This window comes from Centroberyx affinis, unplaced genomic scaffold (assembly GCF_046629955.1).
Source record: "Centroberyx affinis isolate AG114_WGS23_722 - 3 ecotype Tasmania unplaced genomic scaffold, CSIRO-AGI_Caff_v1 ptg005544l_1, whole genome shotgun sequence".
Lineage (NCBI taxonomy): Eukaryota > Metazoa > Chordata > Actinopteri > Beryciformes > Berycidae > Centroberyx > Centroberyx affinis.
The window spans coordinates 5,108-149,286 of record NW_027282786.1 but is presented as its reverse complement, the minus strand read 5'-3'; the positions used below and the strand labels follow the sequence as shown (position 1 = coordinate 149,286).

At 42.9% G+C, this 144,179-nt stretch overlaps 2 protein-coding genes across 2 annotated transcripts in view; both read left to right on the top strand.

Moving 5' to 3' along the window:
* The window catches only part of LOC139667458 (transcription factor E2F3-like), a 9,754-nt gene extending 5,061 nt beyond the window's left edge, over positions 1–4,693 (top strand). Inside the window, exons 4-8 of the mRNA XM_071546921.1 lie at positions 1–61; positions 1,749–1,907; positions 3,476–3,590; positions 3,825–3,966; positions 4,109–4,693. The exon at positions 1–61 is cut by the window's left edge and continues 28 nt beyond it. Of these exons, the coding sequence (XP_071403022.1) occupies positions 1–61; positions 1,749–1,907; positions 3,476–3,590; positions 3,825–3,966; positions 4,109–4,422 (791 nt within the window). The 3' untranslated portion in view covers positions 4,423–4,693. The remainder of the gene's footprint in view (positions 62–1,748; positions 1,908–3,475; positions 3,591–3,824; positions 3,967–4,108) is intronic.
* Positions 4,694–38,528: 33,835 nt separating this feature from the next.
* Positions 38,529–129,803, top strand: LOC139667454 (threonylcarbamoyladenosine tRNA methylthiotransferase-like; the record flags this gene model as incomplete). Its single annotated transcript, XM_071546916.1, has 7 exons — positions 38,529–38,664; positions 40,442–40,605; positions 43,455–43,567; positions 82,038–82,122; positions 115,731–115,827; positions 123,043–123,091; positions 129,683–129,803. Coding segments are annotated over exons 2-7 (623 nt in total), but the record flags the coding sequence as incomplete, so codon positions are not given.
* Between the last annotated feature and the right edge of the window lie 14,376 nt (positions 129,804–144,179).

Sequence of the window (144,179 nt, the reverse complement as noted above, 5' to 3'; positions counted from 1 at the left end):
CCAACGTACTAGAGGGCATTCACCTCATCAAGAAGAAATCAAAGAACAATATCCAGTGGATGTAAGTGGTCTCTCTCACTCTGTCACTCAACTCACTGATACTCAAAATGTTCTTCATCTTTTAAGAGTAAAGTCTGTCTTGCCTTTGGACCGAAGCCCACTAAAATGACTCTTTGGGTGCCTAAAAGAAACATCCTACAACCCTTTTTGTGTTATTCACCCCATCACAAAGAAGTCCAAGAACATAATGTACTAAATGCGAGTTCTCCTTTTCCCTCCGTCTCTTTCCCTCTTCCATCTTATCTCCGTCCTGCTGCTTTTCCCAGCTTCTTCCTTTGCCTTATCTTCTTCCAGTTGTAGTTCAGTCTCCTTCCTTGCCGCATTTCATGCTCCATTTGTACAAACTGTAGGCTGTTTGAGATTAGGGCACAAACACAGAGTACCACAGAATATCAAACTTTTTGTCAGTGTTATGAAGTGATGAACAGAACCATTTTCAAATATCAGGGCATTGGGTGCTGAGTTGCATTTGCGGGATGTTCTGTGAGGTGCATGTCAGAAAATCCATGTGGGTTTGTTATGGGACGATGTAGCCAAAGTGGTTAATGAGACAGTCAGGAAAGGTGTAGGCCTACAAACAAATTCAGTATTAGTGTGTCAGTGAGTGTAGCACATAGAGGCAACTGTTTCCACATCAAGGGGTGAGGATGCCTGCCTGTGCTCCACTCCACTTGCAGTCTATGAATTCTATTTGATCTTCATTTCATACAGTTTAGACAGGTCTGGAAAGTCTGGAAAAGTATTAAAAATGAATTTGATCATTTCCAGGTCTTGAATAGTTTGGGAATTGGAAAAAAATGTCTGGAAAAGTATGGAAAATGTTGCAGTTCAGGTCCGATACACATATAATTCTAGCTTTTATGTTGTTGTAGAGCCACTTTGAGTCCACAGTTTTTGTTGATGTGAAGAATAATGTTCAGATAGAGGGACGCTCTTAGTACCCAGCTGCTGTCAGCATGCATTATATCAAATACCCACCAAAATCAAATCCGGTCAAGAACATAGGGTCTGGGAAAAATATGAAATTTTAAAGTGGAAACCGTGTAGGAACCCTGCCAATCATCTCACATATTCTGATATTTGTCACTGTGAAGAACAATCTTCATCTATACAGTGATATGACCTAGTTAGCAGGGGCAAGATGTCTGTCTGCGTAAATCATAATAACACCAGACAAAATTTTCAAAACAAATCAAGGTCTGGAAAAATTATGGAATATTTTAATTGAAAATGTGTAGGAAAAGGCTCTGTACCTGTTTTCCAACATAGGCCTGCCTCAGCCAATCCATTCACTTTGAAACTGAGTGGTTCTGAGCACTGCTGTGTGTTGGAAGCTCTCAGCTGTTTGTGTTTGTGTGTATATATCTAAAACGTAAACAATATCAGCCACTTAATTTAAAGCTGGGCCACTGTGCTCAGCCCACTTGTTCTGTTACCCTTGTATCAGATGTCTATTAAAAAGCACAGGGTCGCTTTCAACAGTGGGAATATTTATAGACAGTATTTATTTCAAGACGGACAAAACGCTTTCGGCACTCCAACCTCCATCGGTGTCAGTGATTTGAAGTGCACAGGTGAAACATTTTTGAGTGCTTAAAATATATTTAAAACCCTGAATCCAGGAAAAATGAAGTGTTGGCTCATGCCTGTTTGTATTGACTCTCCATGCATCCATCTCTCTCTCCCAGGGGCTGCAGTCTGTTGGAGGTAGAGGGGGCCCTGAACCAGAGGCAGAGACTGACGGCGGAGGTCTCTGCCCTCGGAGAAGAAGAGCAGAGGCTGGAGCAACTCATCCAGAGATGCACCCTGGACATGCGACACATGAGCGACATGCCAAACAACCAGAAATATCCTTTTGTCATCGGTTAATACGGTCATCCAGAAGTAAAAAATTACGAGCGTTTTCATCATTCATTTTGTGACACGATTAACTAGGGGTGTCACGATTTCGATTCTAAATCGAAAATCGATCGAAATGAGCGTTCGATTTCGGCCTTCGAAATCACAAGCAGGTTCGCGATTCTCCCAGTATTTTTTTTCTCTCCACCCCGGCCTACTTGCACTCGTCTGAAGAAAAAAAAACCATTTCAATGACACAGCGTAGCTGCTAGAGAGCGCCCGTTCTATATTTCACTATAGCGCCCAAGAGCGCCCGTCATTTTTAAATCGTTTACAATGTGCCAAAAACTGAAGCTTTGTTTTATATATACTTCAAGTTGTCATTGATGAACCGGAACTGGAAAATACTGTATATCTGGTGACACGGATGATTTTCCCCGGGTTTAGTCGTCCTCCACCGGTAACGTTAGATCTCAAAAATGGCACACTTTTAAAACCTTCTGGAAGCTGTCAGATTGTGCTGTGAGACAGAACCTGACCCGCCATGTGTAGTGGAAAGTTACGAAGACATTGTGTGTTGAAGTCTTTTGATGGAAATCTCTTGTTCTTGCTCGATAAAACAAGACACAGGATTACCTTCACTAAACAGCGGGACCTACCTGGCTCTCACTGCCGGAGACGGACGCTGTTTTCCGGGTTGCAGCGACTTTTATCCATATAAGTTTGGCGACTTTTTCCATATTTGTTTGCCGACTATTACCGTCTGATCTTATTACTGTGTGGGCTGAAGCGCTGGAGGTTTTGTATGGATTTTGAAAGCTTATCGTTAGCCAAGACAGGAAGGATCTGTTTTGTTGTCATACGGTGAATGTTGACACTGAAGTAAGGAGACACCCTGAATCACCTTGCCATTTATTTGGTACCAAATTAAAGGGAAAGTTGTGTTGTGTTTAAATGGAAAAACTTTGAAAAAATTTGACCATATGGCCGTAGTGTGGTACATTCCAAAAAAAATATGGCAGTTATATCACACTTGATACCATGTTTTTAAAGAAGAATTTGAAAATGACATAAAACCAATGATCTGTTGATCTTTACAAATCAAGACTAGATAGTCTAACAATGATATAGCCGTCAGTGCTGAAAAAAAAAATGTTTAAATCGAAAATCGAATCGTGACCTTAAAATCGAAAGTCAAATCGTGGTTTTGGAGATTCGTGACACCCCTATGATTAATATTGCATCTCGCACTCGCACACATTAACAAACAAGGCAGCAACATGGCACCAGGCGTGAATTTTATGCTACAAGTGCTAAAATATGCAGAACAAAACTCACACACACAGATATTTTGGTGCAGATCCAATGAAAACCCAGCTAGGATTCTCTCTGATATTGTCAAAAAACAAAAACAGTTTACCAGCTCTTTCAACTTCTTCTTCTGGTCCTTCAGCAGCAGGTCCTTCAGCAGGAGGTTTCTTGTCATGTAGCGAGTGTTTTCACATTTGGTATTAGTATGTACTGAACAGATTTTGGACACAGTGATTGTTATTTCTTTGACCCCTTTGGCCTCCACATATGCCTATGTAACGTACCAGGACATCAGACAGCTGGGCAACCTCAGAGACCAGACTGTCATAGTGGTCAAAGCACCCTCAGACACCAAACTAGAAGTACCAGACCCTGAGGAGGTATGCATACACAAACACACACACCATATTTGTTATCATAATCCTGATATACCCAAAACTACGCATGTAGTCTTTAAAGGACCCCACAGTCATACTTGGTGTGTCATAGCATTTTTGTCTTTCCATGGAGTCGGTCCATCCATCTAATCATGTGCAGTCTTGTCTCGTTGAGTTCTGTTCTGATGGAAAATTTACATTTTATTCATTCTTTTTTTATTTGCTTCCTCTCTCCAGAGTCTGTCCATCCATCTGACCAGCACCAAGGGCCCTATAGAAGTCCTACTGTGTCCAGATGAGGAAAACGACCCCAGGAGTCCTGTTAAAAATGGCAACGTGGACATCAACGGGAACTCCCCCTTCCTCAGAGTCCTTCAAGGTTCGTTTCTGATAGATGTGTGTGTAGCAGTGTTTTTCTAAATTGTATGTAATGCAAACAAAACTTGTGTATATATATATATATATATATATAATAACCATTTGAGTTCTGGTTGACTCAACTGAGCGTTTTCTTCCAACAGATTCCTCCAGCTCCACGACCACTTCCTCCAGCCCCTCCCTCGCTCCGCCTCCCAACTCCTCCTCCTCCTCCACCGCGGCGGTCTCCGTCACCACCCTCTCCCCGATCTCCTCTCCCTTCACCAGCCTCCTCCAGCAAACGGAAGACCAGATCCACTCGACCCTGGGGCCCTTCCTAAACCTCGGGCCCCCGATCCTGGACCAGGACGACTACCTGCTGGGCCTTGGGGACGACCAGGGGATCAGCGACCTGTTCGATGCCTATGACTTTGATAAGATGCCCTCTCTCGGCCTGGATGATCTCCTGTGTAGCTAGTGGTAGCTCATGGTGATTTACTTGTGTCGTTTGTTTAATATGAGAGAGAGACGGAGACTTGTTTGACGCCTGTGACTTGGATAAGACGCCCCAAACCCGAGTCGGATGGCCGGACTGCGTAGCTAGAGATAATAGATAATAGATAGATGGAACGGAGACAACATTGAGGGTGTTTTCTCTCCCAGAGGGATTAAACGCTGTGTTCTTCCAGGCGGCAAGAGACGGATGGCCTAGATGTTGAAAAGGACAAATATGATCTCACACAAAGACAGACCGGTCAGTATGAAGAGACATCCGTTTCTCTTTGTCCCGGGCTCTGTGCGGCCTTTCGGGGGGCCGATTGGAGGAAATGGGGGGGGGGGATTTAACGCCTCTTTTTTGGGTAAGAGAGATGGAGAGAGGGGAGTGAAGGATATGAAGCGAGGCCCGCATCACTGTACAGAGAGACCGGAGGAGGACAGCCGGGAGGAAGACCCCCTTTAAACCTGTCATTAACACGTGTCACGGGTGATCGGGTTGGGTTTAGCCACAGCCAAAAAAAGCAGAAAATCCAGGTGTAACGACCCGATCACCCACACCACCTCCGCAGGTGACCGGAAACGTATTAGTATGTTTCCAAACCATGTATCACAGTTACAGAAATGGAAACTTTTAAATGTGGATCCAACCAGGAAGCACACGGAAACACCCTTGTCAAAAATGGATTGTTAGGATCCTCGTGGATGGGGAAACAAGATCATAGATATCACGACAGGAAGTGACAAGTGCGGAAATCTGTGTTTTGTCAAGTGGAAGTTGATCTGATTGATTTTTTAATATCAGCCGTAAGTGTAACCCATCTCCATAGACATATTCCGGACATGAGACGCGTGTTAATGCCAGGTGTAAAGGCGGCCCAGAACGTTCTGAAGAATTCTGCGATTGTTCCCACTTCCCCTACGCCAATGACCTGTGACTGAAAGCTCATGCTGCCGACTAACCAGTAGGCATTTTTTTTTGTGTGTGTGTGCAAATGTAGAAAATTTAGAAAATTAAAAAGGAATATAAAAAACAAACCACGCCGGTTTTGGTACACAACATGCATGACTGCGGATGTTGATGTTGCATCTTGAGGTTAGATTAGTGTTTTGATAGTTTGCGTGTATGCCATGTTGCATACTCCTTTGTATGTAATATGCAGGATGAGCTTTTGGTCACCCCTCTTTCTGTGCCTGCTTAGAGACTGTCAGGTTACCTACCATAACCCCTTGTATTCGGGGTTGTAAGTTGCTAAGAGTATTGTATACGCTTCAGCCGTATATAGAGATGTGTAATGGGAGTGGATATACTGGTTTGGATTGCATGTGACCTCATCAGCCAATTCAAAGTAAATGGTAATGAGAATGATAGGGACAGGTATATACTACCTTACTGAGTGTACAAAATATATATGGACCACATTTCTAATAATTAGTCGCATCTCCTTTCACACAGTTCATTACCTCAGTTGTGTCAGGTCTTATGAATGTTCTTTAACTTGCCTCCTATCCTCCGTGTTTGAAGTGGATTGATTTGGTTAAATCAAAAAGGGATCACAGTAGAAATTTCTTCATCTGGTCAGTCTATATATGGAGAGCGGGGTGGTCTTATATTTTGTACACTCAGTGAATGCTTACAGTGGAATGAGGAATACAAACAACACAGGGACAAAAAATGTGATGTTTAACCCTATGTGATGCAGAATTTTATGTATGGAAAAACCATTGGACCTGGGCAACATGGGGTTAAACAACCTGTGTAAATCTGGCTGGTTATATATCATCACTGGTTATGTGCAAACCTGATTATGAATTGTAAACATCCCTCACAATGGCACTCTTGCTCATACTCTTCTGGATGCTTTGTGAACGCAGGACCTGACCTCCCTCTTTCTTGCTGCTTTCTATCTATCCTGTCTTCATCAGCAGAAGCTGCCTTATCCGAACTGCCCCTGATGCCTCTCCAGTCAGGCTGAGTGCTGTAAAATTGCCCTGTGGTTTCAGAGAATCGGACAAATTTGACATTTTGCGAGATAAAAACCACTCGGTTTCCATCGGTGCACCCCCGCCTGTCCGTTGTGTTCTGGACAGCGGCGCAGACGGCAGGACAGGCGAGTCGTGTTAGTGTTTTTAGAGTTGAATAAGTGTTGACTTTTAATGGATTTTAATACTGTAGAAATAACTAATGATATCATGGCGGCCTAAGCAATGAGTGGCCAGGTAACCACTCATTTAGGCTTCAGGATGTACTGAAGGGCTTTTTTTTTCCCTCCACCCATAACCAGAACATTAAAAACCAAACCGCAATTATCTTATTTTGGAATTTGAACGTATCCAAATCTAAATCCTGGGCCTGGAAATAACTTTTTTTTGTCTTTGGGCCACTGAATCTCCAAAACAACGGTTGGTCATCAAGAAACGCAGCTAGCAGACTAGATAAACTTATAATTACAGGGACGTGATTTTTCAACATTTCATATTTTTGTTTCTTGTTTTTTGACCTGCTTCTTGTGTTTGCTATCACATCCCGAAAAATACCAGAACTCTCAAATGTGGCTTTTAAACCAGAGAAACCTACCAGCCGCAGGTAAAGGTGCGGCTGGCTGGTGTTAACCCCCCCCCCCCCCACCCCCACCCCACCCCAACCTTGACTGTTGTGTGCTTGAGTAACTGAGAGTGCAGCATGTGTGAGTTAACGTCAAAGATCAAGACACTCGCTACAGAGCGAGCCAGCCATGTGTAAATGGATGTACAGTTTTCTAATTTTTCTCAGTGCACAAGGTACTAGAGGCTACCTCTCACTTGATGTTTGACAATATTAATAAGGCATAGAGGTAAATGCCACAGTGTGTGTGTGTGTGAGTCTTTGGATTCCCTTTGATATGATAGAAGTTGGCCTAATAGTGTTTAGTTATTCATAATTTTCAAGCGGTGTTTATTACATCGCACTTTTGCCTCTTCATCGATGACCTTGATGTTAAGCAAAAGTACGCCTTCGCTCTTAAACCAGTCTGATGCTGTTTGGATCTGAAATTGATGGATTGAATGATAGATTTTGGGACAGAATACACATATGGTGGAGAAATGTTTTCGTCATGTGTTCCATAAGTTATTTAGTCTGTTTTTTTTTCCTGAGGAATTTTCTTCAGAGCTGCTTCTTTTTTTTTTTTTAATCTGAGGGAGCCTGTGTGACTTTTTTTTTTTTTTTTTGCAATTTTGCCATTTTGGTTTCATGGTTGAGTGTAAAGGGTTGTGAACATTTTGACTCGTAACATTAAAACTCTCCATTAAACCTGAACCTCGCCTATTGAGTTTAAGGGGAAACAGTTTGTCGTTCGTTGTTAAATAATAGCATAACTGTTAAATGATACCTGTCATCAATTGATACCTGTAACTGATACAACATATGGAAATTTGACTTGTGTCCATAGCAATGTTCTCAGATTTACACATTATTTTCCCCCATAGACATATTTTTTTTCCATATTTATATCAATGTTTATATGTATTTATAGAAAACTCAAGCTTAAATTTGCTTTTTTTTTTCTTTGGTTTACTAACAGTTGTGCTATTCTGCAAGAGAATTTATATAACTACTTATCTTTTCCTCCACCTATTTCAGCTGACCAGAATCTGGTCACGATATTTTATCCACTTTTACTTGATTGAAACAAGATTTTGGAAAGATTGTACCTTTCCATGGGTTTCTAATGGAATGTCGATGATTTTACTGCACCGCTAAATCCAGTCTCTCTGCCAGTGAGTCTGAAAATGTGTTTTGGCGAACTCTTAAAATTACAGCTCCTTCATTTCCCTAAATAAGGTGTGATTAGGCAGTGACATAATTATCATTAATTGTGCCTATTTATGATCCGGAGGGAGACCGCACTGTTTTTCTCACTATTTACTATGGTTTGTTTTTCTCAAGCTGTTACCAAATACAATACACTGATCGGTAAATGTTCTGTGAAGGCCGGATGAAGGATGAACCATTTGGTAGGAAGATAATTGACTCAAATTATGTTATTGCTGCCTGTTCTCACTATAATTACAGGGAAAAAAATGGAGCTGTAATGTCAAGCGTTTCCATCTTTTGTGATTTGAGCGCATGGATGAAGGTTATTGGTGTGGTGCTGAATGTTTGGGAAAAACAAATTTGATGTTTTTGATGTGTGTTATTCAGTTATATAACTTTTGTTTTCTTTTTAACATCTTTGTTGAATGAGAAATTTGAGTTGTATTTGTTTTTTGGGGGGGGGGAGGGTATATATGGACTTATGTTTTTTCTACTCTGGGCGTTTGTAATTGAAAATTTGAATAAAGGGCAATATAAATAAGACAAATGTGTGTATTCTCATTTATGGTTTGTTGTCAGGGATCGGATGGACTGTAATGTACTGGGAATACATGGATTTAATTACATCTCATTAATTAAAAAGTACAGAAATATGTTTGGGAACAGATTGATTCCCTTGAACTGCTGAAGGGTGAAATAATGTGTATGGTGAAATGTTAGAGGACTGTTAAAAACTCCTGGAAGCACTAAATTAGCAAGAAATAACACGTCAGCCTGTTTAAAATGAAGTCATTATACGAGTAAACTTTGTGAAAATCCATTATCCTAGTTTTGATGAAGTATTTTTTGGGGAGATGAAACTAAAAGTGTTTCCCATATGAAATATTTTTCTGTGTAAATTCCCTGCTCTCATTACACCTACATAGACTTCAAAGCAGTGAAAGCACAAGAATCGATAGAATAATAGCTAGAAGCAGAATGGGGCTCCTATTCGGAAGGGAAGGGCTTCACACCATCACTAATAATGTTAAGAAGCCCATTTTCCATCACCTTCCACTCAGTCTATTGTCACTTCTATTGAGTTTCAGTGAAACATGGTGTTGTCATTGATTGATTTCTGTGTCTGTTGTTAAGCAGTGACTTTCTCTGGGGTCACAAAATGCTAACAGGCCAGGAATTGTGTTGCATAGTTGTGACATCAAAAAGAGAAACCGCTAATGTTAGACCCGGTAATTTGTACGACCAGTTCTGATAATGCCCAAGAGCTGCTGAGCCCCTGTCTGCACTGCAACTATATGAAACAGAGCACAGGACAAAGGTGGATTTATTGTCTGAATAGGGGAAAAGGTATGACACTTCAGTAAGAAGAGGCAGAAAACGTGAATTTGAATATTGGCGTTAATTCAGAGTCTCGTTATACATCACTGATATAGCCTATGGATATGTCAAATTGAATCTTCATGAGCCAGTTTACCTTTAAGCTTTTTGAGGACACTAGTGGATGTTTTTTATTGATACTGGTGAATGCTGAGGTGAAAAAATAAATCATATTTATGAAGAAAAACAAATCCATGGCAGTCCTCTCTTAGAAAAAAATGTCACTCCCCAAAGCCTTTATTTTAGTGGCTAATGCATGGCATTACAAATTAAAAGTTCATATAATTACCTCCGGCAGCAGAGACGGACGGGGGTTAGCCTATGTTGTCTCCCCCCCCCCCCCCTTATATTTTTTTGGTTTGTCTGTTAGCAGGATATCTGACAACGTTATCAATGGATTTGCATGAAACTTTGTGAAGAGATTGGTCATGAGGCAAGAACTGATTAACTTGTCATACCAATTGGCCAAAGAGGGGTGTGGCTTGTGTAACATATGTAACAAATGTAACATATGAACAGATTCACGTAACACCATCAAACCTTGTGTGTCTATCAGACAGAGGAAGAAGCAAACCCTCCACTATTGGACCAATCAAACAACATGGAGACACTATGGTGTTGCAATAATCAGCTAAAATGCTTAAAAGCGTGTAGAATGTGAACAGGCAGATCTCATGTCCCATTTCAGGTCCAGTCATGAGAATGTGAAACCAGTTGGGTAATGTGACACGGAAGAAATTAACATTTGGTGAAAATCTGATATGTGGAACTGGCATGTATTGACAAATGTATAGTGTTGGTGGAGGTATGAGCTCTACTGAGTGCCATGTAGTTTATAAAGAAAATACAGTACACAATACAGACACCAGCACCCCCTACACATCTGCATCTCCTCCCACTCACAATGCCGGCAGACTAGACCTGGTCTTCTCTAGGGCCAAAAATCCAGTCCTCTTTTTTTGTCAGATCATATGTTTCTTTTCTTTCTTGTCTACTTGCATTGTCTTATAGTTTGACCTCCTCCACAGTAATGGGAAGATCTCTCACACAAGCCTCCTGCCTCTGTCCTCTCTTGCACAATTTTGTGACACTTTTTTTTTCTTTGACAATCCAGCAAACAAGATTGCAGTTAGCCAGATAACTCATAACTATAAACCACAAATTACTGATCTAACACATCGGCTGTACATTTTAGCCTCTTTATTGGTGCAATATCCTCGAAAGTTTCCCCTTGTCTTATCCTGCCTTCAAGTCATATCGGAAATAATCTGAATTACGTGAGAGCGCACCAGAAGACCTACAGACAAATCCATGTGCACATTCAGCTAAATTATCACGCAAAGTAACTGACAAAAGTAAAGCCAGGGCAAGATCGTCACTGATGGATCTCAAACAAGTTTCAAGTCTCTGCAAGTTTTCATACCCTAAGAAAATGAATGGAAACAAATGAAATCAATCAAACATATGAAAAAGTGTGGTTTGCTGTAAATATGCAAATAAATGAGCTATACAGTCTGACAGGCCCCACACTCATTTTAACTTTGACAGTTTTTTTTCTTTACTCATAAAACTGTTCTTTTTATACTACTGTAACTGGAGATCCAAAGTACAAATGCTTAACATGCGTTCCATAAATGTATTCCAAATATTTTGAAAGATTGTAAAGATTGAACAATGTTAATATTGAGTTGTTGGGGAATATTGAAAAGGATGTTTAGTGTACACAAAGCCTATTTGTTGCTGTTGGACTGCAGTTTAAGAAAAACATTTGCATTTAGTTTGCAGCAATGTCCATTTTTTTTTTCAACATTTGGCCTTGAAGTAAGTCAAGTAATGTCACATTTAACTCAGGTTGGTTTGCAAAATGACATGCAAGGACATTTTACTACTGTTCTAGTTCACTATGAGAAAAACTACATAAGCAAAAAAATAGTTTTAATAAGGATATTTTAAAGTGACAATATTGTCTTCAATCTCATTTGACATAGAAATATTTGTATATTTGTGTTTACTTGTATTTAATCCAGACCCCAACATGAATAATTCAGTGGCTCAGTTTGCCCCCAAGCGTCTCAAATTACCCATTTGCTAGGATCACTTTACCCCCACCCTTGCGCAAATTGAGTCAAGGGTCCACTTTTTTTTTTTTTAAGAAGTTGTATTTTCAGTCTTCTTTTGTTTAGCTGAATTCTTGCCAGTTCATTTGAAACTCACCATCCTGACATATGGGTGGAAGCACTTGTTTTAGTTCTGTCTCATTTTTCCTTGCCAAGATAACATTTTTTTTTTTTTATTATTCTTTATTTTTTCTGTTTTATAAACAGTAAACATGAGGTCACTCAGTTACATTGGATGATGTACATAGGAGTTGTTAGTCATAGAATGGTATACTTTCATTCACATTCACTTTTGTGTTTCACAATTACAATCACTATAGTTTCAGTTGTCAGACTCTTTGTTAGACAGGTATGTATCCCATTTAGCCCAGTACTCTTCTCCCCTTTCTTTCTGTAATCTTAAACTGAATGTCATACGCTCCATACTGTATATGCTGTTTACAATATCTATCTATTGGTTCAGGGTGGGAGGATCTTTAAGAAGCCAGCGTCTTGTAATTGCCGTCTTGCTTGCTACCATGAGAATTTTTAGTAAATATCTATCTCTGATATCCAGTTCCTTAGATATGTTTCCTAAGTAGAGAGAGAGACAAGTGAACTCAATATCAAATCCTAATATACTCTTAGTGGCGGCTTGGACATCAGCCCAGAAAGGCTGCAAGATGGGACAGGACCAGAAGATGTGGGTGTGGTCTGCCAATAAGTGCCCACATTGTCTCCAGCATTGGTTCTGAAGTCCAGTTTGTTTTGATTTTATTTTCGGGGTTATGAAAAACCTCACACAGTTCTTCCAGCAAAAGTCTCTCCAACTTTGTGAGTTTGTAGTAGTCATCTGAGTGTGGATGATGAGACCATTCCTTCGGGGAGATTTCAATGTCCAGTTCTCTTTCCCACTTTTGCTTTATGTAGTCTGTTGAGTTGTTCTTCATCAATAATATTCTTAGATACAGGTCCCCAATGATCCGTCTGGTGGGTTCCGAGTTGTATGCTTTAATAAACATCTGTATAACATCAGAGGGTTCTTCCTTGCTCGGTCCCTTCACCTCTTTTACATAATAGTGCCGCATTTGCAAGTATCTATAGAAATCTTGTCTCTCTAAACCGTATTTTTCGGACATAGACTGGAAGTCTGCTAATGCCCCATCCTTTACTAAAGAAGAATACGATGTGATACCATGCCCTACCCATTGTCTATATATATATATCTTGGGATGCTGGTTTAAAATTTGAGTCATATGCTGGCCACCTAAGTAGTTTTATCTCTTTCTGGATCTGAATCTTCTTCACAAAGTCTAACCATATACCTAAAGAAAACAAACTCATTGATTCTGGATATCGAACGAGTCTTTGATAATAGATGGACAGCCCAACAAGGATTGTACAGATCTGCCTGATATTGATAATTCAATGTTTTTCCATTTGGCCTCATATTCAGGGTTACACCAAAGAATCAATGGTCTTAATTGAGCTGCTACATAGTAATCCCTCAGGCATGGTAGGGCCATCCCCCCCTCCTCCCTTGGCAACTGCAATGTAGCATATCTTATTCATGGTTTTCTGCCGTCCCAAATAAACCTTGATATCTGCTTGTCCCATGCTCTAAATTGTGCATCAGGAATTTGAACTGGTAATGATTGGAATAGATATAGTAATCTGGGCAAGATGTTCATTTTGATGGTCATTATCCGGTTGCCAAGGTCAAGGGGGAGTGAGCCCCATCTGTTAAGGTCATTGCCTATCTTCTGGTTAATGTTTGTATAGTTATCATTATAAAGGTGTGATGTGTCCTTTGTTAGTTTTATTCCCAAATATTTTATACTTTTCGAATTCTATTTTAAATTGTAACTGTTTTCAAGTTCCTGTGAGGGATTAAAACTGAAAACCAAGGCTTGGGTTTTCTCTATATTAAGGACATAACCTGATAATCCACCATACATTGTTAGGAGATCCATGAGTAGTGGTATACTTGATGCTGTTTTTTTCAAAGTGACAAGAACATCGTCTGCGTACAGACATACCTTGTGTTCTGTACCTCTTATTGTGATACCCTCAAGGGCTGTCTCCTGTCTTATTAATTGAGCTAACGGTTCAATGAATAAGTTGAAGAGTCCTGGACTTGCCGGGCACCCCTAGCGGCATCCTCGTTGTAGGTGTATGGTCTTGGATAGATGACCATTAATCTTTATTCTAGCAGTTGGGGATGTGTATAGAGTTTTAATACACTGTATGAAGTTCTTGCAGAAACCAAATTTCTCCATGACTTGATAAAGATACTCCCACCCCACCGAGTCAAATGCTTTTTCAGCATCTAGACTCACCAGGATGGCGCTGATCTTTTCATGGTTTATTTGTTCTATAATATGAAGACTCCTCCCTATGATATCCTGAGTCTGTCTATTTCGTATAAAACCGATTTGGTCCTTATCTATTAATATTGGTATCACCACCTCCATCCTTTTAGTCAATATGGATGCATATAGTTTGCAGTCTTGGGTCAAAACACTGATTGGCCTGAATCCATTGCATTTCTTGCCTTCTTTAGGGATTTTAGGCTATATAAAATGAAACATGCATTCTCAAGTATTTAGTAAAATTTACAGTATTAAAATTTATTTCATTTGAAATATGAATAACAGTGATATTACTTCAAAATATGGGAGATTCTAACCATTTTCATGCACAAATTCCAATGGCTGTAATTTTGGAACATCTAATGTAACAACTGAAAACATCTGTTAACTGTTTTAAGAAGGTACTATTGATTCTTGTTTTTAAGGTGCACTAAATAAAGGCTAAGAACATCTCCCCCCCCCCCCCCCAAAAAAAAAACATGACATGTTTCCTCCTTCAATCAAAATCAAGGTCATTTTTCTATATTTTTTCAAACTGATGGAGGGGAGAGTGGAGCCTGCTGTTACTGGCTGGTGGAGAGGACAGTGTTACAATTGCAGGGCAGGGAACCCAAGTGCAAGACACAGAGACACAGGGAGGCAGGGATACGGTTAAAAATGTAGTTTATTGTAGATGATGATGTGGGGATGGTGATGAGGGGAATGGCGAGGAGAGCTGAGCAGGCTTGGATTGTGAATGGCATGGCTGATGGGGGAGGAAGGCTGAGGCTTGGGAGCGAGGAATGGCTGAGGCTTGGGAGCAAGGAATGGCTAAGGCTTGGGAGCAAGGCTGGGGAACAAGGAATGGCTGATCCAAGGGTCCGGCCAAGTCAGGCTGGCAGGCGGAACTGCAGGAACACGGAGAGGCAGGTTAGACAGGGAAACAGGTACAAGGAACTGAATGCTGAATAGCAAAGTACAGGAACTAGGAATGGCACTGACGGGTAGCAGAGTCTACGATCTGGATGGTGAAGCATGGCTTACGAAGAGGGCTGATTAGGATGCAGAGCAGCTGTGGAGACCGGGAGCCTGACTCCAGCACACCTGAATACAATCACTCAATCAAGCACTCACACACACACACACACACACACACACACACACACACACACACACACACACACACACACAGGCACACAGGAGAAAACACTGGGAGACAGGTTAGACTGGGGCTGAAGCTGAGGTGGAGGGGACTGAGGCAGGCACTGTAACAGAGAGTGAAGCCTGGTGGTATTGGCTGATGGAGAAGAGAGTGAAGCCTGGTGGTATTGGCTGATGATCAGCCAATACCACCAGGCTTCACACTCCTCTCTATCAGCCAATACCACCAGGCTTCACTCTCCTCTCCATCTGATGGAGAGGAGAGTGAAGCCTGGTGTTACTGGCTGATGGAAAGGAGAGAGAAGCCTGGTGTTACTGGCTGGTGAAAGAAAAGCCTGGTGGTATTGGCTGATGGAGAGGAGAGGAGAGCGGAGCCTGGTGTTACTGGCTGATGGAAAGAAGAGAGAAGCCTGGTGTTACTGGCTGGTGGAGAGAGGAGAGAATCCTGGTGTTACTGGCTGGTGGAGAGAAGAGAGAAGCCTGGTGTTACTGGCTGGTGGAGAGAAGAGAGAAGCCTGGTGTTACTGGCTGGTGGAGAGAAGAGAGAAGCCTGGTGTTACTGGCTGGTGGAGAGGAGAGTGAAGCCTGGTGTTACTGGCTGATGGAAAGGAGAGAAGCCTGGTGTTACTGGCTGGTGGAGAGAAGAGAGAAGCCTGGTGTTACTGGCTGGTGGAGAGAAGAGAGAAGCCTGGTGTTACTGGCTGGTGGAGAGGAGAGTGAAGCCTGGTGTTACTGGCTGGTGGAGAGAAGAGAGAAGCCTGGTGTTACTGGCTGGTGGAGAGGAGAGTGAAGCCTGGTGTTACTGGCTGATGGAAAGGAGAGAGAAGCCTGGTGTTACTGGCTGGTGGAGAGGAGAGAGATGCCTGGTGGTATTAGCTGATGGAGAAGAGAGAGAAGCCTGGTGGTGTTGGTTGATGGAGAGGAGAGGAAAGTGAAGCCTGGTGTTACTGGCTGGTGGAGATGAAAGAAAAACCTGGTGGTACTGGCTGATGGAGAGGAGAGTGGAGCCTGGTGTTACTGACTGATGGAGAGAAGAGAGAAGCCTGGTGTTACTGGCTGGTGGAGAGAAGAGAGAAGCCTGGTGGTGTTGGTTGATGGAGAGGAGAGGAGAGTGAAGCCTGGTGTTACTGGCTGGTGGAGATGAAAGAAAGACCTGGTGGTACTGGCTGATGGAGAGGAGAGTGGAGCCTGGTGTTACTGACTGATGGAGAGAAGAGAGAAGCCTGGTGTTACTGGCTGGTGGAGAAAAGAGAGAAGCCTGGTGTTACTGGCTGGTGAAGAGAAGAGAGAAGCCTGGTGTTACTGGCTGGTGGAGAGGAGAGAAAAGCCTGGTGGTACTGGCTGATGGAGAGGAGAGTGGAGCCTGGTGTTACTGACTGATGGAGAGAAGAGAGAAGCCTGGTGTTACTGGCTGGTGGAGAGAAGAGAGAAGCCTGGTGGTGTTGGTTGATGGAGAGGAGAGGAGAGTGAAGCCTGGTGTTACTGGCTGGTGGAGAGGAGAGAAAAGCCTGGTGGTATTAGCTGATGGAGAGGAGAGAGAAGCCTGGTGGTATTAGCCGATGGACAGGAGAGTGAAGCCTGGTGGTATTAGCTGATGGAGAGGAGAGAGAAGCCTGGTGGTATTAGCTGATGGACAGGAGAGAGAGGCCTGGTGGTATTAGCTGATGGAGAGGAGAGAGAAGCCTGGTGGTATTAGCTGATGGAGAGAAGAGTGAAGCCTGGTGTTACTGGCTGATGGAGAGGAGAGAGAAGCCTGGTGGTATTAGCTGATGGAGAGAAGAGTGAAGCCTGGTGTTACTGGCTGATGGAGAGGAGGAGGGCCCATCCTGTCAGTTAGGAAAATGTGTCAGAATAGACAACTACCTGTATCAATGTGTTAGAGTAGGATAGCCTAGGGCTGGGCGATATGGTTGAAATCAATATCACGATAATCATAAGGATTTTTTTCGATCAATATATATCACGATATGGTTTATGTATGCAAAATCACATTAAATAATCAAATTCATGTTCATCTCATTGAACCGAATGGTAATGTTACGTGTGATGTCAAACAAAACTATAAAATATTCAAATAATATTCCTACCATACCTCATCTTCATATCATCACAATATGATTCCATATTCCATATACGATAATACTGAATTATCGCCCAGCCCTAGGATAGCCCATCCTGTCGGTGAGGAAAATGTATCAGAATAAGCAACTACCTGTATAAATTTGGTAAAGACTAGGGTAGCCCATTTGTCTCTTAGTTAAATGTATCAGAATAGGCTACTACCTGTATAAATGTGTTAAAAACGTGGGGAGCCCATCCTGTCGTGTAGGAAAATGTATCAGAAATGGCTGGTAAGTGTATAAATGTGGTACAGACTAGGGTAGCCCATTCTGTCTCTTAAGAAAATCTATCAGAATAGGCTACTATCTGTATCAATGTCATTAAGATTAGGGTAGCGTGTAAGAAAGTGGATATCTAATAAGGCTTGGGTAGAGCACCTCAGTGATTAAGGACACATAGATGGCAGACACTAAGTAGATAAGGTAAAATACAATTTTATTTAAATTAAAAAATACATAGCCTACCCTTTACATAAAATCTGCACTAAAAGCACATAAAAAGCACATAAAACGGTCCAATACAAGGGAACATTGCATGCACGCAAAAGATAAGTCTGCTACATAGCGAACTGGGAGGCTTTATATAAGGAAGAACAGTCAATTTTGTTTCAGTTTACACACCAGGCGATCTATAGGTCTATATATAGCCCCAAAATACGAGACCAATGCCACCAATTTTAATTTCCCCACTAAGTTTAAGTTTAAGTTTATTTTATTTGATATGGACATCACAGTAGCATTATAATTGTAATATACATTTATGCACAAGGACCCGATGCACTGTGTTTAGTGTTTGTAGCGAAACGCTAATTTACAACACCTTTTTTTTTTTAGCATACGATCTGTGCGGTAACGATACCGCACAGAAGTAGACAAGCCAAGACCTGAGAACAGTGTATCACGACTCACTCCAGCTACCATATATACATAATTCTAAAAACATATTTACATCTAAAACCTTAGGAGGCTGCAACTGCTGCGCTGAGCTAATAGGACGGCTGACTCTGCGGACTTGGAACAGCCCGCTCAACATATCAGAAACCCAATTGTATCAACAAATATAGGCTAAACAAATCAACAAACAATCATACCGAGATCTGAGGACAGTGTATCACTCCGGCTACCAAATCTCTAAAAACCAATTTATGTCTAAAACTATTTACAGTACCTGCAATCAGAGCCTCAGCTGTCTCTTGGGAGGAGGGGGGCTGCTGCTGTTGTCATCGCTGCTGGCCGTCCTCTTCCTCTTCCTCTGACTCTGATGCATCGGCACGACTCTGCGCCTGGGGAAGGTACAGAAGGGACAGCTAAAGCGACGGCTGACTCCGCTGGCTTGGGCAGCCCACTCAGCAGATCAGAAATCAAATTGTATCGACAAACAATCAAACCTGGGGAAGGTGCAGAAGACGGACAGCAGCATGTGGCCCTCTGGACTGTAGTCAGTCAGCCTCCACCGACCCTCCAGCTCCCCTCTCACAGGGCAGCAGACTGGGGAGATGACCCTGATGACATGGCTGCCCCCCACCTTGGAAATAAGACCACATTGGAAATAAGAATTTTGTGTAACCCTTTCATGTGCCATCCTCTGGGTTCAGTGTACATTTTTTAACATGTTTGTTTGTTTTTTTTCCACATAATAAATTAAATGAATCACCACGATCGAGGCAACGTGGTTCCTGGGATCTGCTTTCAGGGCTGCTGGCTCGACCTTGTCAGGGTGGCTTGGAGTGACAAAGGAGCGAGCTGAAGACCTGGAGGCTGCTGTGGACAGGATCACAGCTGCCGGTGCCTCCATCACAGGACCTAGGGATGGGACAATATATCGAAATTCAATATATCACAATACAAAAATGTGACAATACGTATCGTGGACCAGAAAAAATGATCGCAATATTAGCTATATCTTACTCTGCTGTAGTAATGGAATGGAATTCTGCAGAGTCATACTTTTTGTCATTGAACTTTTATCACATTATATCGTTTCGTGGTTGCAGTGTTTCCCCTACCATAGAAATTCATGGGTGGGCCCACTAATGTCGGGCCCAGTAATGTTGATCACCCGCCCACTAATCCCTGTCAACAATTACACCGAGGTTTGCCGCGCCTGACATCTACTACCCTACCCCTCCATCTGCCCTACTTTTCACCATTAGATGTCAGGCTACACCACAGAAGGAGAGCGAAGGAATATGTAGCCATCTGTTGTTTGATTGACTGTAACATTAGTTAAATAGGTGGCAGTGGTGGATCTGAATATGGTAGTGAATATGGTGTTAATCTGAATATAGTCATTTAGAAAGTCTCCTATAGACAGCCATCAGTCTCATAACTTCTGAATGCACCAGCAGTTTAGAATCATTTTATAGACAGAATGAAGTCTACTGTTTGGTGAAGCTAAACCACTAATGGCAACAATATGGAGAGTGTCAAAGTGCATCATGTAATAAGCATATCGGCCCATCCCTACCTAGTGCTGTGTTCTCCATGTCGTCCTGGGATGGATAGACGAAGGGGGAAGTCAGCAGGTGTGCTTGGAAGGCCCCCTCATGGTAAATCCAGGAATAGTCACTGGACTCTCCGGTGAGGCGGCGGTAGAGGGTGGGGATCTCCTGACCGATGGCAAAGATGTTGTCTCTGGTCAGAGGACGGTTCCTGAGGTTGGTCACATACAGCAATGTACCAACAAGTCTTGGCAGCCCATGCAGCCCAGCTAAATGGAAAAAACATGAATGAATTACTAGTAGTCATGAATTACTTTTATTTAAGCGACTACATGCCTTTCTAAAAACATGAAATAAAAAGGAAAAATAGGAAATTACATTAGCGATTCAGTTAAAATTAAAGATGTGAAAATATATCTAAGCTCAAATATTTAGCACTGTTGAAAAAGAAATCCATGCTCAAACAACAAAAAGGAGCGATGCAAAATAGCATGCTGAGAGAGAAAGGTGTAACAGTAAAATTGAAATCTATTTATTTTGCTATAGAAACATGACGTTTTGGTCACTCGACCCTGTGCCTTTCTCTCTCAGCAAGCCCAAATATTCAGTAAGAATTAACTGTTGGATGATTGACCTACTGAGATGTGCTATACAAATAAAATGTATTATTATTATTAACATGCCCACAGTTAAGATATTTTTTCCTGGGATTTGCCTGGACATGCTTTACTAATAAACTGCACTCCATTGTCAACATCTAAGAAATATAGAGTGTCAATTAGAAAATCTTGTTTGATATCAAATTTCCCCATGTAAAACACTTGAACTAAGCCTCTATTTGAATTGTAAAGAGACACAATTACGTAATTAACACCAAATGCACCCATTTGCTGCTGTTCACAACAATAAAATAAATGACCCCGAGTGGGAATTGTGTGTTTTTACATATCAATTTACTTACTGTGTCCTTTGAGACATAAATAAATATATAAATAAACAAACTTGATTAGCCTAAACTGGCAACACATAATGCTAGCTAGCCAGCATCCAATTCACAGACAACTTTTGAAAAATGCACATTTTCACTGTTTTAAGTAGCTAAGCTAACGTTAGCTTGCAGTGGGAATTTATTTATTTTTCTTTAAAAATGATCAACCATTTGGCTGGTAAAATGTGGAGGATTACAACGGGAAAATCAAAAATTGCACATTTTCACTGTTTTAAGAAATCGTTTTTTAGCTAACATTACGCTAGCTAAACAGTAGCAAGTAGCTAGCTAACATCAAACCTAAGCTAACGTTAGCTTGCAGTGGGAATGTATTAATTTATTTATTTTTAAAAATGATCAACCCTTTGGTTGGTAAAATGTAGAGGATTACAACGGTAAAATAAAAAAATGTACATTTTCACTGTTTTAAGAAATCGTGTTTTAGCTAACATTACGCTAGCTAGTAGGAAGTAGCTAGCTAACATCAAACCTAAGCTAACATTAGCTTGCAGTGGGCATTTATTAATTATTTTATTTATTTTTTAAAATGATCAACCCTTTGGCTGGTAAAATGTAGAGGATTACAACGGTAAAATAAAAAAACGCACATTTTCACTGTTTTAAGAAATCGTGTTTTAGCTAACATTACGTTAGCTAGTAGGAAGTAGCTAGCTAACATCAAACCTAAGCTAACGTTAGCTTGCAGTGGGCATTTATTAATTATTTTATTTATTTTTTTAAAATGATCAATCCTTTGGCTGGTAAAATGTAGAGGATTACAACGGTAAAATAAAAAAATGTACATTTTCACTGTTTTAAGAAATCGTGTTTTAGCTAACATTACGCTAGCTAGTAGGAAGTAGCTAGCTAACATCAAACCTAAGCTAACATTAGCTTGCAGTGGGCATTTATTAATTATTTTATTTATTTTTTAAAATGATCAACCCTTTGGCTGGTAAAATGTAGAGGATTACAACGGTAAAATAAAAAAACGCACATTTTCACTGTTTTAAGAAATCGTGTTTTAGCTAACATTACGTTAGCTAGTAGGAAGTAGCTAGCTAACATCAAACCTAAGCTAACGTTAGCTTGCAGTGGGCATTTATTAATTATTTTATTTATTTTTTTAAAATGATCAATCCTTTGGCTGGTAAAATGTAGAGGATTACAACGGTAAAATAAAAAAATGCACATTTTCACTGTTTTAAGAAATCGTGTTTTAGCTAACATTACGCTAGCTAGTAGCAAGTAGCTAGCTAACACCAAACCTAAGCTAACGCTAGCTTGCAGTAGGAATTTATTTTTTCTATTTCAACCGTTTGGCTGGTAAAATGTTGAGGATTACAATGGCAAAATAAAAAATAAAAAACAGTAGCCTAATTGTTTTTCTAAGGCTGGTATTTTGACAAATCATCTGTTTTCATCGAAGTTATGTAAGCTAGCTAACGTTAGGTGAGCTAACGTTAGCTTGGCTAACTTTGACTCATGTTATTTTTTGAAATAAAACATTTTTAAAATAAAACATTCCCACATTTTGAAATTTGGCCATTTGTTGAATCAATACGCATTTCTCAGCGAGTGTCTCACGTTTAATTGTGTGTCACTTTTGCGGGCAAACAATATGTTTTCCATGTCGTACAAACTAACATTAAGCTAGCTTGCCGCCTCGACCTGCGGCTGTTACAGTTTATTGTGGCCTGTTCCCGGTTGCTCCGGGCGCTAAATTACTTAGCAGTTTTCCAAAGTACCTGCATGGTCCTGCTGTGTGGGGCATTTGAAACTGGAAAGGAGCAGGTATTTCTCACGGTGCGTTGCACTAGCCATTATTGGGACAGTCTCTGACAAAAGCTGAAGTGCAGAATGACAATTTGGAATGTTCGGTCTGCTTTTATACACGTCCCATCGCCCTGGAGACGGAACCATGGAGACTGAACATGGGCCTTCTGTCTCCATTATGACAGGTGAGGTACACTGAATGTCCAAAATATCACGGACACTAGTGTTGTCATGAGTGTCATGACTTAGTGAATCCAGGTAGAAGCCATTATGCCTTATTGATTTCCCCCCTATTAAATTGATACTAATCACAATAGCATCTTTGTTGTATTGCTTGTCCAAAAATCATCTAGGTACAGTTCATTATAGGCTGATTTGGTGTAAATCAGTCTCAGTTAGGCTAAGGGCATTACATTGTTTTAGCAGAGCAGTGCCGAATAATTGCGACAAATTCAAGGTGTTAAGCAGTTGGACTGGGTGTCACAGGGTTATAATATAATGATACGTTACCATAATTATGGCTTCGTGGCGCACGGGGCGCATTGGAGACGCCGGTGCCACCCTACAGCCGCACCCACTGTCTGATTCATTCAAATCAAATGAATGTGAAATGTTGAATGCATGGTTAGGTTCACTCTTTCCAAAAACAAAAGGCACGTTTAGAAAACCTGGGCCAGTTGCAGCAGTATCTTCCTCTAATCATTAGAGGAAGAGGAAGAGGATTTTTCTAACACTACGTAGGTTTCCCCGTTATGGAGGTGAGACATCTGTCAAGAGGAGAGCTCCGGTGTCCTGTCGCGCCGCCAGTGGCACAGGTATCTACGGAGCCCCTAAAGTCCCGAAAGGTGATATTTTTTTTAATCTTGTGCGCACAAGATATTTATCTTGTGGGAACAGTTATTTTCTTGTGCGCAGAAGATATGGATCTTGTGCGCACAAGATATTTATCTTGTGGGAACAAGTTAATTATCTTGTGCGCACAAGTTGGTATCATACATGTTTTGATCAAAATAACTCGTTTCCTGTCCCTTCATTTTAAATTTAATCAAAACTACAGTCATGATTGTGTGCATATGCATTTCTCTATTACAATTACAAATGGCATGCATCCAGGCTCTACTATTGGGAAACCTATTGGATGGAAGGAGACGAGGCATGCAGCTGTCCTGGTGTGTTTGGATGGAGCTGGTGTCCAGCGCGTCTCCAGAGTGTCACCGTCTGTCTCCTGTATTCCTGATGATTTGCTCTGTAGAAATGTGGAACCTGCGCGGAATAGCCTACCATGTGTGCACAAAACACAGAGGTGTGTGTACCTATTTGGCAAGAAGAGCCTGATGCTGGTTGAGGTGTGCGTAATTGCGCAGCGCGGTGGAGCGCACATGACTGCCAAGCCGCCTTTGGATGGATATAGCGTTTTCATCATATGAAATATATCCTACAAGCTGTTGGATGACAGATATTGGTAATAATAACCCCCTAATCTAGCCCAGTACAGACCACAATTACCTTTTACCTTCACAGGGTGAGCTGGACACTTGTAAAATTTACTGTACTATGTTTGAGCTTCTTGTGAAGCAAAACAAGCATATATGTTCTGGAGTGACTCATGTAGGCTACAGAGTTTTTAAACTATTGCTGCATGGTGTAAAACACTCCCTCACCCACCAGTGGATTTTGGTTGGGTTGGATGCAAGTATGTAGCCCATATGACATTGATGTGTGTATGTAGTATCTATATGACATGTACTGTATATGATGCTATGTAAAGCTGTTTGAGACATGCTTGTGTGATAAAGGACGATATAAATCAACGAGACTAAGACTAGTAATCCTCCTCAAAAAGAGCGTTCATCATTAGCCTCCAGAAATTCAATGATGATCAAAATTATTGCCCATGATTATTGTGAAAAGGAAGCATTAACCAGTATATTTTCATCAGGAGTTCACATTTTATGTAAGCGAAGTGAAAAAGAGTAATTATTGTGCTTCATCTATTCTTAAAAAGAATACTATCTGGATGTCAAAAGTCGATTTTGCTGTCCATTCCGGTGACCTGAGGATTTGACGACTTCTACTCATCCCTAGTGGACACACATGACACACATCACACAGCTGAACACACATCACACAGCTGAACACACATCACACAGCTGTATGCTCTGTGTGTGACTGAGAGGTTGTGATGTGATATTATGAGGCACGGGTAGCACAGAGCGTGTTCAGTTCACTTTTCTGGGACATCAGAGCAGTTTCTTTGTAGCTGAAGCATGTAGCAGCATAGCGACAAAGAGGACAAACTTATCAGAGTGTAGCCACACTTTAAATCTTCTTTTCTGTCTCCTTTCTAACGTGTCATGCTCCATCTGCTCTGCCAAAATTGTATATTTTGTTGTTTTTAAGCAAAGACTAGGGAAAACACTGGGAATCGATAACAGGAATTGGTGAGGCAAATATGCTTGGATCTGGTTGGTTCTGGAAACATTGGAACTGGTTCTCATCCCTATGAGAGACGGTCCTGAATAAAGATGTACTGACTAAGGCTATGTCTGTCTGTCTGTCCCTCAGACCATCATGCCGTCGGCCTGTGACTCTCTGATAGAAGACATTGAGGACATGGTGTCTGCTAGCGACCCCACTCCTCAGGAGAGACAGTCCGCCAGGAAGAGCATCATACCCAGGGCCAGGAAGAGAAAAGAGCAGCTGAGTAATGAGGAGCTCCAAGCTGACAGGTATGTCTTTGTGATATGAACTGTGATGTGTGTGGACAAAGCTTTTTGTTGTTGGGCAGAAAAAAACAAGATGGCCATGTTTAGGATTTGATCAGTTTGGATGCAACACTTCAGATGAGCTGTTAATAGATTTGACTTAATTTTAGTATGTTTGTGTATGTATTGTGTAATTTGAAAAGTTGGATACATGAAGATTTTATTTTGAATTTGGAAAACTGAGACATATTTTTAGTCCATTTTACCCTGAAGTGTACACTTTACACAAACTTTGACCAAGAAAGTTGAAGTAGTAACAACCATAAAAACATAAGAGCACACAAAAAGAAATAAGGCAACAATAAACATGTTGTCACCTACGAATGATGAAGCCTCCATCTGGACCTATCAGTAACAAATATGTCACCTTGTTTTGGGCTATAATTGTAGTTCCCCCTTGGGCCAATCAGTGTAATTTCATAAGATCATCCATAATTTCCTCAAGTTTTGTCAAAATCAGTGGTGTGGAGGAGCAAATGACGTAGTTCCCTCCATTGTGCTGATCAGTGTAGTTTTGAAAATGTGGGAACACAGTGGTGAGATGCATCATTACCCCAAGCTTCAGCAAAGTCCAACAAGTAAACAAACATGCGTGCCCTTAGGCTCAGTCAGTGTAATTTTGAGCAACGACAGGCATCATTCCCTGAAGTTTCATCAAAATCCAATCAGTGGCGTCTGAGATATTGTGCGACAGACGAACGGATGACTAGGGAGGATCCGTAGTCCCTCTGCTGCTTTCATGGAGGGGGAAAAAAATACTAGCTCAACACAGAACAAAGTTATCTCTCTATTTATTAGGGGTCCAAGCATGTAGTGCTGGAACTCTATTGTATTTGCTGGAATTATTCTGCTTCTTTCTTTCTTTTATATAACTTTTGTTTTCTTTTTGACATCTTTGTTGAATGAGAAATTTGAGTTGTATTTGTTGTTGTTGTTTTTTTTTGGGGGGGGGGGGGGGGGTATATATGGACTTATGTTTTTTCTTCTCTGGGCATTTGTAATTGAAAATTTGAATAAAGGCAATATATATAAGACAAATGTTTATATTCTCATTTATGGTTTGTTGTCAGGAATGGGATGAACTGTAATGTACTGGGAATACATTGATTTAATTACATCTCATTAATTAAAAAGTACAGAAATATGTTTGGGAACAGATTGATTCCCTTGAACTGCTGAAGGGTGAAATAATGTGTATGGTGAAGCACTAAATTAGCAAGAAATAACACGTCAGCCTGTTTAAAATCAAGTCATTATACGAGTAAACTTTGTGAAAATCCATTATCCTAGTTTTGATGAAGTATTTTTTGGGGAGATGAAACTAAAAGTGTTTCCCATATGAAATATTTTGCTGTGTAAATTCCCTGCTCTCATTACACAAGTCTTGCCTACATAGAATTCAAAGCAGTGAAAGCACAAGAATCGATAGAATAATAGCTAGAAGCAGAATGGGGCTCCTATTCGGAAGGGAAGGGCTTCACACCATCACCAATAATGTTAAGAAGCCCATTTTCCATCACCTTCCACTCAATCTATTATCACTTCTATTGAGTTTCAGTGAAACATGGTGTTGTCAGTGATTGATTTCTATGTCTGTTGTTAAGCAGTGACTTTCTCTGGGGTCACAAAATGCTAACAGGCCAGGAATTATGTTGCATAGTTGTGACATCAAAAAGACAAAACGCTAATGTTAGACCCGGTAATTTGTGCGACCAGTTCTGATAATGCCCAAGACTTTCTGATTATTTTCAAGACTTTTCAAGTAATGTCACATTGAACACTAGGATCACTTTACCCTGGCGCAAACTGAGCCAAGGGTCCACACTTTTTTTCTTTAAGAAGTTGTATTTTCAGTCTTCTTTTGTTTAACTGAATTCTTGTCAGTTCATTTGAAACTCACCATCATGAAATATGGATTCTGTCTCATTTTTCCATGCCAAGATAACATTTTGAGTAAAACTGGCTCATCTTACCCTACTACCTCTAACACCCACATTTTTAAAGTATCCGGATTACCATGTTGTGCTTCTTTATAATGCATTTCCATGGAGTAGTTCTCATTTGTAGTTCTGATAGCAGTTTTACGATCAGCCAACCTTGTCTTTTAGTCTTCTTTTTGTCCGGCAAACATAAAAGCACACACAAGGCCATTCCAGCATGTATACCTATATCATTTGTACTGTTGCAGTTGGCTGAGGAAAGCACTTTGTCCCTGTAATGCCATGTATTAGCCTCTAAAATAAAGGCTTTTTAACTACTCTTAGATTAGCCTTAGATTTGTGTTTCTTCATTGCACTTCAAGTCTGAATAGTTGGTTTACCAGTTGGTGAGGTATGTCAACTATCAATATGAGCAACCCCAATGAGGAAAAAGCTGCATTTTGTAGGCTTATTGCAATAAGCCTGTGTTACATTCTTTATCGTGTGTAGAAAGATGAAGACAATCTTAATTTCTGCAAACTGACCAACTGTTACAATCTGAGATATATATATACACAAATACATATATACACTTATATTAATATAACTTAGACATATAGTCTACATATAGTATGTATAAATATTATATACTTAAAATAAATTATATGAAAATATTTCTAGGTTTCTGTTGTGACTATGTTCATTAGTATCACTAGTTCTAATGCTATATAAAATGAAACATGCATTCTCAAGTATTTAGAAATTTATTTCATTTGAAATATGAATAACAGTGATATTACTTCAAAATATGAGAGATTCTAACCATTTTCATGCACAAATTCCAATGGCTGTAATTTTGGAACATCTAATGTAACAATTGAAAACATCTGTTAACTGTTTTAAGAAGGTACTATTGACTCTTGTTCTAAAGGTGCACTAAATAAAGGCTAAGAACATCTTTTCCCAAAAAAACAAACATGACATGTTTCCTCCTTCAATCAAAATCAAGGTCATTTTTCTATATTTTTTCAAACTGATGGAGAGGAGAGTGGAGCCTGGTGTTACTGGCTGGTGGAGAGGACAGTGTTACGATTGCAGGACAGGGAACCCAAGTGCAAGACACAGAGACACAGGGAGGCAGGGATACGGTTAAAAATGTAATTTATTGTAGATGATGATGTGGGGATGGTGATGAGGGGAATGGCAAGGAGAGCTGAGCAGGCTTGGATTGTGAATGGCATGGCTGATGGGGGAGGAAGGCTGAGGCTTGGGAGCGAGGAATGGCTGAGGCTTGGGAGCAAGGAATGGCTGAGGCTTGGGAGCAAGGCTGGGGAACGAGGAATGGCTGATCCAAGGGTCCGGCCAAGTCAGGCTGGAAGGTGGAACTGCAGGAATCGGAGAGGCAGGTTAGACAGGGAAACAGGTACAAGGAACTGAATGCTGAATAGCAAAGTACAGGAACTGACGGCACTGATGGGTAGCAGAGTCTACGATCTGGATGGTGAAGCATGGCTTACGAAGAGGGCTGATTAGGATGCAGAGCAGCTGTGGAGACCGGGAGCCTGACTCCAGCACACCTGAATACAATCACTCAATCAAGCACTCACACACACACACACACACACACACACACACACACACAGGCACACAGGAGAAAACACTGGGAGACAGGTTAGACTGGGGCTGAAGCTGAGGTGGAGGGGACTGAGGCAGGCACTGTAACAGAGAGTGAAGCCTGGTGGTATTGGCTGATGGAGAAGAGAGTGAAGCCTGGTGCCTGGAGAGTGAAGCCTGGTGGTATTGGCTGATGGAGAAGAGAGTGAAGCCTGGTGCCTGGAGAGTGAAGCCTGGTGGTATTGGCTGATGGAGAAGAGAGTGAAGCCTGGTGCCTGGAGAGTGAAGCCTGGTGGTATTGGCTGATGATCAGCCAATACCAGCCTGGTGGTATTAGCTGATGGAGAGGAGAGAGAAGCCTGGTGGTGTTGGCTGATGGAGAGGAGAGGAGAGTGGAGCCTGATGTTACTGGCTGATGGAGAGGAGAGAGAAGCCTGGTGGTATTGGCTGGTGGAGAGGAGAGTGAAACCTGATGTTACTGGCTGTTGGAGAGGAAAGAAAAGCCTGGTGGTATTGGCTGATGGAGAAGAGAGTGAAGCCTGGTGCCTGGAGAGTGAAGCCTGGTGGTATTGGCTGATGGAGAAGAGAGTGAAGCCTGGTGCCTGGAGAGTGAAGCCTGGTGGTATTGGCTGATGATCAGCCAATACCACCAGGCTTCACACTCTTCTCTATCAGCCAATACCACCAGGCTTCACTCTCCTCTCCATCTGATGGAGAGGAGAGTGAAGCCTGGTGGTATTAGCTGATGGAGAGGAGAGAGAAGCCTGGTGGTGTTGGCTGATGGAGAGGAGAGGAGAGTGGAGCCTGATGTTACTGGCTGATGGAGAGGAGAGAGAAGCCTGGTGGTATTGGCTGGTGGAGAGGAGAGTGAAACCTGATGTTACTGGCTGTTGGAGAGGAAAGAAAAGCCTGGTGGTATTGGCTGATGGAGAGGACAGGAGAGCAGAGCCTGGTGTTACTGGCTGATGGAGAGGACAGGAGAGCAGAGCCTGGTGTTACTGGCTGATGGAAAGAAGAGAGAAGCCTGGTGTTACTGGCTGGTGGAGAGAAGAGAGAAGCCTGGTGTTACTGGCTGGTGGAGAGGAGAGTGAAGCCTGGTGTTACTGGCTGGTGGAGAGGAGAGTGAAGCCTGGTGTTACTGGCTGATGGAAAGGAGAGAGAAGCCTGGTGTTACTGGCTGATGGAGAGGAGAGAGATGCCTGGTGGTATTAGCTGATGGAGAGGAGAGAGAAGCCTGGTGTTACTGGCTGGTGGAGAGGAGAATGAAGCCTGGTGTTACTGGCTGATGGAAATGAGAGAAGCCTGGTGTTACTGGCTGATGGAGAGGAGAGAAAAGCCTGGTGGTATTAGCTGATGGAGTCAACAACATCAACATCATGATAATCATAAGGATTTTTCTTGATATCAATATATATCACGATATGGTTTATGTATGCAAAATCACATTAAATAATCACATTAATGTTCATCTCATTGAACCGAATGGTAATGTTAGGTGTGATGTCAAACAAAACTATAAAATATTCAAATAATATTCCTACCATACTTCATTTTATGAGTTTTTAAGTAAAATGTACTTGTCATCATCAATTTAGACAGCAGAAATGTGTGTCACGATATTAAAATATCTTCATATCATCACGATATGATTCCACTGAAAGACGATAAACGATAATATTGAATTATCGCCCAGCCCTAGGATAGCCCATCCTGTCGGTGAGGAAAATGTATCAGAATAAGCAACTACCTGTATAAATTAGGTAAAGACTAGGGTAGCCCATTTGTCTCTTAGTTAAATGTATCAGAATAGGCTACTACCTGTATAAATGTGTTAAAGACGTGGGTAGCCCATCCTGTCGTGTAGGAAAATGTATCCGAATTGGCTGGTAAGTGTATAAATGTGGTACAGACTAAGGTAGCCCATTCTGTCTCTTAACAAGCGTGTAACAAAGTGGATATCTAATAAGGCTTGGGTAGAGCACCTCAGTGATTAAGGACACATAGATGGCAGACACTAAGTGGATAAGGTAAAATACAATTTTATTTAAATTAAAAAATACATAGGCTACCCTTTACATAAAATCTGCACTAAAAGCACAGAAAATGCACATAAAACAGAGCTCCAATACAAAGGAACATTGCGCGCACTCAAACGATAAGTCTGCTACAGAGTGAACTGGGAGGCTTTATATAAGGAAGAACAGTCAATTTTGTTTCAGTTTACACACCAGGCGATCTATAGGTCTATATATAGCCCCAAAATACGAGACCAATGCCACCAATTTGACCTTCCCCACTAAGTTTAAGTTTAAGTTTATTTGATATGGACATCACAGTAGCATTATAATTGTAATATACATTTATGCACAAGGACCCGATGCACTGTGTTTAGTGTTTGTAGCGAAACGCTAATTTACAACACCTTTTTTTTTTTAGCTTACGATCTGTGCGGTAACGATACCGCACAGAAGTAGACAAGCCAAGACCTGAGAACAGTGTATCACGACTCACTCCAGCTACCATATATACATAATTCTAAAAACATATATACATAATTCTAAAAACATATTTACATCTAAAACCTTAGGAGGCTGCAACTGCTGCTCTGAGCTAATAGGACGGCTGACTCTGTGGACTTGGAACAGCCCGCTCAACATATCAGAAACCCAATTGTATCAACAAATATAGGCTAAACAAATCAACAAACAATCATACCGAGATCTGAGGACAGTGTATCACTCCGGCTACCAAATCTTTAAAAACCTATTTATGTCTAAAACTATTTACAGTACCTGCAATCAGAGTCTCAGCTGTCTCTTGGGAGGAGGGGGGCTGCTGCTGTTGTCATCGCTGCTGGCCGTCCTCTTCCTCTTCCTCTGACTCTGATGCATCGGCACGACTCTGCGCCTGGGGAAGGTACAGAAGGGACAGCTAAAGCGACGGCTGACTCCGCTGGCTTGGGCAGCCCACTCAGCAGATCAGAAATCAAATTGTATCAACAAACAATCAAACCTGGGGAAGGTGCAGAAGACGGACAGCAGCATGTGGCCCTCTGGACTGTAGTCAGTCAGCCTCCACCGACCCTCCAGCTCCCCTCTCACAGGGCAGCAGACTGGGGAGATGACCCTGATGACATGGCTGCCCCCCACCTTGGAAATAAGACCACATTGGAAATAAGAATTTTGTGTAACCCTTTCATGTGCCATCCGCTGGGTTCAGTGTACGTTTTTTAACATGTTTGTTTTTTTTTTTCCCCATAATAAATTAAATGAATCACCACGATCGAGGAGACGTGGTTCCTGGGATCTGCTTTCAGGGCTGCTGGCTCGACCTTGTCAGGGTGGCTTGGAGTGACAAAGGAGCGAGCTGAAGACCTGGAGGCTGCTGTGGACAGGATCACAGCTGCCGGTGCCTCCATCACAGGACCTAGGGATGGGACAATATATCGAAATTCAATATATCACAATACAAAAATGTGACAATACGTATCGTGGACCAGAAAAAATAATCGCAATATTAGCTATATCTTACTCTGCTGTAGTAATCACAAATGAGTCATACTTTGTTGTCATTGAACTTTTATCACATTACATCGTTTCGTGGTTGCAGTGTTTCCCCTACCATAGAAATTCATGGGTGGGCCCACTAATGTCGGGCCCAGTAATGTTGATCACCCGCCCACTAATCCCTGTCAACAATTACACCGAGGTTTGCCGCGCCTGACATCTACTACCCTACCCCTCCATCTGCCCTACTTTTCACCATTAGATGTCAGGCTACACCACAGAAGGAGAGCGAAGGAATATGTAGCCATCTGTTGTTTGATTGACTGTAACATTAGTTAAATAGGTGGCAGTGGTGGATCTGAATATGGTAGTGAATATGGTGTTAATCTGAATATAGTCATTTAGAAAGTCTCCTATAGACAGCCATCAGTCTCATAACTTCTGAATGCACCAGCAGTTTAGAATCATTTTATAGACAGAATGAAGTCTACTGTTTGGTGAAGCTAAACCACTAATGGCAACAATATGGAGAGTGTCAAAGTGCATCATGTAATAAGCATATCGGCCCATCCCTACCTAGTGCTGTGTTCTCCATGTCGTCCTGGGATGGATAGACGAAGGGGGAAGTCAGCAGGTGTGCTTGGAAGGCCCCCTCATGGTAAATCCAGGAATAGTCACTGGACTCTCCGGTGAGGCGGCGGTAGAGGGTGGGGATCTCCTGACCGATGGCAAAGATGTTGTCTCTGGTCAGAGGACGGTTCCTGAGGTTGGTCACATACAGCAATGTACCAACGAGTCTTGGCAGCCCATGCAGCCCAGCTAAATGGAAAAAACATGAATGAATTACTAGTAGTCATGAATTACTTTTATTTAAGTGACTACATGCCTTTCTAAAAACATGAAATAAAAAGGAAAAATAGGAAATTACATTAGCGATTAAATTTAAAATTACAGATGTGAAAATATATCTAAGCTCAAATATTTAGCACTGTTGAAAAAGAAATCCATGCTCAAACAACAAAAAGGAGCGATGCAAAATAGCATGCTGAGAGAGAAAGGTGTAACAGTAAAGTTTTGGTCACTCGACCCTGTGCCTTTCTCTCTCAGCAAGCCCAAATATTCAGTAAGAATTAATTGTTGGATGATTGTCAAACACATGAATAACTTTGAAATATTTTTTGTAGACTAAAACTAAGCGAATTTTTGGGGTCTAATGATGGGTGCCCTAATGAGATACCTACTGAGATGTGCTATACAAATAAAATGTATTATTATTATTATGTTTTTTTTTAACATGCCCACAGTTAAGATATTTTTTCCTGGGATTTGCCTGGACATGCTTTACTAATAAACTGCACTCCAATGTCAACATCTAAGAATTATAGAGGAGTGTCAATTAGAAAATCTTGTTTGATATCAAATTTCCCTATGTAAAACACTTGAACTAAGCCTCTATCTGAATTGTAAAGAGACACAATTACGTAATTAACACCAAATGCACCCATTTGCTGCTGTTCACAATAATAAAATAAATGACTCCCAGCGGGAACTGTGTGTTTTTACATATCAATTTACTTACTGTGTCCTTTGAGACATAAATAAATATATAAATAAACAAACTTGATTAACCTAAACTGGCAACACATAATGCTAGCTAGCCAGCATCCAATTCACAGCCAACTTTTGAAAAATGCACATTTTCACTGTTTTAAGTAGCTAAGCTAACGTTAGCTTGCAGTGGGAATTTATTTATTTTTCTTTAAAAATTATCAACCATTTGGCTGGTAAAATGTGGAGGACTACAACGGTAAAATAAAAAAATGCACATTTTCACTGTTCTAAGAAATCTTTTTTTAGCTAACATTACGCTAGCTAAACAGTAGCAAGTAGCTAGCTAACATCAAACCTAAGCTAACATTAGCTTGCCGTGGGAATTAATTAATTAATTAATTAATTTTTAAAAATGATCAACCCTTTGGCTGGTAAAATGTAGAGGATTACAACGGTAAAATAAAAAAATGCACATTTCACTGTTTTAAGAAATCGTGTTTTAGCTAACATTACGCTAGCTAGTAGCAAGTAGCTAGCTAACATCAAACCTAAGCTAACGTTAGCTTGCAGTGGGAATTTACTAATTTATTTATTTATTTTTAAAAATGATCAACCCTTTGGCTGGTAAAATGTAGAGGATTACAATGGTAAAATAAAAAAATGCACATTTTCATTGTTTTAAGAAATCGTGTTTTAGCTAACATTACGCTAGCTAGTAGCAAGTAGCTAGCTAACATCAAACCTAAGCTAACGTTAGCTTGCAGTGGGCATTTATTAATTATTTTATTTATTTAAAAAAAATGATCAACCCTTTGGCTGGTAAAATGTTGAGGATTACAATGGCAAAATAAAAAATAAAAAACAGTAGCCTAATTGTTTTTCTAAGGCTGGTATTTTGACAAATCATCTGTTTTCATCGAAGTTTTGTAAGCTAGCTAACGTTAGGTGAGCTAACGTTAGCTTGGCTAACTTTGACTCATGTTATTTTTTGAAATAAAACATTTTTAAAATAAAACATTCCCACATTTTGAAATTTGGTCATGTTGTTGAATCAATACGCATTTCTCACGTTTAATTGTGTGTCATTTTTGCGGGCAAACAATATGTTTTCCATGTCGTACAAACGTAACATTAAGCTAGCTTGCCGCCTCGACCTGCGGCTGTTACAGTTTATTGTGGCCTGTTCCCGGTTGCTCCGGGCGCTAAATTACTTAGCAGTTTTCCAAAGTACCTGCATGGTCCTGCTGTGTGGGGCATTTGAAACTGGAAAGGAGCAGGTATTTCTCACGGTGCGTTGCACTAGCCATTATTGGGACAGTCTCTGACAAAAGCTGAAGTGCAGAATGACAATTTGGAATGTTCGGTCTGCTTTTATACACGTCCCATCGCCCTGGAGACGGAACCATGGAGACTGAACATGGGCCTTCTGTCTCCATTATGACAGGTGAGGTACACTGAATGTCCAAAATATCACGGACACTAGTGTTGTCATGAGTGTCATGACTAGGTGACTCCAGGTAGAAGCCATTATGCCTTATAGATTTCCCCCCTATTAAATTGATACTAATCACAATAGCATCTTTGTTGCCTATTGTTTGTCCAAAAATCATCTAGGTACAGTTCATTATAGGCTGATTTGGTGTAAATCAGTCTCAGTTAGGCTAAGTGCATTACATTGTTTTAGCAGAGCAGTGCCGAATAACTGCGACAAATTCAAGGTGTTAAGCAGTTGGACTGGGTGTCACAGGGTTATAAAATAATGATGCGTTACCATAATTATGGCTTCGTGGCGCACGGGGCGCATTGGAGACGCCGGTGCCACCCTACAGCCGCACCCACTGTCTGATTCATTCAAATCAAATGAATGTGAAATGTTGAATGCATGGTTAGGTTCACTCTTTCCAAAAACAAAAGGCACGTTTAGGAAACCTGGGCCAGTTGCAGCAGTATCTTCCTCTAATCATTAGAGGAAGAGGAAGAGGATTTTTCTAACACTACGTTTCCCCGTTATGGAGGTGAGACATCTGTCAAGAGGAGAGCTCTGGTGTCCTGTCGCGCCGCCAGTGGCACAGGTATCTACGGAGCCCCTAAAGTCCCGAAAGGTGATATTTTTTTTAATCTTGTGCGCACAAGTTATTTTCTTGTGCGCAGAAGATATGGATCTTGTGCGCACAAGATATTTATCTTGTGGGAACAGTTATTATCATGTGCGCAGAAGATATGGATCTTGTGCGCACAAGATATTTATCTTGTGGGAACAGTTATTATCATGTGCGCAGAAGATGTAGATCTTGTGCGCACAAGATAATTAACTTGTGCGCACAAGATCTATATCTTCTGCGCACATGATAATAACTGTTATATAGTTATACGGAACCCCCAAAGTCCCGAAAGGTGATTTTTTTTTTTTATCTTGTGCGCACAAGTTAATTATCTTGTGGGATCAAGTTATTATCTTGTGCGCACAAGATAAAAAAAAATCACCTTGTGCACACAGGATAATTAACTTGTTCCCACAAGATAAATATCTTGTGCGCGCAAGATAATAACTAGCAAGATAAAAAAAAGTATCACCTTTCGGGACTTTAGGGGCTCCGTACATGTTTTGATCAAAATAACTCGTTTCCTGTCCCTTCATTTTAAATTTAATCAAAACTACAGTCATGATTGTGTGCATATGCATTTCTCTATTACAATTACAAATGGCATGCATCCAGGCTCTACTGTTGGGAAACCTATTGGATGGAAGGAGACGAGGCATGCAGCTGTCCTGGTGTGTTTGGATGGAGCTGGTGTCCAGCGTGTCTCCAGAGTGTCACCGTCTGTCTCCTGTATTCCTGATGATTTGCTCTGTAGAAATGTGGAATCTGCGCGGAATAGCCTACCATGTGTGCACAAAACACAGAGGTGTGTGTACCTATTTGGCAAGAAGAGCCTGATGCTGGTTGAGGTGTGCGTAATTGCGCAGCGCGGTGGAGCGCACATGACTGCCAAGCCGCCTTTGGATGGATATAGCGTTTTCATCATATGAAATATATCCTACAAGCTGTTGGATGACAGATATTGGTAAGAATAACCCCCTAATCTAGCCCAGTACAGATCACAATTACCTTTTACCTTCACAGGGTGAGCTGGACACATGTGCAACTTGGTTACAGTTCAAGAAAATGCGCCTAAGGTGTGGTGTATACATGTTCATTAAGATCGGAGCACTCCACATATCTTACTGCGATTATGCTTATTTGGACTATGAGTATAATCGCATTAATATAATCAGTGTATTGTGTTTACATGGGTTTTTACCTTACTCGCATTGTTTTACCTTATACCTGCATTTCTGTCGTTGAGACTTGATTACTGCAACACTGTTTTCCTGCTGCATAAACAACATCAGCTCGTACAAAATGCTGCTACCAGAACCTTGACCAAAGCAAGAAAGTTTGTCCACATTGCGCCTGTCCTGTCAATATCCCACGGTTTACAATGAGATCTATCCATCGATGGAAAACATGGATTGATGGAGCGCAGTGTGTGAAAATATCACATAGTCACCATAGCCTCCCTGTTAAATTAGAAGTAGCCTAATATGCGTTGCTCTGGGCCAGTTTTAACATTTATGCAGTGGTGGAAGAAGTACTCAGATCTTTTACTGAAGTAAAAGTAGAAATACCACAGTATAAAAAAAAGGTAAAAGTCCTGCATTCAAAATGTTACTTAAGTAAAAGTACAAAAGTATTAGCATCAAAATGTACTTAAAACAACAAAAGTAAAAGTACTCATTATGCAGCAGAGCCCATTTCAGAATAATACAGTATATATTTTATTATTGAATTTTAATTATCGATGCATTAATGTGTAAGCATCACTTTAATGTTGCAGATTTCCACTACTTTATATACTGCTGGGTAGGGTAGCTTACAGTAATCTATAATAATACATCACTTTATTAGTTGATTATATTTTGTATTAATAATCTGAATCTGCAAAGTAACTCGTAACTTAAGTTATCAAATAAAGGTAGTGGAGTAAAAAGTACAACTTTTCCCTCTGAAATGTAGTGGAGTAGAAGTATAAAGTAGCATAAAATTGTAATACTCAAGTAAAGTACAAGGACCTCAAAATTGTACTTAAGTACAGTATTCGAGTTACTTTCCACCTCTGCATTTATGTTCAGACGAGATGTTCCCAGTTTCAGCACCTGGTATTCCCCCTGTCTTTTTCTGGTTGGGTGTGGGGTGGAGGATGTGGTAGTGATGTTGGGCCATTTGCATAGACTAAAAATGCCGGTGTGGTCACAACAGTCTTGGACAATTAATAATTATACAAACTGCTTAGAATAGCGTTACACATCAAAGGAAATACAGTGCCCCCCCCCCCCTCCCTCCCCAAAGGTTTAGGATTTTATTTTAATAGGTATTTTTGTAGCAATGTAATGACAGTTTGGTATATGAACTTACTTTCCAATTAGGCTACTCGCAGTTAATGTTACTACAGAACAGATTTACATCGGATGCCAGTTCCTACTTCAAAGTTAATTGACTCCGTCGGCAGCTGTCTATGTCATCTAGCTGTAGGACAGCTATTGCCAACCAACACGTGTTCAGTTTGTCCCTCTCTGCCTTCCGTCACTCCAAACAAGTATGGCGGTCTGAGAGCCATCACAACTCTGTTTTGGTAGTATAAAACCTGTGTTTACTCTATTTCGGAGACAACCTTACTTCGAAATTCGTCATTAACCGGAATAATAACCAAAGTACTACTCAGGTGAGGATGTAATACAATATTTATCGGGTGTCTGCCGGTCCAAAACAGACAACACGTGGGTAGTAATGAGACTAGCCGCCAAGCTAATAGCTAGCTAGCTCCTGGCTAACCACTAACTAGTTTGTATTGACCACGTTTTATTGCTTTCACCAGTGCGGTACAACGTAACAAAAGCTGATTTTAGGAAGCTAGGTACCTATCCTTTTCGAGATTTTCATAAGTGGCTCTGCACTGTAGTAGTTAACGGTATCCAACTAGCTACTATCTACGGTTAGGTTACAGCTGGAAGTCAGGTGAAAACACTTATCAGAGAGAAATATGACAAACTACCCATGAACTGTCATATGTTGCTACTAAGTGGTATTATCCATTCATCAGCGGATTAGTATAGTTTTTTGTTGAACAAATGAGATGGGTACCAAACGCTGGTGTTGACCATAGATATAACGTTACCTGTGATAACGTTACTAGTCAAGAGCCAGTAGTATCTTACAGGTCATGACCGGAGAAATGTGTGTTTTCTATGTCATTTATGCTTTGTTGGATAAAATACGCGCGTGTGTGTGTGTGTGTGTGTGTGTGAGAGAGAGAAAGGAAATGCAAGATACGTAAATAAAAAGAAAACAGAGAGAGAGAGAGAGATGACATGAAACAGGTTATAGGATGGACATAACATTATCTTATCCACTAGCCCCTATTCAAATTCTGACTCAGTACGTTTTATGCTCCAAAATTACATCAATAGGACTTCACAACCCTACTGTACTATGTTTGAGCTTCTTGTGAAGCAAAACAAGCATATATGTTCTTGAGTGACTCATGTAGGCTACAGAGTTTTTAAACTATTGCTGCATGGTTGAAAACACTCCATCACCCACCACTGGATTTTGGGTGGGTTGGATGCAAGTAAGCCTATATGACATTGATGTGTATATGTAGTATCTATATGACATGTACTGTATATGATGCTATGTAAAGCCGTTTGAGACATGCTTGTGTGATAAAGGGTGATATAAATCAACGAGACTAAGACTAGTAATCCTCCTCAAAAAGAGCGTTCATCATTCGCCTCCAGAAATTCAATGACGATCAAAATTATTGCCCATGATTATTGTGAAAAGGAATCATTAACCAGTATATTGTCGTCAGGAGTTCACGTTTTATGTAAGCAAAGTGAAAAAAAGTAATTATTGTGCTTCATCTATTCTTAAAAAGAATACTATCTGGATGTCAAAAGTCGATTTTGCTGTCTATTCCGGTGACCTGAGGATTTGACTACTTCTCTACTCATCCCTAGTGGACACACATGACACACATCACACAGCTGAACACATATCACACAGTTGAACACACATCACACGGCTGTACGCTCTGTGTGTGACTGAGAGGTTGTGATGTGATATTGTGAGGCACGGGTAGCACAGAGCGTGTTCAGTTCACTTTTCTGTGACATCAGAGCAGTTTCTTTGTAGCTGAAGCATGTAGCAGCATAGCGACAAAGAGGACAAACTTATCAGAGTGTAGCCACACTTTAAATCTTCTTTTCTGTCTCCTTTCTAACGTGTCATGCTCCATCTGCTCTGCCAAAATTACATATTTTGTTGTTTTTAAGCAAAGAGTAGGGAAAACACTGGGAATTGATAACAGGAATTGGTGAGGCAAATATGCTTGGATCTGGTTAGTTCTGGAAATACTGGAACTGGTTCTCAACCCTATGAGAGACGGTCCTGAATAAAGATGTACTGACTAAGGCTATGTCTGTCTGTCTGTCCCTCAGACCATCATGCCGTCGGCCTGTGACTCTCTGATAGAAGACATTGAGGACATGGTGTCTGCTAGCGACCCCACTCCTCAGGAGAGACAGTCCGCCAGGAAGAGCATCATACCCAGGGCCAGGAAGAGAAAAGAGCAGCTGAGTAATGAGGAGCTCCAAGCTGACAGGTATGTCTTTATGCCAAATATCACAATTGTGATATGAACTGTGATGTGTGTGGACAAAGCTTTTTGTTGTTGGGCAGAAAAAAACAAGATGGCCATGTTTAGGATTTGATCAGTTTGGATGCAACACTTCAGATGAGCTGTTGATAGATTTGACTTAATTTTAGTATGTTTGTGTATGTATTGTGTAATTTGAAAAGTTGGATACATAAAGATTTTATTTTCAATTTGGAAAACTGAGACATGTATTCGTAGTCCATTTTACCCTGAAGTGTACACTTTACACAAACATTGACCAAGAAAGTTGAAGTAGTAACAACCATAAAACCATAAGAGCACACAAAAAGAAATAAGGCAACAATAAACATGTTGTCACCTATGAATGATGAAGCCTCCATCTGGACCTATCAGTAACAAATATGTCACCTTGTTTTGGGCTATAATTGTAGTTCCCCCTTGGGCCAATCAGTGTAATTTTGAATGCGGGGATGCAGCGGTAAGATCATCCATAATTTCCTCAAGTTTTGTCAAAATCAGTGGTGTGGAGGAGCAAATGATGTAGTTCCCTCCATTGATCAGTGTAGTTTTGAAAATGTGGGAACACAGTGGTGAGATGCATCATTACCCCAAGCTTCAGCAAAGTCCAACAAGTAAACAAACATGTTATCTGTCTATTTATTAGGGGTCCAAGCCCGTAGTGCTGGAACCCTATTGTATTTGCTGGAATTCTTCTTCTTTCTTTCTTTCTTTCTTTCCGCTAAAAGTATCTGCAGCTCAGAAACCGTCCTATAGCAACCATATTTGGCAGGTGGGCTCCTATGACCCACCGCTACTCAGGCAAGGCAGCCCATGCACATTGGCCAGATGGTGGCGCTATAACAAGCAACTTTACGTTTTGGCCAGTGACTTCTGAACCGTGTGTTGTAGACTGAAAATTCTTGTATTCCTATATTCTTTGGAATGTGCCGAGTCCAACCCATATATCACTTTCAATGTCCACCATATTGCATTGTCCGCCATTTTTAATTATTTAAGAAACACTTTTTTTGCAACTCCGAGGCCGTTCATCCAATTCAGATTCATGAAACTTGGTGTGCAGAATCTTGGTACCGTCCTCTTTGTTGTTGTATAGAAGTTATTGACTGTTCAAATGGTTTGGCTTTTATCGACCAATAAACTATTAACGAAACACGCCATAACACTAAATTGGCCATAACCCATTAACCATTCATCTAATCTAGCCAAAATTTGAAACACATGTTGAGAAGTGTTGTGTGAACACACCCACAAAAGCATTTTCAGCTCTACTACTAGTGGGCGCTACAAATACAAAAAGTTCATATCTCATATTTGACTGCATAGATTTTAATGAAAATTTGTACACGTTCTAGGATGATGTCCAAGTCGATCCATGAAATTTGGTCATTATTGATGAAAATGGGCATGGCTTATTGCATAATAACCAAATCTTCATTGGTATTAAAGTCACAACTTCAAAAATTCATTAAAAATCAGCCGTATGTCCTAGAGAGCTGAAATGTTCAGGCCATGTCGGCTGAAGTGAGATAAATCTTTCGTACACTGGTACCTACCCCCGATTCTGACGTCGCCCCCCTCTGTTTATAGCAAAAACTGACTGTGATCCTACAGTGTTGTCCTCCTAAATCGTACGTTACAGGAAAAAACAACATGATTTTTGAAATCTCCATACCTTAATTAGTAATCAGCCCAAAAATTATAATGATATCTTGAAAACTGAGCGCACAGCAGATGGAAATGTGCAGCTGCAAATAGTTTGATAAATTGACAATGTGATATGTTCAAGAAGCTTGATCAATCTTCATCAGACTAAATACAAATGATGTCTGGACTGTCAAGATGATGTCTGTAAAGCCATGTGTAAATTGATTAATGTGGCGCGCTAGTACAGTTATAATATTCTTTCTGAGGCTTTCAATATGGTTTGGACTAGCGCCTGTGACCTATCACTTGTCGCTTTGTTTTGTTTCCCCACTGTGGCACATACCAAAGTGGAAGTTGGCAGAGTGGTAAAGCTCAGGTCTTTGGATCACAAGGCTGTGAGTTCAAGTTCAAGTCCCTTTGACCATTTTGAAGTTTCATGAAAAGTAAATCAACACTAAATCACACAGTGTAGAAAACTCAAAGCAGGTGTTTGACATCATCTGCCAATGGGAAAATACCTGAATGTCATCACTGATTGGGGTGTGGCCAGACCTTTCAACCCATAGAGAGCAGTGCAGCGGCAGCTTTCTGGCCCATGTGACTTACTATTGTTTTATTCGTTAATGGACAGCACTACAATGTTTTATAACGTGATTACAACTGTCAGTCTGTCAATTATAGGCTGCAGTATCACACTACTTCTCCCTGTAGTTAGTTTCTCCTCACTAAACCTAAACAGGTGTTTGGCTCAGTAGGTAAAGCATCAGCCTTTCATGTGGAAGGTTGTGGGATCAAATCCAGACTTGTCCTTTCCAAAGACATTAGTCATCAAGGACAAATAATAGAAAGTTTGGCCATTGTGAACAACTCCAGCAATGTGGTTGCAATGAAAAGATTAACTCACGGGCCAACACAAAAGCAGTTAGACTGCATGTTAGATCTTCACAACATGTCGGTTTTTGTGTGTGTCTGTCTACCTTCTGTAATGTTTTGTCTATCTGTCTGTCTTATCAAATTGTGCTTGGACCCCGCAATCGCCGCTTGCGGCTATATTTACTCTTGTTTTCTGGCAGATCTGTGAGAATGAACAGAAAGTTGAGACATTGAGATCGAGATTTCCTGCACAACAAGAGGTAAAAGTACAAGATGTATTTGTCTGTGTTTTCTAGTGTGATTCCCGGCACCCAGAAGATCTGGATGAGAACATGGGGCTGCAGTCACAACAACTCAGATGGAGAGTACATGGCCGGACAACTGGCTGCCAGCGGATACAAGATGACTGGTAAGAGATGGACGGAGGTGTGAGCAAGGCAGGATGGATGGATGACTAGAGGGAGTGATTGATAAATAGATTTATGTGTAATGACTCAGTTGGAGATTATATGGCTGCACAACTAGTGGCTAGTAGATGCAAGATGACCGGTGGGAGTTGGAGGGAGGGTTGGACAAACAAATAAAACATGACATGGTACCCTCCCCTTTTAATACCGTCGTCCCAGGACCTTGATGGACAGGGGCGCCACACCTCCTCATTTACATGCATCTCCCATTTCAAAAATGTAAAATGGCAAAAGCAATGTGAAAAACATAAATAGTCATTTAACCTTCAGATGTAACATTTTGTTTATTCTTTATTTAAGCCTTTTCTATATGAACAATTTTAATTTTGACTCTTCAGGTCCTCCATACAGTGGTGTGAAGTAATATAAACAGGGTTATAGTGGAGAGTAAACCCACTTAAGTTTACCACCTTTTGATATTAGTCTTCATGAGATCAATTCACACTTTACATCATACTAAGTAGTATCAAACTGATAAAAGATGAGATAGCGTCTTTTTCATGAAAAAGTATAAATTAATATTTTTCTGAAAGTGTAATGGATTTTTGTTTGTATTAGTAGCTGTTTGCCTTGTTTGATGATCTGATGGCAAATGAGCTACTGGGCTTGATAAGTGTTCGCCAAAGTATTTAAGATGATTTGGAGTTTGGAAGAAAAGGATTGAGAAGACAGGTGGTTGTTCAGATAGGGAATCCATTGCCTGTCACCTAGCTGCAGGTAGAATGCATAGGTAGATGGAGCTAAGGTGTTGAATACACAGCTGGCCAACTACCTCCTAGTCAGTATAAATATCCACTTGCAGCTAGTGGGTACTAAAAAAAACAACCTTTATTTAGCTAAGAAATATTTACAGTGATGGCTTGGACACAAGGTGAGAATGGGAGATTGGGAGGGAGGGTAGATAGTAGACAGATGATAGATGATGGAAGATGGATTCATGATGGAGGGAAGGACGGATGGAAAGATAAATTAATGTGAGTATTTTTGATGGATGGATACATAATTTGACAACACAGAGAGTTTGTAGATGGATAGCTGGCTGCCAGCTGATAGAGGGAAATGCATAACCAGCTAGATGGATGGATGGATGGATGATTAGTGGGATAGGAAATTAAAATTGTCTGATTAAGATAGGAGGATTGATTTTAGAGTGATGGATAGAAGATGAGTGAATGAATGCACGACACTATATTGTCCACTAATGAACATAGACTTAATTATTTCCATCCTCATTCAGGTCTGTGTTGTATGGAAGTCATTATTACCTATAAACACAAGGGGGCAGCCTTGCCCTATAAATAAGCTGCGTGCCAGCCTAGTTTAGTGCTCATCTCTCCCAGAACACGTCTGTGGAGTGAACTGGTGATATAGTGGCTGCTGAGGAAGAGGGCACTGTGAGGATCGGTCAGTTTATTGAGGATACACAACTATCCATTATGTCATTAGGATTAGGATTTTAAAGGAAAGATCATTTAGTGAGAAAGGTGTTGGCAAGCGTAGCAACTGATAATGTAATAACTCGTCAAAATATAATAACACAAATGTCCCTCTGAATAGGTAAAAAAAAATGCAATAAAACCTGTTTATGTAATAAATTGCTGGATAATGTAATATTATTACATTACCTGGCAGTTATTACTTCATAAGGGATGTAACATGTTTTTAAACTAATGACTAGTCCATACCCGGGGATGCACACACCACAACTCCGCGCAGACTTACCAAAAATTTGCATAAACAGCGTAAATTTGGGAAAATGGAAAAATCAGCTTCGTCAGTCCCTGCCTATACCAATGCTCAATGCCCATGTGCAGTTTCAGATTGATTGGCCAACTCATTGGAGCAAAATGGATGCAGACAGACAGACAGACAGAAGGACAGAGTTTTCCTCATTTCGAGCTGCTACATTCTCCTTATTCTTACAAGTTATTATATTATTAGTCAATTTCCTTATCATTACATCCCTTATGAAGTAGTAATGACTAGTTGATGTAATGATGTGACGTTATTATTATCCAGCAATTTGTTACATTAACAGATTTTATACTTTTTCAACCCATTTAGAGGGACTTTCCTATTAAATTTTTACAGGTTCTTGCATTATGAGTAGCTATGTCATTGAGATTACAAGTAGTCACTCTACCCTTAATGTTTCATTGGAATAGGCCTGCAACAAATTCTGGCACACTCTCAAACCATATAGAAATCTAGTCTGTTGACCCAGGGAAACAGGTACTATATAGGTATCTATACTCTGAGTCCCTATGTGTGCTTTTTTAAATTGAATTTTCACATTAAAACACAGGAGAGAGATAGGTAGGCCCACGTGAAACCAGACATAGTCGTTACATAAACAAAGACAGGTACATCGTATTTGACAAGCTATCAGATTTCAGATTGTTCAAAGAAATGCTTGACTGCATTATTAGAGTGAATGCTATCTCTCCTCTCCTGTGGTTTTTGCATGTCATTTGCATGCTGTCCAGACGTATTATGAACTAGGTTACCAGAGGTCTTTCATAAGGGTTTGAGTGTGTGTGTGTGCGTGTGTGCATGTGAGAGAGAAAGAGAGACAGAGAGAGAATCTACATGATACAGTGTGTATGTGTGTCTAGGACTGACCCAAATTGTTGCCAGTTAAAAATAATCTTTTGTGTATGGTAGTCAAATTGTCTCTCTGTCTCTGTGTGTATCTATTTGTATAGGTGTGTGTGTGTGTTCCTGCATTCATGTCACAAAAAGCTTCCCCATTTGTTGGCCCGCTTTTTAAAAATTAATTTTGTGTGGCCAGACATCTTTTATGTGTATGAGCCAGGTTTCTTTGTGTGCGTGAGTAGTTGTGTGTGCATGTGTATTAGTATGTGTTTATAACTCTGTGTGTGTGAAAGAGAGTGAGTAAGAGAGGGAGATAATATTAACCCCTCAGGCGTTGCTCTCACCGAGGGGTCTCCACAGCCATAGAAGGACATTAATCACACACTTCAAACATGCAAATGTGCACACACACACACACACACACACACACAGAATTTGCTCATGAGCACAGGCCAAGGCTTTTCCCCTCTTGTCTGGTAGTTTGGAGCCTTGATCTCTTTATCTTTTCCACCTCTCTTTGTTTTTACTCTGTTTTCTCTGTCCCTTGAGCTCCTCTCAGACATAACCTGTCTCTCTCTCTCTCTCTCTCAGCTCAGCTCTGAACCAGTTCTCGTGTCTAGTGTGTCACACAGGAGGCTTGATGTTTAGTGGTCTAATTGCCTCACGGTAGATCTGTTTTGACTCTGTAATTTAGAGAAATGGTTGTGTTTGTCTTCCAGGAAATGAGTCTGGTGAAAACCCGTTGTTTGTAGTCGTTGAGTTGTTTTCTATCCCCTCTCTGCGTTCCTTAAGGGGGTATAGATACCCCAGAATTTGGTCACAGGAGAGACCCTCTCTGGCTGTTTTAAGGTCTTTAACAGATGTAGCTGCAGGTGAAGACAATGTAATGGTCTGTCAGGAAAGTTGCCGTTTCTGGCTGTTGAATTTTTCCAAGATTTTTTCCAACCTCCCCTCTGATACATTTATATTTTTATATTATTTGAGCGCCCTCAGGACAGTTTGGCCTGTATCTGGGAGCATTTGCGAGAGGGCTGGTCATGTTCCCTGATAATGACTGGGCTGTCCTAGACCACTGGTTCTCAGTGTGGGGTCCAAGGACCACACACTGGTCCTTGAGAGGGCTCCAGGGGGTCCCCAGCAAAATGAAGAGTAGTTTAATTTCATTAGAATTCAATTCACTATAAATTATCCCAGTTAGGCAATATATAAGAACAACTAGGCTAGTCTTTCACTCTCCACACCATTATCTCCCCACTTACAATGGAGTTATGCAGTTCAGTAGTGCATCAACAAAAACTTCCATGTGGGAGTTCCTGGGCTACAATATTATCAAATAAAAGCCTAATCTATGGCCTTATTTGTGTTTATTGGGGGGTCTTTGACATGATAATGTTTGAGAACCCCTGTCTAGGCCAACAGAATAACATACAACTTCTTAAATTGAGTGGCAGTCTCCTTTAGTGCTTAGTTGACGCTGAGGCGCCCCAAAAAATGAAGTGAACATGTGTTTGCTATTACATGTTTTCAGCAGATGCTTGAGCCGTAAATACTCACAAGGGTCAGAAGAAAATGTGTCTCAGTTGTGCCGGGTCAGATGTTTTAGTGGCTTGCAGGTTTCCTTTGCATATCATTTGCATGACCGTGTGTGTGTGTGTGTGTGTGTGTGTGTGTGTGTTTGCGTGGAAGTGTATTTACGGGTCATATCTTGATTGCATGTTGGTTCTTGCCTACTTGGTGTGTGCTGATATGCATGTGTGCGCCTGCTTTTGGGCGTATGTGAGTATAAGTATGTATACATGTGTGTATTTACCTTGTTAACGCCAGGATTAGTTTCTTCTTTGACTGACACTGTTCTGATGACCCACTGCAGTCTCACAACCATCTGTGTGTGCATGTGCGTGTGTGTGTTTTACACCAGGTTTAACTCTACTGGTGAGGTCCAGAAGTCCTTTCAACTATCTTACAATTACAAGAGCATGACTTGTCTTGTGGCGACTGAGTGCGTGTATCCTATAGTCCTCTGTTATTTACCTCCCAGATTAATATGGTTTTTAAACCTCAAAGTAACTCAAAGATTGAGTTACTTACACTGAATCTTCACTGCTGAAGCTAAAGACTGCTGAGGTTTCTCTCTCTCTCTGTCTCTCTCTCTCTCTCTCTGTCCCTCTGTCTGTCTTGTTGTATTTTCCTCTTTCTCTCTCACTCCTCTCAACAAAGTACTTTAAAGGTCAATGTCTCACTGCTAAAGCTAAAGGATTAGTTTGGTTTCAGCCTCCCTCTGCTTTGCTTTTTATCTCTGTCCGTTTCCCCTTGTTTGCCTCCTCATCTCTCCCCGTCTTCCCCTCTCTATTTCCCCTGCATCTCTCTCTTTGTTTCGCTATTTTTCACTCTATCCATCTCTCTCTCTCTCTCTCTCTCTCTCTCTCTCTCTCTCTCTCTCTCTCTCTCTCTCTCTCTCTCTCTCTCCCTCTCTGTGTGCTTGTGTGTGTGTGCGCATCTTCACTGACTGTTTTTCACAGTGAGGTCGTTGGAAGGAGAAATTGCCTGTCATGGCCAAAATCAGGGGAGATTACACTCAGAACAGGCTGGGATTGTTTTGAATGGTCCACAATGGAATGGAATGGAATTGTCTACAGTGGCATGACATGGTCGGGAGTGTATGGGACAGACCGGAATAGTCTGGAATGGCATGGACTGGAATGGGCTTCTGAAGGCATTAGTGTCCAGTCGTTGACCAGACTGAACGTGAGGACTTAGGTGCCGTTCAAGACTCAGGTCAAGATCCGACGTATTGTCACCAAATTACTTTTTAGATCAGTGTTTGGAGTGAACAGACAGAAATGTGACTTGTTGACTGTTCTCCTGACTGACTGACTGACACATGCTATGCTGAACACAGTATTCCGCATAGCATAGTGTAATGAAAGAGTTTGGACAAAGACCGAAGCTTTCTCTGCCTGGCTATGCTCTGAAAACATGACATCACCTTCCCTCTTTCTCGCCTACCTCTCCCTCCCTCCCTCTCCTCTCTTTTCTGACTTTCTTTCACTCTTTCCTGCCCCCCCCCCTTCTCTTCCCTTCCTCTCCTCTCTCCCCCCTCCTCCCCCTCTCTAACTCTTTCTTTCTTAAACTATGACATCACCTCGGATGAGATGTAGTAGCGGTTCCCGTGTTCGCCTCTAGGTGGCAGTCTTGGCTCGTGGAAAGAGCTCTTTGTTCCCAAAACTGAATCTAGGATGAGGTCATCCTCCTGAAAGCATACTGTGTATTCTCATTCATAGTTTCTAAGTTGTAACTTCAGTCTTTGGATATTACACACACTATTGTGTGAATATTCAAACAGTGAAGCCATCTCTTTGTTCACTCTTTTAATAACTAGAAGTCAGACCGCTGAAGAAATCAATATGATGTAATGCCACATATAGACCAATGACATTGCAACAACCTTATAAGTAAAGCTTGAATAAAAAGTGGCTTCCGTGAAGACTTTTTATCTGTGGTCTTTAGATGAGAAATTTGAATGATACTGAATGCTAAACAGGTCTTCAGTGTTGGATCCACTGATCTTCTTCAAAAACAGCATAGTGACATGTACATAACTGACTAGAAGCTAACCGATCCTTGCTTATACAAGATATCTGACATGAGTTTTTTTTTTTTTACATCAAACATTTATACTCACAATATCATTTTCATTTAGTTTTCAGAGTTTCATTGATGCTCGATCTATCATGCAACATCCCATTTGCCGGCTGACAGCCCGCTGTGCTGGTGACCAATCCTCTCAGTTGGGGTGATAAATAAGTGGCCAGTCCATTTATTCAGTAATTTTTTGGGTTTTTTTAATCAGGCTGGAGGAGTGATGGAGGATGATGCATGGTGCGGTCACGTTTAACCTCGACCATGGAGAGGCATTACTTCTAGCACTGGCAAGGTTGTGATTTTTCAATTTTCTAATGATTTTTGGGCACAACACTCCCGGTTATTCAGAAAAGAGTATTATTCTTTTTTCTATGTCTTGTCCTGATCGCCTCATTGAAACAGCCTTGTCTAGCCACTACTACTCTACTCTACTACTATGCTTTCATTGTTAGAGCATTGTTTATACTGCCCAACCATGTTCAGCCTGGCTCACCTTGGGTCGCTGTCCCTCTGTGTAACCAAAGATGGCACTGTTTACCCATGATAGTGTATTGAGAGCAACTGAACCAAATTTGGGCAGCAACGTGCCAAATAGTGACTTCATAGAAAGGCGTGCGCACACACACACACACACACACACACCAACACACACACACACACACACACACACACACACACACACACACACACACACACACCCTTCATGGAAAGTCACACCAGGATATTTTGATTGTTTTTGGCTGCTCTCTTCCCCTCCCAATCTCCTCTCTGCCAGCCAGCCGCACACACAGCACTTCAGTTATGATTTTACATACCGGTTAGGCAAAATGACTCCCTGGTACACAATGTCAGCCAAATGAGGCGTTCTCAGTTCCTGGTTTGGGTACAGACGGTTGGAGGATATGGTTTTTTCAGAGCGAGGGTGCGGGTTGTTTTGATAGAACGATATGAAGACTTAATGGATCAGCAGGTAGTACAGGTGCTGCCGTGGATAGTGGTAGCCGGAGGTGTCAAACACAATGTGATTTTTTTTTTACTGTGCATTTAGATAAAGAAGCACTTTGAATCGACTTTTGATATGAGGCGTGTGGTTGCCCATCGATAGATTACGGATTAGCAGGTATTACAGCTGTTGCTTTGGAGCTGGAAATGTGCTGCCGTGTGAAGCGGAGCCAGACGCAGTGTGCTTTCATTACCAAATGCATTGTGGTTTTATTCAAATAGAAGCACTTTTAATTTTTTATGCACATTTTACATCGCACTTGAGTAAAACAAAGGAGATTATAAATTTATTGGAAGCGATTTGAATAAAGTGAATATGCGACAATTTTACTTAATGTGCTTCCTTACGTTCCCCAGTGGAATAAATTACCCAGAATATTTCTCCGTTGCTCACATTTGGAAATTCAGGTTGGTGTAACGTCGGAACGGTTCTGATTCAGCTCATGCCGCATTGGTGTTACAAGCCACGCTGCCGCTCTGAGTGAGAGTGTATTACATCACTGTGGAGTACTCTCACTACGCGTGTGTGTGTGTGTGTGTGTGTGTACGTCCCTCGCATACACGCCGTCTCATTCATAAAACGGGAGTGTGTGGGGATCTCGTGATTGGCTGCCTGTCTGCTACGCAACATTACACGCCGTGATGCTATAGCCAATGAAAACTTCCAGTGCTCTCTCTCTGACTCCACCTCACACACACACACACACACAGAGCGCGCTCACATACACATTTGCCCCTCTCGCACAAATCACAGATGTGGTGGGAATTGATACTGTACAGCCGTACGAGTGTGTGAATGTATGAGACAGTTCAGTTTTCGGCAGCCGTCATTCTGCCAGATTTGACGTTTCGCTCGGTGTGTGTGTGTGTGTGTGTGTGAGAGAGAGTCTGTGCGCGCTGTCTCTCCACTGTCTCGCAAAAGTGTGTGTGTGTGACAGTCCCACTTTGCTGTTTGCGGGGGAACGCTCGAGAGAGGAATGGAAGAAAGGGGGTATATAAGGGGAGTGGAGGAAAAAGCGAGTGAGCGAGCGCCTAGAAAGATGGAAGGAAAGAGGAGTCGGCGGGGGGAGGGAGGAAGACGGCGGGGATGAAGGGTATACGGCGGGCGGACGCACTCGGAGCCAAAATCAGCCGAGGCGACGGACGGCGAGAGGGAGGCGTGGAGGGAGAGCGACGCGATGCCAGGGAGAAGAAAAAGGGGAACGAGTCACTTTTGGCAGAACGAGACGGGCCGAGCCAAAATCTCTCCGGAAAGGGAGAGAGCGGAGGGACGGATAGAGGGAGAGTGGATGGAGTGGAGGAAAGACACAGAAAGGGGGAAAAGGGGGGAGCGGGGAGTGGTTTAGGGAGCGAGAGAGATATGGAGTGGAGAGAGAGAGGAGTGGAGAGATGTGTTGAAAGAGAGAACCAGTGGGAAAGGAGGTATGGTAGGAATGGTTACAAATGACGGACTGGTTGATAAATCACTAGGTGGCATATTTGTCAGGAATGGAAATATAGGACGTGTAACCAAATTTAAACCATGTATGGAAAAGAAATCAAAATTTCCAGAAACAAACACTGCATTTTCATGGCTCATCAGTGTATATATACATTTGAAATGAATCTATTAAATGCATCACCTTCAAAGTCAGAGAAGCAGGTATTTGATAAGTATGTTACCTGTCCAAATCCCTGAGCTGGCTTTGGAATCTGGGTAAGTGAATGAGTTGCTATGAATATGAATCATATGAATATGATCTTGGTCAACTTGCCTGGATACACAAGGGTTAATAATAAGTAACTGTTCGACAAATATAGGCATTGTCTGTTGTGTAGGGGTTTTGGCACAAATGAAGAACTGCTAAATTACATCTGCTTTTGCCACCTTTGTACTTTCAGAGTAGTTGATTAGTTGGTTTCATAACTTAATAAATTGCCATTGGGATTTATAAAAAAATCCCATCCCTAGGAAAAAGATGAAAATGAATCCAAAATAGTGGAAACAGTTCTGGACCCGATATCGGTGTCTATGACTAATCTGTGTGTCTGTGTGTGTGTATGGCCTTAATAAAGCAAAGCTATTAAAGTGATAATGGGACAGGCCTCTCTCGTCTGCTCTGTAAAACGCACACGCACACGCACACGCACACGCACACACACACATACACACACACACACACACACAAAGAGCTTCTCAGGCTTTGAATTCATCAAAGTCCTACAAATAGACCCATGAGTCCAGGCAGTCAAGTGTAACCGTTTAGAGGCCGAGAGATTATAGTGAGACCAAGATCGCTTTGAGTGTGTGTGTGTGTGTGTGTGTGTGTGTGTGTTTTAGTGATCCTACAAGGTGACCCACGTGTAGGCAGCACCCAGTAACCATTTAGAGGCCATGGGATTAGGGACCCCAGCCACACCAGGGATTGAGCATTCCTGCCTCCCAATTCCCTGGAGGGAAGTACGGATGGAAGGGAAGAAAAGAAAAAGGGATGGACTGAGGGAAGGAGGGATCACTGCTCAATCTCATCCATTTATTACTCTGAGGAAAGGAATTGTGCCTGCATCGCAAACTTGATGCCCGATGAGAACGACCATTGCAACAGCCAGTTGCCATGGCAGTTGAGGACCACAAATCTGAGCTTTTTTTGGTGTTGTCCTTGATGTTTTTAACATTTTGTGCTGCTCTTTAAAATTGTAACAACTAGGTTTACTCAATAAGTAAATCATAAGTAAATAAGTAAGTAATTAAGTAGATTATAAGTGTTAATTACATCACACATTGTGTTCATTGTGCAGGTATATAATGTTAGATGTATGTTGCCCCAAACTATACTCACTGATGTTTTGACAGACAATTAGGGAAGAGAGGGAAAAGGGACAGAAGGAAGGATGGATGGATGGATGGATGCATGGATCAATCCTTTATTCCTCCCTAACATTCCTCCAAGGATGGAAAGATCTCCCTCATTACCAGCAGCACTTCCCATCTGTGAAGATAAGGGGCAAGGAAGGAAGGAAAGACAGACGGAAGGAGGGATGACTCCTCATTCCTGTGAGCAAGAAAAAAAACAACAACATATGTATTACCCCAAAGGATGGAGAGATCTCTCCCTTATTTCTCAAGCCAGAGGGAAGCAGGAAAGGAAAGAGGAGGAAGACTGGAAGCAAGAATCACAGTTCCTCTCTTCCCCCTATCCCATTCAGTTGTTCACTTTGATTCCTCTGATGAAGAAAGCCAAAGATGAACGCATGGGAGAGATGGAAAGGGGGAGGTTCCCTTTGCTTCTTCCCTCCAGAGGAAGGCAACCTATCCCCTATCCCCCGCAGAAGCCAGACAGCCAGTCAACCCCCTGTTATCCCAGGAATACCGCCTGCGTTCCATAGGGATTGAGAATACCCCGAAGGGATATTATGGGAATATCATGGAGGGGATGTGAGTAATGGGATAAGGCAGGAGCCGAGGGAAAGGGATAGGGGGCAGGAGGGAACGGAGGCGGGGATGGGACGAGGGAATAAGGATGAGGAGCGCGGGGGGGGGTGGGGTGGGGTGGGGGGGGTGTCTGGATAGGGGATGAGGAGTGAAGCCAGGTCTTTGCTCACATCTCACGTGTTCAGCCTTAAACCAAAAGGTGCGATGTGACGGTTTCTGGCAATAAAAGAAAGCTAATGACCAGTGCAAATCTCCGGACCACCTGGGTAGGCGGGATTGAAGGAGAGCTGCTCTCTCTCCCTCCCTCCCTTCAAAAAGTGGCATCAGGTGCCATTTAGCAAGGCATTTAACCCCCCCCATCCAAGCTGCTCAGTGGGCGACAGGACAGGCGGGTGTGTGGATGTGTAGGGCAGCTCCCAGTTGTGACTGCCTGGATGTGTGTAACCCTCCTTCCACTGCATCGCACCACACCTATAAATATGAATATGAACGCATGCTTTGGCAGCTGTAGTGGTTAAACAACAGTTAAGAAAAGTTTTTTTTATAAACTCAAATGTGTCATACTAACTTGGAGCCATGGATAATAGGGATTTACAAAAGTCTGTTGTGAGAATAGATTAATTCTTATTCTCTACTGAGTGTCTGTTTTAATATCTGGTGTATTAGAAGCAATTTAGTTAATTCACATTAATAATTGCCCGTAAACAATGTGGCTATTGGCTCAATGTTCTACGCAGACATCACACTCACTGAAAAATCATTTCAGACTTGTATAGTGTGTAATTTGACACGGATCATTTTAAATATTAACTTTTGTGGGAAAGGATGTGGTCTTGACACCATGCCAGTTCAAACTGACAGATTTAAAAGTCGCTTATTAGACTGTAATGATTCTTCAAATGTTGGGCTTCTCTTTCCTCAATAACAGGACAATAAGAGGCTTAAAGTGATACTTAGACACTTTGAATGTTTTTTGGCCAGGCATTTGTCAAATTATCAGGGTAAAGACTCTGCACTGGTACCTCAGATTACTGAGAAATGACTTAACATTTTTATTATTTCCTATTCCACCAGCTGCAAAGTCGTTCTTCAGCTTACAGCTAATATCACCCACTTATGTCAGTGAGCAATGCAGTGACAAACAGAGCTAACAACGTGTTAATTAGTGCAATGAAGACGTTTTACTCCCAGAACTTGACAGGCGACTGGTTAGGAAAATAAAACTGTCCTAAATTCAAAGTATTTCCAAAATGTGACGTCTTCATTTGTTCAGTGGGGTCAGACTCGTGTAGCTTTTCCATCACTGAGGACACTCCTTGACATTAAGACCAAAAGGACCAAAACAAGATGATCTCTATTCCTTCACATTTGACGGCCCTTTGTCGCATTCTCTGTGTTCCTGAATAATTAGCTTGTCTGTTTCTCTTCAAGCCAACAGACTCTTCTTTCTCACCTCTAATTTGTCCCCTTCTCTCTTTTTTTTTTTTGTTTTCTTTGTCATCTCGACTCAACAAGGCAAACAAATGTAATTTCTCTTATGAAGAGGAAAGAAAAGCTTGAAAGACATTAGTAATTAACATGGCGTGCCAGGCTATTGGTGTGGGAGGAGAAAGCGTGTGGGTGACACATGGATAAAAAGGGAAGAAAATCGCGAGTTGGGCATTCAAGGACGTCCAGTAAATGACTTTCCAAGGCCTCCTTTGAGTTTTTCTCTCTCCCCCCTCTCTTCTCTTTGGCCCTCTTTTGTGTTGTTTTGGAAGATAGCCCTCGTTTTCTGTCTGAGTGTCCAATGTTCAGCCATCATCGCCATTACTCGCTGACCACCCGCTGAAATGGAAAGCAGGGGTGACCTGTCTCGGGGTGCCGGGGACGCCGGGATGAGGCCACCTGCTGAAATGAAAGCTCTGGCTACCTGTTTGAGTGAAAAGAGAGAGAGTGTGTGTGTGTGTGTGTCTGTGTGTAAACTTGAATTACCTTTCTTGTGAGGCCCTAAGGATTAAAGGAATTGTTGGGAAGGTTAGGGAATCCAGAGCTCCTCACAAGTATTGTAATATAAGACTGTGTGTGTGTGTGTGTGTGTGTATGCATTTCTGTCCTTTGTAATGAATTAATTCTACATGTGTCTCTGTCTGATCTCTCCTTCATACATATAAATGAATTTGCCACTTGCTACATTTCCATGTGAGGGCACAGATATTAGATAAAGTGGATTTAAAAGCCACGGATGATTTGAAGCAGTGACTTTAATTTGAATCATCATTGGACAAAGTAACCTTGATCGCCCAGCAGAAAGATGACTTGACTGGAAGCATCTGAAGGACCTTCCTTGACCAGGGAAAAATGGTGAATGATTTTATATGTGTGTGTGTGTGTGTGTGTGTGGCCAGCCATGGGTTATAGGCCTAATAGCCTGTCTGCTGTCCACTCTGCAAGGCAGGGTGCAGACAAGTAATCATTGAGCTTTAATTTATTGGAAAGTGTGTGTGTGTGTGTTCACTCACCCACTTCTAATTCACTCATACTATCTGACTTGTTCTTTCTTTCTTTCTTTCTTTCTTTCTTTCTTTCTTTCTGTCTTTCTTTCTGTCTGTCTTCGTTCGTTCGTTCGTTTGTTCGCTTGTTCGCTTGTTCGCTCGTTTGTTCGTTTATTCTGTCTTTCTGTCTTTCTTTCTTTCTGTCTGTCTGTCTGTCTGTCTTTATTCCTTCCTGTCTTTCTTCTTTCTGTCTGTCTTTCTTTCTGTTTTTCTTTCTTTCTGTCTGTCTTTCTTTCTTTCTTTCTTTCTGTCTGTCTGTCTTTATTCCTTCCTGTCTTTCTTCTTTCTGTCTTTTTTTCTTTCTGTCTTTCTTTGTCTTTCTTTCTGCCTGTCTTTCTTTCTGTCTCTTTCTCTCTTTCTGTCCTTTCTTTCTTTCTTTCTTTCTTTCTGTCTTTCTGTCTCTCTTTCTGTCTCTCTTTCTGTCTGTCTTTCTTTCTGTCTTTCTTTTGTTCGCTCGTTCTTTCTTTCTTTCTGTCTGTCTGTCTTTATTCCTTCCTTTCTTCCTTTCTTTCTTTCTTTCTTTCATTACTCCCACTCTCTCCTTCACTGTCTCTCTCCCCTCTCTCCCTGTGGTTACATTAGCAGTGTAGATCTATACAGGGGAAAGTTAACAGCGTAAATACAGGTAATGTTTAGCGAGGAAAGGGATCGATAGCCATGTATTGATTTAGCATTAAGTGTGGCCACAAGTCATTTCCTGCATGTGTGTGTGTGTTGGAAGATGAATGCTTGTGGAAGTGTTTGGTCACTACCATGTACAGTATGTCGCTGTGTGTTTGTTGCAGTAGTGCTGAAAAAAGTACCACATGTGAATACTGATACTGCCTTAATACTTTGTGTTTATACTTCATGTTCTTGCTCATGGAGTAATAATACAGTACAGCAGCCAATGGGGATCATGGCAAACCAATGAAGAAAACCAAATGTAACACCATTTATTTTTTGCTGTTGGTACTGGTAATTTATTCTGTGTTTCTCTCTTTCTGTCTCTCTCTCATTCGCATTCTATACTCAGAGGCTGGATCAAACGCCTGCGCACACACACATACAGAAGTGTGTGAAGTTTATTGATAATCCGAGGCTTTCCACATGGCAGACAGATGGTTCTTCTAATCTTCCAGACAGACACTGCCTTTTGATATCTGATCTGATCTGATGATTACTCTGTGTGTATGCGTGCATGTGTGTGTATGTGTCTGTGCGTGTGTGTGTATTTTCGCAACTCTCATAGTTTCCAAGGATGCACTCACCAAATCCGTCCTCAAAAGGCCCCTGCTGACTCCCCAGTGCGTGTGTATGTGTGTGTGTCTTTGGTTGTGTTTAACTTTTTCATGATTGCGGCTTCGATGTTCCAGTCCGTGTCAGTAGGTGCTATTTCTTCCTCCCTCTCCGACTTTCTCGTCTTGTCATCACGAGACTGTGGTCCGGAGTTGATCAATGGCTGACCGGGGCTGTTATGACAAGCCTACATTTCTAAACTTCCTCCTATCGTTTCTGCCTGTCTCTTTGTCATGAATCGGTCATGCTTTCGTGGCCTGTGTTTATAAAGGCAGTGGCACACACCATTTTTGTTTCTTTTCTTAAACTGTATACATTGGAAAGTGAAAGGAAAGATGAGAAGGGTTGGCTTTTAAAAGAAGGTCAGACGGTCAACAAGTCACATACATATGATTACTGAGCAATGAGGCCACCCAAACCCACAACATACCAGTTTGACTTAATTTGGATAGTCAGTTTTCTGCCTGCTTGCTTGTCTTTCATCTGTTTTTTTTCTGGTGTTGTGGGCATCAACAGTGTCTTAAAGAGTAACTCCACACCAAAACACTTTTTTTTGAGTTGTAAACTGGTATTTAGCAATATGTATTTACGAAATACAACAACATGCTGGTCATATTGTCGACATTTGAGCCCGAATGTGACACTGTGACACTGGGTGAAAGATTACTCTTAGAAGAAGAGGTAAAGGTACTTTTAGTGTGACAATTTAAAGATAACTATAGATCTGCACACCTGAACTCAGAATTTTCACACAACTCTCATGTTCCTCTTCCCAAATTCAGAAAGAACTGTGCTGTGTACTCTATCTTTGAGCTGAAGGCAACATTGCCCATCTAGGTTGCCTCCAAAAGTTGCCTCGGCCTCATGGCTGTCAGGGCAATGACACATTTTCGAGGAAACAAGTGGACAGTATTGCCTGTTTCTCTGCTTTATTAGAGCCTACACTGCCTGCCTGTCTGTGTGTGTCCTTGTCTCATCCTATAGTAATACTGTAGCAGCATGATTGTCTCAGCTTGATTTAGCTTGGCTGTCCTGATATCTGAGACCTGATATTAAAGAGACTCTCAGTTGTATGTATGAGCAGGATTAGCATATAAAAAGACGGTGACAGGACATCGGATAATTCTGATGCCATCTGTTTTCAATGGTGCCTCTGTGTGTGTGTGTGTGAGAGAGAGAGAGAGAGTGTGTGCGTGTGTTTGCACCCCCCACCCCCCCCTGCTTTTTATCATTGTCCTGGCCACTTCTTTTTAGACCCATAACTCCCATTCATTTCTAATGCAGATTTTCCTGCCTTTTTCCTTAATATTTCCTGTTTTTCTTGTTGTTTTGTCCCAGGGAAAAGCAGACTCGTTATTAGCACAGCCTTTGAACAAAGACATCAATTATTTACAGTGGAAAACACTTTAAATTGTTCCGTTTTGTTATGATTTATTAATTAGGTGGCAAATTCTCTGGGATTTGGCTTCGTGTCCGCCCCACCTAGCTAATGTATTCATGCACGGACGCATGGAGGCACACATGCACGCACACAGACAAACACACACACACACACAAACAAATGCCGTAGGCGGCTTTGTGTTATTAAAAGCGCTTCCAATAGTTCCATAGGATTATCCGTTGAGATCCCTGTTGTAATTTCTCATAAATCAGATTTTAATAAATACTGTAATTTTCTTTTCGAAAGAAAAAAGCTGCCTTGGAAAACGGAGAGATTGAGAATATGCATTTTTAATGAGGTTTAACAGTTCAGAACTAGTGTGGAAGACTGAGGGCTTTCTGGGCCTCGTTGTTTATCTGCTGTCTACAACTGTTGAACATGGGCTGGCTGCCAAAGTTGTTTCTGCTCAGAGGGCTTGGAAAAAAAGAATATACGTTACTGGATTCACAAGGATATGCAAAATATTTCTTGAAACATTTATTGTTTGGGGTGTATATAGAGGAGAATGACAGGAAAAACGAGAGTGAGAGAGTGGATAAACTGGTGCCTCTGCCACTGTTGCCCAAACTTGATTTTGTATGAACTCCACCTATAGGTGTTCTTAAACATATATAATTCTAATTCACAGTAAGAACCAAACAGCTACATCCACCTGGTCTCAGTCAGGTGATGTACTGACAATTGAGTCTTCAGCTTGTTGCTGTGGGGTGAGACAGTCTCTGGTCATACAGTTTTGCAGTTTACATGCGTGTGTTTACATGTGTTCTGTACAGCACTTCCCCAGTGACTCTTTAGGATGTGGGATTGTGTTGCTTGATTCCTCCATTATGGCATTTACAGTCACAGCAATATTGTCAGGGCATTGTGGCTCTGACTGTTGCACTCTTGGTAAAGAATATATTACTATAAGCCCCTGCACATTGCCCCTTTTATATGGGGTTTACATTTTAGGCACTTAGGTGACGCTCTCATTCAGAGCCACTTAAACTGAGTGCAGCACTAGAATAAGCTTCAGTCCCTAGATGAGCAACATCACAAGCAACCAATAGTAAAGAGTGCAACAGTCAGAGCCACAATGCACTGACAATATTCCTGTGACCACAGAAAGCTTGGAAAAGAAATAAACATTAGCAGTAAGGAGAGGTAGAAGGGATTTAATTTAATGAAAGGATACTATTTATTTATTAAACTTTAGACAACATAAATCACAAAAATAATGAGGGATCATGCGTTGTACCAGATATACCTAATAGCTAGTTTCCATCTTTCATCCCGGAACAGATGAGGAGATGTGGGAGAGGTGGCATACTTCTTGAAGACAGTTTTCAGTTTCAACCATAAGATTAGTAGGACCTATAATTACACAAGCAGCTCATGATTCAAAGCTTGATTCGAAGCTGAAACATGAAGTGACAGCCTCATGAGCCGGACTAGGACTCACAACATCACCGGCACCCTGTCCCTACATATATCCTTACATCCCTACATCCCTATATCCCCGCTAATATCCTCCCTTCCCAGGTGTTGCATTCATTTCTCCTAATCGCAACAACAGATTATCTGGGTTAGTGTAAACAGGATGTGAGATGTTTACACTAACCCAGCTCCCAAAACAGACCGGCATGCTTGATTGGTGCGCATGTAAATGTACTCACTGGCTGTGGACTACACTAGCGATTTGTACTAGCATGACTCCCCGTGTGTGTGTGTGTGTGCGTGTGTGTGTGTGTGTGTGTAATCTTTGGCTCTACATGCTTTGATCAGAACAGCCTCTCTAATCACCAGTCTACCTGTCAACATCCACATTCCTCTCACCGCTCAATGCTAAGTACAGCAGAACCAAGCCTGTGTGTGTGTGTGTGTGTGTGTGTGTGTGTGTGTGCTGGAGGGTAGAGGCTGCGATTAAGAGCTTGGCAGTGCTCATTTTGAATATGGTGTCGGTGTAGGAAGAGAGATCAGGTGATGTGTTTAGGACAACATTGGGTTTCAATTAAGAGCATTACAGTGATTATTTCTAATATGGTGGCACGGCAGGTGGAGAAATAGGATAGTGTGTGTGTGTGTGTGTGTGTGTGTGTTAGTGATGCGTGTAATGTGAGGAGACATTGCCAACTGAACGAGGTGGTCCACTAAGCCTATCATGTGTTGTGTGTGTGTGTGTGTGTGTGTGTGTTGAATCTTAGCACAACAGCACAGTGTGTTTGCGTCAGATTAATTTACTGCATCTAGCCTCTCCCCTTCTTTTTTTATATATACTAAATCAGCAAACTGTGTGTATATGTATATGTGTGTGTGTGTGTGTTTACTATATCTAGCTTTTTTCCTCCTCATTTTTTATACATGCCATTTCTATCAGGCTTATTCTCCATTTTCTTTTAAGCACCTTCAAAGACTCTCTGCTTTTAGCGCATCTCTCTCTCTCTCTCTCTTTCTCTCTCTCTCTCTCTCTCTCTCTCTCTCTCTTTCTGTCTGTGTGTCTCAGTCTCTGCTGTCTCTGTCCATCTCTTTATCTCTTTCTCTCTCTGTCTCTCATGTTGAGTCCTTGCGATGTCTTTCCAACTATGCCGATGTTTGTGTCTCTCTGTCTCTGTTTCTAACTCTTTACCTCCTTCCTTCTCTCTTGACTCGTGTCAATCCTTCCTCTTCTCTGCCTCTTTCTGTCTATCTGACCTGCCTGCCCCCCCCCATTGTCTCTCTTACTCTTTGTCTGTCTTTCTCTCTCTGTCTCGCTCTCCACACTGATCCTCTAATCAGCTGCCAGCAGTCGCTGAGCTTTACCTTTTGAAATCGCACGCCTGCCATTCCCATTCTCCTCCTCTTCCTCTGTCCCACTCTCTCCTCCTCCTCTCCCCTCTCTCTCCTCTATACCTCTTTTCTCCTCTCTAGCTTTCGTTTCCTCCCCTCTCCTCCACTTCTGCTGTATTTCATAGTGTCCAGCGGAGAGTGGAAATAAAAGTATGAGAGACAGGAGATGGCATCATGAGCTGGCTTCGAACACACAACATCAAAAGCACATTTGATGCGCTTCAGCCCGCTAAGCCACCAGGAAACCCCCAATGTTCTCGCTATTGGAAAAAATAAAAGCCCTCTACGTTTGGGCTATTTGCATGCCATTTGCATACGAGCCCCAACTGGCTGTTTTTGGAATGCCAAGAGGCTAAATTCTGTATTTATTACCCGGGCCCATAACTAGTTTTCACTTTTCTGTGGCATTTGCATCTAATTTGCATGTTCCTCAGCTCGGATCTGGGAATAGGGGGCCAGATGACCTAAATTGTTTCAATTCCACCCAGAACTAAGAAAGCAGCGGAAGGTCTAATTATTACTATTAATCGAATTAGGACGCTTTAAATGTGGAGCGTAAATATACGACGGGGTTATTAGCTGCAATAGCAAGCTGAGGCAAGCTGTTCTTAATGGAAACTGCTTTAGTATGGGGATAATAAAATAATGTTGTGTGTGTGTGTGTGTGTGTGTGTGTGTTGAGCAATTGGCTAGATTTCCCCCAGCACCATCACCTCCTTCCCCAGTAGAATTGATCAAAAGACTCCTTTTCTCTTTCAACAAAAAATGTTTTTTTTTTTTGTAGCTTCTCTATTTTAAGGGAACAACGTTGTGCAGTATCACCTCAAAGACATTCATTTTACACTTTACAGATCTAATTAATCACAGCAGGTAACCTGTGATGCATCTGGCACAGTGGGTAGAGTTGAATAGGCTAATCATGGATACACACACGACGTGGATCTCATTCAAACCCCCGAACAGACACACAGGATAACACCCTGAGCAGCAGTTGGCCTTCTATAGCCTGTTCAATATGTACAATATTTTCTGTCATCAACTGTTTGTCATTTATTTTGTCTATGATATGCAGAAGTTTGCAACTTAACTGACATTGCTGTCTGCTGAGAACTAGAGAGTCTTGTCTTCACATCCTGTCAATGAAAAATGAGTCTATCCTCTCCACTGATTTAGAAAAAATGGTAAAGAAACTCCTACACTTGATAAAATAACTCATACTTTGCATGGCACCTACAGTGACAGGGATTTCAGAGAGGCTTATGCAAAGCTTTTTCACATAAGCAAGGCAGGCAAAGTCATCTTGTGTAAAGCGATTGAACTAGTGGTAAGCAGTTGGTTTTGAAATGAAAACAAATGTCATTTTAGTGTCAATCAGAGACGAATACCCCATCGATGCAGTAGTGTAATCCAGGGGTTCCCTACCTGTCTACACTGTACATGTGGAGATAATTGTGGTGAGAGTGAAACCTCTGATTAGAATAGTCATTTTTATACATTCTCTAATCAGGATAATTTCTAAGGAATCAAATTATAGTGGAATCAACTATGCCTCGTGTTGCTAGGGACCCCCTGGCACCCCCTCAAGGATCCCTAAGGGTCCTTGCACCCCACTCTGAGAACCACTGTTCAAGTCGGCCAAGCATAACATGTTTTTTGTGCTTGCCTTAACTGTGTATGTGGGAATGCAGACCTAAACTATGGGCATATGTGTATGACAAATCATATGAAAAGCAGATAGATTAGGTTTGGTGAAATTTTCTTTGGATGATACATGAGACACTTTTTGCAGCTAGTTCCAAAAATTATAACTAATAGTGATATCCTCATAACAGTTTTGTTTCTTGAAAGACCAAAGGATACAGTCAACTACCACATTCAGTCAGAACCAGGTTCAGGCTCCACCTGCCACAGTTCCAATTCATTCACAGCTGAGCTTATTGTCCCAGGACAGGTGAGCTTTTACATACAGGTAACACCCACTCTTTCTCTTTACCTTTCTCTTTCTCTCTTTCTCTTGTCTCTCTCCCAGGTGACAGGCGGGAGGGAAGAGAATGAAAACGCCCCCCCCCCCACCACACACACACACACACACACACACATACACACACAACACACACAGCACGTTTCCATTTACACAGCCGACGGACATGTGTAGCTCCCTTGGCTTGGCCTATTTATTTCTCTTAAAATTCAACACACACACACACACACACACACACACACACCTCATTGAATATAAACTGCCATCTCCTAGGGCAAACAGCAAACATAATCACATTTGTAATGTCTTTGAAATAGTGCGTCAATATTTGCCTAGTCTGTTATTGTTGTGAAATAGGGAACTGACTGCGGTTATCACGGTGTACATGATTCTGACAGTTGGCTTTGAGGCACAGAGAGGCACACACAGAGAGGCAGAGAGAGAGAGAGAAGGAGAAAGAGAGAGGCTTGCATAATGAGACTGTGTTCATGACTCCTCTGAACTCAATATAAGGCAAGGCTGCGTGATTAAACATGTATAACTGTATCGCGATTTCAGATTCCACAATTATCAGTCATAATATTGGCAATTTTGAACATGAGAACATGCACTGTAGTTGAAAACAGGCAAAGTTTGGATATAAAATAATTTTGTTCCTTATATCATCCATACTAATAATCCTTATTTAAACATCATAACCCAGTCATCATGTGTCAGCATGCTAAAAATTCAAGACACCTGGGGTAGAGTCTCAAGACCGGGCTGGTCTTCTCTTCTCTCTTCTCTTCTCTTCTCTTCTCTTCTCTTCTCTTCTCTTCTCTTCTCTTCTCTTCTCTTCTCTTCTCTTCTCTTCTCTTCTCTTCTCTTCTCTTCTCTTCTCTTCTCTTCTCATGACGCTTTGGCTTCCTCAATAATGATCCCCTTCTTCTAATGTGTCTCAGCTAAATACTCAGCTAAAGGCTAAATACTCAGCTCTCATTCAGAGCAGCAGAGCCAAACTGAACAATAAACCTATATTGGATCTATTTCTGCAACAACTCTCCTCTTGCCCTAACCTCGCCAAGTACTAATTTCACCTGTTGACAGTCAAATCGTGTTAATAACGAGAAGACCATTATACCGGCCTCTTTCATCTAGAAAATGAAAGAATATGCCATGTTTCACTCTGTGGGTCTGTTTGGTAAAAGCGAAACCTCTGGTATATTACTACACCGGTCTTTCACTCTCCCAAACTGGCTGACTTTTGTGCCCTTGACACTAATAATCTCTCTCATCATGTGAAATATCTATTCACGCCCGCGCCGGCTATCATAATGGCTTTCCGTCTGAGCTGCCAGACTAGCTATTGGCCCCAATTACCGCGTGGACCCGAGGCTCCAAATCGCCCTATCTATACAGGACGAGACATGTAACGGCAAAAAAAAAAATCTATTTGGGCTCGGTTCTGTGCTATTGGACCTTATCAACTTTCCCCACTGTCTGTCCCCTGTCTGCACGCGGCAGGATAAATCACACTTATTTTAACGCACGCCTCAAATCATAAGGAATCTACCGCCAGGCGTTTGTCATCATTTTCCCCTCTGTTTTACATTTTTTTCTTTTCCCCTTTCGCGACCCACGTGCCTCCTGCAAGTTCTCTCATCTTCTGCAGCAGTGACCACTCTCCAGTCTCCCACCTCTACCCCCCCCCCCCCCCCCCCTTTTTAATTACCGAGATGGGACAAAAAAACCTCCCTAAGCATTGGCAGATAAGTAATCGGACTGTTTGTAATGCCAGTTTGGTAGTCGTTTTGCGCTATTTTTAGTCCTGGAGAGCGGGGGCCCCTGTCTGGACCCAGGTGCGCCCACTGTGTCTCTGTGATCAGATGTAAGAGAGACAGATTGACTCCAGCCTCCCGCCCCCCCCCCCCGCCGAAGCAAACTTCTGCCGTCCAAATTAGCGGGCCGCCCCCCGTCTCCCAGCATTCATCATTCCTGCTCCACTTTTTCGGCCTGCGCTCGCCCGCCATTTTTCATCGAGATACCTCCACTTAATCTTCTAATGCTAGGTCCTCTCCTTTGCACTCCCCCCCCCCCCCTTATTTTGTTCTCTTTCTGTCTCTCGATATTTTTATCTCCTTCTCCTCGTTCCCTCTTCCTTTTCTTTCCGTCTGTCCTTCTCCAACTTGGCCTCTGCGTCTAACTTTCCCCTTCTCCCTCTCGAGCTCTTCTTCTCTCTAACCAGTCTTCTTTGCCTCTCCACCTCCAAATTTCTTCACTTCTTCTCTCCTCTTGTCAGTTCTCTTCCTCCTTATCTCTCCTCCTCCTCCTCCTATCCTCTGTCTCTCTCTCTGTCAGGCCGCCTCTCTTTCTCCCCAGCAGTAATGGACTCGGAGTTGTTAAGGACAGGAGTGAAATCCCAAGTGAGCGGAGGGTTTCTAAGATGTTGTCAAACTGTTGGCGTGAGTGCTATGGCGGGCCCCCGCTGTGCCTAACTTGGCATACACTCCCGCTTCTCTCAACACACACTGACACACACACACACAGACACACACACAAGTCTGTCTTGGAGAAGAGGCGTTCGATTATGCTCACGCTACACGAGCCATTGCTGTGAATTTCTGCCACTTAACTAAGCTGATATATGGGAGAGATGCCGTCAAGGCCCCTAGTGAGTCTGAGAGGACTGGAGCTGGGATACTTGCTGAGTGTGTGTGTGTGTGTGTGTGTGTGTGTGTGTGTGAGCGAGAAAGAGAAAGAAACTGTTGAAAATGACAGCTTATATAATTCATCCTCCCGATCCCCACCCACCCCCCCCCATCCTTCTCTTCACTCTTTGGCTCTTGTTTAGTCTTTGCCTCCCCCCCCTCTCTCTCCTCTCACCCACGTCTTCCTCCCTTCTCTCACTCCTCCCATCCTCTCTCCTCTCCCCTTTCCCTTCCCATCCAACCTTCCTCCCTCCTCTGCCTCCCTCCCCAAGCAGTAGGCGCCTCTCTCCGTCTAAAATAACAAAAAATATGAACGGTGCACTCTTATGGTAGTGATACACAAGGCAACTTTTTGGTAGAAATTGTCTGCTGAACATGGTTTGAACAACTTGTTTGCCAGGAATAGATGGGGTGAACAGGTTTTTGACGCCGGGGTTGACCGTTTCCAGTTGCTGGGAGAATTGCCCGATTACTTTGCCCCCCAAAAGTGTAGTGCATCCTTCCTCTTCCCAGTGAGAATAAGGATTTAATAACACTGGGTCAGCCAGTCTAAGGCAGCCAGCTCCGGTCCTGTACCAGCATTGCAGTGCGGTTGCATCAGAATATAGAGTAAAGACATGAGGTATTTAGAGCAGAGGAGGGTGAAAGGTGTGTGTGTGTGTGTGCGTGTGTGCGTGTGTGCGTGTGTGTTTGAGTATGTATACACGCATGTTAATATGCTACAAATGTGCTTAATATGCTCTTATGTTCATGTGCTTCTATTCTTGTGAGGTCCAAATGTTAGGCTAGGTGTTAGGGTTAAACATTTAGTCTGTATAGTTATAATGATACCACCATGTAATACTGCCATAGTATTACATGGTGGTGTTATTATAACCATGTAATACTGCCGTAGTAACGATAGTAATGTGTGTTTGTTTTTCATGTTTGACTGACAGCTGTTGGTGAAGTGTGGGCAGCTGTATTGCTGTGTGTGTGTGTGTGTGTGTGTGTGTGTGTGTGTGTGTGTGTGTGTGTGTATGCGCGCACGCGTGTGCAGCCAGCGCCTCTCTAATGACAGTTGATTGCATTATCATCCACGGCTGAGTGGTTGCTCACCCTGCTAGACGGATAGACCAACCGCCAAAACCCCAAGGCCCCTGTGTGTGGGTGGGTGTGTATGTGTGTCTGTCTGTCTGTGTGTGTGTGTGTGTGTGCGTGCGTGTGCGTGCTTGCGTGTAAAATGTGATTGGAGGTGAAACTCGTAAGTCCTCTAAGGCCCATTCACGATTTGCCACGTCAGTGAGGCAAACACACACACAGACACAAACACACTCGCACATGAGATACAGACACACAGATGCACGAACACACACCAACACACATTAATACACGCACACGCACACACACTCCCAAAGGAGAGGGAACCTTTTAGACAGTAATGTTGTCTGCCGGGACTCTGTCCTGTTGTCCCAATCAGACGTGCCCAGCTTGTCACCCCTCACACACAGACACGCTTAGGGAATATGACCCTGCCTGTGCGTGTGTGTGTGTGTGTGTGTGTGTGTCACAAACTGAATGTAGCTGTCAATTTTAGTAGGTTTTTCAGCACCCTGTTTGACTCAAATGAAAGGCTTTCAGAAGATTCTCCTTAATAGACCCTCTGTTTTGTGTCAACTGTGGTTTAATGTCTAAGAAATATTCATTCATGCTGGTCTTTTCTCTTTTGCATGTTTCAGTACTAGAGAGCGAAATCTGCTTATTTTATTTAGGTTTTCGGTTTTGTTGTATTAAGTTGTTTGCATCCTCCATTAGTTTTGATGGTCAACTATTTACGTATAGATTTCTTTATTGTGATTATGCGATTATTTATAGCCTAAGAAGAAGTGGTTTTTCTTTGCCATTGTTCAATGGCACACGGCAGGCTAAAATAGACTTGCAGCGTAAAAAGAACAGAACAGCAGAAAATCACGTGTGTGGTACATTGGTCATGTTCGATTGCAGCACAGAATGAAATAGGAGCTTATTGGCTCATGTCTCATGCATCCCTAAAAAATTGATTAAAATTATAGGGTCAAAACACATCATAAAAATCAAATAAAAAGACGTTATTGTCTTCACGGTGGCACGGTGGCTCAGTGGTTAGCACCGTTGCTTCACTGCAACAATGTTCTGGGTTGGCTGATCCTTTCTGTGTGGAATTTGCATTTCTGCATCTCCCGCGTGGGTTTCCTCTGGGTTCTCCAGTTGACTCCCACATTCCAAAGCCGTGCAAGCCTGTCCAGGGTGTTTCCCTGCCTTCTGCCCAGTGTATGCTGGGATAGGCTCCTGCCCCGTTATCCTGAATAGGAATAGGCGGGTAAAGACAACGAATGAATGAATGGTCTTCTTTCAGATTTTGCTCAAATGTCGTAATATCGAACTGTGAACCCAGTATCATGCTTCAAACCAAACTGTTAGCTGAATGAATTGTTTCAGCCAGTCAGTCTGTAATCTCTATGATAAATCTCTATGATAAAATGTGTACCAGACTCCTGCCATAGTAGCTTCTACATCTGTATGTCAGTTAGCTAGCCAGAAAACCAATCCAACAGTCAGTCAATCAGTACTTTCTTTTGCCAGCACTATGTATATGTCTTTAGTCTGCTTAACTCAATCTTGTTTGTATGTTATATACCAGTGATTCTCAACCTTTTTCATATCAAGGACCCCTGATTTAGTTCACATTAGAGCCATTGATGAGATTTTGTCTCTCGAACCCAAATCTGAGAATATATTTATTGACAGATATTATTTTGTCCAGAATTCCACGACTATCTGTATTGTAGGTAGAAAGATAACAGAGAAACTATGATCAAAACAGTCATTCTTCTACATTCTCTAATTGTCTAAACTTCTTGTAAATGAAATAATGGTGAAGTTTAACAATTCATCAGTTTGCTGGGGACCCTTTGGAACCCCCTCAAGGACCCATGGTGGTCCCCGGACCCCATGTTGAGAACCAATGTTATATACAAGGTTATATACATTATCTACTTTCTGCCAACCAGCTTGTCATGAAGCCTGCCATTTGTCCAGCCAACAGTGTTGGTATTGTTACTCAGAAGCCATATTATTGCTTTACATTTTACTCGCTGAGAGCAGTAATTGTTCCACTACTTGCTTTGCTACTTTTCTGCTACACCACCACAATTCTCCATTGCATCCTCTTACCTTCAAACATCAGGATAAGTCAGTTCCCTGCCCTGAGAATGATCAGGGAAACCAGCGGTGACATCCAATGTTCTTGTCATCCTTTGGCTTGATAGATTCAAAGTAGTGGGAATACTTCCACCCAGAGAAACTACACTTTTCTGTCATTTCTCATCTAAGCTAGCTTAGTGTGAGAGGATAAGGACTAATCATGTTGAAAATGAATTAGGGGAATGGGGTGGAATATATTTTTTGGATGATTTAACTTCAATTTGACATTTAGAGGTGGATGCTAACAAAAGTACAAACTTATTTTTTGATTGCCAACTTTAACAGTGACGCTGAAATTGAATGAGTAATTGTTTACACAACTTGTTACTAAGCAGTTTGTTACTACCCAACCCTGCCAGCCAGTCCACCAGTCCACCCAGTCAGCCAGGCTGGCAACCATCCAGCTGTCCAGTCAGCCAATCAGCCAATGAGGCCTGACAGTCCCGGTTAGCTCAGTCAAGTGTATCCGTTCACCCCAAAGCCACCCCTTTACCCCAGCACACTTACCCCCATAAACCACTACTGCACTCTATCCCAAGGTCAGCATGTCCTCTGTGTGTGTGTGTGTGTGTGTGTGAGAGAGAGAGAGAGAGAGAGATGGGGCAACCAAGGGGGAAGGAAGAGGGTGTGTTTGAGATGGAGGGTAGAATGGATGGAGGGAAGAAGACAGGAATTGGAGGAGAGAGATGTGTGTGTGTGTGTGTGTGTGTGTGTGTGTGGGATAGGACGGAAAGTGGGTCATGGTGTGGTCTGTGTGTGAAGCACCAGGAGCATCATATTGACCCCTAGGGCTGCTGTCTGCCTCTCTCTTTCTCTCTCTCACTCTGTCTCTCTCTCTCACACACACACACACACACACATACACACACACACACCCAGACGTCTCTGCCGTCGCCCTCATATATCATCTACCAGGGCCCAGCAGCAGAGGGGGAATCAGAGACACCCGAGATCTATGTCTTTGGTCTGGAAAAGATCCACACATCTCAGTCTCTCTATTACTTGGGTTCAGTCAATGAGTCTAGGGGGCTCATTGAATGGACTGAAAGAGGATCTACCCAAACCGTATGGGGGAATTGATCCAAATTTGAATGAAAATCATCCCACTGCCAAGGCGGTGAAGAAAAACAACCCTTTGCATGCACTTTTGTAGCCTAGCTGTTCAATACTGTTGAATTTGCCTCATTGCTCAACACTGCCTGCTCCTCTCCACTAGAGACAGATAGACCTTTATACAGTGTATATTTAGCTGGTTAGGGAATGTCAGGGAAAGTTTGGAAACTTGCTAAGTAGGTCTGTCTGAAACGGAAAATATGTAGCTGCAGTGATAGCAGTGAATGTGGAGCATAATGATATATATCTATCATCGAGAGGGAGAATTAAAGGAGCGCGTATGAAAGGTTTATGGTGCTTGGAAGGGAGAGAGTCTCCAGAGCTCTTTTTCCTACATAAATATAGAAGAAGTGACTGCAGTGAACTCCCCTGAACTGCCTGCAAACCCCAGGCAGGACACTTTATAATCATCGACAACCTAAAAACTTTGCTCTCCTGGTAGGGAGGTTTACAAATCCTTTTGCAATGTAATCACCATGGGAGCTGCACAGTCCTGGAAAGCAAGATTGCTGTTTCATTTTAGATTGCAATCATCACATCAACACAAAGCCTATAATTATTTAGATTAATGTGCCAATTACTGAAAGTAATGTACTCCTGTAAGCTGTTGTAAGTTAACACCCTATTTAAAGACCTGTTTTTGTACATACTTACTTAATGCCAGTGCCAAAGCTAAAAGATATGACATTTATATGAGAACAACAATTTTTTAATTTCACAGCCTATAATTATTGCGGAAAGGTTTGTCACTAAAATAGTCATTAATTATCCATAGTTTTAACTTGTGTGCTTACTACAGTGTTACACTGCTGCAGCACTAACTGACACAAAGTCCATAGCAATTCCCATAGTCAAAAAAAAAACCTTGGCTCTCTCCATATAAAGTGTCTGAAACAACATTTTCCATTGGCAAATCACACGCTCGTGCAAATTGTAGCCAGCTCCCATCTGCACATCACCTTGAGTGAGACTGGTCCTCATCATTTTCACCTCCGATTTTTTTTTATGCAGCACGCAAAGTTATGCTAATTATATAAGTGCGAGAAAGTTTTGATGGGAAAATTTGGCTGCGTCTTCTTCTTTCACTGCCAAGTCCTACAAACAAATCAGCATCAAGCTAAATGTATGCATGTGTCTGCAAGCTGTTTAACAATGCGTGTATCATGTCACTTTTCTCTCCAAGTAGAAAAAAAGAAAGGCAAAATTGAGAGAGGGAGAAGAGCGTCAGGGGTTAATATTAGGATTGGACTGTGTGGTCGAAATTGAGAAAGACGAGACAAAGCGAAGAGAGAGATACAGCCAAATGAGGAAAAAATAAAAGAAGGGATAGGGAGAAAGAGATGTGAGGTTAGGGATCTGAAAATGGGAGGAGGACAAAGGGATAGAGGAAAGAGAGAGAGAAAGTGAGGATAATTGTAGGAAATGGTGGTTTAAATGAGGAAGGAGAGGGGAGGGAAAATATGGAGGCTGGGTGATGCGGGGGGAAAAAATAAGAGAGAGAGAAGAGGTTTGATGAGGTGAGCGAGAGCACGGAGGAGCGGTGATGGGTTTTTTAGGATGTTGTGGTAAAATATCAGGTAGGTGCATGCTCATAGGAGCTTAACAACGCAGGCTGAATTACACCCATCTCCCTCTACCTCCCACTGTGCCCACGGCTTGCAGTTTCACACCCCGGCGTCTCCGGCAAAAAGACTGTTATTTCAAACGACTCTGAAAACCCTGCTTTACTCTCTCCAGATTACAGCTGCGGAAACTTCACTCGGCTTCAGACAAAAAAAAAAAAAATGAAATCCCGTCCTCGGTTGACTTTGGAAAATCCACCTTGGGGCAAAACTGCTCCTCGCATTTTAGTTGAGAGAGTTTAGGCCTGAATGTTACTCTGCATTTCCCAGAACTTGCCCTCGCAAAACCAGTGTTACGATTCCGAGAAAATGCAAAAAAGACAATCTTAGGAATCCAGGAATTCATTTTTCTGTTTTAGTTATTCATGGGCTGTATCTTGCTTTGCTTCCATGGAGTGTACTGTGTTTCATAGCACTGATATAATATTTATACCGTAATGGCTTGGTGTCATTCAGCCAGTGTAGCCTCCACACTAAGGCCTGGAGTTCATGTTGGGATGTGCTGCTTCGCTCTCTCCATGTTTGCAGGTGAGAAAAGAACGCTTTCTGAATTGATGGAAGTACAAGTGAATGCAGGGTCTAGTTGGATGGGGCTTGACGTTTGACGGATGGATCACACACCCAGATGGTTGGAGAATCTGTCTTTAGTGAAGTCATTATTCTCTCTCCTCAACGCCCTGTCAAAAAAAAACCTGTTTGAGCAAGCTGAGTTCAGTTGGAAACGGGGATATTTAGCTGTAAAAATGGTCAGGTGTCACATTCACACTCACATTTATGGACATTTAATCATTTTTTCTGTTTGTGAGAATGAATTGACTTTGGATTCAGGGCGCGTGTGTGTCTCTGTGCCTGGTTGTAAGGCCGTCACATTCAAACAGAGTACAAGGAGCGATTATGAAGCCAGAGTTTAAATCAGTTTTATGAGGCGCTGTAAATTATAGCTGATTATATTGCCCTCATGCAACTTTTACAAGACACGCAAAGTGAGAAGCCAGAGGCAAAGGGAGAGAATTAACTAAGATAACACTGATTCTCTTAATCAGAGTAAGGTCATACTTGGTGCCAGTATAATCCGGTTAGCACATCTAGATTTCTGCTGAGTCTTTCTATTTATTTCCGTTTAGTTTAAGTTGACCCAGGTGTAGCTGCTGTTATTCACACTATCTGCAGTATTGAGCACATGAATGCACCCGCTGAGGAATTGCCACAATGCTAACAAACCATTTTTAGGCAAACTGAAGAACAAATTCCTGAGCTTCTCCTGACGGCGTGAAAAGCAGCTGTTTGCGTATTTACAGTAAACAGTTTGAGTTTTCGATTTTCACTCGCGAGTCGGGGACATCTGCATACAGTGGCTGCACGGGAGTTCAGGGAAACGACCTTATTCCCATTCAGCCTGTTATTGTTTGTCTGTTCCTCTGCTTTCTGACCCTGCAGCTGAGCCTCCTCGCCCCTCATCTCTGTCTCTCAGTGGGGCGCTGCTGCTGAAAGCACACACCTGTGGGGCAATCGGCAACAGCCAGCGTACAAATGCGGCACCGCACAGAAAAATTTTGTAGCCTCTCTGCAACAAAATGTTTATAATTTCAGGGTAACACACACACACACACACACACACCTGGCGCATGTGTACAAAAACATGCTAGGCATAATTTAATTTCTGATGATAATTCTTGCATTGTTTCAGAGCAGAGCAGGGTGGGTACAGGTGAAATGAGCCCATGTCGATGTCTCTATGCAGTTTTAGCTTTCACTCACTTGTTCTCACTCTCGCTCTCAGACACTCTTGTCAGTCAGTCACTCTTTTACAGCCACTCAAGGTTTGAGCTAGGCTTCACCGTTAAGCCAATGAGCCCCTTAAATATAAAATGTCCCTCTAGAATGTGGTTTATGCACCCAGTTGACCCCCTACAAAATCACAGGCGATGGAGACTTCGTCAACAGTTTGCACTGAGCATTGCTTTTTAGGTGTGGACAAAATAGAAGGACCTTTGTGCCAAATTTCTATACTTGAATTCTCAGGGAAATAAATATAGCACCAGAAAAAATCCCCTATATTGTCATTCATCTCATTGCTGGTGGCTATCAGGGTCGTTGCATTCAGCTTTACTTGCGATTGGCAGAGCAGCGGCGTGCTGTGTATGAACCCGCGTGGCTGTTTGGCTACAGGCCAGACGCACAACCCACTCCAACTCGCACACCAAACTCTGATTTGTTGCACATTTCAACTCTGACAGATATTTCCATCTCGCCAGAAGAGAATGGGACGAAGATGAGATTGCGCGCGTATCAAACTCCTTCATGTACACAAAGTATTGAAAAGAAGTATTGTTTGGTAGAGTGTTGAATTCAAGAAATTTCCCAAATGGCTTCCAGCCCTAAGTGGAACCAGCCAAAGTGTTGTTTTCTCTCTGGTCTGAAGGAAACATATTCATCATCTATTGCAGAAAATACCTGAATTCACTGAATTCCACGTGGCAACACACTGTATTTCATTTATTTTGTATTTTTGTATTTTCATTTTCTGTTCTCTCTCTTTTTCACTCTCTCCACTCCATCCTCCCTATTAAAACCCCCTCCTCTCTCTCTGCTTTTCATCTTTCTTTTCTCTCCATCACTCCCTTCCTCCCTTGTTCTGAATCTCTCCTTCTGTCTCTTCATCTGTCCAGTGTTTTCCATCCATCCATCCATCCCATCCACCCAAGCTGCTTTCCTCACTCTCTCTATTGGTCATCCTTTCATCCCCAACTCTGTTGCCCCCGTCCCTTCCATTCACACTCTTTTTTCTGTGTTCCTTTAATCTTTGCTTCTTCTCAGTTTCTATATTCACTAGCAGCCATCTGATCCCTTTCTCTTTCTCTCTCTCTCTCTCTCTCTCTCTCTCTCTCTCTCTCTCTCTCTCTCTCTCTCTCTCTCTCTCTCTCTCTCTCCCTTTCTCCCTCTCCATCTCTCTTTACATCCCTCCTTATTTGGTGCACCTGCTCCCCTAACCCTCTCTCCTCATCTCCATAGGGAGTAGTGTGATTGAAATGTGTATGTATGACCTTGTGTGTGTGTGTATATGTATGTGTACACACACACACACACACACACACACACACACACTCTGACCCCAGGTGCTGTGGTTCCAATATCCCAGTCTCTCTTGTATGATTTGGTTGTGGGGCGAATTTAGGGTGAATATCACTCACAGACAAGCACACGCACACAAACACACACACGCGCACACACACACACACACACACACACACACACACACACACGCACTGGAACAAACCTCTCCTCTTGGATTAGATTTGGTCCTTTTGGGTCAGTTGTTGGCGATGTGTTGGAGTCTGAGAGAAATGAGCTAAGGTACATGTACACACACACACACAAACAGCTGGAGACATACCTGTGTACACACACACACACACACACACACACCAAACGCAGAGGCCAATTTCCTCTTGTGTATAGTGGGGTCAGCTGTTTTAGAGTAGTGGAATACATTCCTTATATTGGAGAAACACTGTCACGCACACACACACACACACACACACACACACGTACCTACCCTTATTTATTTGGGGGTCAGCTGTTGTGGTCAAATGGAATATATATTTCTTATATTGAATCAAATATAGAACAGGCTTTTCATCTGTGGGCTGCAAGTTGACTGACTGCCTGAAATAGTGTCATTAGGACAATCGTGTGTGTGTGTGTGTGTGTGTGTGTGTGAGAGTGAGAGTCTGTGGGTGTGTGGCAAGTAAGCAAGCACTACATATACTAGAGAGAGAGAATTGGCCTTTTGTAGGTATGCAAGCAGCAGCCAATGTAAGTCACTCAGTCACTCACACACACACACACACACACACACAAGCTCTGGCCCTATTTCTTTAGTTTGTGTCATACTTCTTCTGTACTGTCTGTTTTCATGTCCTTTTGCACTTACATGTGCATGTTTGTTAAGTGTTCTACAAATTAACTCAGTTTGACTTAAACCCAGCTCCGCTGCCCTCACCTTGTCGAAACATGTTATCAGATGCACCTTCTCCTCACCTCCCCCTTCTCACCTTCCTTCCTTTACTCCATCTGGCCCCCTCCCCTTCTTTCTCTCCCTGTTTCTGTCCTCCTCTCTCCCTCCAGTCCCTCCAGTCCCTCCAGTCCCAGGATCCTGGTATTATTAGTAATATTGATCTGCTCTGTCCAGCCTTTATATAAACCACAAGCCAAAATAGACCTCTGCCCTCTAATGGAGGAGATCAGATGATTTATTACCAACACACACACGTACACACACACACACACACTTGTCTTCTGCTCCCAACTCTTTTTTCCATCAGATAAGAGATAAATCAACACATTCTGTACATTCTATACGAACAACTTCTCACATTATTGCCCGAATGGCCACGCTATGCAAATAATAACCAAATCACTTCCCCACCATTGGCTGGACTTCCATACCTACACAAAGCTCATGCAAATCTGATCTTTCAGATTTCCCAGCAGTGGCATTTTTGGGGATGGTTGGAATTTATTGGCACTTAAGTGCTGAGTCATTGAGGGTTACCTGAGGGCGACATTCTCACACAAGTGGCGAGATGAACCGATAAACACTCACACTCTGGTGACCCATGAATAGATAATGTAATATCCTTCGCTGAAAGTGAATCTACCTCCAGCTCCCATTTTAGACTGCAGATTGTCCAGTGAGAGCTTTCTGAATGCGTATATTCATTCAAAAGCATTCAAATGCATTTGGTAAGAACTACTTCATTCGCAAATCAGTGTTTTCTCATTCTTTATTAGGTGAGGCCTAGTAAAATTCACCTCAGAAATTTTGGTTTTGATTCATTTGGAGTTGAATGAAAGCGAATGATAACTTTCTCTGATAATAGCATGTAAAAATCCATAGGAATTTTTAGAAGGGGGAGAGACTTTTAACATTCACTGCGGCCAGAATGATCCTTTTAAGGCTGATTTCCCGTTCTGCCCCACCAGTTTAGATAGCTCAACCCGATCCCACGTCGCCCAAAGTGCTGATTTAGCATTTCACGGTGTCTCCAACTCCCCCGTTCAATCCCAGCTGTAGCTCTACCCCTTCAGCCGCTTTGCATACATGCCACCGTTAACGTGGGAAAACGGTAATCGTGTACACTACTCTCTTAATATGTCCTCTGTAGCCGCTATTTCCTGCCAGAACAGTATCTCTGCTCTCAAGCTCGCTAAAACAAACACACCCAGCTCCCTAGCGGGGGCCAGATATCTCTCTCTCTGCGTTTACCCCCAACACTTTAGGCGCTGTAAAACAAACACAAGCGCTCGGAGAACGCCTCGCTCCACAGCTGCAGCCCCGGGGCCCCAAACTGTAGCTGCTGCACGGTGACCCCAAACTACCCCAAAAAACAAACACACCGCCCTGCCAGTGGCTGCCTGAAAGCTAACACTGCTGCTGTCTAGTGAGAAATGAATAAACTGAGAATGGGAATACACGCTATAATTTCTATACATAATACAGCCTGAGCATTTGGAGTTGTGGATGGTGGGTGCTGTGCATTCTTCTGGTGTTTTGCTGGGAGATTAAGCCTGGAAATGTTGAAAGCGGCTGTACTCCAAATAGCAGTTCAATAGTAGTTATTATGGATTATTATGGATCCACTATACATGTTACTTGGGATACTGAATGGCTTTCTTACTGATAAATATAAAGGGAAACTCTACAAAATGCTAACATTCTGTGCAAGAAAATGCATTCTTTTGAACTGGATAACAAAGTTCCATTTAAAACATATTGGCATAAGGTCATACTTGAATATGTATCATTGGACTATTTGACATGCATGTTACATCGCAAAGACAATGTATTTCGTAGAACATGGGAGCCTTTTATGTCATATATTGGTTTAGATATCTCTGCTATTCTTACAAGAGGGTTTATGTAATATGGACCTGTGTGATAAATGCTATTTGTTATTTTTATTTTTATTTTATGTAATTCCTGAGTCACTCCTGAGATGTTCTGTTTTGTTTTGATTTTGTCCCTCTTTCAATTGTTGTTTTTGTTGATGTGTGTTCGACGCAATCATAATGTTTTCTGAATCAAAAATCAATAAACACATATATAAAAAAAAAAAGAAAAAAAAAAGAAGAAAAGTTGAAAGTGTCATCATGCGAACACAGAGCTGGACGCTTGCTGTGGTGTTTTATCCACTTAGCATGAAGAACACTGATCAGATTATTGGACATTTTTATGCATACTCTATCTCTGACTAGGACAGCTGCCTCCTCCTTTATTTCCTTCTAGATTCCTTTTTGTCAAGTATCATTGTCAAGTATTGTCAAGTATTTTGTATTGTCAAAATTCGCGGTCTCCTGGGCTAAAAATAGAAGCGCCTAAGCAGTGTAACTTCTTTTGTTTTTGAGTTTCGGCCTTGTGTTTCAGTCTTCCTCTAGCTCTTGTTTTCAACAGCCAGCTGCTAGATGATTAGAGCAACAATAAGATGAATGGAAAGCTGAAATAACAAAGCTAAGGAGTGGTGTAGTAAAATGGGTCCATGGGTTTGTGAAGAAGCTTTATATGTCTGTTCCTGCCACACTCTCTCTCTCTCTCTTATATATTCAGTTCTTTATATCTTCTATGATCTCCCTGGGCCTCTATATGATGCAGGATGCTGCTGAGTTTGATAAATGTGTGTGTGTGTGAGCATGTGTGCACGCATTCAGGCTGAATCTCTCTGTTCTGTGTGTATTGCTTAGTTGTGCTGACTCTCTGTCTGCAGATAGGTGTGTGTTTGTCTGTGTATATGTTTGTGTATCTGTCTTGAGTGTGTGTGTGTGTGTCTGTGTATATGTTTGTGTATCTGTCTTGAGTGTGTGTGTGTGTATGTGTGTGTGTGTGTGTTGCAGTGATGGAGAGCTTGTTATTGTTGTTCTAGAAAGCTTCCCTTAGGACAGAGGGGAGAGAGCAAGCACACAGCTGAGACCACTCCCACTAGTCCTGTGTGTGTGTGTGTATGTGTGTGTGTGTGTGTATAGCCTAGACAAATAAAGGTAGGCATAATAGGCAGTCTTTGCCAGATGAACTTGCTTTCTCACGCACGCACACACACACACACACACACACACACACACACACACACACACACACACACACACACACACACACACACACACACACACACACACAGATTTTTAGCTTCAGGACTAATCAATATTGTTATATGGCCTTCCTATGTATAGTCCTCTCCCAAATGAAATGAAAGCCCCCCCCGCAACACACACACACACACACAAACACAAACAAAACCCCCGGTAACACATGAGTCACATCCTACTACCGATGTGAGTCACGTTGTTTAAGTTCTTTTTACCAGAAGTGCGGCTGCATATCTGTTTTTACAAGGCTTCACTCAGTCTGCCTCACTGTCTGCTGCAATCAGCTAACTCACCTCAAGGCCCAGACTGCTGATTTGATGTGTTTCCATGTCTGAAATGATGAGATGTGTTGTTACATACAGGGAGTCTGCAGATCCTGGAAAAAAAAGTCTTATATGATATAAGCCCAAGGTCTGGAAAACTGCCGAGCATTTTAACTCTTAAATTCGCTTTTAGAGGCTTTCTAAGTGTCATAGGACAACAATTTATTTCCAATTCTAACTGCCATTAAAAAGCTTTAAATGTATGTGTAGACACGTTGATATTACTTATATTAGTGATACTGGATCATGCTGCTTGTGTTTCTAAACTGTAGAAGCCTGCATGTGCAAACAAGACATTGACTGTTGGGCCACAGTGGCACGGAGGTTTTACAACAAGATGGAGAATAGGCTTCGCTTTATTTGGATCTCATTGGGTGTTAATTGACGAATGGTGTTGGACCTTCACACTTTGTCCTCGGCCTGAAAACACAGCGTGTGCGTGTGTGTGTGTGTGTGTGTGTGTTTTGTTGAGAGAAAGAGTGAGTGTTGACAGAATGAGAGAGAGTGTTGAGCCAAGACGAGGTGTGGTAGGTCATCTCCCCTCTCTCTGCATGCTGTGACCCGCTGTGTGTGTGTGTGTGTGTGTGTGTGTGTGTGTGTGTGTGCGCGTGTTATTGAAAGCCACTGTGGGGTGTTGTGAATGCTCGGCTAATGCAGGCAGTGTAGTGTGTGTTTGGGTGTGTGTGTATGCTCGACTGCAGCGGGGGGGGAGTGGATGCTAAGTGAAATATCTGGTTCAACGTAGCGTAAAGGAGCTAGCTTTACACCGCCGCCGTGCTATATCCCCCGAGTCAGTGTGTGTGTGTGTGTGTGTGACAGATCTCCTGGCAGTGCCATGCAAGGCCTGCCAACATCGCCTTGAGTAGCAGCCGCGCTTAGCATCACAAGACGCCACACCATGTCCATTTGTACCCATAGTAATTTGAAACTCCAGTCACGTATTTGCTTGTGTCTGTGACAGATATGCTTTAAATGACCAGTAAACTCAAAAAATTGGCATGTTAAAACGACTATTAAACTAAAAATAGGAATACACAGAAACGGGCAGAACATATTCTCTCTTACCCACTTGTAGCCCGCCAGCTTTTCCATCATTCTTGGAGACTGTGGTCTCGTAAACTTAAATAGGTGTTGAACTCCCTCACCATCAGGGTGGAAAATTAACACCATCAGCCAGCCTAATACTGATAGATTGTCTCTGGTAAATGTGACCAGTACGCCACTAACCAACCATCAGTGGCTTCATTATTCTAAAGCCAATTGGAACGATCAAATGATCCACGGTATGTTGAAGCAGTATTTCCAAGTCTGAATATTATTATGATAACACTATTCAACCATGATTATGATACCTGCAGTTTTCTATTCTACACCCTCTACTCAAAATATGTGTGAGGAGAATGATGAGAGGTGCTAATGTTGTGTGGAATGGTATGTTTGCCTGCTTTTATGCAGTTTTTTTTTTTTTCATTTATAGTGGATACTCAGTGATTCAGCATTTGCTCTTCACCAGGTCATAGGAAGGAGTAGAGTGTTTTTGTATTATTGAAATATGTAATATCTCTCTCTCTCTCTCTCTCTCTCTCTCTCTCTCTCTCTCTCTCTCCCTCCATAGACGACCCAACAGAAGCGGACCTGTGGCTACTGAACAGTTGCACCGTGAAAAACCCTGCAGAGGACCACTTCAGAAACTCCATCAAGTACTGAGACACACTCTCTCTCTCTCTCTCTCTCTCTCTCTCACACTCACACACACACACACACACACACACACACACACACACACACAGACAGCATAATGCTTGTAAGTACCTGCACTGTATCCTCCGTAGAAGAGATGAAGGCAGCTGATTAACGAGGGAGCCAGAGAGCTGAGATTACATTCAAATGAACTTCTAATTAATTAGGTCTTTATGTCATTGCCACAGTGGTACTGTACAGAATCTGTACTTCAAATCAGTACAGTGAGAACGCCCACTGATGAGGAGTTCCACTACTTAGCTGAATATTCACGTTCAGGTTCACTCAGATACAAATCAGTCAGTGTAAATGCGATTGTGTGCATGTGTGTGTGTTTTCTGCTATTTCCCCCATGTCAGTTTACACCTACACACACCGTTTCATTGGTTGCCCGCTGCCCCACTGAGAGCACGCGGACGCACCCACACACACACACACACACACACACACACACACACACACGCACATACACACAGATTTGCATAAAAACAGAGAAATTAAGCTAGAAACTGTTTTGCATTTTGATTATTTTCCCTTCATCAGGGGCACACACGCCTGCCGGGTGTGTGTGTGTGTGTGCGCGTTGGTGTGAGAGACAGAGAGAGAGAGAGATACTATGTGTGTATGTGTGTGTAAGATTATGATTTACGCTTTTGACAACAGTCTTAACCCTTGGCTGCCGCTTTAGCTGTGGACCGTAGCACTTTCCATCAAATAAGAATAGTGACAATTAACAGAGATGCATGCCTGCTGAATTTTGAAATCCATTTGCCACTGTAGGTGGTGGAAAAGTTAATTAAAGTCATTTTCCTGAAAAATCCTATCTCATTTTTACTACAATGTTGTTACTTACACGTATTACTCTGACCCCTGTCCAACTGAACAAACATGTTTTTTTATACAGTAAATCAAAAATCGTACTATTCAGGAACAAAGTGCAGAATTCTACAACAGAAAAACACAAAGTGAAGACTTCGAAGGCAAATTAAAAGTAGAGCAAACCTGATTATGAGTCTTCTGTCACTACTACTGTTTTGATCAGTGTTACATTATTACATTTGCAACCTGAAAGGTCCGCTGCACCGATTTAACAAAATGACTCCGGTGGCATCTCTAACTATATGCTGTCCCCCCCCCCGCATGACACCTTATTTAGTCGTTCATTTCTTTTCGTTCACTGTTTATCCAAAAGTGAGTATTGGCCGTTTCCAAGCATGGAGAGATCATTCAATTCCAACGGTCACAGCTCTAAATAATCAGAGTGTGTACATTTGGACACCTTAAAAGGCCTCCTGCCTCATTGGCCGGCGAGCCGCAACGGGACAGTCGTCTGACATGACTGAACGGACTAATTTCTGCCTTTTTAGTCGGCCGCCTCTCGGAGACGATTTGCATTTTTTTTTTTTTTTTTTTCGCTAAGTGCAGGAAGGAGCAATTTATCTTCTGTCACATTTTACATTTTCGCCGTCTGACTGAATCGTCGAAAAAGCCGAATAACTCGTCGGAAGGAAACGGCGGCGGCTTCAAGGCTGAACAATTTCACTTGGCCAACTTGATCAGTGCAATCTCCCTGTCTTTCTCCGCCGCTCTCACCCTCTCTCCCCCCCCCCCCCCCGCGCTCTCTCCTTCTTTCACTCCCTTTCTGTCGTGCCAATTTTTATGCAAAGACTTTTTGATTTGAAACGCACAAAATAACACACTTGAAGTCTTTGAAAATGTCTTCCTTGTTAATACCAGAGTTTTTCTTTTGACTGGAAATCACCCCGCTGTAATGCTAATGCAATTAATGTTCTATTCACTGGTAAGGGACACACACGCACACACACCACGCATACATGGGGGAGAAAAATGTTTTTTTCTGCTTTCCGTCACTCTATGCTACTCACATGATGGAGAGAGAGCAAGAATAGGAGCGGAGAGAGTGAAAACGCCCGCTCAACTCCAGAATAATCGTCACCCACTTCTTTTTCTTTGGCTTCTCTTCATATGAGAGAGAGAGAAGGGAAGCGAGGGGAAAAAGAAAGAGAGGGTGGCAGGCACACGGGCCGCCTCGCGCTCGGTCACACGCTGGCCGACACGTCTGCACCTCCTGGTACCACACACTCACACACACGCACACACACTTGCACATGCTGGCACATGGTCTCTTTAGGTCCTGCGAAAGCCTTAAAATGTGTTCAGCTACTACTATCGAGGCCTTAAAAGGTCTTGAATGTAGTTAAATAAAGCATTTTAAGTCAGTTTTATAATTCTTAAAAACCTTTCCATCTATTAGTTTGCTCTGAGTTAGTTTGATCTCACATAAACCCATTGCTTCCTGACGCAAAGAGCATGTGAAGAAGAATAAGAGCCAATAACAGCCCTTGACAGAGAATAAGCATAAACTAACATGAAGTGCAAACTATGTATTTAGAATGGTGGAGTTGTATTTAAGTCATGTAATACTTCGAAAGTAGAAACGGTTCCTTCTCTTTTGTGCCGTAAAGCAGTGATTCTCAACCCTTTTCATATCAAGGACCCCTAATTTAGTCCACATTGGAGCCACAGACCCCCATTTGATGAGATTTTGTCTCTCTGACCCAAATCTGAGAATATTTTTTATTGTCAGATATGATTTTGTCCAGAATTCCATGACTATCTGTATTGTAGGTAGAGAGATAACAGTGCAACTATGGTCAAAACAGTAATTCATCTACATTCTCTAATTGTGTTAGCTTCTTGTAAATAAAATAATGGTGAAGGTTAACAATTCATCAATTTGCTGGGGACCCCCTGGAACCCCCTCAAGGACCCCTGGTGGTCCCGGACCCCATGTTGAGAACCACTGCCGTAAAGCAATGCAGCAGATTTCCCCCTAAATCTGATCCAGTAGCACACTGTAAAATGCAGTGTAAAGGTTGGTAACAGTCTTATTTTTTTGCGGTAATTACACTAATGTCTCAGAATGAATGTGGTAACGATTCATTGATTTATTTATTGACCTTTTAAAAAGTCTTACTGTATTTGAAGTTAATGAAACGTACAGATACCCTGTGGCTCAGTGCACAGGCACACGGTATTGCAGACACACACACACACACACACACACACACGCACAATATTGCAGGACACACCCTATTTTTCCAGGCCAGCGCTCTGCCAGCTACTGTCACTACCGATATGCATGCATGTCTCACCGACTCGGAGAGGTGGACGGAGGCCACGGCAGCAGGCTTTAACTAACAAGCTGTGCTAGGCTACGCCACTCAGCTTAACACACACACACACACACACACACACACACACACACACACTCTTTCATAAAGGAGACTGTACCTAGCCACGCTGTTTAGCTTTGTCAGAGCACAAAGTTGATGTTAAAGGAGACCGGCCAGACCACCCTCCATGTTGGAGAGTTTCATTATTTGACCATTAATCCCAGCAGGGAGGGAGGGAGAGAGGCTGTATTACAGTGGGCATTCAATTTAAAGGGAAATTCCACAGTTTTTTTTTACCTGTGTGCGTGGATGAGATGAATAGATGTGGAGTATTTCTGTGAGTTGGAATGGAGGCTGTGTTTTTTTTTTTTTTTTTTTTGGTTTCTTTTAGCTTGCAGAATGAGCTCAGCTCCTGTGTATGTCAAGACCGCTGTGTAGCCTATTGTGTGTGTGTGTGTGTGTGTGTGTGTGTTAGTGTGTAAATCAAATCTTCCCCCACGACTGTGACTTGTGGGACGACATTTGCCACAAACACACACACACACAGACACACACACACTAACACAGACAGACACAAAACTAACAATCACTGTCCTAGTAAATGACTTGCGGGGCTTTAAATGGAAGCACTGGGGCTTTCACCAGTCTTCTGTCATTGTTTGGAGAGACGCAAAGAAAAGATGGTTTATTACTTCTGGAGAACTGGGGCCTAGTTGGCATCCATGCCGAGCGTGTGGGAAGAGGGGCGGTGTGTGTGTGTGTGTGGGTTGTTTTCTTTTGTGGATGGGGGAGGTGGAGGGGTGGTCAGGTGTAGGGAGGCTTTGGCTGGATGTGAAAGAGTGTTGTGTGTGTAGGGTGGAGAGTTAGCCAGGGAGGGAATGCTAGCAGCATTTCGGAGTGTGTGTGTGTGTGTGTGCATAGGAAAGCCTCATTGTAATATTGATTGGTCCTAAAGCTAAAAGGTAACTTTCGAGTTTGCACTGTGTGTGTGTATGTGTGTGTGTGTGCATTTCGAACCTTTAGATTGCCCAGAGTGACTCGGGAGTGAGCGAGTGGGTGTGTTGCTCAAGGACACTTCGACTGGACACACGATTTTCGCGGGGGATAGAGCTTTTGGGCTTACATTAAGGCCCCGGCATGCAGATCTGTATACTGGATCTGTCCCACCTGTGGCATTGTATTTCTCCTCCTTCACACGTCCGCCTCAGTTGCTCGGCTTTGGACTCTTAACAAGGGAGCGAGGTTGGACCCCTTCCAGCCCGCCGCTCGGAGTGACGGCGTCCTCTGCCCCGCTGTTCGCTCCATCAGCCGGAGCGCCGCATCAGGAGCTCGCTCAGTAGCAGAAAATGCTAATGGGTTGGCTCCTGCATGCTAAAAAGTCAATTAGTATGGATATTTGGGTGTGCATGTGCGTGCCTCTGCGATGCCGAAATCTATAGCGTAATTCAATGTCAGAGACCTCTCGAATCAATGAACGCAGAATGCATAAGAGAAACAGTTGCTCAACAGCATGTAATTAAACCGCTCTGTGTTTGTGTGTGTGTGTGTGTGTGTGCGTGCGCGTGTGTGTGCGTGGTTTCTACCCTTGGCTGTCTCCGGTAATTTGTATGATCAAGGGAGTGTATGCTTAACGAATTAGAACCCAACTCCGAGTTCTGTACTTCTGTTTTCAAAATACACCAATTCCCACACTATATTTACATTCATTTCAATATCATGTTAATATTCATGAACCAGCCGTAAGAAAGGGGGGAGAAAAAAAAAAAATCATTAATGTTAATTGAAAAGGGACACGCAACACACAAATTGAACTCTTGGAATAAGTCCAGAGTGTATGCGCTGTGCTTATATACACGGTGTATTTATAGCAGATGTGTAGCTTGTGCGGTGAATATGTATTATGGCTTCTGGTTATAGGAGAATCTCTATTGTTGGCTCAGTAAGGACTCGGCAGAAGTTGGTCTACAAACTTAGGGCCATGGATTGTAGACCACATGCTGGAAAAAGTTCTTTAAGTCTGAATTTAACTTGGTAAAACTCGCAGACAGCCTGAATACGTCCAGAGTGTATGCACTAGTATAATACTTCCTTATGTGTATTCCTCATAGTGGAGGTCCAAGTGGTGAAATATGCATCATCGCCCTTGGCTGTTACATCTGATGATTAGTAAGATGTCCACTGAAGTTGGGTTACTGATTTTGTGTCATTGATTTCTGACCATATATTTACTGGAGGCAAAAGGTCACGGCTTGCGAAATAAAATCGTTAAAGTGAGAATCCACCCTGAAACAAAATTTGCATACATTATTCGAAAGGTCTTAGCGTTTCAATCTGTATCTGAAAACATGAGCGACTCTTTCCCAAAGCTAGAGACCGGAGAGCCGGGGCTGCAATCCGTCTTGTCATCAAATGACAAAACCTGGAGCTGCTCCATTAACAACGGATCAGAGGCTGACTTCATGGAAACCATGGAAACTACACACACACACACATTTATATCGGTTTAGCTCCCACTTCCAAGAATCAGTCAAAGGGCCTTCACTGCTTTGTGGCCAAGTGAAGCCGTTTTTTTTTTTTTTTTTACAGTGCTTCCAATGCAGGGAAATGTTTATTCTGTCCTCAGAGCATGTTGTTCCAAATGAACTGACACGCTGAAAGTGACTGACATTAAGGTCAGAAATGTTCCCTTTTCATCAGAAAATGACAGCAAGTTCTAAACAATCTGAAATCTACAGTGACCTTTACAGTTGTTTACTAAGGGTTGTTGTTTTATGTCTGCGTCCACACATTCACACAGACACACACAGGCATGGATTTGTGGCTGGCCGGACACATACACACATATACAGTACACACACACACACACACACACACATACACACACACACACACACACACAGAGAGCTAGCTGCCCGTGGCTGGTTTCGGTACAACCCTGGGATTGGCATTTAATCTGTCAGTTCTGCAGGGCATTAGCCTACATTTTGGGGTACACACACACACACACACACACACACAGACACAGACACACACACAGATACTCACAGAGAGACAGGCAGACACATAGGGGGCATAGACACAGACACAGAGGGAGGTAAGGAGAGAGTAGCTGAACCCTGGTATGCTGCTGCGTTGGCCTCAGCGAGCCCAGGGCTTTATGAGAACCACACCAAGGCCAGGGCTGGCCGGGGTGTAACCTTGCTTTCAGCACGTCTTCATCTGCATAGTCAGACTGTGCTGTGCTGTTTCCTTCCCAGGGATGGATGAGAGTCAAACTGAAGACCGGTCTGTCTGTTACTGGGGCTATTTTTGTCTAGTGTTTTTTGTCTAGTGTCTGGTGAGGTGGGATGGGTCTGTTCTGTTTTATTTTTATTTTTATAATGGTTCATACTGTCCATTTTTTCCTGGCCTGTTCTGTCTTGCTCTTTTCTGTTCTATTTTATTGGGTTGTTTTAATTTATTTTATAAAAACCATAGCCCAACACCTTTACAATAAAATAGCTTTCAGGATGGCACACTAAATTGTAGTCCTTTGACTACATCTGACAGGTAATCAGGCAGAAAATGCTTACTGATAGGATTTCACATTTGTGTAGATGCATGGTTATGCGCCAGAATATGAGCTATTTTATTCTCTTCCATTCTATTATATTCTATCCTATTAAATTCTAGTCTGTGGACAGCAAGGTACAATACCTCAAGGTGACTTGTGATCCAGTATGATGTGAGTGGTCAAAACAAGCTTTCCTTTCCATTGTTGTGACCAAGCACAGCCATGTCAGATCTGTGATTTATTCAATGTAAAGACTGTGAGGCCTTGAGGCCCAGCGCTGTGCTAGTTGCACATGTACAGCAGTATCTTGGTAATTCAACACACAGTATTCGTGGATTCGTGGATTCCTGCTGTTAATAGGGCTCATAGCAATAATTCCTAATAATTACTCACTGATCGGCTCCGTATCTAGCAACTTTGCATTCTAAACCCAACAGCAGGAATTCAGCCTCAGTTTAAATAAATACAGACTCATCCTTTTAAAGTAATTTACCTGCTGTCAGGCTAGATTCTGATACTTTTGCGCCTGCTTAACCCCAAGGCGGCCGGCCTCAACAACAATCAGTCAGACCCAATTTTCTGTGGGGGATGCGAAAAGTGAAGTGAAGCCTCCCCTTGTTTAAGCTCGTTTATCAGAGAAGGTAAAAAGCAAAGCAGGCATCGCAGTGGATGAATGTAATTTGATGAAAGGCTAATAATGTTTAAGTCCCTGTTCCTAACTGACTTTACTTTTATCAGCCTCTATCGGCTTTAAAGGAGCAGACTTTAAGTCCTCACATTACAGCAGCTGGTGAAAAGTATTATATTAGTGGTACAGATCCAGTGTTTGAGTCTCAGGTTAGATTAGGGCTGGGCGATAATTCAATATTATCATTTATTGTCTTTCAGTGGAATCATATCGTGATGATATTTTGATATTTTGATATCGTGACACACATTTCTGCTGTCTAAATTGATGATGACAAGCAAATTTTACTTAAAAACTCTGATAAAATGAGGTATAGTAGGAATATTATTTGAAAATTTCTGTTTTGTTTGACACCACACCTAACATCACCATTCGGTTCAATGAGATGAACATTCATTTGATTATTTAACGTGATTTTGCATACATGAACCATATCATGATATATTGATATCGAGAAAAATCCTTTTGATTATCATGATATTGATTTCAACCATATCGCCCAGCCTTAGGTTGGATGGTAATTACTAAGGTTGCCATGCCGTTGTCTGGTCACTATTTTGATAGACAATCAATACTGTGTGAGCATTATGAGGACATTTGACATACCAGAAGTACTGCTGGGGACACTTAACATACTACCAATAATACTCTGTCTGAACATGCCATTCATAGTCTTTTGGCACCATTTTAGTATAAAATCAGTAAAATGCTCATTTGGGTTATATTTGAACATGCAATCAATACTATTTGGCCACCATTTGAGCAATAAACATACCATCAATGCTTGCTCGCAATGCTTAGTAAACCGGCGTATTTGGTCATGTCATGGCATTACTTACTATAGTGAAATGCTGTCTGTGTGCTTTACACTGATTCCTTGTAAGCTCTGTTGCCCCACACAAAAAGAATGTCCTATTTTATTACCATTTGCTTCAGCATTTTTGTTGTTGTTTGGAAAATCCTAGGGCTATGCAACCTCTCCAATGTTTGCGATTGTGGCTTGAAGAGTACAGTGCAGGGACAACAATAGCCCCAAGATTGTGTGTGTGTGTGTGTGTGTGTGTGTGTGTGTGTGTGTGTGTGTGTGTGTGTGTGTGTGTGTGTGTGTCTTCAACTGGAAACCCATACACTTGAAAAAGTAGAAAATCATGGTGTTGCTATTAGTTAAGCCTAACCTTTTCTCCCTGTCTATTTTTGAACATGCCTTGAAGAAAGGCAGAGACACACACACACACACACACACACACACACACACACACGGACATGTGTAGCCTGTAGATGCGGTCAGAAGGTGCTAGTGATGGAGAGTAATGGCGGACCAGCAGACTTCTGGACCAGCAGGGGGTCTGTTGTTTTGATTGGTTCTGACAGGTTTCACTTTTGAGCTGATGTCCAATCATCTGTAGTCTTCTTCCGTTGGGATACGCTGCCTGTGTTTGCTTGCCCACCGCGCCTGAATTCTCCTCACAAACAACCTGTCACATCCCGTCTGTAAAGTGGGTTTGAATGTAGGGCTGAGCACAGTATGGGGCTGGTGTATCTGTGTCTGTGTGTGTGTGTGTGTGTGTGTGTGTATGCGTGTGTGTGTGTCCTAAAACGCAGGCCTCCTCACAGTATGGGTTTGATGCCTGAGCCAACGGCCCATCCCACCGTCCAACCCAATCCTGTTAAACAAGCCTTGATTTCACCCTCAGTATTGTGTGTGTGTGTGTGTGTGTGTGTGTCTGTGTGTGATACCACCCTCACCATCCACAAATGGGACCAGCCATCTATAATTGACTTTGGTAGGAGATTGGGGGGTGGATGTAGAGGGTAATGGAGAGGGGTGGTGGAGCGAGATAGGCAGAGGCAGTCGTGAAGAGAGAGCGAGAGCGTGTGTGTGAGGGGAAAAACCGAAAGGGTGTGTGTGAGAGAGAGAGAGAGAATTTCCATCCTGTATTCGGCCTTATCTCCACAAACCGCCTAGGGTTATTTTTAAATGATTAAACATGCAGAGGTTCGCTCGATGCCGCCCAGATACTCCTCTAACATTTTGTTTTGAGTGTTTTTTTGGGATGTTTGGTGTTAAAGGTGGACTTGTCTGACTGTGGCCTTGTGTTTTTTCCCTTTCCTACACACTTAACTCAGCATGCGATAATGAATGTTTAATAGACATTTTGGAATCTAAGAAAATGTTCCGCAATGTTTTATTTGTGTCTGTGGTTGCCCTACTTCTGCAATACAATACATTTTACGTTTAAAACCGATAAATCCACATCCTTTTTCATCCCGGCGCACAAATTGGCAAAAACATAAGCCAGGATGAAAACAGACCGGTATCCTTCAGGCTCCCTATTTTGCTTAGTGACTCTAGGGAGCGCGTATGCATAAGCGGTCCCTTGAGTTAAACGGTTGCATAATCGCAGCCTGTCGCATTTTTTTTCTCTATCCTACACCCGTGCAGACGGCCGCGCTCTTAAGGCACCCCACCGGGCTCCAGCCTTTTACCCTGATCCCCGATTGCGGGTTTAAGCCATAAGAGGCCAAGTTAATATAGGATTGAGGATGGAGGTGGAGGGGGGGGGGGGGGGGGGGGGGGCCTTTCACCCCAGAGTGTTGCAAGTAACTGGGTTTTTTATTTTTTTACCTTGAATTGAAAGTTAAATTCACCATATTGTATAGAAATCGAAGGGCGTTCAAGAATCTCTTATCCATATTGCAGGACTGCTTCTATAGGGATGTGAGATAACAATAAAAAGCAGGAAATAATATAGGGGTTGGGGAAGTGGGAAAGTAGGGTCATCACCTTAAGAATTGTATCGAAGCGGTGTGTCCACTTTAGTCAGTTTGAGAGAGGAAAAAATTAAAGCCATTTGTTGGCCCATGTGTTTTCCAACATGGTGTGCCATCCTGCAGACAGAAAATGAAGTCATAAGACCCCGCTATGATACATCAGGATAACCACTTTTTTTTTTTTTTTTTTTAAATGTTAACTGTTTTCTCTCCCCTCTGGCTATCAGCCTCCATATTGTCTGAGCTTTAAGGGAATGAAGAGGTGCTAAATCCCTCAGCGGGGGGGGGGTCTGTCAGACTTGTCACGCGATTCTTCGCCCCGCCCGCCTTCTCAGGAAACGCTGATGTCTTATTAACAGATGCTTACAGCGCTGACAATCAGATTGAACTCTTAGAAAAGGAGGGAAGAGGCTTTACATATCAAACGGCAGTCACTGTAGGATTCTAAGGAGGAATGATCCAGACAGTGTCATATGTATATGTACGACATTATGAGCGTTTTTGGTACAGTATTCCTTGCTCTACCCACTGAGCCACACAGGAGCGCAGCTATGCTTTCTACCAGAACGGGGATGACACTTGAACCCCATCCCACTCTCCACTCTGATCCAGCTAAACAAGCCTCGATGTTTCCTTGATTCCTGCATACTAATTCTACGACGGTGGAAACATAACCCACGCACCCTCTAACCCAAAAAAGTGACAAACAAAACAACCGGGTTATTGATAAAACGCAGCGCTAACCGCATTCTGTCACGCAAAAGACCTTCAGGCTGTTAATTAGAACTGATGTCAGCGATGCAGTCACATCAATCCCGGCGTCCTCGTTCGCCGTCAGGAGGGGCAAAGTGGCGACGGGAAAGATTTGTGTCTCACCCGCAAAGTGACTCAAGTCACAATAACACATTATACCCATGGGCAGCGAGATCACACTGCCAATTCCCTACCAGGCGTCAACCGCTGACTCGGATTGTACTTGCGGTACGATATCTGACAAGGAGAAGGAGAGGGAGTTGGAGAGAAGGAAAAGAGGGCGGAGGAGGAGGAGGAGGAGAGCCATATTGCGAGACGATGTCAGCTGTCAGCTGCAATAAGGAAACGGTGAAATATTGCGAGACGGGAGGCTTCCGCAGGATGCTGACAACACGGTATTGTTTTTATTTGGCCTATATATCGCGTTTTCCCGGGGGGAGAGAGACGAACATTACTGAGCGATGGCGGCTCTAATGCTCATTATGTTGTTTGATAAATCTGCTGCGACCTCTGGGAGGGGTCGTGTTAAGGAGGTCAGGGGTCACCCCGGAGTCGCTGGGGGTCACGTTCTCCTCAGCAGCTGATGAATCACCTGGCTGCGTCTGTGGGGCTTTCTGTGTATGTGTGAGTGTGTGTGTGTGTGTGTAGTCCAGGGATTCATGGGTCAATGAGATATATAGTCCATATGTCATAGTCTGTGTATGAAGTCGTCCAGAGAGCATATTGCTTATATTGGGCTTTGTTTTGTTTGGTTAGGTTGTATATTTGTGTGTATAAGGGTGATTTATTGTGTTTATTTGGCATTGTGCTGTTGTGTGTATTTGTGTATTGGGTTGGTTTAGTTGTGTGTATATTAATGACTTTATCTCAGCTAACATTGCCTTGCACAGTAACATTTCATCTCCTGCACACACAGTTTGTGATCTTTGTGAGTTTGTGATTGCTTCAAAGCCGTGTTCCACCGATTCTCATAGTGAGTTTCAGCTTCACAGCACTGAGAAAATATGAGCTGAAGGAAGTGGGCGTTCCTGATCAATAACATGAAAAGCTTCATTTGGTATGAAGTTATTTCCCATGATAACCCTCTGCCTGTGTGCCAGTGTGTGTATGAGTGTGTGTGTGTTTTGTCCCCTGCAGGCATGTGGGAGGCCAGGCCTAAGCCTCTCAGGACCCTTCTTGCCACTATTGTGACAGCAAAGAAATGATGAAGGACACCGACACACACGCACACACACACACACACACACACACACACACACACATACACACCCCACGCACTTACACACTTGGGCTTGATTAAATCCAGAAATTCCCACCTCATTGGTTTGACACCTGCCTCATTCCTCCCATTCTCTCACTCTTTCTTTCGTTCTCTTACTTTCCCTCTTTTTCCTTCGCCATTACCTCACTTCATAGTAACTGCAACGTGTGTGTGTGTGTGTGTGTGTGTTGGGACATCACTGATCCCACTTCATTAATGGCGGGGAAAAGGAGAATAATTTACATTTCTGATTGAGAGCCTGGGAGATACAATCGTCATAAGTGAGAGAGAGAGATGCATAGAGAGATAGAGAGAGAGGGAAATGGACAGATGAAGGAGAGAAATGACTAACAGCTCCTAACAGGCAAGCCTTGACCTGTGTCAGACCAACACTCCTTTCCAAACACCAGCGTTCACACACACACACACACACACACACACACACACACGCACACACACACACACACACACACACACACACACACACACAAAAAGTTGACACCATGGGCTCTATTTTCGGGCCGGTGCAAATTGAGTGCACTGCACCCCATTGGTAATTCCGTGGCTCGCCATGACATCACTTGCACCGAAATGGGTGTTGAGCGCCCCATGGGGAGTTTCAATACAAATCGGGGGGTGCAGTGCAATTTCAGTGTCCGATAACACGCTTGCGCCTCCGCCTTCTGAGACACAGACGCAGGTGTTCTGTGCTATTTCTGTGGGACACACTTACACCTCTCCAAAATGACATAAACCCCTTAAATGTATGTTATACTTGCCTCTTCAACTTTGATATTAATTCTTCAACCAGTAGACAGGTTTACTTCCACATCACAAATTTGATCTTAATGCGTTTAAGTCTGTACGAGACTACATTAAAGGTCCATATGGTGTAAAACAGGACTCCCCTTGCCTCTGTGATTCTAAAGGAGTTGGATGGTCTATCTAAACATGGTGAAAGTATCAAAACGCACGGTCACCAACTAAATCCACACAATCCATATTAGAAAAGCGAGCCTCTAAACGAGCCGTTTGGACTTAAATGAATGAAATAATAGACTAACAAAGTGTTTTTTTTTTCAAAGCGGTTGAGCGGTTGTCATTGTTTATTACCGGAGAGTTTTCCCTACCTGTAGCTGCCGGTCCGCGGCGTCTCACGTTTCACTCTTCCAATCAGAACACAGGGGTCGTTAATATTAATGAGCCTTAAAGACACAGTGACAGAAACAGCCTGTTCTTGGTAAGGCTCACAGAGATGCTGGAAAATGAACGTGTAAAAATGGATTGAGAGTGTTTTTAGTACATGACACCACACACACAGCTTTGAATGGACCTTGAGAAATTGGAAAGTATAGAATATGGGACCTTTTATGGTTTGATTCTTACCAATATTCGTCATCCATAACTGCTTGTAGGTTGTATGTTTTCGTACTTTGTTAGTATGAAGGGAATTTCATGTAAAAAAATGTTGATCTTGATGCCCTGTCAACACACTCCTCAACTTTTGCACCAATAAAGCACATTAAATTTTAATTTGTGGGTAAAGAAAGCGAGAGAGAGAAAGACGAAGACAAATGAGAGTGAAAGGAGAGGAAGGAAGAGGTACGAAAGGGGGGAGAGAATGACAGAGAGAGAAAGATAGACGGATGGAATGCAGGAGTAAACGAGAGGGATTCTTCACCCCCCCCCCCCCCTCAATTAATGATAGCAGAGGATCCACCAGAGTCATTTCTATTCCGGTTTAATTGAGTTTAGTTATTTCAGGCAAGTAACATATTCCTGTTTTGGGAGCAGTTAGAGAGGCGGGGGAAGGAGAGAGAGGCGGACTGATGTGTCTCAGGTGCTCCGTCTGTCTCCTGCAGGTACTTTTCCTCTCAGCAGGTGATGACAGGCTTTTACAAGGTCACACCATTACCGCTCCCTCCGTCTCTCGTTCCCTCCCTTTCCCCCCTCAGTCTATCTCTCTCCCCCCCCCCCCCCCCCCCCCCACTCTGCTTTTTTCGCTCTCTCACACTCCAGGCATTACTCACGACTCTTGTTTTCCTGTCTTCCATGTAAATTTTCCCCCTCGTCTCCCGTGTCATTTCTCTCTCTCTCTTCTCTCTCTCTCGAGGGCTCAGGCCAGAAAAATTCATCTCGTGTTATTTACCTTCTTTAAAATTGACCTTAGGCTCGCTCATGTGTATCCTAATTATCCGTTTTTGACAGGTATGTCCCTATCCGAGCTGCCTGCCACCTGTTTGATTTAAGTGTGCTTCCTGGTTTATTTAAGTTTATTTCTTTGTGTTATATGTGGATTGGAGAAACGTTGTATTTACACTTTTTTGTTAATTTGCTGAAATGCATCTCTGACCACCTGCAGAGCTTGTTTGGGTGATCGAACATCCGATGTGTGTTGGGTGCATTTTTTAAATGCATTTTTGGTCTGTATGATTATGATCCAATCAGCCAACATCTGCTTATGCCGGGTGTAATGGGAGTCGATGATTCATTTAAGGGTGAAATCTGAATGATTTCAAATGACGTAGGGGTCTGATTTAACCGTTACATATTAAAAAAAACAAATAACTTTGCATTAAACTAAACTGGATATCTCTGTTGCTGCAATAACCCAATATGCGTTTAGGGATCACTTCACTTCACATCTAATAAAGCTTAGATTTGAGACCTGATCCTAGTGTAAAAACAAATATGCACGTAACTGAATCTGTAAAACAAAATCAGAGCCGTCGACGCGTTGTCAGAGTTTGTCAAAACACAACGGTGTCATGTCACTACAAAGGCCACGTGTGTAGTTTAAAAGCCCCGACTCGAAGGCCTTATACATAATTCACTATAATCTGATCCAACAGAGGCCCGCGAATCTCATTAGCACCTCATTAAGACTCGCATTACTACAGTTAGGCAGAGAGAGAGCGAGAAAGATGGGAAGGGAAAGAAAGACGGAGAGAGGGATGGAAATGAGGGGGTAGAGTGCCGAGAGAGAGAGCAGGAGACGCAGAACGGGATGAAAGAGGCCGACGAGAAGAGCGGGGTGCAACAAATGTCAGAAGTATATAAAGAAATACTACAATATATGTTTAAAAGATGCATACATGATCAGTTTATTCATGAAAGCAGAGCTGTAGAGAGAGGGGGAGGTAGAAAGGAACCGCTGCGGTCTAATTGCTGGACCCATTAGTATCCAGTGTTGATCAGTAGCGCAGTGTGTGTGTGTGTGTTTGATGGTTCGCAAGTCTAAAGATGACCCCCTAGTCAGCCGTCTGAGATCGGGCACACATGCTGAGCCGAGAGCGAACACAAAGGAGACGCTTGCTTATGAATGAACTCATTACAGATGTCGTGTCCAAACCTCATAACTCTGATTTTTGTGCTCCCCCCCCCCCCCCTCCTCTTGAATTCCAGAGTTAATGCCCTGAGAGTGGCGGTTTTTTCCTCAATTCCCGAGACAGTTATCTGGGAGATGCGAGGTTTTCCTTAACGGCGGCGGTGTCACGCTGGGCCGAACCGAGCTGGACTGAGATCTGAAGTCTTGCAACTTGAATGACGCCGGATTAAACTGTTATTTTTTGTGGCGTTTCCGCTTTCGAGATAGGTGTTTCTCGACAAACCTTTTGATTGATCAAGAGGCGGCTCTACAGTGACAGGATTTCGTGATAAGTCCCGACTTTCATGGGCATTTGGGTATGCGTCCTACTATCAGCACACCCAGACTCAGTAGAAAAACACTGATTCCAGCAGGTTAAATTATAGCTATTTTGAATATTCTACTGGCCAGAAAGCAAAAAGTCCTTGAGAGTAGTTAATTCTCTCTTTGTAATAGTGTGTACAGTGTATAGAGGTAGTAGCTTAGAGGTTAGAGAAGCAGGCTTGTGACCAGTAGAGGAGGGAGGTCACCAGTTCAAGTTCTCAGACCATCTGGGAAAATGTGTGTGGGGGGAGTGAACGAGTTAACACTCTCCCCTCTCTCACCAACTGCTGTCGAGAGCCCCCACCTGCTCCAGTGGAGCTGCTCACTGGCCAACAGTAGCAGACTGTGGTTGCACTGGGCAGCTCCCAGGTGTGAAGGTGTCAAACTGTGTGAATGTGAAGCAGGGTTTTGCTGAAAAAGGCAAGGCAAACTTTATTTATATAGCACATTTCATACACAAGGCAAATACAATGTGCTTCACATAAAACAGAAAAAGTACATACACAGACCACAGCTGTTTAAAATGACATTAAAAAAGAAATAAAAGAAAGAAAGATAGAGATAAAATAGGTAAAACACACATAAAATACATAAAAGAAATCCTGTAAATAAAGATAATAACACCTGTTACATCTACATACAGATGATTTAGCGGAAGGCCACGGAGAAAAGGAATGTTTTGAGCCTACTTTTAAAACAGGCGACAGTGGGAGCACATCTCAGTTCTTCTGGAAGTTTATTCCAGTAATTTGGAACACTAGTGCAGTGCCCGTTCAAAACATGCCTGTTCGAAACAGGCTTGCTTGACCTCCGGTATTGCTGCTTGCAGCTTTCTCGAGAACCGCTCATCCAAACAACTTCACACTCGACACTGCACACGTCCTTGGGTCCCCAGCGATACACCCGTCAAGTGTGAAGTAGATCAGAGGAACAGTTCTCGAGATATGCAAAGGACACACATACAGACAGATTCCTTGCTTTATAGTATGATAATTACTAAAAGCAGCTTCACCTGATTTAGTTTTCACCCTGGGAACAACTAACAGACCGGTCCCAGAGGACCTCAGAGGTCTTGGTGGCTCATATCATAAAAGAGCAAGCGTGCTCAGTCCTTTCCCTTGATAAATAGAAGATTAACAAAAATGTGAGTAGCCGGGATGTGCAGGAGACTCGCTGATCTGAAGATTTGGAACGGAGCGTTACAACACAGAGTTTGGAGTCATTTGTTGGCTTAAGTCTTGTAATAGAAGCCACCTCACGTGGAACTGCATTAATCTAGAGGCATCCATGCCGGGCCTTGGAAGTTTTCTCTGTTCAAGAGTTTTGGAAAAGGAGTGAATGGCAGTTTTTGGCCACTTGGCAGGTGAAAGCTGGTTTCACACTGGTAGAGACTGAATGTTTGAGAAGTGAACTTGAAATGTAAAGAATTTAACGCTTTAGATTTTCCCTTCATTCCATAGGGGACATGTTTTATTTCTGCCTTCTCATTATTGAAAAATGAAAATAGCAAAAACGTAACATTAACACCGTAACTATCAGCCAATATGCTGACAACAAACTTTAAGTTGATACATATTGGAGAGAGTTTTTATTTGTTTCCGGTCTCTGTCAAACTAGCGGAGCATGAACTTGTTGAAGTGTCTTGTGTGTATTAGTGAACGCGAGGCTTGAGCTCTTGCTGGTTTTGGCAGTGTCAGCGAAAGAGTTATTGAATGTAGGGAAATGTCAGTGTGAGATGGAGCCGGTCTGACAGATGGCATATGGATGGAGCTGACACTGACCCCCTTTTCACCTGGACTGACAAACACACAACACCTGCTGCTACGAGTGTCTCTCTCTCTCTTCTCTCTCTCTCTCTCTCTCTCCCCCTCCATTTCAATTCAGCCAGAGTGCTTTATTGGCATGAACGTTAAGAACAGCATTACCAAAGCGTCTCTCCTTTTCTGTGGCCCTGCTGGCTGTAGCTCTGTTGCCCAGCTACAGTCTTTCATGTTGGATTAGTTTGACACACTATCTTTTGAATGATGGAGGCCATAGCATATATTGACTCAATGACTCTGGTGGCAGGTGTGTGAAAGGGAGAGAGAGGCTGCGCGACTGATTGACTCAGGTGGCAGGTGTGTGAGAGTGTGTGTGTGTGTGTGTGTGGAAGCCGGCCTACCAGCTGCCGTTGTCCTAGCCGGTGTCTTTAGTTACACACAGAGGGAGTTGACACCGAACCAAACCCACTGACACTGAGATATTATCAGCCGGGATCTATTCACTATTAAATACACTGTGTACACAGGGTACCTGGGTATGCTCGCGCACGGATTGCATAAATGCATGTTCATCCTGCGCACACACACACACACACACACACACACACATACAGGTTGGCCCACACGCAGGAGAAAACTTTTAAAGTGTGTTTCAATAAGCCGTTTTTACACACCCAGTTGTCTATTCATATTGCTGGACTGGAAGAGAATGAAAGGCCAACGGAAGGGGAGAAGTGTGTGTGTGTGTGTGTATGTGTGTGTGTGTGTATTTCCTATAGGAGCACCTGTTAGCCTTGGCATTTTCCCTATTGAGTTGCAGTCTTGTGTTTTTGAGTTGACGATCCCAGAGGCTTATTGAGCTGGTGTTAGCTAAACAACCACTGACCTGGAAACTGCCGCTACTGAGAGACTTTATACTGGCTGCAAGTTATACAAGATGGCATCTCTCTCTCTCTCTCTCTCTCTCTCTCCCTCCCTCTGAATGTGTGTGTTCACTCTCCATGCACCTAGGGGGTGACAAGTGACAGCGGAATTGTCTGAGAAAGTTTTTTTTTTCAGTGACACATACACACTGATAGAGTGATGAAGATACAGATAACCCTTCTCTCTCACTCACTCTGTGTGTGTGTGTCACATCCCGCCTCTCCTATATGTTAAAGTATAGAGACATGCGCTTGATATACATGAAGTCATGCAAGATGACAGGCGGCAACCTTTGACCTTTGATAGCCTTCTGCTCATACCCGGAGGGGGGGGATTTTAGACGTGTGCACACAGTGGAGATAGAGGGAGGAAAAGAGGAGGAAGAATAGCAGGAGAACATGAAGAACGGAGGACAAGTGGGTGGACAAATTTTGAGAAAGAGGAGGAGTGGAGAGTGATGTGAGCAGGAGGAAGGTAACTTGGAGTGACATTGCTTATTTCCCATATTCAGAAGCCAAGTGATTGTTCAAATGAGGATGCGGGCAGATGTGACAGTTTGACCCTGGGATGAACCATCGCTATGTGTGTGTGTGTGTGCATTGACTTTGTGTGTGTGTGTTTGTGTATCTGTATCTATCTATGTATCTCTGTGGGTGCCTGCCTATACATGCCTCCAAGATGTTGTCAGTGTGTGTGTGTGTGTGTTTTAGCATCATGCACTTCATTCAGGAGCGCTTGTTTCTAATTTTACTGAGCTGACAGATGGACAGGCCGCAGCAAACCGGAGCAGAGAAGCAATTTAACCAAGCAGTATTTGGAGTGACACAAGCCCAAGGCCTACAACTTGGCTATAGGTACATATATGCGCAAAGGAGGATGCACGCACAAACCACACATACACACACACACACACACACACAGCGGGATGCCAACCTCTTGTCAGGCGTGGGGGGTCGGCGGGTCAGTGCCTTCGCACACCCGGGGCAGTTCTTAACCTATGAGGCACTGTGAACAGACAGGCACGTAGCTAGATATGGAGAGAGGGAGTATAGCTAGGAGCCATCTGGCCACATGTGGCATATAGGCTACTGTACATTCCCCCGGCCGCCTGGATATCGCTATGGTTCAGCAGTGACTGGAGATTGAATTGTGGCGTGTTTGTGCGTGTGTGTGTGTGTGTAAGATAAGCTGGCAGAGTGCGTGCTCCCTGTGCCATGCAGGCTGATGCAATTGTAAACTTTGTTGTGTTAAGTTTACTCAATGATTTACTTAATGTCAATACAAAATAACTCAAGCTTTAGAGGTGATTACGACTTTTACTAAAGCTGACTTCCAAGTGTTTGACCATCAACCATAGCAGCACCAATACTTGCCTATACTGACAATCTTGAACATGCAACTTCATGAACATTGTGACAAAATATTAGTGTTTGTGAAATTAAATTATTGTCCAATGAAATTATTAATGGAACTGGTAAACATGACATCAAGTATTTTACCACTTGTTGTTGGTGTTTTGAATATGTTTTGTAGGCAAACAAGCATCCTTTTAGCTCTCATTTTGGCAGTGATTTCCTTCTGCAAGCAGCAAGTTGCATTTTTTTCCAGGGAAAATTCACCCTAAAATCAAAATCCACCCTAAAATCAAAATCCACCCTAAAATCAAATTCATATATGCAAGTTTCAACAGTTAACTTAGATTTTTCTTTTCCCAATATGATCAATTCCCCTAAAGCTAGAAAGCAAATGTTAAATCAGTGTACTGAAAATAAGGAAAACCTTCCTAATACTGGGCTGCACCCGGTCTTGAACAATCTACATCTCACCTGTCGCCTTCTCTCTACCTCCTGCACACCTCTCCATGATTGCTGTGGATCTATTAAGTTAAATGAATAAAGGATTATAGCTTTCGTAAAGGGATTATAGCCTGAATTCACCTGGTCACTCTGTTTTATGGAAAGAGCAGATGTTCCTTAGACTTTGTACACCCAGTGGAAATGGGTTTGAGGGTGACATTTCACCTTGGTAAGAATCCCAGTTGGACCCAGGCCGCCTCTGCTCAGTGGAGTAAAAAAAAAAAAAAAAAAAATCCGGTTGGTGTCTGCAGCTGCTGGCCAAGGACTCCAATGGAGACGATACTCTCTCCGTTTTCCCTCTCTCCCTCTCTTAATTGTGTCCTTCCTCTGTTTATTTTCGCAGCGTGGGCTCTCTCTACCATTCTCATTATTACAGTAGGACACCGACATGAAAAACACCAAATTAGCCAGCGTCTACGGTACAGCTGTTTATTATGAAGCTAAGCCATTTCAAGTTGACTCGCCTCTCCGACGCAACGTTTACTGTCTCTCTCTGACATTAAATATTCAACCGGCATCCAACTGAGCCTTGATTAGCTCTTAAAAAAAACCAACATCAGATAGCAGCAGCTTTTAAGGGGGGAAACTGCAAGATGATTAAAAAAACATGATGAAGCATTCAATAAGTGCACACTGTTTCGTAGCAGCATAATAGGTTTTCGAGGTATGAAATGTAAAGGAACGTCCTTCTGTTTTACTGACGGAGGGATGGGGCTAATTAGTGGAATCTGGATGGGTCCAAGCGGAGGGGTACCAGACTTTATGTAAAAGAGAAAGCCTGGTGAGTCTTTTTTACAAATGGGGTGGAGTGGAGAAAAGAATCCACAAGAGTTTATTCCAAAATGAAATTTTAAAAAGTTAGAGACAGAAGTTGTAGTTCCATCATAAACGAAACAGGCCAATCATCCATCATAATCCTAAATAAGTGCTTTCATCCCTCTGTCTAAATGTGGCTTAGACAGAATCTAGATACATGTTATGTCTTCAAATACATGTTCATGTCCATACATGTCGGTGTAACATATAAATGCAGTGTGAATTTGACATTAGCGCTCAGATGCAACAACAATTCATCCGCATTGTAGACCTTAGAACTCGGATCTTTAATGAACAAGATCTTTAGAGATGGAGAGGTTGAAAAGGAGAGAGAGAGAGAGAGAAGAATGAGAGAGAGAGAGAGATGCAACAAATGTGGTCCAACAAAAGAGGCTCCGGCAGCTCTATTCATCCCCCCACTAGAAAAATATTCACCATCCTTCTAACAAGCTGAATGTATTTTAAAAATCACCTCCTGGTTCCATAAAGGCTTTTTTCTCTCCCCCCCCCCCCCCCCCCCCCTTCTCTTTTTTAATGTAATGAACCTCGCCTTGAACCGTCCTTTTTAATTGCTGTCGACTCAGACGAGAAGAGTGCGGGTGCGAGGGGGAAAAAGAATAACCGTTTTTTTTTTTTTTTTTTTTTTTTTTTTTTTTTTAACATTCCATAAATTAATTTTCAGCAAGTAAGCAAGGCGAGGGGGTGGCGGCGGTGGTCCTGAATAGCAATTTAATCAGACAGTTGGCTTTGTGCACGCTGCATCCCGGGCTTTTAAAGGAATGTTATTTAGAATAAATAAGGCGCTGTGGTTAAATGAGGAGGCCTTTTAGGGGGGACTGATGAGCCACCATGGAGCCACTTCAGGCTGCATGGGGGAGAAGACATCAGCCAGGGAAATTAACAGGCTGAATAGATGCTTAGACTATCTAGGCCCTCTAATGAGACTCCCATATTCCGCGCGGTCCCCCAGCGCGCGTACGTGCGCTCACATATCTGCTCTCACACGCACGCTGACTCGGCACGGGGAAAACACAAACATGCACGGACACATAGACACACTTGTGGAAGACGCACACAAAGGCACAGATGCAAACGTGCAAAAATGTGCACAAACGCCTACATACACACTCTACTTTTTCTCATTTCAAATGGATTATATGCCACTGCTCCGTTTTGCCTTTTCTCACTACCAAATCTGCGAAACGTCTTCCTCTAGTAAACGTGTGTCTGTGTCTGCCGGCATGATGTGTATGCCTTTGCCATTGTGTGTGTGTGTTTATATAGTCAGGTGCTTGTATGCTTCCCCAGTCTCCTCTATAGGAACCATGTCTCCCCCTCCCCAGCTGCCAGCTACAGTGTGATGTTGATGGATTGTTGTCTGCAGCTACTGTAGCTTCCATCAGAGGCGGTACATGCTCTCATAGGTGTGATGCTCATACCTGTAATGCTTGTATCCTCTACCTGCTCGCCAACATGGTGGTTCACAAATGGGGGGATTTTACAATTAGACTAATTTTAGACTGTACCTTTACCTGAGAGGTAAAGGTACTATTTGAATCCCGTCCCAAATGCTGTGTTCTGTTTTTCTTCCATTCCATTCACAGTATGACAGAGTTGACGATCATCACGGGTCATTAAAAACATGATCTTTGGCAGTTTTTAAACAACCGCAGGGCAATTTGCAGAGTTTTATTTGTGTTATTATTGGGAAAAGTGTGAAGGCTTTTCAACATTTGGAAGCAAAAAGACAAGTGTTGCAGTATCTGCTTATTGGCACAGTGATTTAATTATGTTTTATTGCGTTTGGTTGAAATTGCAAAAAAAACTGTTGGTTTGCAAAGATTGTTGATGCGGTCCAGGTCACTGAGCATGTGGCGTTCCACTGTTCCAAACCCTTGCTTGTAATAATTCATGACCTTAAAACCAATCAGGATTGTTTATGCTTGGACTAATTTTGTGTGGATTCACTCAACCAAGAGTGTCCTTTCACCTCTGTGATCCCAGCAAGGATCTCCCCCTTGTCTCCACTTCTGGATCAAAAGAATTGCACGCAAACATGCAAACACACACCACACACACACAGAGGCACATGCACATATTCATACACATATGTCTGTGGGATGCCATACAGAGGCACAAAATCAAAAGTTGGTCAATGCAAAGAAATGGATCTAAATGGATCTCTAATGCACCTGATGTGCTCATCACATCATGTGTGTCATTTGGCGAGGCACAGACCTGTAGACCAGCAGCACTGTACTCAATCCAACAGTCTCCTGCTGTAAAAATGAAAGTGATTTTTAAAATTCCACAATGTGCTTGCATGTGTTAGTAACAGGATTTGTAAACAGTAACTTGATAACTCATCTTCTGTTGCCCTACAAACTTTAACGGTAGGTAACATTATTACCTTTTCTTTTTTTTTTATTTCTTTTTTTTTTTATTTGCTGTTGACATTTGTTTACAAATAACAATTTATCACAATAAATAAATTGTCCATACAAAAAAAAGGAAAAATACAAGGAAAACAAAACATCAACAAATTACCCCCCCACCCCCACCCCCATGAGAAATGGTCATTTTGAGCAATATGTACTTCTTAATGTCAGAGATATTCTGTTACTAATAACAGTAAATACAAAAAAGGGACAGAGAGAAAAAAGAAGTTAGACAATAAGTATAATTTGGCACATAATAATTGTATGTTATGGTTACATATTTATACATACACAGGTTTATATATACATACATAATGTTAAAGCTCATCTGCACAGCATTCAGTATTTGAAATACTTTTGATAAGGGGGCCCCAGACATCATTTAACTGTATAGTTTTGCCCTTTACACTGTACATGATTGTTTCTGATGTGCAATAAGACAACAGTTCATTCCACAGTTCATTCCACCTAACTTTTTTGTTTGCGTGTGGGTGGGATGTTTGAGGTCCAATTTACCAAAATGCATTTTTTAGCTGCTGTCATAGCCAACAGGGTAAGTTCCTTCTGATATACATTAAAATTCCACAGGTCATCCACATCTCCAAGAATAGCAACACAAGGATCCAGCTTAATATCTTTATGTAATATCTTGGTGAGTTGTGATTGTATAGAGAGCCAATATGATTCAAGTTCTGTGCAGTTCCAAAGCATATGCATCAAGTCACCATCAGCTATATGACACCTAGCGCATTTGGGAGATTTGGAGGGATAAAATTTATGTAATTTTTGAGGAGTATAGTAAATACGGTGTAAAATATTGAGCTGGATCAGCCAGTGTTTGAGCCATGTTAAGACATATTGTGCATTATTATGTAACATTATTACTTTGTGGTATTTAAGTAACGTTAGTGGAATTAGGCAATTTAACCGATAACAATGCTTCAGTGCATTTAATTGAATTGAATTGAACACATGCGCCATGGGCCTGTGCAGGATCTGGGCTTATTCCTTGTTTTTCAAAGCATCATATGTCCATCAGGACTCAGTGGTGACATTTGTTCTAATGAGCACATGTGCTCCTACGTTGGAAAATAATGAAAAAAGAAACATTCGCCTTCTGGTAGCAACTGGATAGTGGACAGTTGTTGTTGTTGGTTAGTTAGCTGTTGTTTTCCTCTATGTGTGTGTGTGCGTGTGTTCCTATCCCAAAGTCTGTACTCAGCAGTTGTCTCTAGACAATAGCCTCAGGCTATAGGTTCTCTCCCCTAGCGTTGTCCCATAACAGCTTCTCCTGTAGAAAACAGGACTTTGCATTAGAAATGGGGCTCAGGGGACTCCTCTCTGGATTCAGCTTTGGGGTTCCCTCTCTCTTTCTCTCTCTCTCCCTCTCTCTGATGCTCATCTCTAATGCAATTCCCTCCGTGTAAGTGTGTCTGTATGTTTGTGTGTGCCTGTTCCATTGCTTCTGCTTTTTTTTTTTTTTTTTTTTTTTTTACAAGCATTTTCCCCATTATAACCCATTCAAGCGGTGAATACAACTCATTTATAGTAATGCAATATTTATCACGCGTTCAACTCATTTTTACAAGACAGATGTCATGCATTTCAGCACATTGGGCAGGTGTCAGCGGTGCATTTTTTTTTTTAAAAGGCCATAATCTGAAAGCCTTGCATTTCCTCTGACTCGCCTTTACTAGGCCCATGTTGACGATTGGGCTACATCCCATCTCCGATAACCCCGGAGGCCATGTGAACTAGCCGTAAACTAGCCACGTTATAGGTGCATTGATTGGCCAACAGATTGCCTGTATCCTGTAAAAAAGCTCTAACCTGAATGCCTTTATTAACCACATTGGTGTTAAATGTGGGGAAATGACAATAAGAGAGGTTTTTTCCTAGAGGGGGTTTTGTCCCAGTGGGGTTTGGGTTGTGGTTTTGGTTATGGCAACCCGGATCAATCCCCATCTTTCTGCTATTATAGTCTTTAGGTATTATAGTCAGGCCTTTGCAACCTGTCTGAGGTACTTAGGTTGGACAAATCTATATTGTCTTATACATCACTTCCTACAACTCAATTTTATAGACGTGCTTTTATGTAATTATCTGGTATTGATTGCTTTTGACTTCTCTTGTATGGTCTACTTGTATTTCTTTCTGCTTTTTGCTTTTTCTGTTTCTTACCTTGCTTTCATTGCTTTTGCTGTCATTTCTGTTTTTTGATTTTTCTTTTTACGCTCCTCTCTCTCTCTCTCTCTCTCCCCCTCTCCCTCTCTCCATCTCCATTTCTCTATACAGGCAGGAAAATACTGCTATCTGATTCTGCACAACTCAACAGCAGTCCTTGAGTGTGTACACGTGTGTGTGTGTGTGTGTCTGTGTGCGTGGCTGTGTGTGATCCCAGGGGATTTCTGCAGCTTTACCTCCCAAACCCCTCTCTCATCCCTCAATCACAGCCCTCCTTCACATGCCTCCCCTCTCTCCTTCTCCTCCTCCTCCCCCCCTCCGCTCCCTAGTCTTACCGTCGTCCCTCCTCTCCCTCTCCTCGCCCGCCGATGAAGATGTGCTCTTGACAGTTTGTTTCCTCTCCTTTCGCCCTCCCCTCCTCTTCGGCTCCCCTCCCTCACTCCCTCGTTTCTCCTCCTCCTGAAACATCCCGCTCCCCCTCTCCATTAGCTGTCGATGAAGATGTGCTCTCGACGGTTTGACCTCTTTCTCACTCTCTCTCCTCTTCTTCCTCCTCCTCCTCCCTTCTCACGAGACACCGGACATCCCTGGACTTAAAACCCTGACAGTTTGCTTTACTGTGCGTTCACCTTGAGAAGGCAGTTGCTGGAAGTCCGGTCATTTTCTATAACACGAGTTCTTCTTCGTTGGTGAAGGAAAGCTGGCCGCGGCTTGACCTTTTGGCCGATATCGTCCGTTAGCAACCCTCGGTGTCGGGCTCGTTGCTCAAAAAAGAAATATATTACTCATTACTTCAAAAGGAATAGCGTTACTTTATGTTTTACTTCACAGGAGCAGTATTTTGTTACTGTAATCGTGATATTACTTTGGTGTTACACCCTCAAAATTGCCGTTTGCATTCTCCCATACTTTGAAAAATTGTCCCTACACTCCTTACACTGGCTGCCAATTACATGCTAATAGTATACTGGGTGTGAATGATGTGTACTGCATGAGTGTAACTTATAGTTATGGGATGTTATGATATATATGGGACTTGAAGACCTTGGTTTGCTGTCTCTAGTTCGTGTTCTTCATGTACTCCCTGCTTTTTGCCTCCTCTTCCCATCCTCTTTCTCTCTTTTTACTCTCACCTGCCCCCCCCCCTCTCCTCCTTACCTGCTTATAAAGATGTTCTTTTGACAGTTTTCTGTCAGTCACTGCGGCGCTTTTCCCTCTCTTCCTCCTCCCCGCCTCGCTCTCTCCTCCAGAGGCTCCCGGTCTTGTACATTGACAGCTTTCATTTAGTCTGAGTCTGTCCTCAGTCAAGTCCCGGCGGCTGTATAGGCCCCGAGTTAGCTGCTGTTTTATTTATTTTGTTTTGTTTTTTGACAGTTGTTTTCGTAAACTTTGCCAGTGTACCGCGGTTAGTCACAGAGGAGAGGCTCGCACACTGCGTCGTAGCAACAAACCGTGTTTCCTGTGCGTTCATTCAGCCAGGAGTGTCACTCAATGCTGGAAATGTACCAGAAAAAATGAAAATGATTTGAAAAAAACACCAATCTGACTCACAAACGAACAGAATTTAAAAAAAAGTATATATCTTAGGCCTAGGCCTCATTCGTGTCTTGCTTTCTATCAAACATATAAAAGATTATATCTCTCACAGGCACACACACAGAGACACACAGTCACACACACAGGCTCATATCTTAATTTGCGGAGGCTTGATGGGTACTTAACCTCGCCCCTTGCTGCTTTATGCTAATGCGGAAGGGTCAGGAGTGTGCCGATTGGCTGGCTCGCCGGCAACTCGGCCAGAAACATCCGTCGGAGGGCGGAGGGGAGGAGGAGGGAGGGAGGGAGGGAGGGAGGAGAGACGACTGAGGAGCAAGGGCAGGAGAAAGGTGGGAGATGGAAAAGGAGGGGGGGGGAGAGGGGGAGCGAACTGGAACACGGGATGAAAATAAAGTCATCAACCAAGAATATTCCTACTCAATCTGTTTGTAATCTCTTTTTTTTTTTTGTACTTTTGTATTTCGTGCCAGTAAAGCAACTTTGAATTGAGTAAGATCAGAGCAGAATACAATGACAGAGCATATAATCAGTTATATAATCAATTCAGACATTGAGCATTTTAACACATATTTTCCTAACAGGATAGATAGTGAAGTCTGCCAGTGCTTAGTATATTAAGCTGGCACACAAAGCACATATCAGTATGCAGACAAGCACATCTCGCTTACACAACCTTTTTTTTTCCCCCTCTAAACTCTGGACAGTATGACCTCATCCTTTAAGCAACACATTTGTTAAGGAGCATATGGCTAGCTGTGTGTGTGTGTGTAATGAGCTCATCTCCCCCCCCCCCCCCCCCCCCCCCCCATGCTGCTATCTGTATAGAGCTGAGGGAGTTTAACAGCAGGGACTGAGAGTCATCGAGAAGACACACATGCAGACACACACACACACACACACACACACACACACACACACACGATCGCTCGCGGCTGCGGGCCTGTTTCTGGTGTTCCCGCACATGACAAGAATATTTGTGATTTCATTAGGAAAAGGTCCCGGGGCAAGTCCTCGTGTCTCAAATGTTTGTCCGGGGCTGAAATCCACACAACTTGAAAGGGCAAAATTGGTATTCCCGCTCGGGTCAGAACTCGGAGCGGCTATCGCTTGAGACGGCTGCAAAAATGAAAAAGTAAACGCTCTTGCACTCACTTATGGTAAAACTTACTAGAAATAGGAAGAAGGTACGCAGCGTCAAAAAATACACCAGGGCTAGTGCAGCATCAAAAGAACTCCATAAACCAAAAGTGATGTGAAATTTTAAAAAATGATAAAGCTAAACACCTGGCTGCCATATATACAGTTTTTTTGGTGGCCTTTGCTGACCATAGCTTTGATTCGGGACATGAGACTCTTACATGGCAAAAGGCGTTCGGCTGAACTTTTCACTTATGAATATCAACTTTCTGGCCGCACACGAAGAAGAAGAAGTGCTTATATCTGTGATGTCAGCGGCGGGTTAATGGTACAGAAGCAGATGACCATGATCCACGAGGAAAGGGCCGTTCTTTCACTTCAAGTTGCGCTGGGCAAAAGTTGAAGGGACCCTTATATAGGTCATGCCCCGTGGTCCACCCAGAGCCTACAGTCATTTCAACGTCATGTTTGCAGTAAGGGACTCTTCCCAGTCAACCTGATCAATTCGGTTGGACGTTTAGTCGAGTCTAATTTGACTGATTCACTGTGTCCGTTCAGCTGTTAAGAACCAGTATGTACAGCACAGCCCTCCCTACTGTACATACATACCACAGAGGTCATACATGTATGCATAGACTAGTCCACACTGTTGCCGAGGCCATCCGTAGCCATTTGTGTGTATGTATGTTTGTAGTATGTGTGTGTTGAGAGCCTGTTTGTGTGTGTGTGTGTGTGTGTGTGCGTGTGTGTGTGTGCGTGTGTGGACTTGGGGCTATGAACAGCAGTAACACAGACTTGACAGGGGGCCGTAGAGATGTAGGGCGAGGTGCCAAGCCAAGGAAACACACACACACACACACACACACACACTCTCAACATACCACACACACACACACACACCTCGTCCTCTGATCTCGGGGGACATCTGCTCCGGTCCGGGTCAGTGGCGGCGAGCGCTCGGTCGGGGCTCAACACCCATCGCCGCGTCGGCCGCCGTCGCATAATCCCATCCCATCTCGTCCCCGGCCGCACCGCGCCGCGACGTGATTGGTCCGTTCTCCCCCCCCCCTGGGGCGCCGAGGCGACGGCTCAGGCGCTGTCGCCTCACTCGCCGTGTCAGCCGCGGCGAGTGTGTGTGTGTGTGTGTGTGTGTGGGCGGGGGGAATGAGGAGCGCATTAAAGGAGCGTTTGGCGCATTTTGGCAGGAGACACTTTGAATTATGCAGACGCACCCCTACTGTGTGTGTGTGTGTGTGTGTGTGTGTGTGTGTGTGTGATAATACCAGTGTGGGTCCTTCATAAGGAGCTGCGTTGGAGAACAGGCTACTCTCTGTACCAGTTGCGCTCTCCTCTCCTCTCCTCTCCTCTCCTCTTCTCTTCTCTTCTCTTCTCTTCTCCCCTCTCCTCTCCTCTCCTCTACTCTCCTCTCCTCTCCTCTCCTCTCCTCTACTCTCCTCTCTCCTCTCCTCTCCTCTCCTCTCCTCTCCTCTCCTCTCCTCTCCTCTCCTCTCCTCTCCTCTCCTCTTGTTTCCTATCCTCTCATCTCCCCTCATCTGTTCTCCTCTCCTCTCCTCTCCTCTCCCCTTGTTTCCTCTCCTCTCCTCTTCTCTCCCCTTGTTTCCTCTCCTTTCCCCTCATCTCATCTCATCTCCTCTCATCTCCTCTGCTCTCCTCTCCTCTCCTCTCCTCTCCTCTCCTCTCCTCTCCTCTCCTCTCTCTCTCTCTCTCTCTCTCTCTCTCTCTCTCTCTCTCTCTCTCTCTCTCTCTCTCTCTCTCTCACACACACACTGACACAATCCCGCCACTCCCCCTCCTGTATTTCTCTCCACCTTTCTCTCTCTTCCATTATTTCAGCAACACTTCACGGTGACAGCCCTCTCCTACCTCCCTTCCCCTCCCTCCTTCTCGCTCTCTTTCTTTAGGTCGGGTCCCATTTACACCACAACAGACAGACAACAGTGGCCCGGTCTTTATTTCACCTCCTGCAATAAATGCACAAGGCCAACATTTCTCCAATGGACGTTAATTTATGAAGTTGAATAGAAGCCGGGCCCGAGCCGCAAAAATCATACGCACAAGTCTTCTGCTTGCATGTTTCTTCGGCATCTAAAACGATTTGTTGCTGTCTGTTCAATAGCTGTGTACAAGACAGAGCGAGACGCAGATATAAAGGATGGGAAAAGAGAGAGAGTGGCAGAGAGCAAAAGAGAAAGAGAGTTATTGATTTATCCGCAGAATTCGCAGCTGTCACCGGAGTGACCCTGAATAACGCGAACAGGCGCTGAATAATAACAATAAGCATTAAAAAAAAAAAACATGTTTATTTGGAGCTTCATCTCTCTTTCCTTCATCCCTCCGCTGCTTTCATCCGTCCCTCCCTCCCTCATTCGCTCGATCACGTACGCCGGGCTTTGAATTGAGTTGTTTGTCTACCCTCATCTACCTCTTCCTCCTCACTCTGCCCCCCTCCCTCCCTCCCTCCCTCCCTCCCTCACCTCCATCACTCTCTCTCTCTCTCCTCCCTTTTGTTTTTGCCGGAGAATGTAAACAGACTCTGAATTAAAACGCAACTGACAGTGTGCATCTCCTTCCATTGCTCCTCCTCCCTCGATTCCTCCCCTCACACGCATTCCTCCCCCCCTTCCGTCCCTCCTTCCCTCCCTCCCTCCCTCGCTCCCTCGCTCCAGCTGTCAGGAGGTTTCATTATTAAAGATTCATAGTGGAGTCTGGGCAGCTCTTCCAAAAGCTCTTGTCAGGCAGACCGAGCGTCTCAAAATGTGACTACCACTAACCGGAGGTGACACGAAGACACGCGCGCACACACACACACACACACACACACACACACACACACACACACACACAATGTGGCTTGTTTTGCTTTGGTTTTCCCCACCCCCTTTTGATTCACAGCATCTTAAAAACTGAATTCTTAGTGCTTTTTGTCATTTCTAGTAATGGTTTCTAAAATGGACAGGTCACATCCAAATCCATTATAAAATACTTTATCTGTACACATGTGATTGCCTATGACCACTTTGTGTTGTGCTTAACAACAGCTGTTAACTGTTCTAACATCACTGTAAATATTGGACTCCCTCAGCCACTTTTTTCATCATTTTTGGCATCAAAGGTTATAATAACCTGTTTTGTCAGAAAAGCAATCTTGATTATATGAACTTGTTATTATAAGTTTGAATGTGTTCTATATACATGTTAAATAGGCTTAAGTCACGGCACACACATGCACACTTACATCCACACTTAAAAAGCAAGGTCTGCACCGATTCACCATCACACCTGTCATAGCAGTCTCTCTCTCTTTCTCTCTGTCTGTCTCTCTCTCTCTCTGTTTCTCTCTGTCTCACACACACATGCACACACACACACCTATGCGTGTGCAATAATGTACAGTGGTTGTGTAGATTTCTTGCACCATCTGCAGTAGACCGTTTTTTGCTCCGTTTAGCTTCGCACCGTATCAGAGTGAACCACTACAGAGTCGGATGAATGTCAAACCCCGGTCCTCAAGGCTGGAGGAACAGAATAGAAGAGACTTGCTGCTTAATGAATTTTGAGGAAGTAATGAGTTTACTTTGAAAACTTTGCACACACACACACATGGAACATTGTACATTCACACAAAGGGGGCGATTTCTGGATGAAAAGTTCAAATTGTGTTGGAAAAGTGGCTTTCTCCAGTCATAGTTTTGTCTAAGATCATGGAATGTCTGTGCAAGGCAAGAAAGTCTTAAGAAAAGAATTCTATGAGAGAGGAATTCTGTTGGTGTTAGACTACAAAATAGCTAAACAGTGCCCATGAAGGCCAAGGGACTAAAATGATTTTTTTTTGGGTGGGGTCATGATTCAGCCTCCGTGTCAAGCCATTATATCAAAATAAATGGCTTCTGAAAACTAGATCTTAAAGTACCCAGCCAGTGTTATTTAACCTCTGAATAGCGAGTTTCATTTTGAAAGCACGCTGCTTTCCTGTCATTGAATGGCTGCCACTGGAATGTGTCAACCGTATTGAAAATTTGTATTCGAAAGTTCAAGTTTCCACTTTATGTGCTTCATTTGCTTGTGTGCAAAACACACAATCGGTTACGGCAGCAAGGACTATAAGGCATTTGTCATAAAGTCATCAGTCCAGAAATTTGAGGATTCAAGGTTGACTCGAAAGTTTTGAGACAACAACTCAGTGTGCTGGCATGGGGCCAGCACTCTCAAGCACCATCCTTTTTTAAAAAATGTTTTCGTACTATTCTGCTTTTCTGACGTTCGGCTGGAACTGTGGTCAAAGCACCGATCCCATGAATGCCAAACTTCTGCTTGAATGTCAAAGAACCTTGATGTTTTGAACTTTTAAAGTACAAGCTCTTTTGTTTATCCAGACTTATCAGTGATAAGAAAATGGATGCCGGAGTGATGAGAAATATGTATTTCTAGGGAAATGTAAATGTAAAATGGGGTTCGGCCTAATATTTCGGTCTGATATCTCCCTGTCAGGTTTCTCCCTGATCACAGCTAGTGTTTTTCATCATTTTTATTTTTATATCAGATGACTGAAGAGAGAAATCATTCCATTGTGCCGTGGGAGTATTTTAGTGAGCACCTTCAGGGGTGTGAAAGCTGCAGACCCACCTAGAAGAATTTCAGTGGAGAGTTTTAGTATCACATGATGGTCTAACTTCTGTTTCAGAGGCTTTTCCACTCTTGCGAAAATAAAATTCTTAGAGAAACACAGAATCTTTGTCATTTTTGGGATTTTGTTTGTGAATGTGTATGTGTGTGTGTTTCAAATTTATAGACATTGAATATCGGCACAGAATATCAGTTATTGGCCATTTCAGTACAAAAATATTGCTATCAGCCTTCAAAACCCGAAATCAATGTATAACTCTCATGTAAAATATCACAACACAGTGTTTGGTGTGGACATAATATAATATACTTTTTCTTTGTTTGTGTGTTTGTGTAGGAAAGCCCAGGATCAGCAGAAGAAGGTGGTGGTAGCAGGTTGTGTTCCTCAGGCCCAGCCACGCATGGACTACCTCAAAGGCCTCAGCATCATAGGGGTATGTGTGTGTGTGTGTATGTGTGTGTGTGTGTGTGTGTGTGTGCGCCCAGTTAATCTCCGAGCCCAGTAGATTCACCGGAGAGTCCAGCACACTGAGAGACAGACAGAAAGATGGTTTGACCTGTCATTCACCTGGCCGCCGCCCTGCTGCGACTGTTCCATTCAGTCCTCCCTGCAGCTCGCTGGATCAATAGACCTCCCTGGGAGACGAGACCGAGACCACTAACATGAGCAGAGGAGGAGGGGGGGAGGGGGGGGGGAGAGGAGGAGAGAATATATGAGGGGAGAGGGCAGGAAGAAGGAGTCTGACAGAGAGAAAAGAGGGAGAGGCTCTCCTTGGAGTGGGCTCTGGAGAGGTAGGAGGGAAGAGTGGCAGTGGAAGAACGAGATGAAGGAGGGAAGGAGAGAGAATGGAGGAGAGGAGACTGAGGGAGGAGGAGAAAGCCTGCAGTAGGTAGAAACAGTGGTAAAATATGAAAGGAGGGGATGGGTGGGAGTGGGTTAGAAATGGCCTGTGAGTGGAATATATTTGCCTGTTGGTCAACCTATCTGTTAAATAATGAAAATATACAAACCAAAATCATCCATGCTTTAACATTCACTGTGTTGAGTGATAGTAGGCGACTAGCATTAACTCAGAAGTGAGAAGACTGACATATAGAAATAAAACCTTATTCGTAGTTTTGACCTGTAGATTCAGAAATGTAAAAAAAAAACATGTCATTAACTCAGTATAGCTGATGTAGCCACAGTTTATTTTAAGAATTCTTTAAGGTGAACAACCATGTATTTATCCGCTGTGCACAGTTTCCCATTGCCCACCATGTTCATTTCCTATGGAAACGAAACAAGTAATGCTCCAAGACGTTTACACAGGGAAAATAGTCCCCTGATGGTTCAAAATGTATGTTATTTTTGTATTATATGTTTTATAAACGTATCCGCACATTTGAAATTACTTTCCATTTAGCTGTAGCACTGCTCCAAGTTGTCATTTTCGAGATAAAGCCAGTCTATAATACCTCAAGCTACCTATAGTCACTCAATACAGTGTATATTACGGTGTGTGCATGCAGCACTGGAGGAAACAGTCTACCTGGTAAATATGGATGTATTTCCTAGTGTAGTCCATTTATGTCCTGCATCAGTCCCATTGCTCCAATGTTGTCTATTTTTGCAATATATAGCTGTCACCCACACACAGAAAATGTCTCATGACCCAGGGACCAAACCAGACCATTGAAAATCCATTATGGTTTGTGTTTTGCGATAGAGAGAGGAGCACCCGAACACCAACACAGTGTAGAAAGATCTGGTGCATTGACCCCCTACAGCGAGGTGGGTCTGATTGATAGATAAAGGAGAGAGGGGACAAGTGAATGCTGAGAGCGGGCTTTGTGCAATCTTCCCATCTCCGTCTAGTTTTTCACTGTCTTCAGACGGCAAGGTGAGGGAGCAGAAGGTCACAGAGAATATAGAAGGCCGACAGAAAGCAGAAATGGTGCAAACCCCAGCCAACACAGAAACAAACAGGACATTGAGACAGAACATCACTGGCTCTTTTCAGGGGATTTAAAACCATCCTGCCCTACAGTCTCACTCAAACCAGTGATTTTGGCTTTTGGCTATTTTGACTTGCAGCTGAAATTGAAAGTATCCCTTACTTTTCCTTTTCAGGCCATTTCACCTGAGTAATCACAGGAGGAAAGCCAAGAGGCTGTATTAAATTATCCACTGTTAAAGCATGCCTCATTAAAATCATAGACGTGATGTTATATTTGCAATTAGAGATATGTTTTTCCTCATTTTATGAGTCGTGCGTCACCTCTGCCATGCCCTGCCACCTCTCAGCACCAAATCATCTAACGACCAACAACCCAGTCCAAGTTCTAGGGTTTAAAATGAAGCGGCTCGGTAGAACTTTCATCCACAGCAGCATTTGCATATCACATAAAGATGTGTCAATTGAGAATAAGCTCTGGCGAGATGAGGGAAATGTTTTGATTGTGTCCAGATTGATCCTGCAAATGATCATGAAAACAAAATGACATCAAACAATTCAGCAAAAAAGCAAACAATGGAAACTCATTAGATATTCCTCAGTCGAGCAGTGGGCAATGCAAACACGTTTGTGCCTGAAATACTAATAAAGATATTTATTCCATGGTTAGAAGAGCTAAATAATTCTTACATCAGTGCCTATCTAAGATACATCTAAGAAGGCTAGACTTAAAATAGAGTTGGTCAATTTAGAATAATATGCCTGCATTCTTTAGCTATTCAGTCCATGCTCAAAGACAAGAGACACGCTGTGCCTACTAAATCACATGAAACTTTGATGTTAATTTCACATAATGCGAATTCTATTTGTTCGCATATAAAACATCCTCCCTCGTTGAAGATGGGGATAAATCAAACAGTCCAATATCCTAAGTTGATTACTGTCCCGATCCTCAGAATAACAGGGGGACCTCAAATGTTACGTTAAATATCTTTTACCATAAATAATGTAATTGCATTTAAATAAACGTGCCAGCCTGTAACATAATTACATTCAAATCAAGCGGCATGTATGTATAATATAATTACATTCAGATAAACAGGCTTGTATATGTAATAGCCTTCAGGGCTAGGCGGAAACAGCTGGCGAGTTTACCACTGCAGGCCTTTTCTATTGTCATGAGTAGATTGGATTATGCATTGATACACGCACACACACACACACAGAGTGAGGGATGGGGTGGATGCATGTGCACATGAACAGACACACATCCATGCTCACACACCCAGACAGAGGCACATGTATGTACACACACTCCCCCCGTGTATCCTTGGTAGTTACAATCAAACGCAGAATGACAGTGACAGTTGGTGGGATATGCAAATCAGATGCAAATAACCAGCGCCGAATTTGCATGAGGTGATTGCACTAACGGCTAGAATAAGGTGGTGTAGTTGGGGAATAAAACCAAAACAAAATAACACTGCATTACCTGTTTCATGCACTCACAGTTGATAGGCCTGCGTGTCAGCTTTTATGTGTGTGTGTATTTCTGTTCTGTTTTCCGGACTGAAGTTCCGATGATATGAACGACAGCGTGTTGAATGCAAGGCAAACATGTCACGTCCTGCACGTAAACCACATCACACACACACATCCATACACATACGCACAGTGTTGGCTAAGTAATCAAAGGATTAAGCAAAGTAGGGTGGGTAAGCAAAGATGCAAACAAACGATACATGCACACCCCACTGCCCGCAATAGTTTTCTCAGCATATGTGTGCAGGGTTTTTCCTGGGCCGGCAAACGCGATCAGTCGACCCTCTATGTGTTTGGACCCTTGTTATAAAATGAGATGTGTCTGCATATCTTTAAGAATTTCACAAACTTAAGAAATGGAAAATATCAAATTTGGATAAATATCTGGTATACAAATTACAGACTAATAATTCAGACTTGAGCCTACCCCCTGTTAGAGGCTGTTGGCTGACCAGTCTCTCTCTCTCTCTCTGTCACACACACACACACACACACACACACACACACACTGGCTCCGTGCAGGTATTTACCAAACAGACCTGGCTGGCCTACCAGTTTGCTGATAACTAGCATTACTAGTATGGACATTATTGTATGGACATAACTTTGGTCCAAAGTTTTTGTCTCATATGTCATCACTAATTATCGCTCACCAGTTATATTTTGGCTGCCCCCAAAAACTCAAAACCCTGTCTTGGGTGGGCCAACTTAGTGCATATTTTGTGACCACCTAAAGCTCACTCTCTTAACTGTGGGTTACAAATTGCACTAAGGCCTCATGTCTTATGGGCTTTTGCATATGACAAGAGCAGTTATGTGTTTTAATTAGCTCGGGTCCCAGGGAGAGAGGATAAATGACTCATTTGGCTCCCGGGCCTGCATTACAGAAACATCCTAATTGCAATTTTTGATTCCACTTAAAAATGCAGTTTGGGAGTTTTGCCATTACAGAAAGGCTGTTACTAAATCCAGTTTGGATTTTATCTATGGTCCACAGTTCAGATTTTGGATATTGGACATTCAGCTTAACTTGAGGACTTCCTAGATAGTTTCCACCCTTAATAATTACTTGCATTCATGTATAGATTATTATCCAGGTTCATGCGACAGAAACATGCTTGCTCCTCACAATCACTCTACTAATTATATAAGAATCCACCATAACTCCACAAAGCCAAAGACCTTACAGGATTTTTCCTGGCTTAAAATGGGTCTCTGGCAATGTCACGGCTGTGAGGGCCAGATGAATGATTTGCTAATTTGCATGTTATTGGCATCAGCTGTACAAATTTCAGGCTGTCTGCAAATTTCAGTGAAAGACTTTTCAAGCCCTTTTTAGACCCCCAGTTAGAATTAAATTCACCACTGAAAATAATGTGTTCTGGCCGTGTACAGGCCTGCATGTCCGGGCTGATTGCTCACTAGATAAACAGTGGTAACAACAGCTAATCAAATTCATGACATTTAAAGAGTTTTTAGAACCTGCAGACACCATGAATTTGCTGCCAAATGCTTTGGGAGTGAAGCTCAAGTTCATGTTTGTTTATTTCTATCGTCTATCTATCCTTTATCACATGCATGCCTCAAAGGACTTTACAGAGAATGAGCCTAACTAGATCTAACTGATCAACAATCGACCATATGATGTAAGACAAACATCAGGAAAAGCACAAGATACACAAAAGCAGATTCTAGCAAGATATAACAGCCTATTATTCTACATAGCTTAACCTCCCGGCACCACCAGCCTTAGACCCTCAATGCATACAAGGAAAATCTTCCAAGAACGATTTCTGCATTTCTTACATTTATGCAGTATAATTGTATCCTCTTGACAGAAGCATGTGGAACAGCTTCTGTCAGTCATTGCTCAGAAACAAGTCTTCAGTTAAATTTGTGGTATCCCTTGCCTACTAAAATATGATTAACACAGAGTTTAGCCACAGCAGTCACTATATCCTAAAATCAAGATGATATAGGATGGTTAAACTAAGATAGGTGAATTTAGGATTCACTTCTGTTATGGCAAAATATGCTTCTTCCCACTTTTCAAAGAATATGTTCACATTTTCTATCATTTCTTTGCGTATAGCTTCAAGGTGAGCTCAGTTTAACTTTGACTTTTAAAGGAAAATCGCAGCCTTCAGTACTCTTACACTGTTCAATGCATTCAAAGAGTTCTTTTGTGAGGAACTTATTTACTTTTTTGATCCCGTCTCCTCGTCCACTTCTACTTCAGTTAGTGATTTCCTTCATTTCCCAGAATGCCTTGAAACATCCCCCAGAGAACGCGCCGGAACTTGTTGCATTCAGTAGGTGTCGGTGGAAGTCTAAGGGACTGATACCAAAATCTAATATTCGATATTTGATATTTTAGATGCTGTTAAACTCTATATTGGCGTCATGTTTGGCTAGTTAACTGCAGGAATATGAAAAATACACCACCAAACAACAACATGGACCCAGAAATGCCAGATGCATAGCAAATAGTTGTTTTTTAAGTGTTCATGTAGATTTTTTATTTAGATGTGGAGCTAATTTTGCTTCTCAGACCGAGGCTTGCTCCTGGGCCTTTTACAGGATCGGTTCCAGTAGATATTGCACTTTAAGGATGGCTCTTTGGATATTTCTATCATGATAATGGGCATGATAATGACAATGGGATTAAGTGGGCATCACTGAGTGCGGATCATAAGGGTCCAGTTGGACCAGAGACACCTGGTCTTGTCTAGTTTAGTTTTATTTGGAGGTTGGAAGAGTGGAATGTTGGAAACACTGAAATGTATTGAAAAGTCAGATAAGCAACGATCCAATCCAATCCAATCTTTGGTCACTGATGATTCATTGGGTTGAATACACTCTTCATCTCTCTCTCTTTCATCCATGAAAAAGAAATCCGTCTCACCCTTGAGTGAGCAATAGTGCTCGTTTCCTCTGGACGGCCCAGCAGTTGTACAGGTTCTTACTATAAGTGCTGTCTCCCGTAGGCCAGTAGTACTGTGTGTGTGTGTGTGTGTGTGTGTGTGTGTGTGTGTGTATACTGTGTTTTTGGATGCCCACCGATGCTCTGAATGGACCCAGTTTGCCCGGCCATTAGAAGAAAATAGATTTTTATTTCAATGCTTACCGTGCATATAACTGCTGCCTGCCAGGCACAGTGTGTGTGTGTGTGTGTGTGTGTGTGTGAAAGGAGGGTTGCTCTGGGTAACAGGCCTGGAGGCATCGAGAGTGGGCGCCGAGGGTTAGAAGTTAGACCTCGAAGAATAGCGAGAAATGGAGGTGGAAGGCACGCTGGGAGGAATGAAAGGAGGGAAATAATGGCAGGAGAAATAATTTTTCCCCTAACCCCCCACCTCTCCCTCTCTCTCTCTCTCTCTCTCTCTCCATCTCCATCCACTCCTCCTCTGTGATTACCGCTCAGGGACCGGTAGATTAGTAAAACCGAGAGCCGATCTCAGTAGAATATTCCGGCTCTTCTCGGGACCTAACTCAACCTCCTAATGGCTTGGCTGATATTAAGCGGCGTGCGGCGGGGTCTCGCCCATTTTCTCCACAAGACCGCTCGATGATGTTTCTGCGTTCCCCCCCCCCCCTGTCAAAACAGCAGAAGGCTATTCACTAGTGGAGTGGAAGGGATTGAGGGGAAACGACTGTATCTGTCCGTGCCCGAGCCAACTCCATCTTTGTTTCTCTCTCTTTGTCCGTGTTGTGTCTTTTTCCTCTCTCTCTCTGTCTCTTTCCCTCCACTCTTTACCTCTTTCACCCTCTTTGTCTCTCTTCCAGTTCCTCAGCCACTTGATCTCCTATGGTCTAGACTCAGACTCTGTCAATAAGTAATACAAGTGGTGTTATAGCTACATACACACTAGGTGGGATATAGGAAATCAATGCCACTTAATCCTGGCTGCAGAAAACTCTGCGTGCCTCTGTCTCTGTTTGTCCTTGTGTCGTTGTGTGTCTGCCTGCACACATTGGTTTTTTTTATCATCGTCATGCACTATCTTTTTGTGTGTGTGTGTGTGTATTTACAGTGCCCGCCTTGTTTGCATGTCGATCAGTATGTGTGTGTGTGTGTGTGTGTGTCGTCAATATCATGCTTCTGTTTGGGTGTGCGGACATTGTTTGTCAATGTCAATAAACTTCTCCCCTGTGCGTCTGTGTGTGTTTCAGGTCCAACAGATTGATCGCGTGGTGGAAGTAGTGGATGAGGCCGTTAAAGGTACGACAACACACACACACACACACACACACACACTGTATGAATGAATGAGCAGCGATGAATCGATCAATTAATGAATGAATGAGCATCCTATGAGCAATACCATTGTTGGTACAGAAAATAATGTTTCTGAGTATTACCTGCATGTATGAATGATTTACATTGAAGTAGTCCCTCCACATATTGACAGACCATAAGGACTCAGAATGACTTGACCTCCAAGACTAGAAATTAGTTAGAGGACGATATGCTTATCTCACAATATGATTCTATATGTGATATGGGGTTCATGATTAAATACAACCACAATATGATGAAATAAATAAAAGTCTGACTGTGCAGAAATATTTTGTAATGTAAGCAACAATTTAAAAATGTCATTAAAAGTGTAAATAATATAATGTGGATGGAGAGCTTGTGAAATTGTGATGGTCAAGCGTCTCATTTGTGATTACTACAGCAGAATAACATGCAGCTAATATCACGATTAATTTTTCTGGCCGTTACGTATCGTCACATTTTTACATTGCGATATACTAAATTTCGTTATATCGTCCCATCCATACTAGAAATCCATCAGTCTACCGTGTGAGAAACTGCCCAGATAATCTTAGGTTTTATTCCATCTGCTTTCTAGTGATTTACATTGTAAAACATTCAGTGGACTGCCATGTTTTTGAATTTTAAAGTACCAATCACTGTGTTATGAAGACTACTGTACAAAGTGTCAAGGTATGCTGAAATTTGATTTCAGGGTGATAGCAGGCTAAAATGGAGTGTTGCTGCCGGAGAGTTTGCTTTGTGCTAAAATCTGATCAACATTTTTTTTACAGTTACAGCCTTTTTTTACAGTTACAGCCTTTTTTTATAGTTACAGCCTTTTTTTTTTTACAGTTCAAAGGACGGTAAATCTTATGAATAGAGGTAAAAATGGACCCAAAACTAATTTAATTTCTGACTGTGCAGTAGTCAGAAATTCATAATAATGGGTCAGATTGATACTCTGAATTGAATATCCTGTCAACAGAGAAGTCATCAGTGTTGCTGTCGGATCTCATATGCGTTGCCGTCTGTGCGACTTGTTAAGTGGCCCGTCTGAGCAGCTCCCTGACAGAGAGACAGGCTCACATGGCAATGATTAGGTCAGCCATTTAAACTGTTAGCCAACCACCGCACTTAACTGTTTAATGAAGGTCAGATAGAGTTTACAGTGTGAGAGTGTCCAGTCAAGCTGTCATAGACCCCCAGCTGTTCTCTAATAAAGAACAGATTGAGTTTACACTCTTTGTGTGTGTATGTGTGTAGTGTGTAGAGTGAGTAGCTTTCACTGCACGCCTCTCTAATGAAGGACAGGGTACAGACGCTGAAGTATGGCTTAATTTTACGATGTGTCATCAACCCAAACCCTCTGGCTACACACACACACACACACACACACACACTCACACACACACACACACACACACACACACACAGTGGGTTGAGTGGGATGTTTGTTACCGACGAACCTCCTTTCGACTCCTTCCTTTCCAACTGTTTCCCTCCCTTCCTTTCTCACATCCCTCCGTCCCTTCTTCCCTTTTCTCTTTCTCTCCCCTCCTTTTACCCCCCCCCCCCCCCATCCTCTTCCCCTTTTCTCCTCTCTCCCTCCATTCTTCCTCCCCTTCCCTCCTCTCCATCCTCCATCCCGGCCACTCCCCCCCCCCCCCCCCCTCTCTCTCTCCCTCCTTCCCTCCCTCCATAGAAACTCATTTCCCCAGTATCATTACCGTTCTTTATGACCTCCTATAAACAGAGAGCTGTTATTTCAGCTCAGAGACCCGGGCATAAACCTTTAAGCTAGGGGATTTGCCTTTAGTAATGGCTACTAAAATACTTGCTCCTATGTACTACTAATAGATGCAGGACTTTGCTGCACCAAAATTGCTTGCAGGTCTGTTTTCCACATGACAAGAGCACTGGAATGCTTTTACGAGCTCGGTTCTCGAGGTGCGGGACTACATCTATTCAATTTGGATCCCGGGCTGAAAAATAAGTTGAAGAACTGTCATACTTGGCTAGATGCCGCAATGCTACGTTTAATCATAAAGCATCCACTTGCTACTGGGTTTGCTTCACGCACAGTTCGGGTTACCAGCCAGCTGTAAAATGTTAAAGTATGTTTTTTTTTTTTTTTATCCTTTAATTATCTCGGGGAGTGTTGCACTCTTTTCCAGCAGCGCCCTGCTTCACAATCATACAGTTATATGCACATTAACACGGCTACAGTGAAGGGGGGTGTGGGTGTGTGTGTGTGTGTGTGTGTGTGTGTGTGTGTGGGGGGGGGTGTCACTAGCCCACTTATCTGAAACCGCTGCCCCGTACTTTTTGTTAGCCGTGCCCAGAACTAAAGGGTTTTCTTGCTAATAACCACGGCTCCGGCTTTATCTCGTGTTCCTGCATCCACTGGTGGATGCGTGAAAAAAAAAGAAGTCAATAACGACACACACACACACACACACACGTGAATAAACATGTTTACAAGGCCGCCCGGCCACAGTTGATGTCTATTAGCGACGGCGTAACAAGCGGCACACGAGAACAGCTCCGGCTCTTGTAGCATTCAATAGCTTTTCATCTCCGGGTTATTCATGGGATTCATGCTTTGAGATGGTAATGATGTCTGTTAGTTCCATTCCATTAGCAAATAACTGCACGCATTTTCCAGTCTGATAAAAGTAGCCACCGCAAACTAATAAATCATCATTCAAATTGGCCTAAAGACAGGATACCCCCCCAAAATATTGGTCAATTTATATCAGGAAAGCTCGCACAAAGGCTGCAAAATAGGTTTTATTCACGCTATTCATGCCTTGACTCTTCCACTGAAGTGATCTTTGCACCATTAATAAAAAGCTGGTGTGCCTCTTTCTTTATGGGACAGTTCGGATGATGTCTCAATTTCTTTATTGGCCCTCCGATATTGATCTCCCCCGGCTGAGACGACAGCCTCGGATGACACTATTTCACCTGAGAGACCTTTTATCTTTTGGAAGCAATTTAGATGTGCCGCGCGCCCGTGTGTGTGTGTGTGTGTGTGTGTGTGTGTGTGTGTGACAGAGAGAATGAAAGAGAGGTGGTAGAAGGGGTTAGGCAGGCTAATGTATCTACTTAGGTACAGATCAGAGGCTACATAGCTTCCATATAACCCGCGTGATCCATATTCCACCAGGATAAACATAAACTGTTTGCTTGTGCCGACGTCGAAATGATCCCGGAGGAGGAGGACAGGGGGGGGGGGGAGAGGCAGTGGGGAACAAGAGGAGACGAAGAAGAGGTTAGCGGGAGACAAGTCAATGCATTTAAATACATTTTGAGTCAGCTGGAGGTATTTTTAAATATTAGATTTCAGTGGAGGATGACTTCTGATTTGGAGGTGACAACCGCATGCTGAGGTTTTAAAGTCTTTTCCTTAAATGTTTACTTTAATTGACAGCGGAGGGTGGTCCAATAATAAAGTTGACATGCAATGTGAGCTATTTTCCCCAGAAATTTGCACTGGCTGTCATTTGCGAAGAAAGAAAATAAACTGCAATCATACACATCGCGCATCCTTCTATATTGAGAGGATAAACGACAAGTGCTACCCCCCTCCTGTGTCCTGTCCTTCTCATCAGCCACCTCCGTCCCTTCGTCCCCCCCCCCCCCCCCCCCCCCATCCCGCCCGCTGCTTTACAACAACAAGCCCCCGCCACTTATGAGACATCACACACAGGTCAACAGGTCATCCTTTTAGCCCCGTCCATCTCTCCATCCATCCATCTTTGGCATCTTTCATCTGCGATGATTTTTTTTTTTTTTTCCCCCCTATCATCCTCCGACCAACCATCCGTCTATCCACCTCTCCATCCATCCATCCATCTATCCGAGCTTTCCCCTCCCTCCTCCCTCTCTCCGGCATGTTATAATGGGCCATTATGAGTGGATGGAAGGATTTATGTCAGCTCGCATTTATGAAGGAGAGCGAGGAGAACAAAGGAAGGAGAGATTGGCGAAGGAGAGGAAGAGGAGGAGGAGGGCAGAAAGCGAAGAAAATGTGGTATATCTGTGTTGTGTGTGTGTGTGTGTGTGTGTGTATGGGGGTTGCCCACCACAGCAGTTGGCCCCTCTAAAGTGTAATTGAGATGACAAATAGAGCCCCATTCTCTTGTTTTCTACAGTAATCCGAGTTAGATATTTTACTCAGGCCCAGAAATTGAATTTGGCTTTGAGTACACTCCTGGAGCGATTTCCTGCTGGTAGTGAGATTATTTCTTGATTCTTGGGTGGCAGTCACACTGACAGACTCAAAAAGTGCATATATATATATCTTGGAAATTACTTTGAGAATTTCCAGGTTTTATAACAATATATAACCTCAAAATCATGAGTTTGGAAAAACATCTGGAAACCTACCACCACAATGGTAATTACTTTCCCCGGACAAAGTCTGTGTATGCCACTAAGTATTAGTAACATTGTTTCCCCATAGCCAAAAACATGAAATAATGAGCAACAAATGGTTAATGTCAACAATTTGAGGTCTGGAAATATATTGACTTTCAAAATTGAATTTGCAGGAATCTTGCACCAACAAGCCAAAGCCGAGCTAGTATGCATTTTTCTATTTTTTTAGTGTAAAGAGAGTGAAATTGCACCTCATGAACTGCACCTCATGTATGGGAGGTATTAAAATCTAGCAAAATTGATAGGGTATGTAGACTTTTCATATCCACTATACATCTTTCGCTCTTTACTTTCTTTTCTTCTCTCTCATGTAGAACACTCGTTGAGTGAATTTTTGGTAAAACGGTTAAAGGAGCATCTAAATATTCCTGTCCAGTGTCAGTTTAGGCACTGGTGGACTCGTGACCAAACTGTTAAAAGAAGGGCTCGTATATGGACGGATTGATGGAAGAATCAACAGATGGAGGGATAGTTGGATAGACAGATGAAAGGATGATGGAGCGGGCACGAAACCTCGGCCGTGTCCCGCGTCGCTCCTCCGGCCCGGTGGCTGAACGGCCGGAGTCCCAGCTGCTTTCCATGAGGGAAGTTTTCTCATTTCCCCGCTTGTACCGGCGATATTGCGACCGGTCACGCCTCGCCGATTGGCTCTTTGTCCTCCGCCGGGGCAGATTGTCATTTTTATCTACCAATCGATAGGGCCCCGCTTCCTGCGCCGGGCCCACCCTCCCCGGAGACCCGTGTAACGGGGGATGAAAACAGGAAGACAATTCCACCCCTCAGCGCCTCCGTCTCGCACACCTCCAGCCGCTACATCACAGCCTATTAGCCGGCTGGGGAAGGGACGGAGGGACGGACGGAGGGACGAGTAGATCCCGTCTCCGCACCACCAAAGCCCGGACATCGGGCTTTGGTGTGCTATTGGTAAAAGATCTAGTAAAATACTTATTCTCTGCCCTCACATACTTCAAATGCCCCCTCAGCAGCATAGAATAGCAAGCTCTTACCCCCAGTGCCCATATTGAGTTTTCCCGCCAGGTTTTAAGTCCTTTATTGATCTGAGAGACGCCCGATGCCAGCTGCAGGCCCGTCACTCCATTTGCTACACAGCTAGAAGGCCCATTCATCTCTTTCACCATAACTTAACCACAACGTGTCCGCTTCAATATCCTGCTCCGTCCCGTTCAGTAGGATCCCAGCAACGTCATACTGAGTAGATGGATGCGGTTTATTTGGCTATCTAGAGGTGGATACCGCCCAATGGGAATGTGTATTGTGTTTGTGGGTGAAAGAGTGTGTGTGTGTGTGTGTGTGTGTGTGTGAGTGTGTGTGTGTGTTAGAGCAGTGTTTCTCAACATGGGGTCCGGGGACCACCAGGGGTCCTTGAGGGGGTTCCAGGGGGTCCCCAGGCAAATTGATGAATTGTTAAACTTCGCCATTATTTCATTTACAAGAACTTAACACAATTATAACATGTAGAAGAATGACTGTTTTGATCATAGTTTCACTGTTATCTCTCTACCGACAATACAGATAGTCATGGAATTCTGGACAAAATCATATCTAACAATAAAAATATTTGCATATTTGGGTCAGAGAGACAAAATCTCATCAAATGGGGATCCGTGGCTCTAATGTGGACTAAATTAGGGGTCCTTGATATGAAAAAGGTTGAGAATCACTGTGTTAGAGAGACAGAAAAAGAGGGAGAAAATGCTATGAACCAACCAGCCAAACAGTGCAAATCTCTCTCTCTCTCTGTCTCTCTCTCTCTCTCTCTGTTTGTTCTCTCTCTTTTGTCCCCGGCAGCAATGTGAATAATCCAGTCCTCCAATTGTTTCTCCTCCTGAGCAGTGGAATCGAGGTTTTTTGCACACCAAACAATGCTACTATAATGTATTCAATTTAATGTAAATGCCTATGCCTGAGCATCCACCTCTGTGTGTGTGTGTGTGTGTCTCCCGTGCCTGCAGGTGTGTGTGTGTTTGTCTGAATGCTTCAAACAAGGGTCCCCAGATGTAGACGGCAAGGGAAATTGACATCCACTTCTTCTCTTCCACATAAGGGAAGTCAAGTGACGTTTTTTTTTTTTTCTGTCACTTTCAGGCCACTCAGTCCGTCTGTTGGGCCAGAAGAAAGATGGAGGCCGGAGGCTGGGAGGAGCCAGACTGGACCTGCCCAAGATCAGAAAGAACCCTCTCATTGAAATCATCTCCATCAACACCGGGTAGGGCACACACACACACACACACACACACACCCCACTCATAAAATATTCAGCTATACCTATGAATTCAATTTCTTCACTGCCTCCCTGCCGTCATTGTAGATGACAGAGGTGGTGTGTGTGTGTGTGTGTGTGTGTGTCCTCTCTCTCTCCTTGCACAGCCACTTAAGCAGAACCCCTCTGTGTTTCTGATTGTATCAATTTCACATGGCTTGCTTGGAGTGTGTGTGTCGGTGTTGTAGAGTGTGTGTGTGTGTGTGTGTGTGCGCGTGTGTGTGTGCGTATACTATTTGTTATTCAGATGTGAATGTATCAGAGAGCCAACAGGTGTCAAGCCCTTTGTCTTACCTTCCATTTGACTTCTTTTATGAAAGGAGAGAGAGAGAGAGGACTGTCTCTTCTCGATATCCTACCTCTTTTTTTCTTTATTTTTTTCTACTTGTCTGTCAGTGCTATGGCCTGAAAAGGATGTTTAAACAAAGAGAGACATGACCACTTGTATGTACACACACAGACACACACACACACACACAAACAGCTCCATTTTATGGGCTAATTTTATGTTGTTTACAGATCTGTGTGTCTGTGGCAGGCCGTGCGCTCTATCCTCAGCGGGCTAGTTAAAAGGGTTACGACGGGCTAATTCCACTGTGCCGGGCCTCCGCTGATGATAATCCATCAATCATCTTCCGGCATCTCTTCCAAGGTCCATACATTATTGGCTCGACTCACAATGCGAGGAAGTAAACAAGTCGTGTCCTACAGGACCGGCAGGCCTGCTTTGTCGAATTCTTCTTCTCAGTGTCGGCCCTTTGACCTTAAACTTCTGCATTTACTGTCAAAGAACCAAGAAACAAGCTTGCTCTGCTGCTAATGACCACACCAAATCTATAGGTGTTAAATCATCTCACTATACAGCATGCCTGCTCTGTGTACGTTGCCCTTTGTCTTCAACTTTCTCTGGTTTCCTGGGCTTTTCAGGCTAACGGCGGTCATGTTTTTGCTCCTGTCACATGGTGACCCGACAGTAAGAGGGCCGTGACCTGTTCTCCGATCCAGACCTATTGTTTATTACAGCTGTGATACTGGAATAGATTTTTATGGCTATTTTGGGTACAATGCAGTAGATACAAGGCGCAGCTGTGTGCTGTCAGCATCACCGAAGTTCCCATAATCACAGTAAAAAAATAACATCCTCAAATATATTATGGCTATTATACAGCGGTTAGAGTTACACATACAGTACAATGTAAAAATTAATTGTTGTCTTTTTTTCTGTGGCATAAGGCTTTTTACTTACTTTACTACTCTATTTACAGCTTTTTTTGACATTCAGATTCAAACCCAGCCCTCGTTTTGAAGAGTGTATGCACAATTTGCTTCACAATTTGATGGAAACATAACTGTTGTATTTTGTAGGACCTCTCTTTGAATGAGAAAACGGATCAGACAGTATCAGTAAAGCCCATTAGAGGCAAAAAAAAAAAAAACCCAGCTCCCACGTTTCATTTTTGTCTACCTGGCAAGTTTTTTTTTTTTGCGATATCCCCATCTACGAAATGAGAGAAACTGTATGATTGAGAAATGACAAGATTACAGTATCTTTTGTCTATATTGAGGATCACTGTTGGATTGTTTGGTGATTGTTTTGGCTCAAATCGGTCATGTTGGCACGCAGCATCATAATTCAATGCACAATTGTTTAGTTTTGGATTTGTCAGATCTAGGTCAGACATCTGAGCCCTCTGACTGGTATTGCGCACGCACACACACACTCAAACACACAATTTAAAGTCTTAAAATCTCCTGTGGTACCCCTGGCAATGAGGTTCATTATCGGATACTGTCAGGATTTCAGCCTTTCCAATAAGCTCATCAAACTTGTCAGTATACAGCAGATGAATGATTTCTGATGATTTCTGTCACCTGACCCACAGCCAAGCCCACGGTCACGGCTAACGGGGAACGTCTGTTATTGTTCTGGCCTTTTCCTGGCGTCGCTTCCCCCCCCCACCACCCCCCCCCCCCCCCCCCCTCCTCCACAGCTACAGTGTTTTGCTCAACGCGACGGGGATCTGGGCCGCGGCGCTCGGAAAACACCAGTAACCCAGAACGCAAATCGCTTTTCCAGCACTTGCTTAGGTGGATTGCGCCTGTCAAATCGACTTTGTACAAGTAAAAGTGCATCGTTCCCTCATCAAGGTGTGGAGGAAGTCACAGTAGAAGAGTAGAGACCGAATTCAGCATGCTTTTAAATCCATCGACAACTTTTTAACGTTTCAATCTAATCTGGTCTTTATCAGGTCAAAGCACTCGCCATAAATACAAATGTGTTATATTGAACTGACAGAGAGAGTGTTTTCCCCAACAGTCGACTGTCTCTTCGTACAGATGTTTCTTGTCTTTAGAGCTCACTAGTCTTTATTCCTGGCTAAAGCTTCTTAAGACTACGCCTCATCTAATCCTGCTGGAAGAACAGAGACAACTGTGTGTGTGTGTGTGTGTGTGTGTGTGTGTGGAGTCCAGCAAGTACAAACGGTCCCGCTGTTCTCGCCGTGGTTCAGCTATAGCTCCGGCACTGGACACACACACACACACACTGACCTTTGGCCAGTTTTGAGCTGCTAAACTTGCCTTGACCTTTTCCCTCCGGTGCTGTCTTGTTGGTTATGAGTAGCCGCATCAGGTGCCGCATACTCTCTCACTCTCTCACTCTCTCTCTCTCTCTGTTTGTGAGTGAAAGAGTGTGTTTGTGTGTGTTAGAGAGAGAGAAGAAGAGGGAGAAAGTCCTATGAACCACCTAGCCAAACAGTGCAACCCCTCCCTCCCTCTCTCCCTCTCTCCCTCCCTCTCTCTCTCTCTCTCTCTCTCTCAACATCAGTGTGAATAGTTTGTATGTTTACCTGCTCATCTGCTTGTTTCTCTGTCTTTTGTGTGCCTTCCAGCCTGTGTGTGTGTGTGTGTGTGTTTGTGCATGTCTACCTTTGTGTGTGTGTGTGTGTGTGTGTGTGTGTGTCTGTACTGCAGTGTGTTTGCGTTATGTGAGTGTGTGCAGATGTCAGTCCCTCGCCAGCCCTCCTCCTGCAGGGGGTCCGTTTCTGATCCAGATGAACTAGTTGTTGTTTTTCACAGGGCTCAGGCCGGCTTTTTAAATAAATCCCCTCGTTTTTTTTTTTTTTTAGTTTTTTTTTTACTGTTTTCACTGGAGCTCTTTTTAGGAGATGCGGGGATTACATGAACCTGTTGACTGGGTCAGTCCGTTGTTGACATTTTCCCCCAGAATAACACTGGTGTTACTGGAAATCCACGTTCAATTTGCGTGTGTGTGTGTGTTATTTTTTCTGGGGTTTTCTTTGACCTGCTGTCAAAAGTCTAAGTGTTGGGACAGTAAGTTGAAGTGGGTCGCTTCTGCTGCCGTCATAGAGTTAACATGGTTGTGTGTGTGTGAGGGAGAGAGAGTGTGTGTGTGTGTGTGTGTGTGTGTGTTTATGTGTGGTGTTATTGAAGAATCTGTTTTAAATATTCCTCTGAGGTAGTAGTGACATCATCAGTGACATTTGTCAGCCGGTGAAACAGAGAGGTCTTTGTCCGGCACATAGACACATAGACACACACACAGACAGACACACACACACACACACACACACACACACACACACACAGTATCAGTTGCGATTATCCTCGCTCCACACTGCTCGCTCTGTCCTCAAAACTGCGTCAGAAGAGAAGTTTTTTAAGCTATTAATTTGTGTGTGTGTGTGTGTGTGTGTGTGTTGTATGCACTGGCCCCTTTGATGTCTCCTCGGCAATTTGTCCGCCTTTATGTGTGTGTACACGCGGGTTGCATTCACCCATTCTCTCTCTCTCTCTCTCTCTCTCTCTCTCTCTCTCTCTCTCTCTCTTTCTGTCTTTGGCAGCCCGTGTGTTTTCCAACCAAATGTCAGCCTGACATGGTGCTGCAGGGTGAATGTCCTTTCTCCTTAAAAAGGCTGAAAAAAATTGCACATTATCTAAGTTAAAGGCCATGAAGTGTTCAAACGTCTTAAATATAGTTATTAGACGTCTTATTTTGTCCCCACGGTTTCTTTTTCATTGAGACTCTTTTTAATTAAGAATAATTGCATTTAATTTAATTGCAGTATTGACAGATTGTTTACATTCAGTGATATTTAGCGAGGTGCGCCCAGGTTTTTAAAGCACAGCAGGGTTAATACAACATGTGACACGTCCTGTTTTTATTGCATCTGCTTTAATAACATAATCAGCAGCTGGACATCGTTTCTGTAAACAGTTTTTCTGGTGTCCATTTTCTTAAACTGGCCTTAACAGAACAGAACATCCACAGGGCATGTTCGTTTGGAATAGCCTGTTTTTTGGCAGCTTTTTGTAGCGTTGTTAAGTTGGTATTAAATTCAATTCCCGGTAGCATTAAAGGAATAGTTCACCCAAAAATGAAAATTCTCTCATCATCTACTCACCCTCATGCCAAATGTGCCACAGGTGAAATTTGTTAGTCCATATAACACACAGGGAGGTTGCCAGCACAACTTGGTAGCAGCCTTCTCCAAAACAACTGAAGTCAATGGGGACCTGTTCTTTAGAGTTCCAAAACAAAAACAGCCAAACAATCACACTGTGAATAGAAAGACCTATACACCATTATTTGTTGCAAATCAATCAGCTTTAGTTAAGATTTGCACTAAATGATGGTGTAAATATACTGTAGGTCTTTTTGGAACTCTGAAGAACTGGTCCCCACTGACTTCAGTTGTTTTGGAGAAGGCTGCTATGGAGTTGTGCTGCAGCCTCCCTGTGTGTTATATGGACAAACTTCACCTGTGTTTCAACTGGCATGAGGGGGAGTGAATGATGACAGAATTTTCAGTTTTGGGTGAACTATTCCTTTAAAAATGTCTTAAATTTGACCCTCTGAAACCTGTAGATACACGATTTCTGAACTTCTGAACCTCCTCAACAGCCACAGGAGCATAGGAGCACAGTCTCAGATGCTCTTAAAGACTCTTTCTACCACATTTTTGTTCTTTTAATTTTTGTTATAGGATCTTTCTTTTCCTCCCGCAGCATTTGAGAGTTGGATTCGGTCTCACAACGTGGCGAGTGTGTGGTCGTCGATGCCCCAAAGTGTTTTTATGGAACAAAAATACCCCCCCCCCCCCACCCCTTTGACTTCTATAAACAGTCAAAGTCCCCACGTTCACGCCGGCAAACCAAACCCACTTGGCCCTGCCTCGGCTCCAAGTCATTTCACTCCGGGTAATCAGAGGGGAAACTACCATCCCCTCCACTTTATTAGTTCAAATCCCAACAACAGCCTGGCGCGGCGCGGCACCTGGGACTACCTATGAAAATTCAATTTCACTTTCAAATTGATTCACAATATTAGTTTCATTAGGTTGCGTATTAATTTCATTTACACCTATTAAATCCAAATTAGATTGGCTTTTTTTTTTTTTTCCTTTTCCCCCACCAAGTTAATTTTATCCCCATTAGAAAATACAGTAATTCAACACAGGCTGGCTGGAGTCCTCTGATGCCCCCCGGCTATGTTTTAAAGGGACATTGCTCAGTTTCTCCCTTGCCATTAGCGCAGCGATGTTGAATTCTCTCTTGACACTGGAATAGGAAAACCTGATTCTGTCTTTAAAGGCCCAATTTTACCACAAACTGGCTGCTGGCTAAATGTTTGTTTTGTTAGATTGAAGAGATTGACTCATTCACTCTATTCACTAACTATTGATACTATTTGAACTATTTTAAAAGTTAAAAGTGAAGTTAATCGGTATTTTTTTTCCCCTCTCTTTTATTACAATCACAGACTAACGACACTTAATGAAATGCAAAATGTCCTTTGGCTTTATGAAATATTAGATGTTGAAGCAGATGTCCACTGTCAGCCACCTCCACCCTGAACTGTCATTTATGAACACGGAATATTTGAACAAATTCAATGAAAGGGAATCACATAATAGGTTGTGAACGTTTTAAACTTTGGTGAATAGTGCTAGAATCTGTTTGAATTGAACTAATCTTTTTTTTTTGAAATCACATTTCTCTGCCCTTGATTTTCCACCCTGACGAACAGACATTCCAATAACTTTGCTCCGTCCTCCCAGGGACATCGACTGTCAGGACAATGAACAGGGCTTGTTAAGCGGAAGGGACACAAAAAGCTAAAAACCAGAGAGGATCAATCAAGATCAAGGCTTTTATGTGGGAGTTTGGGAGTCTGACATTAAAACAAGTTTTGATTAAAATAAAGCTCCAGTCATAGTTGGGATCTGCAGCGCTACAAGGTAACTAAAGAAGCTTGTCACTGCTGTTTGCATATTGAATGGTAGAGAGGGAACACTAGCTGAAGAATGTGTAGCAATATGCCCAAATAATATGATTGAATAGCTAGGATTACTAACAGATTTACCAGAATCATGATGGAATAATTGTAATTTTGAACGCTGTCTTCCTGGATTGCAGGAATTTCATGTCCACAGTGACCAAAAGTAGAATAAAGGATTTTCTTAGTTATTGTGAGGTGGCTCGATTTCTTCCAGTCAAAGCCTCCATGTGACATTGATACTACAAAATACAATATCGAATCAGCAAAAAGCATTCCTTTTCAGCTCCATAGACCGGGCGTCTTTAAAGGTCTTGAATACAGTCAGTGAGGTCACTCAGTTACACTGGATGATGTACATAGGAGTTGTTAGTCATAGAATGGTACACTTTCATTCACATTCACTTTTGTGTTTGCAATTTCAGTTGTCAGACTCTTTGTTAGACAGGTATTTATCCCATTTAGTCCAGTACTCTTCTCCCCTTTCTTTCTGTAATCTCAAACTGAATGTCACACATTCCGGTCTTGAATACAGTCTTGAATGAAATGAAATATAGCTTTTTAAGTCTTAAATCCAGTGAGTCTTACACTTCATTCTAACTGGCATTAAAAAGGTAAAAGTCTTATATTGAACTTAATGAAACTTGCAGACACCCTGATAAAGTGCAAACCTCCACCGATCACAGATTTCAGGTTAATTTAAGTTCTAATTGGCCTTCAATCAATCAGCCAAACGATAAATTAAATAATAAATACTATTTGTTTTGAAATCCCCCCCCTACACACAATCTGGTCTCGACTCCAGCAGCTGCCGTTCAGCTTGTGCTCTACAAAGCGGCGGCAAGAAGATCCGAACTCCGGCGTTTATTTTGGGATTGTTTATTACGTTATTCCTTCAACGGTTTCTCCACGCAGACAGATTAGCCTGAGGGCGGAGTTCATTCTTCACACAGCGGCGCGCTGGAAAAAGACTACACTGTGTCTTTTTAACACTCCGTCTTGTGCTGATACGTCCCAGATAACAGTTTTAGCACGCTCAACGCTATTAGGAAAGCTGGTGTGTGTGTGTGTGTGTGTGTATGTGTGTGTTTCTGCATTTAGCCTAGGGCTGCAAGAGATTGTAAAAGGCTCCCTTCTCGCTGTGTGCATATCTATATGTGCTGTCTGTTGTCAGCGACAGTAAAAGCCCTTTTGTGAGCGAGCTGAGTCGTGATGCTTCAGCGTCATAAACAAGGCATTTACAGCCACTCAGTCACAGAATGGGTCATTAAGTCTCTGTGTGTGTTTGTGGGCGCCGTTGTCATTAGTCTTCGGGCCTTTGAAAGAGAAACAGTGTTTTTTTGTGTGCCACAGTTACTCACAGCTCATTTCATTTCATTATCTGTCCATTCCCCGTCTCTCTATCCAGACACATTTTTTGGCACTCGGTAATCTTTATTACTGTCGTTGCAACATGCCTAAGCCAGGTATTAATGATGCTGTGCTCTAACCCCGACCCGATCACTAACTTCATCATAGTAAACTCCAGACGGGAGGGGAGAGGGTATTGGACTCGTTTATCCCTGCATTGAGAGCATTGTACACCACTTGAGTGAAGCCTCCCTGACAGTCCGTCCGCTGCCTTGATGTGTGACCGCAGAGCCGGCAGCCCTGACTCCCCAACAGCCATTTTGACATTGAATAGACATCGAATACGACGGCCTGCACCGACATTGAACCAATTAAAATCCATGTAATTACACGCATTAACATCGGTAGTCGTCGTGCGATGCTGCCTGTGTCGTGCCGGGAAATCACGATCTAAATATCTATCTTCAAATCCCTTCAGAAAATATCCTCGTCCTTCAAACGCTTGCTGGGTTACAGTGCTGCATCTGTTAAACAAAAAGGTGATCTTTGCACTACCGAATGCGCCAGGTGTGCAAAGTAAAATCAGTAGACTCCCGCACACTGTCTTCACTTAACAAGAATTTCATAAATGACACAACGTTTGGGTCAAGCGACCTTCGTCAGGTATCTGAATAAACAATACAATGGGGCCTGTTTATATAGGGGGACAGGAAATAAGATGGTCCAATCGTAGGGCCAAGGTAATCAGGTAACCTCCTGGTACAAATCAGTGCCCAGTGAGGTACAAGGGTCCATCCAGGTGGCAAGGTATGGTAATCAAAAAATTAATTAGCAATCAGAAAAGTTTTTTTTAACATCCATAAATAGCATCCAATGTCACGACTCCAAACAACATATTGTATATCAAAAAGGAGTAAAGACCACAGAAATGTGGGTTTATACAAAAGGAGGAAAGTCAATCACAACTGAATCATACCTAAAGATGTAGCTACATCGGAGTAAAATCCCAATGGGAGATAGGCTGATCCAAGCCATATAGTAGGTTAGGATAATCTTTGGTTAAGTGGACCATATGAGGACATTACAGTGCTGCATCACCAGTTTGTCAGAAGATGTTGTAATCCTTTGATAATGAATGGTACAACGGGACGGTGTACACTGTATCGTCTCAGTACCGCCTAACGTAGAAACGTGGCCTCTGTCTGACTTAACAGATAGTGACGAATCCGTCCGTCCAGATAAGGTTCGAACTTTCCGTCTCTCAAGACGGATGCAAATCTGACAGACAGACGTGTCAGCAGCCAGCAGACAGCTCAGAAATGAACACAAATGGACAGACCCAACGCAGCAGTGTGGCCGCCCCCTTAGGCTTAGGATACGCCAACGAGTAGAGATCCCAACATCTTGTGAATAGTAGCATTAAACGAATGAATGCATAATACACTGGATAAGTCCTTTCTTTGGGGCTGGTTAATTGCCGACTTATTGGCCCCAAAGAAATTCCCACTCCTCCGTAGCAAATTCTTTGGGGCCAGTAAGTCAGCAATTAACCGGCCCCATTGAAGCGATTTATCCAGGGAGGATAAAACTTAACCTTGGAGCCCATACAGTATTTAGGACAAATAAACACCTTTTATCCTCTTTCCTTTGTTTGCCTCCTTCTTTTCATTCCTCCTGATTGCTTTTATTTATTTATTTCTTTTCACCTGTCAACACTAAAAGTAATGCGCACATATAAATAAGCCAGCGGCACGCCATTATTTTTTCATTTTTTCATAGCAAGTTAAAACCTTGCAGCGAACTATTCGTCTCCTTAACAGAAACCTAATTCAATCTGGCAATTAAGCCGCGTTGAGTTTGACGTTATGCTGTAGCCATTGTTGCGGTTTTGAATGGAACGTTAATACCTTTAAAAATGGATAATGACACCCGACTGTGGGTGTCTGTTTACTTACACTGTTTGTTCTCTAATCACATTTCTCTCCGTGTCTCTTTCTGTTCTGCTCAATAATATTTGTGTTTCTGGCAACAAACAGAAGAGGATTGAAACAGGTTATCGGCTCATTTCCCACCGACCATTCTCTTCTGCCCGAGCCTCCATCAGCGCTAATCACTAATAACGACTGTGGCGTAACACACACACACACACACACACACACACTACAACAACACTACACACAGCAGTCACTCCGAGAAAGGTGTGTGTGCATTGTGTTCGCGCTAGCCGACGGGCCCCTCTGTTTCCTCAGCGATTTGGCCTCCACCGCTCCGACACGCACGCTCCACGCCGACACAGTGGAACAATAGGTCTTATCAACCCGCGCCCTTACTGACCTTTACCCACAAGAGTGTTAAACGCCGGGACCGAACCGCAGCGTCCCCCGTTTGTCCACGGCCCGCAGAGAGAGAGAAGCAGACCTGGAGTCCCGGACGTCTAGATGCACAGGGACACAAATCGGCCTGGACCGACCCGCTGCCGGGGGTTCCGGCTCGGGCCTCAGAGCTCGGTTCCCAGCGGGTACAGAGAGGTTGAAAAAATAGTATCTTAACACCCTGACGTGTCACTGTTGCGTGTCCCTGCGCTCTGCGGCGAGGTCAAAAAAGGAACGCGCAGATACTTTAACTCTAAAAAGGTCCTCAGAATTCAGGTTCTCCTCGTATTTTTAGCTAAAAAATACCATAGAAAATGAAAGAATTGTGAGCCGCTTCCTTTTTGGCGTGCAGCAGCGGGAGAGGAGGGCTGCAGTTATAGGTTTTTTTTTACGAGTGTGTTTTTCCCACTTTTGTTGCCGAGCCTTTGAAACGGTGTGACGGCGGGGTCAGGAAAGGCAACACACACAGTGCAGTGACAGGAAAAAAAAAGTTCCACTTTTGCAAACAAATATTCACGTCTTGCATCCATCAAGTCGGATCGATCGAGAAGTGTTTACATTTTTAAATTCTTTCCTTCCTCTAGCTTTCTTTCTCCTCATGTCTTCGTCGTTGTCAGGGAACTTTTTCAGTGCAGGTGCTTTGAGGATGAATTTCCTCCTAACGGTATAGATTTCCCCCTGCGAGCGGAGTAATGAAATGGTCAGATGTGTTGCGCTGTCAGAGAGTCTACAGAGGAGATGTTTGTTCTCTTGACAGCTTCCCCGGGGCCCTCTGGGAAGGAGGAGTGTGTGCGTCCTTTCTTTTGCGTGCGTCCGTGTGTTTTTGTGGTCTCTGGCTGTGTCTTTATCCCCGCTTGTGTGTTGCACTCGTGTGATGGCATGAGCTCGAGGAGACAGAGGGGATAGAGCGTCTGGGTATCCGCGGGTCCTGGGAAAATCTGAAATGAGCTAAATTTAAAGGCCCCTGTTTAGTTTCAGAACTGTCATAAGCTGTTTTCAATCAGAAGTAGGCTGGTTTTGGAAGTTTTGTTTCTGCGTTTTGGTTTTAAAATTGGTCTTAAATTCAATTCCAATGCTTTTCTCATATAGATTGTGTGGATTTAGTTGGCGACCGTGCGTTTTGATACTTTCACCATGTTTAGATAGACCATCCAACTCCTTTATCATCACAGAGGCAAGGGGAGTCCTGTTTTACACCATATGGGACCTTTAAAAGTGGGACTTCAATGATGGCTCCCTCTCAAGCAGTGTAAGAAAATGGGCCGGGACTAGTGTTTTCACCAAACTAAATTACCAATACTAGCCCAAGGATGCTGGCTTTGATAGGCCACCAAAGGTTTTCAGAAATTTGACTTTTGTACAGATGTTGCTGTTTTCTTGCTCCCATCCCCTTACTCCCTACTTTCTTTCCCCACACTGATCACATCCTTGATTAATATAACTATCCCTCCGAAAGCTTACCACGCCATCCCGTTCACTTTCATTTGCCTTAAGTTTCCAAACCCTGTTCGATATTCCCGTTTCTCATATTGAGGAGGGGGTAAAAAAAGCTCATCGGTGACACACTCCATAACGGAGACCGTAACGAAAGCCTAGCCGTAAGAATGGAGGAGACGCCGCCGCAGATAAAAGCTTGAAAGAGAAAGGGGAGGGAGGTAGAGAGAGAGAGAGAGAGGGAGGAAGAGGGAGAGAAGGGAAGTCATTAGCTGAGTTAAAAGCAAACTGAACCAGGCCTATGTGCTCTTTTGTGATTTTGAATTTTCCCCGGCAATTACGGCATGGAAGTGAATCAGGCCAGATTGAGCGCAAGATGCTGGAGAAAGAGAGACACATGAGGACACACTCTCTCTCTCTCTCTCTCTCTCGCCCTCTCTCTCTCTCACACACACACACACACACACACACACATTATCTAACGATCAGAGCAGGTATGTCCTCCCATTCAGACCGGATTACCCATCGCCGCTTCACATGATATTCAGCGGAGATAATTTGTCTGTATCTCTCCCCCCGGATCTAAAAAAAACCCCCCACAAACCTGCCGCACTTCTTCTTTTCCTGTGTTTTCCGTTTTTGTCGCTCGCTCGCGAATGCACTCGTCTTTTCTCGCTCTCTTCTGTTGCGTTTTCCTCCCCGAGGAGGCAGAAGTGAAAACGCGTCATGTGAAGCGGCAACAAAAGAGGGAGGAAATGTGCTGATGGGCCCGAGAATAGTAAACCTGAAGAGTTAGGGTGTTTTCACAAGGTTTACTGCACACGCACATATATATATGTGTGTGTGTGTGTGTGTAGGATTGTATGGATGCATGAAGGCACCGGTGCACACACTCATACACAAAATACACACCGTCTCTTTCTGCTTTGCGCTCGCACACACACATGCCCCGACACAGGAATTCCCATTTTCTTATTCTATTTTACTCCGACACACACACACACACACACAGGCTCATATGCAGACACACACACACACACACACACACCTCTTCCAGCTGTGTACCGCAGCGGCCTTCCTGCTGTTTATCAAACCAATGTATGGGTAGTTTTCAGCTCCACTGGTCTGAACACATTATTCTATTTCCCTCATACCCTCTGCTTAACACACACACACATGCACAAACACACACACTCACACACACAAATACAAGCTAGAGACTAGACTCCACTCCTCAAACACACACACACAACCGCAGACAACCCTGCCCGACACACACACAACCGCAGACACACACACACACACACACACACACACACACTCTCCATCCTCTCTAGTCTCTGCTCACACACCAGGAGAGAGAGACAAACACTGCGCTCCCCACAGTAAATCCAGAAGATTGATGTGTCTCCTCGGTCAAAATGAGATTGTGTGTCATTACAAGGCATTACACTACGGAACCCCCGAGCAATCGAATTAGCCCCAGTGTGTCACAGACGACCGCAGTTTACACACACACACACACACACACACGCACACACACACGGCGTCCCACAGTCTATTTGAACAAACACGTTTCTTACACGTTTCACTCCGAGAGGTAAACGGGGTGTAAGTCGTCGAGAGAGAGACATCAACGCCGAGATGAAGCACGTCACTCTGCGTGTGTGTGTAATGTGTGCCTGTATGTATGTACGTACATATTATACGTGTTTTTCCATACGCTCTTATCGCATGCATTGTGTGAGAGTTCTCCGAGCAAATACACTATCAGGTTGTTTAGGCTTCGCTGCTGCTCAAATAAACAGCGTAGGAGATTGGTGGGGATTTGCTAGACTAAGAGGCAGATAGCAGTGGAATGGCTATAGCTGCCAGTCAGTCAGTCAGTCAGTCAGTCAGTCAGTAAGGTACAATACAGTACAATAAGCCACCAGTGAGTTAATTCACAGGGTATCTGCAGGTCCTTCAAAGAAAATGAAAGAGTGTTAAAATAAATGACTTTATTTTTTCACCATGCAATTACAGGTTTCTTTGTGATGCATCTAAGCCAGTGATTCTCAACCTTTTTCATATGAAGGACCCCTAATTTAGTCCACATTAGAGCCACGGATCCCCATTTGATGAGATTTTGTCTCTCAGACCCAAATCTGAGAATAGTTTTATTGTCAGATATAATTTTGTCCAGAATCCCATGACTATCTGTGTGAGAAACTATGATCAAAACAGTCATTCTGCTACATTCTCTAATGGTGTTAACTTCTTGTAAAATAAATAATGGTGAAGTTTAACAATTGATCGATTTGCTGGGGACCCCCTGGAACCCCCTCAAGGACCTCTGGTAGTCCCCGGACACCACGTTGAGAACCACTGATATAAGGGACTTATGTTAAGGGCCTTAACATTGAATTTTACATTTTTTTTGCCATAGTTTGCTTGTTAAATTGGTCTTGAATTCAATTCAAGGTAGCATTAAAAGTCTAAAATGAATTTTACTTTATTTGGATGCAGCTTTTTCAGTCAGTCAGCTAATTGGCCATTGAGTCAATAAAGCAGTCGGTCAATACAACAGCCAGCCACTGAGTTGTTCATTTCACTCAGTCATGGTTATGTATTTGGTCAGATAGTTGCCGTTGAATCAGTAAGCCAGTCAGTCAGTATGATGACCAGGCAGTTAGTTATTCAGTCAGTTAAGCAGTGAGCTATTCAGCCAATCGTGTATTTGGCCAATGTGTCAGTAAACCAGTCAGTGAAATATTCAGTCATTTAAACGGTCAGCAAGTCAGTCACATAGTTTGGCTAATGAGTCAGTGAAGAAATCAATGAGACAGGAAGTAGTTATTTAGTCAGTCAGGCAGTCACTCAGTAAAG